The 122,118-nt window shown below is 45.9% G+C and overlaps 4 protein-coding genes across 6 annotated transcripts in view; all 4 read left to right on the forward strand.

Moving 5' to 3' along the window:
- Positions 1-241, forward strand: part of LOC140913798 (membrane-spanning 4-domains subfamily A member 4A) — a 6,059-nt gene extending 5,818 nt beyond the window's left edge. Inside the window, exon 8 of the mRNA XM_073350595.2 lies at positions 59-241. The gene's annotated coding sequence lies outside the window, so the exon portion shown is untranslated. The remainder of the gene's footprint in view (positions 1-58) is intronic.
- A 6,830-nt stretch (positions 242-7,071) lies between these two features.
- MS4A1 (membrane spanning 4-domains A1) lies at positions 7,072-23,317 on the forward strand. The gene is made up of 7 exons (XM_073346888.2): positions 7,072-7,352; positions 11,312-11,464; positions 12,626-12,745; positions 17,829-17,891; positions 21,094-21,315; positions 21,845-21,919; positions 22,051-23,317. Exons 2-7 carry the CDS (start codon positions 11,360-11,362, stop codon positions 22,144-22,146), a joined length of 681 nt encoding a protein of 226 aa, XP_073202989.1. The 5' UTR covers positions 7,072-7,352; positions 11,312-11,359; the 3' UTR covers positions 22,147-23,317.
- A 16,773-nt stretch (positions 23,318-40,090) lies between these two features.
- Positions 40,091-49,507, forward strand: LOC140912458 (membrane-spanning 4-domains subfamily A member 12). The gene is made up of 6 exons (XM_073346889.2): positions 40,091-40,661; positions 42,225-42,344; positions 45,059-45,115; positions 45,684-45,815; positions 47,030-47,140; positions 47,488-49,507. The coding sequence occupies exons 1-6, from the start codon at positions 40,572-40,574 to the stop codon at positions 47,623-47,625; spliced, it is 648 nt and encodes a 215-aa protein (XP_073202990.1). The 5' UTR covers positions 40,091-40,571; the 3' UTR covers positions 47,626-49,507.
- A 12,559-nt stretch (positions 49,508-62,066) lies between these two features.
- Positions 62,067-106,686, forward strand: LOC140913799 (membrane-spanning 4-domains subfamily A member 15). Of its 3 annotated transcripts, none has more exons than XM_078853492.1 (7): positions 62,069-62,257; positions 89,172-89,454; positions 94,624-94,749; positions 96,564-96,620; positions 99,536-99,649; positions 100,538-100,651; positions 106,273-106,686. In XM_078853492.1, exons 1-7 carry the CDS (start codon positions 62,163-62,165, stop codon positions 106,399-106,401), a joined length of 918 nt encoding a protein of 305 aa, XP_078709618.1. In that variant the 5' UTR covers positions 62,069-62,162; the 3' UTR covers positions 106,402-106,686. The 3 variants fall into 3 exon arrangements, with proteins under 3 accessions (XP_078709619.1, XP_078709618.1, XP_073206697.1); XM_073350596.1 differs by lacking the exon at positions 62,069-62,257 and adding an exon at positions 86,389-86,582; XM_078853493.1 differs by lacking the exon at positions 99,536-99,649 and having other exon boundaries at positions 62,067-62,257.
- The last annotated feature ends 15,432 nt before the right edge of the window (positions 106,687-122,118 follow it).

Raw genomic sequence — 122,118 nt, forward strand, 5'->3', positions numbered from 1 at the left:
GTCTGGCTTCAGCTTTCAGCCATCGGTTCTCATTATGCCTTTCTCTGCTCGATTACAGAGTCCTGGTATTTGATCTTCCACAAGAAGTCTACCAGGGGCATCTCCTCCTGCTTTAATGAGTAGGTCTATCAGCGAAGCTGCAGGCATGGATCATGACATGCATTATTGCTCCAAGGAAATGGCTTTGCGGCTGATTGAGGTGTGCTGCCGTTCCCCGTAGGATGGTTTCTTAACATGTAGAACACCCCCTTCTTCAAAAAAATAAATAATCCAGTTTCACCTTGCTCGTGGTTTGGTTGGTTTGTTTGTCTCTGTGATGAGGTTTACAGACCCCACAGGAGTCAGGAAAGGATTAATCGGAGCCCAGTCAGCCCTGCCCTGTGACACCTGTGCAGGTGTCAGTCTTTGAGGGAAGAGCTAAAAAGGAAGAACCCAGCTCTGTTGCTGCCTGGCTGGCTAAGAGAGCAGATCTGACATGCTCACTGAGAAAGAGAGAAGGCTGGTGGAGGCCAGGAAGAGGGGGAGACTGCTGCTTAGTGCAGCCTCCCTGTGGGAAGGGAAGAGTTTTTGTTTCTTTGTGTTCAGTTTGGACTTTGGTTGCCCTGGAAGTGGTGGAACATTGATGTGACCTAGCTAGGGCTGCGTCACGTCAGCCCGGAAGGGGTTGAAGGCTGGGTGGATCAGCTGAAGGCCTGGAAGAAAACAGAGGCCGAGCTACTGTGGTGCTGGTGGTCTATGCTGTGAGGGCGTGCGGCCACAGTCTCCTAAAATCTCTCACTGCTGAATGAAAACATGGAGTGTTAGCCCATCAGCTCCAGTCACCTGCCCTGCTGGTATCCCCGCTGTGAGGGGATACTCATAGGAGACATTGCATCTTTCTCCTACTGGGGAGAGGTGGTGCCCTACAGGGACAGCAGGAAAAAGGGCAGAGAAGTCTTAGACACCCACATATAAGACGGAACCAGGTAGAGTTGGTGGAATTACTAGTGTGAGTAGAGAGGGGTGAAAGGTTTTGGCCAAAACTTTTTATCCACAACCTTTTTTTTCCTGGTGAAAAATGGAGATTCACTAAAAAACAACAGGTGAATTCATGTCCATGTTGCCAAATTGTTTGGAAATTGTTGGAAATAAACCTAAAAAAATTCCAACCCCCCTCCCAATTTTGTTTACACATTTTCAAAACTAAACTTGGGAGGGGAGGGGGTCCAAAATAAATTTTTGTTTCAAAATTTCCTTTAAAAAATTTAAAATGGGTGGGATTAAAACAAAACATTTTATTTTGTCAAAACATGCGTTGTTTTTTTTTAACTTTTGACTTGCCAAAAATGTCATTTTCTTTTCAATCCAAACCAAACTTTTTTAGACTTTCCTGCACCCCCAGGAATTGCCAGTGAACTGAAAAACCTGTTATTTGCACAATTCTGTTTGTGGGTAAATTATCAGATGGACTGATTTCAGAGTAGCAGCCGTGTTAGTCTGTATCCGCAAAAAGAAAAGGAGTACTTGTGGCACCTTAGAAACTAACAAATTTATTTGAGCATAAGCTTTCGTGAGCTACAGCTCACTTCATCGGATGCATGCAGTGGAAAATACAGTAGGGGGATTTTATATACACAGAGAACATGAAACAATGGGTGTTACCATACACACTGTAACGAGAGTGATCAGGTAAGGTGAGCTATTACCAGCAGGAGAGAAAAAGAACCTTTTGTAGTGGTAATCAAGGTGGGGCATTTCCAGCAGTTGACAAGAACATGTGACCCTCTACATTAACATTCCACACAAAGATGGACTACAAGCCATCAGGAGCAGTATCCCCGATAATGTCACAGCAAACCTGGTGGCTGAACTTTGTGACTTTGTCCTCACCCATAACTATTTCACTTTTGGTACAATGTATACCTTCAAATCAGCGGCACTGCTATGGGTACCTGCACGGCCCCACAGTATGCCAACATTTTTATGGCTGACTTAGAACAACTCTTCCTCAGCTCTTGTCCCCTAATGCCCCTATCCACTTGCGCTACATTGATGACATCTTCATCATCTGGACCCATGGAAAAGAAGCCCTTGAGGAATTCCACCATGATTTCAACAATTTCCATCCCACCATCAACCTCAGCCTGGACCAGTCCACACAAGAGATCCACTTCCTGGACACTACAGTGCTAATAAGCGATGATCACATAAACACTACCCTATACCGGAAACCTACTGACCCCTATACTTACCTACTTGCCTTCAGCTTTCATCCAGACCACACTACATGATCCATTGTCTACAGCCAACCCCTAAAATACAACCGCATTTGCTCCAACCCCTCATATAGAGAAAAACACCTACAAGATCTCTATCAAGCATTCTTACAACTACAATACCCACCTGCTGAAGTGAAGACACAGATTGACAGAGCCAGAAGAGTAGCCAGAAGTTACCTACTACAGGACAGGCCCAACAAAGAAAATAACAGAACGCCACTAGCCATCACCTTCAGCCCCCAACTAAAACCTCTCCAACGCATCATCAAGGATCTACAACGTATCCTGAAGGATGACCCATCACTCTCACAGATCTTGGGAGGCAGGCCAGTCCTTGCTTACAGACAGGCCCCCAACCTGAAGCAAATACTCATCAGCAACCACATACCACACAACAAAAACACTAACCCAGGAACCTATCCTTGCAACAAAGTCTGTTGCCAACTGTGTCCATATATCTATTCAGGGGACACCGTCATTGGGCCTAATCACATCAGCCACACGATCAGAGGCTCATTCACCTGCACATCTACCAATGTGATATACGCCATCATGTGCCAGCAATGCCCCTCTGCCATGTACATTGGCCAAACTGGACAGTCTCTACGTAAAAGAATAAATGGACACAAATCAGATGTCAAGAATTATAACATTAAAAAACCAGTGGGAGAACACTTCAATCTCTCGGGTCACTCAATTACAGACCTAAAAGTCGCAATATTACAACAAAAAAACTTCAAAAACAGACTCCAACGAGAGACTGCTGAATTGGAATTAATTTGCAAACTGGACACCATTAAATTAGACTTGAATAAAGACTGGGAGTGGATGTGTCATTACACAAAGTAAAACTATTTCCCCATGTTTATTTTTCCCCCTCACACGCTCTTGTCAACTGCTGGAAATGGCCCACCTTGATTACCATTTTAAAAGGTTTTTTTTCTCTCCTGCTGGTAATAGCTCACCTTACCTGATCACTCTCATTACAGTGTGTATGGTAACACCCATTGTTTCATGTTCTCTGTGTATATAAAATCCCCCCACTGTATTTTCCACTGCATGCATCCGATGAAGTGAGCTGTAGCTCACGAAAGCTTATGCTCAAATAAATTTGTTAGTCTCTAAGGTGCCACAAGTCCTCCTTTTCTTTTTGCAGATGGACTGAGTCATTCTCCCTGGTGGGGAGCATGTGTGATTTTTTTCCTCACAAGTTTGTTCTTTGCAGCTGCCTGCAGAGATTTCAGTTTATGGGGTTGTTCACTTTGCGCTGTTGTGCTGTGTGATTAGTCACCTCAGTCAGGTGGTATTGCTGCTGGTCCTTGACTGGATGGGTAAAACCTTTGAAGCAGGAGAATAACCAGTAACAGAGAGCAATAACTTATCTCTGTAATTAATTCTAATTTGGGCTAAAATTTGTGAAGCTATCAGGACTTGCAGCTGCTTTCCCGAATAAAATGATGGCCTCCAAATACTTATGTGCAACGAAGAACATGACTGCAGCAGTGTCTTTGCTCTCTGCATAACACTAAGAATAGCAGGAATCAGCACGGGCACAGCTGAGTTCCAGATAACTATGTTTACTAACACATAAGGCCTATATATATATATATATATATATATATATATATATGGTCTGTTGAGTTCTGGTGGCTTCTCCCATAGAAGACATTGAGGTTCACTAGATGACTCCAAACTATTTAAAGGGATGTTATCCCATTCCTATACACTACAAACCCATAAACTGTGGCAGAGCAGGCTTGCCGTGTTTATTTGCAAACCATATATTTAATAAACTTCCAGGATTGTCACTCGGAAGCCTGTTGAGCCAGCGTGAAGTGATGGAAGTGGCTACAAGCGTGGCTGAGAGCTCTTTTTGATCAGAATATTACCAGCTTGATTCATCACTGGGATTCACCATCTGTTACCGTCCAATTTTTTAAGTTCTCAGCCAGTAAATTACAGCCTGGGCTTTCAGCTAGTGTTATATACTTAATTAAGTGATAAAGAGTCAAGAAGGTTCCAAGAAAAATACTTAGAGACAGATCCTCAGCTGCTGTCAATTGTTATAGCTCTGTTGGCTTGAGGTCAATGCGCTATGACAAGTGACACCACTGGGGTGTCATTTAAGAAAAACTCATAGGGGAGAGGAGGCAATAGATGAGTAATGAATGCGCACCAGCATGGTGAAGGTTTGAGAGCTGCGTGACTACATCACATTGCAATCAACTGCATTCTGTACTGCTAGATCAGAAAAGAACAGTGTTTGAAAAACTGCACTTCTTCTATATGTTTGTGAAGAAAAGTTTATGATTGATTATATAGCTTGGGAAATGCAATCATCTTATGTGTGATTATGTTATTTCCTGCAAAGTCAGAGCGGGGAGAGGGCAAAAATGGAGCACATAGACCTAAGAAAAGTCTGGCGGGGGGGCGGTGGGCAAGACAAACCACAATCTGGAGGGGGCAACTGCCCTCCTTGCCCTGTAGCAAATGACATCTCTTGACACCACATGAGGATTTGTCCCTTAGTGAAAGCTGACGTGCAGTAGATCCAGGGGAGGAGTGAGGACCCAGCTGGAACACTGTTTGTTTCATAACTGACACAATGTACCGTCAATTCTTTGAATTCGCTTTGTTGTTGTCAAGTCTGCGTGTTTGTGTTTTGACGTAGCGGAAACCACCGCAGCCAGCTGCAAAGCTCAGGTTTTTTCAATTTGTGAAGCATATTAAGAGCAGGAAAACCATCACCCGAGCTGATTGCTCACAGCAAGACCCAGGGGAGGTCAGTACAGCCCCCTTGTCTCCACAGGACATATGGGCTTTTACAGGGTTCAAGGCCAACTCATCAAATATCCCAAATAGAGACAGATCTCGCTGGGGAAGGGATTAAGTTATCTGGTCTATGGTAAACCACAGGAAGGAGTGTACCACAGCCAAACTAAAGCCATGAAGCACAGCTACTGAAGCCATCGACTCCAGTGGAGTAGCACTGATTTACACCAGCGGGGGATCTGGCCCATAGACAATTAGAACCAGATCCATTCAAATCCATGGGTGCTAGAGGTGTAAAACCTTTGAGGATCTGAGCCTTTGGGCTAGATTTTCAAAGTGCTTAGCCTGCCCCTGGCTCTCTCTTTTATCAGTGGGAGCTGTGGGGGGTGCTCAGTACTTCTGATTCATGCCCCGCCTCGTATTTATTCATCTGTCCATGTCTATCACTTGGCTAGGGTGCTAGGGTGGAGTTGGCTCAGGGCTGCAGGAGGTAATATGGTCACAGGTTTCTGAGTGGGACCTAACATATTTTAAAGCAAAGCCTCTTTACAAGGGCAGGTGACCGTTAGACTGATACATGGATGCAGCTTCTATAAAGAGCTCTGTAGAACCACTAGGCCCTGTGAAGCTACCGTTCCCTTTAGCTCAGCACGTGACTGTCTGCGGTTTCCATTGGTGGGATTTATCTCTGGTGGGACTGTGGCTTGCAGAGACAATTATTACAATGTCTAGAGCATCGCAGCTCTACAATCCACCCCCACAGGTCAGAAATCATCAGACGGGGAGTGCTGCTACCTGGGTCCAGGCTGCAGAAGACTGGGCTTGTGAGGGATGGACCAGTCAATGGGGAAATCTCTTGCTGGTGAAACTGCTTAGAAATCTTCATGGGCATCTGCATAGAAACTGGACATGCAGCTCCCACAGGCCAATCTAGACACCAGTTAGTTGGGGTTGGTCCTGCTTTGAGCAGGCGGTTGGACTAGATGACCTCCTGAGGTCCCTTCCAACCCTGATATTCTATGATTCTATGATTCTTCTACCAGGTGGCAGGGAAAGTCCAATGGCTGAGGAAGGTTAACCCTCCATGATGGCCACTCAGAACAGCCATTGTGAAAGCCAGTGGCAGCAGATACAGGGAATACAAAAAGGCCTCACTGGACCCAGCAACTACACTCATACCACGGGATGCTGGTGACTTCCTCATCTAGGTCATGTAACCCTCACCCAGCCCACTGCTGCCCTGGCAACTGATTGATGGGCAAGGACCAACCCAGCCAATCATGACTCTTGGACAACTTTCTCAGGGGCCACCAGCGGCTGGCTGAAAGCCAGTTGAGTGCGCAGCAATCCGACCCCTCCAGCCTATCGGAGTGTGGGCAGCAGCATTCTCGCCACACCCTGATCAACAGCCACTGCGCTAAAGAAGCCTTTGTTGGCCGTGTCGTGGGAATGGCTGGATGGAGATGGCTCCAACCAAATGGGAAGCAGCAACAGATAAACTCAGGGTACCTGCCTGCAAAGAGCCACTGACTGTATTTGTTAGTCTCTAAGGTGCCACAAGTCCTCCTTTTCTTTTTGACTGTATGTGTGTGTGTGTGTGTTTCACACACACATACAACAATTTCTCTGATGATGCCAATGGATGACACTCTAGAGAAGTCAATAGAGCTCTTCCCCACCCCATTTACACTAGTAGAAAATCTGGCCCACGAATTTCTTTTAAACACTGAGGCCCAGATCCTCAATGGCATCTAACTCCCACTGACATCAATGAGTGTTGGGCATCTGTACACGTTGGAAGATCTGGGCCAAAGAGACCTGTCCTATTGAAGTCAAAGACAAAACTCCCATTCAGCTGTAATGGGACCAGGAGTGCTCCCAAGAAGAGCCCTTGGGGCAGAGAGATGCTCTGATCTTTGATTGTTTGGCTGGCTCCCTCGGCCACCCATCATGGCACTAAAATAATCAATTCACCACGTCTAGTTCCTTTACTTTTGTTCTGGCAGGAAATGAATGTTTCGTTTCTGACTGTATTCTGAAACCACATGATCGTGCAGCACAAGTTGAGCACCCAGTTGGCTACAAGAAGCTAAGAGGAGAGGCAAGAAGCCTGAAAGAAAGGCAGATAAATCCTATGTTTCCTTTGGAGGCATCTTCCCTCTCTATTTCTGCTGCCTGAGATAAAGCTGGGTCCCAGCCCCGCTCTCCTGTTTGTCTTCACTCAGACAAGGAATAGGAAGTGGCTTTTTGAATCTACATTTGGACCTTGTCCAGCTCTTCATTGCTACGCAACAAAGGCGGCGTTGGTGGTCAACGGGACAGGTATCTTGTTAATTTCATGTACTAGCTAATGTGCATCAATAATTTCACAGTTTCTTACCTGCAAGAAGCTTTAATGAAAGTTTGTTAGCTCAGGAAATGTCAAGAGACCAACAGATTCTTCTCCAAGCTCTGAGGAATGGATGAAATGGCTTTTTGACTTTCGGGGTGAATGACAGTGTGGTTCTGAAATTAATGTGTTACCATGAATGGCTCAAATTTCACCCTAGCTTACCTCATATACAATGCCCCTGGAATTAATGGGGTTGAAGGGCATGTGATTTATGGCACATTTGGGGTCAGATCATGATCCCAGTGGCATAGGTTTAAATCTGGAGTGACTCCATTTAAGTTACTCCTGATTTACTCCAGCTAAAATGAGATCAGAACCCAGTCCAATGCTTCTTAGTACAGTTCACTGCATTGATGGTATAAGTGTTGTAGAAATACCTAGGTAAGCACAGGGTTATTACATGGAATTCCATGTATGATCTATGAGAGATGGGATTGTTCAGTGGTTAGCACATCCATCTGGGACTGAGGAGACCTAGGTTCAATTTCCTGCTTTTCTACAGACTTCTTGTGTGATGCTGGGCAAGCCACTGAATATCTCTGTGCTCCAGTTCCCTGACTGTAAAATGGGGACAACAGCACTGCCCTGCCTCACAGGGGTGTTGTGAAGCTAAAGACCTTAGGTAGATATTGCCTTGTGCCACTTGGTGATTGGAGAGGAGTTGCCACTGTACCAAGAACAAACTCTCATGCTTTCTTGAGCACGGAGGGTTTGCACTCAGTGATGGAAGTCCAGCTGATTTCAGCAGGAGCAGGATGGAGCCATGAACATGCTTGTTACATTGGCGAGATACACTCTGTGGAGTCGGGCCCAGCTGACCACGTTACGCCTCTTTGCACCATGTGCACTTACCCAGGGAGCAAAGCTCTCTGCCCCCGAACAACGCATGCCCTGAAAATGGAAATGTTTCCCTTCCCAAGCGGTGGCTGCTTCCCTTCCCAAGTGGTGGCTGCTTCCCTTTCCAAAGCACGAGTGGGGAGAGAGGCAGAGGTGAATGTGGGGGTTTGTAGAAGAGGCAGGCTCTGAAGCTTTGGGGGAATGGGAGGTGTGGAGCGGCAGCAAGATTGATTTTCTGTTTGCTGTATAAACTCACTCCCCCGACTATTTTTCTTCTGTGGATCCTGATGAATTTCCCCCTCCCTGTGCTGTGCAGCAGGAGATCTTATTGCCTGTGCCCTACCTGGCTCCTTCAGGCACCACGCACACTGAAGTTGCTCTGGGAAGCAGAGGGACCCCTATGGTGTATGCTTCCCCATGGGAACTCAATCAACAGAGGACACCACCAGTCAGATGACTGCTACCTATGCCTCTCGCCCACATGAGCTAGTTCTCTTTAGTGGAACAGGGGAGATGCACGAAATTGATGGAAGGACAAGAGTGATTTCGGTCCCTTCCCCCTTTATTCTGTAATCTCAGCTTTTAAAATACTTCATGGCCTCTCCTGACCAGAGAGAACAGTAGATTCTACTAAGGCTGATAAGTACAAAGAAATACCATTGGCTACTTCCTCTCTGCTTCTGTTGAATGCTGCTCAGGAAGGAAAACCTCTCTACTCTTAGCACACTGCGGTGATGCTGTGGTCAAAAGCAGCAAGCTCCAGATGGAGCAAAGATATCAGAAGGGGCTTGTGAAAGGAGCGAGAAAGCATTTGTGAAATGAACAAGGTGCAGTTGCACAGACTAGCAATGAGCTCTACAGACACAGAGGAGAGAGGATCTTGTGCTGGCAGATAAAAACCAAGGACCTGATTCTCTTCTCTTGCACTCACTTTACACTGACTTCAGCTGGGTTATTTCTGATTTGTTCCCATGTAAATGAGAGAAACTGGAAAAGAAAGAAATTGGAAAGTGGACAAATTGGAGAGAGTCTAGCGGAGGGCAACAAAAATTATTAGGGGGCTGGGGCACATGACTTATGAGGAGAGGCTGAGGGAACTAGGATTGTTTAGTCTGCAGAAAAGAAGAATTGCGGGAGGGTGGGGGGCGGGGGCGGGGATTTGATAGCAGCCTTCAACTACCTGAAGGGCAGTTCCAAAGAGGATGGAGCTAGGCTGTTCTCAGTGCTGGCAGATGACAGAACAAGAAACAATGGTCTCAAGTTGCAGTCAGGGAGGTCTAAGTTGGATATTATTGGACTATTTGGACTATTTCACTAGGAGGGTGGTGAAGCACTGGAATGGGTTACTTAGGGAGATGGTGGAATCTCCATCCTTAGAGGTTTTTAAGGCCCAGCTTGACAAAGACCTGGCTGGGATGATTTAGTTGGTGTTGGTCCTGCTTTGAGCAGGGGATTGGACTAGATGACCTCCTGAGGTCTCTTCCAACCCTAATTTTCTATGATTCAATTATTTTAAGGCTGGTGTAAATTGACATAGGACCACTGACTTCCCTGGAGCTACTCTGGTTGACATCTTCCAAACTTCAGTGCCTTCGGGTCTAATTCATCATTGCCCAGCACCTTGTGTTGTCATTTACATCACTGCAAAATGAGTGTGCACAGCAGAATGGCACTGTTTTACACTCAGTTTGCAGGGATGTGAATGGCAACTCAAAGGGCAGCGCTGTGGGGAGTTAGGCCCAGATCCACAAAAGTATTTAGACTCCTAACTTCCATTGACGGTGGAAGTTAGGAGCCTAAATACCTTTGTAGATCTGGGCCTTAGTCCTAGTCACAGGGGCAGCTGGCCCTTTAAGGGGGCCAGGGCTCAGCTGCACCTGGGCCAGGCTTAGCCCATCTCCCCAGGTGAAGGGAACAAGTCCTGGCGTCACATGATGGTAGCATGTGATTCAGACACAAGCCTATTGGGACATACAGGCCAGGTTGAGGAAGAGACACAAAGAAGTGGAAGGGAGACTCTCTTGCTTTCGGGGCCTGGGAAGTGAGAGAGACCTGCAGGGGACCACAGGGGAGTAGGGAATAGATTATCTAAGCCACCCAGAAGGAAATGCCTGGCTGGAACTATCTGTGTATGGGGCAGGAGCAAAACTCCTAAGAGGGAATTAGAAGCCAAGGAGGGATGCAATGGACTAGTGAGCTTGGTTTTGAGTTAAGCTGTTAGTTTATGTTGGAAGGGGAGCATAATTCAAATTCCCAGTGGGAAAACTGAGGCAATGGAAGGGTCCACCAGTGGATGAGGTATTACAAACATCCCTAGACACATACCTATTTCACATATTCTCCTTTCTATATCCACTATTGATTGGGTGCTAGGTGTCAGATCCTCTTCTGATGTCAGTGACTTCAGCTGAGGCTCTGGCTCTGGATGTCTAGACCCTCCAAGGAAAACTGAAGATCAGTTTTGAAAAGTCTTAACCTAAAAGACAGAGTAAGAAGAAAAACAGCTCCAGGCATACAAAGCCAACTGGCTCAATGGGATCTCTTCCCCATTCACCCAGCCATCTTGCAGTCATTCAGTACAAACGTGCTCCTTGGATAGCCACTGACTGTCAGGGCCAGGTTCTGCTCTCCGTCACACCAGCTGAAATCCAGTGGGGGAGGGGGCCATTGGCTACACCAACAACCAGCCTTAAGAAAGTGACTCAGGATTTACACTAGTGCAGTCGAGATCAGAATCTGCCCCTAGATGGATTTCCCATTTAATGTAAGCTGAAAAACAGCTCTTAAACCAAATTGGCAGCTATAAAGGGGGCCTTACACAGTGGTAACTCTATGGTTCCCCCATAGAAAGGTGGGGCATGGGGAAGATATAGAGATGTGCCCTTCCTGTGTGCTACAAAACGCTCCCTGTGCCCCAGCTTGCAAGCAGACTGGGACATGGGATCCATGTCCCTGGAGATGAACAGCCCACGCCAAGTCAATATGATGTAACAATGATTCCAATAGTGATCTGGTTGCTCATAAATTAACCTCTTTTGATCTCTCTCCCTAGATAAGCTGTGTCTCTGCTGTGTCTCTCCCCAGCAGCCATTGATATGCCATGGCCTTTCCCAGGACTGCGGCTAACAATGTGACCCTGCTCATCCCCCCACACAGCCCTGATGACACTCAGAAGAAATTCCCAAGAAAGAATGAGGCACTAGGGGTAAATCTGCCACCTTCTCAAACCTGCATGCATGGGAGATGGGGCACCCATTTCACTGTGGAGGAATGTCTGCTGTTCCCCTAAGGAGCTGCCAAACCTCATATGAACCACCACCCCATGAGCCAAAAGAGGGGGGGCATGATATGGCCTCGAGGAGGGAGGAAATTGGGGTTGATCTTCACTAATGCAGAGGCTAATGCGATGCACCCACACCTTGCCTGGGGAAGAGACAATTCAAACTAGTTAAGAACATTGCATTAGGTGGTGGGTTTTTATGGTGAGGTTTCCAAACAACTCATTCTGCAATGCTTCTAATCCCCCTAGGAGTGTGGGAATAATGCTTGGTTTCTGAATCAGTGAGGTCCTGGGCAAGCCACTTAACTGCTGTAGTGTCTCAGTTTCCCCCTCTCTTAATAACATAATACTCACTTAATAACTTAATATCTGTACTGTTAGCCTTTGGCATGAGCAGTTAGCCAATATTCAGGGCGTTGTGGAGTTGTTTCCATGAGGGTGAGAAATTGATGCTAAGCCAGGTATATTCTTTGGTGTGATCTTGTTTATTTACAAAGAATGTCCACAAAGTCCTCTTTCCCTGAACACAGTAGAACCAAACAATAACAGACAGCTTCCTGGCTCAGAAATCCCCAATGTCTGCCTCTCCAGTAAGCTCTGTGCCCAAACAGTTCTGCCTCTGTTTCCTCTCAGGGTCACACTTGCAACTGCTTCTCCTGGCTTTTCTCTGCCTCCAACACAGAGAGCTGCAACCAATCTTCTAGCCCTTGTGATTGCAACCAGGAAAATCCCACAGACCACATGGTTTAGTTCTGACCTGCCATGAACCTATTGCCTTGGGCAATAGCCTTCATTGTTTTCTGCTGTCTTTACTACATAAACGGCCTTGAGTGCACCTTCTGTTGAGCCTGAAGGAATGTGCTTGGCCAATCCATTAGCTATAATGAGGTTTGTGATTGGGTTTGGATCCAAGAGCCTGTGACGGCAGCTGGTAGCCCCTTTCAACTCCATAGGGAGTTGTGAGGTTTAACTAATTAATGTGTCTAATTAATTAACATGTAATGCTTTGGGCACCTTCGGAGGTGGGTAAGTGCTTATCATTAGGAGAACCTTACTGACTGTACTGACTTTGTTCTCTCCCTGCAGGCCATACAGATCATCGTCGCCTTAATACACCTTGGCCTCGGGGGCATCTTGTTCTTCTCCTCAAAAGAATCTCTCCCCCTGTGCATGGCTTCCTGGTATCCGTTCTGGGGAGCAGCGCTTGTAAGTGGAATACATGAATTATTGCTGAAACACAGCGGTGGCTAAATGGATGCTGGCTCTAGAGATAGGAACGATGTGGAGTTATGGATTGATGGCTGAATAAACGTGGTATTGAGAAAAGCAGTGGAAGGGTGGCTTCATGGATTCTAAATATGGTCTCCATAAAAACTGCCATGCAGATTCGGCGCACCACAGTCGCACCACTTGGGCAGAGCAATGGGAACAGAATCTTCCCTTGCTGGGAATATCCCTGGCATGGGGGAATCCCCAGCAGGCAGACAACTAGCAGAGCTGACTTCTACCCATCCTGTCCCACATAGAATCATAGAATCATAGAATATCAGGGTTGGAAGGGACCTCAGGAGGTCATCTAATCCAACCCCCTGCTCAAAGCAGGACCAATCCCCAATTAAATTATCCCAGCCAGGGCTTTGTCAAGCCTGACCTTAAAAACTTCTAAGGAAGGAGATTCTACCACCTCCCTAGGTAACGCATTCCAGTGTTGCACCACCCTCCTAGTGAAAAAGTTTTTCCTAATATCCAACCTAAACCTCCCCCACTGCAACTTGAGACTATTACTCCTTGTCCTGTCCTCTTCTACCACTGAGAATAGTCTAGAACCATCCTCTCTGGAACCACCTCTCAGGTAGTTGAAAGCAGCTATCAAATCCCCCCTCATTCTTCTCTTCTGCAGACTAAACAATCCCAGTTCCCTCAGCCTCTCCTCATAAGTCATGTGTTCCAGACCCCTAATCAGTTTTGTTGCCCTTCGCTGTACTCTCTCCAATTTATCCACATCCTTCTTGTAGTGTGGGGCCCAAAACTGGACACAGTACTCCAGATGAGGCCTCACCAGTGTCGAATAGAGGGGGACGATCACGTCCCTCGATCTGCTCGCTATGCCCCTACTTATACATCCCAAAATGCCATTGGCCTTCTTGGCAACAAGGGCACACTGCTGACTCATCCCAGCTTCTCATCCACTGTCACCCCTAGGTCCTTTTCCGCAGAACTGCTACCTAGCCATTCGGTCCCTAGTCTGTAGCTGTGCACTGGGTTCTTCCGTCCTAAGTGCAGGACCCTGCACTTATCCTTATTGAACCTCATCAGATTTCTTTTGGCCCAATCCTCCAATTTGTCTAGGTCCCTCTGTAGCCTATCCCTGCCCTCCAGCGTATCTACCACTACTCCCAGTTTAGTATCATCCGCAAATTTGCTGAGAGTGCAAACCACATCATCCTCCAGATCATTTATGAAGATATTGAACAAAACCGGCCCCAGGACCGACCCCTGGGGCACTCCACTTGACACCGGCTGCCAACTAGACATGGAGCCATTGATCACTACCCGTTGAGCCCGACAATCTAGCCAACTTTCTACCCACCTTATAGTGCATTCATCCAGCCGATACGTCTTTAACTTGCTGACAAGAATACTGTGGGAGACTGTGTCAAAAGCTTTGCTAAAGTCAAGAAACAATACATCCACTGCTTTCCCTTCATCCACAGAACCAATAATCTCATCATAGAAGGCGATTAGATTAGTCAGGCATGACCTTCCCTTGGTGAATCCATGCTGACTGTTCCTGATCACTTTCCTCTCATGTAAGTGCTTCAGGATTGATTCTTTGAGGAACTGCTCCATGATTTTTCCGGGGACTGAGGTGAGGCTGACTGGCCTGTAGTTCCCAGGATCCTCTTTCTTCCCTTTTTTAAAGATTGGCACTACATTAGCCTTTTTCCAGTCATCTGGGACTTCCCCCGTTCGCCACGAGTTTTCAAAGATAATGGCCAATGGCTCTGCAATCACAGCCACCAATTCCTTTAGCACATCCCTCAGTGCAGAGGCAGGATAGGGTTCAGGAGGGGTGGGCAGGGGTGTTCTGCCAACACCCAGTTGATATATGGTCCCTGAGGACCCCAGCTGCTATAAACTGCTCTGGGGGATCAGCAGCATATCCCTTACAGCTCCCTGTAACTTGTGCCCCTAGTGTAAGCCAGGGGCAGCAGAGACACAAACCCTTAAAGGCAAGGGAATGTGGCCCTGTCTCTTAACCATATTTTAATGCCCACGCCTACTGATAGAAGCAGGCTGCCTTCAAGAGATAAGGAAACACTTTACAGGCAGTGAATTCATCCCCCTCAGTCTGAGGCCTAACCTCAGCAGCGCTAGCAAACACTCAGCATTCGGCCGGTTGAGTGTGGTGTGTGGTCATGAGGGAAATGCGAGGAGGAGGCCTGCTGCTCCTACCTCCAGCATAACTCTGCCCACTTTCCCAAGCTGTGGGTAGACTGTCAAGTGCAGGTTTCAGAGTAGCAGCCGTGTTAGTCTGTCTTCGCAAAAAGAAAAGGAGGACTTGTGGCACCTCAGAGACTAACCAATTTATTTGAGCATAAGCTTTCGTGAGCTAATGCATCCGATGAAGTGAGCTGTAGCTCACGAAAGCTCATGCTCAAATAAATGGGTTAGTCTCTGAGGTGCCACAAGTCCTCCTGTTCTTTTTGTCAAGTGCTGTGTCTGCTCTGTGGGCCAGCCACAGCTCCAAGGGTTGCAAAGCCACAGAGCTACTAGTGAGGCCAGACAGCACCTAGTATCAAAGCCGGTAACTCCTCTGCAACCATAGCTGCTACTCCTTCTGACTGACTGAGTGGGAGCCCGCAGCCTAGACTACCTCCTCCTCATGGTTTCCTGTCCAGATTTCTAAACAAAGAGCATATGGCACAGCCATCTTCCTCAAGGACAGTCCCTGACTTCAATCCTATCAGAAACAATGGGAAGTTGTGTTCATTACGGTTGCCAACTTTCTACTCACACAAAACTGAACACCCTACTACCCCCATCCCGCCCCTTCTCCGAAGCCCTGCCCCCACTCATCCCATCCCTCCTCCTTCTGTTATTCACTCTCCCTACCCTCACTCACTCGCTCATTTTCACCGGTCTGGGGCACGGGGATTGGGGTGCAGGGATGTGAGGGCTCCAGCTAGGGGTGCGGGTTCTGGTGTGGGGCTGGGAATGAGGGATTTGGGGTACAGGAGGGGACTCTGGGCTGGGGCAAGGGGTTGGGGTGTGGGGGGGTGAGGGCTCTGGCTGAGGGATGAGGGGTTTGAGGTGCAGGAGGGGGGCTCTGGGCTGAGGGATTCAGAGTGAGTGAGGGGGCTCCGGGTTGGGGCAGAGGGGTTACGGGTGCAGACGCTTACCTCAGGCAGCTCCTGGAAGCGGCAGCATGTCCCCACTCTGGCTCCTGCACAGAGGTGAGGCCAGGCGCCTTGCGCGCTGCTCTGTCTGCAGGTACCACCCCCACAGCTCCCATTGGCCGCGGTTCCTGGCTAGTGGGAGCAGCAGAGCCGGCGCTTGAGGCGGGGGCAGCATGCGGAGGAGCCCCCTGGGTACCCCTATGCATAGGAGCCAGAGCGGGGACATGCAGCTGCTTCCGGGAGCCGCACGGAGCCTCATCAGGCAGGGAGGCTGCCTTAGCCCTGCTGTGCCACCAACCAGACTGTTAACAGCTCGGTCAGTGGTGCTGACCAGAACCACCAGGGTCCCTTTTTGACTGGCCATTCCGGTCGAAAACCGGACACCTAGCAACCCGAGGGGTCATAGAAGCAGCATCATTTTTACGTGGCAAGGCTTTAGTGGAATGGCAGCCATCTTCCTTGAGGGCAATCTGTGGCTTCAATTCCAATGGAAACAATGGGATGTGGCAGCCATTTTTAGTAGAGGCATATGCCAGTGACCATGTTTATTGAGGGCATGAGTAGCTTCAATCCCATTGTGAATCATGGAAAATGGCAGTCATTTTGAGTAAGGGAAAATTGCTGCAACAATGGCAAAGAAAGGATACAGTGATCCTTCATAACTTTGCTTAATTGCAACCTAACTTCTTCAAATGTACACTGTCACTAATTTGCAGTGAGGTTTAGCAATATGGGAGTTGTCAGGGATAAAAAAACAGTCACTTGTTAGCAAACAAAGTCCAAAAGAAGGTGAGATGCTGGGGGGAGGCTTAAAGGTCCAATTTTTAATTATTTTCCCCTGAGAAACTAAATAGCAGATTTTAGTTGAAAATCTTCAGCAAATTCAGTCTTTACTCCACCCCTGCAATGTGGAGAATGATATGAAACCAATCCTGCTAGGGCCAGCAGTGGGATTTGAACCGGGAAACACTGAAAGCCTCTACTGCTTATGCTAAAGAACTAAATTCTATAAGCTGGAAGCTGTGTAAATCTAAAACTTTTTATATGAACCAGGCACTAGAAAGTGACAAAGACTCAGTGTGTGTTACAAAAACACTATATTGGACATCGACGACAAAGCGGTTGAATCCATGTTTTAAGTGAAAAACTGAATCCAGCCTTAATTATAGATACTCTGGACAGATGTATTCTCATATTTACCTATGGGCTGAATAGATCATAAATCAACATCCTTCTATCAAAGAGGGAGAGAGAGAACAGTGACACAGATGTTTCATAAGATGTTCCTGTTTTTGTTTTGATTTGACCCAGACATATGTCTTGCCATGGGCCACTGGTTGCTTTCTGATCACTGGCACATTAGTGGGGCTACTGGCTGCTCCCTGATCCCTTGAATTAACATGCAAGGGATAGGACCAAGCTGTTTTATTTTAACTTTCTTTCTGTAGGTGAAGTGACATGTTAGTCCCAGCCCAGGGCACTCTAATTGGGCTGATTTGTCACAGGAAGGATGTAGTCCAGGGGGGAGGGATAGCTCAGTGGTTTGAGCATTGGCCTGCTAAATCCAGGGTTGTGAGTTCAATCCTTGAGGGGGCCTTTTAGGGATCTGGGGAAAAAATTGGGGATTGTCCTGCTTTGAGCAGGGAGTTGGACTGGATGACCTCCTGAGGTCCCTTCCAACCCTCCTATTCTATGATTAGGCAATGAGATGGACAGATGAGAAAGCTGTGAGAGGGATGGGTATGTTTGCTTGGGGTTGGTGGGTGTATATGGATAGGGTGGGTGGATGGAATGTTCAGACCTATGGATGGGTCGGGGAGGAGCTCTTTATCTAAAACTTTAAAGTGACCCTCACCTTAATTAATGATCATTTTCTCTTTTCTTTACAGTTCATCATTTCTGGGTCCCTCTCAGCTGCAACTGCAACTGCAACGAATATCACAGAGGGTCTGGTGAGCTATGCAGTATTCTGTTATTGGGAGAGACTTACAAGTTAACACTAAGGGGAGAAATCAGAGCCCTTGTCTGTCAAGAATGCCCTCCGGGATATGGCTGGTGTCCCATGGGGAGGAGCATGCAAAGGTGAAACTCAGAATTGAACGAATTCCCCTCTCACTCAAGGAGAGACGGATTGCTGCAGAAGTACGCATGGGTTTGCTTGAAACACGATTCCATATAATGGGTAGACTAGGGAGGTGGTGGAATCTCCATCATTAGAGGTTTTAAAGGCCTGGCTTGACAAAGCCCTGGCTCGGATTGGTCCTGCTTTGAGCAGGGGTTTGGACTAGATGACCTCCCGAGGTCTCTTCCAACCCTAATCTTCTATGATTCTATAAAAATATGCATTAAATGTGGCATAATGCATGCAAAAGCTAGAAAATGCCTAAGTTAAGGTTGCCCACACAACTTTAACAATGCCCCCTTGTGCATCTGCATTATTGCAGTAGTTTGTTTTCTCTGCATGACCAAGCCTGATTTCAGAGCATGGGTTGCATGGGGCTCAGTGAATGAGCCAGCTCTGCTCAATATTTTTCTTTATGCTTAACTCTTCCATGAATGGACCTCCTGCCTCATTCACTGAACACCATCCGAACTGCTTGGTTAATATGGCAGGATGTGACAGGATATACGATCCCTCAGAGACCTGAGAATGAGAGAGCCATAGGACTCAGGGCTGGGAAGGCAAGGGTTAATGGACAGAGATCAGTCTGCTAGGGCTCATTAGAGGTCCAGTCTGCAGTAGTTATAAGATGACAGCTTCCTGGTCTGAGGGCAATGATCCATCTGATCCTTGGAGGAAAAGGTTCTGTTTGTTTCCATTTGGGACTTGGACAGGAGTCAGTGAACTGAGATGAAGACAGTTTCCTCCTGAAGCAGAGCAGGCTGTGTCATTTTGGTTTGGATCTTCACCCCACACTGGGCATCAAGACCCAGCCATCTAGGTGAAAACTGGGAGTTCTAATCACTAGGCCACGTGGACCCAAACTTAGGTCTGGGTCTGGGAAAAAGCTTCTGGACTGATATTTAAAATAACTCCCCAAAAGCCGCTGTTTAGGAACATAGGAGATAGGACTGGAAGGGACCTGCTAGGTAATCAAGTCCAGGCACCTGACATGGTGGGAAACCACATCATAGAATCCAACACATAAATATACCAAGCTCCATCTTAAAACTAGTTGGGTTGTTAGCCCCCACTCCTGCTTTTGTGAGGCTGTTCCAGATCCTTGCTCCCTGCATGAATTGAAACTTTCCTCTCATTTCCAGCCTAAATTTATTCATGGCCTGTTTATCCCCATTCCTTCCTTTGCCAACATTGTCCTTTAGCTTCAATAGCTCATCTCCGTCCTTGGTGTTTACCAACCTGATGTATTTATAGAGAGCAATCAGATTCCCTCCCCCGCACCCAGACTTCATTTGTTTGAGGATCCCTTGTGGATCCTGTCTAAATTAATCTGCAGAATTAGTCTTCCCTTTAAAAGGAGAGGGCCCAGAGGATGTGGATATTTACCTTCCTGTGGAGGCATTAATTGTCCTATTAGGGACCAGGAAGTGGGTCTATGCCATGTTTTCTCTGGGGAAGAGGAAGGAATCTCAGGAGAGTTGGGGATGGCAACCTAGATGGCCACCTATAACTAGGGTCTGTTATTGGAATTCTAAGAGCTTGTCTAGATGGAGAGTTAGTGCTCAGCAAGCTGGGGTGTAAATCTTCAGTGCTGTGATGGGGTGGAGTAGGCCCAAAGGGCTCGTGCTGGCAGCCTCATGGTCCTGCCACACCCCATCCCAGACAGGAGCAGAAGAGAAGTCCTCCAAGTGGCCTAGAGTGACTGCAGGGGAAGCAACCAATCAGAAGGGCTGCAGGAGTGGCCAATCAGGGGGCAGCAGTTCTATATAAAAAGGAGCGCTGGAGCTGGAAAAGAGGACTATGTTCCTGGTTGGGTGAAAAAGCAGAGGTTCATGGACAGCTCAGTGTGGCAAGGAACTGGGGGTGCTAAGAAGGAGCTCCTGGCTGGCTGCTGGGACTGAACAAGGACTGAGTCCAGGGAGGGCTGCAGGAACACAATGTCTCCAGAGAGGAGGTCCTGGGGCTGTGGCCTCATACCAGGGCTGGGGGAAGTAAAGAGTGCCTACCCTGGAAGGGGTTTATGATGTTCCACCTACAGTCAGTCTGTGTGGCTTGGCTGAATGGCTGAGTCACTGAAGACTCACCGAAGAAACCACTGGGGGTGGCGGGGCACTCACAAGAGGTGGGTGCTGCCCCATTCCACAAACTCTGTGATTGCAGGCACACACACTTGACCAGTTCGTGGTGGTTTCACTGAATTGTTTATTTAGAAAACAAACAAAACAAAAAAATTCAGGAAAAAAATGTTTTGACATTTTTGAAATGGTTTGAACTGACTTTTCAAATCAAATTATCCTTGAATTTTATTTTTATATTTTAAAAAAATGATTGCAATTGTAATGAAACGTTTCATTTGGCTCAAAGTGAATTTTTTTTGATTTGCTGAAAAATTTTTATTTTGATGCCAAAACAATTTTTTATTTTTGAAAATTGCCAGTGAACCAAAAAATCCATGATTTGCACAACTCTAATCCTATGATACTATGTAAAATTGCCCATTAAGGAGACAGAATCCAGGTGTGATTAGCGCACTTAACTTCACCATTTCCTGACTTTGTCCTTCATTTAGCAATTTAATCATTTATTTCCGATGGCCAAGGTAAGATGTAATTTTTTTTCACTCTGTTAGTACTTTAAAAAAAATTGCTGAACTGTTTTTGTTCACATTTTCCCCAAAAGTTCATTCATGGGCTTAAAACAAACATGGAAAATTGCAGCCTAGAAAGTGAAAAGTTTGACCAAGTTCTAAGTAACTGAAAAAGCCCTTTCACACTCAGGCAACCTTAACCATAGAGTGTTGCTAATCACTCTGTCTATTAAAAGGGAGTGCTTCTCTGCCATATGTGTATTTTGTTGTTCTCTTTATCTGTGCGTGGAGGGATGAAGTCAGAGGGAATGGGGCAAAAGAAGGCTGGAATGTTGCAAATATGGGTTGCTGTGCTTATGTATGTATATGGCTCAATACTCAGTGGCCATGTGTCTGGGTATTGATATGACTGTCCTAACCTGTGCCCTCTGCATATCTCTTTCAGGAGGCAGGCAGCAATATGTTGAATGCCATCAGCTTCCTTGCCTCATTAGCTGGAGGAATAATGTTGGGAATTGATTTGATTAATATTTGCATTCTAAACAAGTACAAAGTTTCCATCCCAATTTTGGATAAAATCCACTTAGTCAGCTTCCTTCTCCCTCATCGCTGTGAAGAAAGCCCCATCCCTTGGGACTACTGTCAGAGCATTGGTTCTTACAAGACGGTAAGTGCAGTGGTTCCACAAGGTGCTATGAATTCTGTGTCTTCTGAGCTATTTAGAGCTGGTGATGGCTCAGCATCTAAGGGGAGGGTCAGTGCTTGGGTTTGGAGAGTTATCCATGTTCATTGGACTCTCATGGACCTTAGTATTAGCATGGGAGATGTTTAAAGACAACAGGCACTGTCTGGAACTTGGATGCATGATAGCATGAGGAACATTGTTAGAAAATAATTGTAGCAAATGCTCATTAAACTCTCTGAAACATTAGAGAAGGTTCAAGTCTTGTTTTATGCAAACTGATAGGGTTTTGTTTTTCGTCTCCCCATTCAGGCCCTTGTGGTGTTTTCTCTCTTTGGGCTAAATTCTGCTCTTGGTTATATTGGTGTAATTCCCCTGAATCCAAACTGCATTGACTTCAGTGGAATTAATTCTAGATTTACACTGGTGTAGATGACACCAGATTTTGGCCCTATTAGTCCATAGCAGATAGTGTCACTAATTGTATCTCTCTCTTATTGGCTGTGTGGCATAGGGAATCTTGGCCTTGATGCTGATCTTCTCTGTAATCCAGAACATCGTTTCTAAAGACGCTATCTCCTCCGACTCGGTGAGGACTTAAGATGTTAAGTCAGTGGCTCTATCAGGGTGGGGGTTCTTTGTCTGGGCTGAGGGAGTGGATGGACAAGGAAGATGGTGGCAAGGAGACCCACCAGGTAGTGATTTTGTCTTTTCTTCCAGGATAAGTCACAGGATCATGAGGCAGAGCAAGTGTTTCCTTTGCTGTCACCCCCACAACCACAGTTCAGCAATGGAACCGGTCCTCCATGGCAGTAGTGTATCAGCAGCATCCAACAAACTCCAAGCAGCTTTCATGGGTAAAAAGCATATATGCGTGGTGCCTGAATCTCTCCCTCACCTTGCAGATAAGACGCCCTTCTCTCTCTTACTGAGTCTGGTCCAGAGATCACATGTGTTTTTACGCAGAAGGGAAGATGGGCAATAATGACTCACTAGCTTTATCCATCCTCTTGGAAAAGACCTCCTAAATGACTCTTACGCCAGCTTCTTCAATAATGGGTTGAAAAGGTATTGTGAGTTGGTTCTTTCAATCTCACTTGACCTGAGTGTATGGGAGTGGTGGGTGTACCTCTCATCTCCCAAATGGGATGGATTTCACGGCAACTTTAGAAATCCTGGAAGACATTGTAACTGTGTTGAAATGTCACAGGGTGATGAGCTGTTTCCCAGACAGAGCATGGAGAACAGAAGAGACATATTAAAGCAGCAGCAACCTCTATTGATGGTGGTTGGGTTTTTTTCTTTGCTCCCAAATTTCACCCTGTTAGGCTGAAATTTTCAAAGCCCCAGTCTGGTTTTTAGGTGCACATGGAGTTTAAAAGGGGAAGTAGCTCAGCTACATCTGAGACTGTATAGAGGGACACATACATGCCATTCCCTAATTGTAAAATTGTAAAAAACTCTTTTTTTTTTTTTTTTGAATGGTTCTCTTGCCAAAATGGGTAGCAGTAGAAAGATGAAATTTCCTAGAAAAATAGCCTTCATTTAAGAGAAGGACCCTGGAGAGTTCTGGTGAAGATCAGCTTGAATTTGGCACTAAAGGCTGAGGGTAGGTATCAGTTAAATAAGACACCTGTAGGGATTTTTACCCTTAGTTACCTAAAAGCCAGGCAATTCAATACTAAGGTTAAATTTACAAGAAACCCAACATTAGAAAATGTGGAAAGTAACTATTAAAAAACCCAAACTACCTTAAGTCTGGCTTCCCTCAGGGACAGTTTGTGGAGCCTTTATTTTAGTGAGTAGAACTGGGTGAGTAATTGACTTTTTTTGATTTGGTGGCTGACCAAAAAAATCTGACAAGATTTTTGTTCTCAGGTTAACCCAAAATGACAATCTTTTTTTTTTTTTCCCAGCAAGAAACCAAAGCCGCCGCCACCACCAAAAACTTTGTTTTGGGTCAAATTAAATGTTTGTTCAATCCAAATTGTTTTGTTTTGGGGTCTCTTACCCTTAAGTTGTGTTTTTTTAAGTTAAATCTAGCTGAATTTCTAAATAAAATGACACATTTCAACTTTGAAACATTTCCCTGTGTCAAAAGCTTTGCTAAAGTTAAGGAATAACACGTCCACTGCTTTCCCCTCATCCACAGAGCCAGTTATTTCTTCATAGAAGGCAATTAGATTAGTCAGGCATGACTTGCCCTTGGTGAATCCATGCTGACTGTTTCTGATCACTTTCTTCCCCTCTAAGTGGTTCAGAATTGATTCCTTGAGGACCTGCTCCATGACTTTTTCCAGGGACTGAGGTGAGGCTGACTGGTCTTTAGTTCCCTGGATCCTCCTCCTTCCCTTTCTTAAAGATGGGCACCAGATTAGCCTTTCCAGTCACCTGGGACCTCCCCCGATCGCCATGAGTTTTCAAAGATAATGGCCATTGGCTCTGCAATCACATCCACCAATTCCTTTAGCACCCTGGGATGCAATGCATCCGGCCCCATGGATTTGTGCTTGTCCAGCTTTTCTAAATAGTCCCAAACCACTTCTTTCTCCACAGAGGTCTGGTCACCCCTCCCCCACCCCATGCTGTGCTGCCCAGTGCAGTAGTCTGGGAGCTGACCTTGTTTGTGAAGACAGAGGCAAAAAAAGCATTGAGTACATTAGCTTTTTCCACATCCTCCGTCACTAGGTTGCCTCCTTCATTCAGTAAGGAGCCCGAACTTTCCTTGACTTTCTTCTTGTTGCTAACATCTGAAGAAACCCTTCTTGTTACTCTTAACATCTCTTGCTAGCTGCAAGTCCAGGCGTGATTTGGCCTTCCTGATTTCACTCCTGCATGCCTGAGCAATATTTTTATACTCTTCCCTATTGAAGTAGTCTTATTGGTTCCAGTGGAACAACTCGCCACTTGTGTAAGGGAGCCACAATCTTGATCTGAGAGAGCCAGATCTTTAATCATCCCTTCCTTGTTCCCTTTGTGCATTCTTTTTCAAAGGAACCCAAGGGATTTAAGCACCCACCGCCATCAGCTCATATGAAAACCCCAGCCTTCATATCAAGGTTATAAGGCATGCTTTTGTATCAGGGACTCAAAGCCTGCAGCTTTGCTTATTGCTTAAAATTTGTACAGCTTCTGTAGTTGTAGACTGCCCAGCTGCAAGGGGAGAAATGTACAACACAGATAATTGGTTTAGAACTGGTTTCATGTTTCTAATATTAACACACTAGCTCTGTGTCTAATGATGCTGGCTGGCACATGGAATCACAGCACCCAGACCTGTGAGCTGCTGGGCACTTTGAAGGATTGGGCCTTTAATGACATGTAGGGATTGATCACGATCAGCATGTTATTTGTCTAATACAAAACTGGGAAAGCAGTGGGGGTTTTTTCTGTGGCATGTGAATGGCCTTTAAGAAAGCTAGAATCAGCATCACAACTGTGAGATTAAAAGTACAGGAAAGCATTCTGTCCATCATCATAGGCGCTGACTTTCTAATGTGCCAGGGGATGCTTAACCCCTGGCTCTGTGCCAGACCCTGCCCCCACTCCCCTCCTTCCCCAAGGCCCTGCCTCTTCCTGCCCCATTCAACCCCCTTCCCCAAGTGCACTACACACTCACTCCTCCCTTCTGCTGCCCCCCGCCCCCAACATCTCCTGCATGTTGCAAAACAGCTGATCACGGTGGGCGGAATGTGCTGGGAGAGAATGGGAGGCGCTGATCATTAGGGTCCACTGGGTGGGGGGGGGGGGCTGTCGGTCAGTGCTCAGCACCAACCATTTTTTCCCAAGCACCCACGGAGTTGGTGCCTATGTTCGTCAGCACTGGTAGGTGGAGACTAGGTAGCCTGAACCGAAAGTTGCCCAATTAAGCCAGTTGAAAGACAAGAATTATCTCATAAGGCCAGGGGTTGCCAAAGGGCCACAATAATATGTCAGCAGCCCCACCCCCTCCCCTGAGCCTGCCATGCCCTCGCTCCCAGTGCCTGGCAACCCCGCCGATCAGCACATCCCTGCACCTCCTGATCACCGTTTCTGACGTGCAGGAGGCTCTGGTGGGGAGGGGGACAAGCCAGGGCATGGCAGGCTCCGGGGAGGGGGCGGGAAGGGGTGGAGTGGGGGCAGGGCCTGTGGCAGAGCCAGGGGTTGAGCGGTGAGCACCCACCGGCACATTGGAAAGTTGGCGCCTGTAGCTTCAGCCCCAGAGTCGGTACCTAGACAAGGAGCCGCATATTAACTTCTGAAGAGCCGCATCTGGCCCCGGAGCAGTACATGCAACGTTAGCTCTGTCCCCTGTGGGTCTATGTCTACGTTGCAGTATAAGCTCAGAGACAGGGATTTGAGCCAACTGGCCTGTGTTAGGGAATTCTTTATTAATCAAGTAATTTCATAGAGTTTTGTAGATATTAAGGTCAGAAGGGACCATTATGATCATCCAGTCCGACCTCCTGCACAACGCAGGCCACAGAATCTCACCCACCCTCTCCTGCGATAAACCTCTCACCTACGGCTGAGCTCTTGAAGTCCTCAAATCGTAGTTTAAAGACTTCAAGGTGCAGAGAATCCTCCAGCAAGTGACCTGTGCCCCACGCTACAGAGGAAGGCGAAAAACCCCTGGGGCCTCTTCCAGTCAGCCACTCCATTATCTTCTCTGGGATCGATACCAGCTGACTAGCCTGTAATTATTTGGGTCAACCCGTTTACACTTTTTTTTTAATTGTCACAATACTAGCTTTCTTCCCCGGTGATTCAGGACTTACTGAAAGTCAATATTAACTGTCCAGTGAGCTCCTCAGTCAGCTCTTCTAAAACCCTTGGATGCAAATTATTTGGAGCTGCTGATTTAAAAATGTCTAACTTTAGTAGTTGCTGTTTAACACCCTCCAGAGATACTAATGGAATGGAACCGTATGATGAGATTAGCATCTGTTTAGTCTCAAGTACAGAACAGAAATATTTATTCAACCCTTCTGTTGCTCTTGTTCTCTACCTGTGGCACACAATAGTGTAGTGTCCAGAGGGCTGTAGTAGTGTGGCCTAGTTGTTGGAGTTGGTGTGTGGGGGCTGGGTGGTATTATTGGCCTCTGACCTACAGGAGGTCAGACTAGATGATCTGGTGGTCTTTTCTGCCCTTAAACTCTAAGACTCTATGACATAGATGGACATTTTACAATGGTTGGAGCATTCGTGGCAGTAATACAGCTAAGGTTGCCTAAGCATTTCCAGATACTTGTTTTCGGTATCTCTGATCAGGCTGAAAGACTAAAGCTTTGGAGTGAAGTTTTCAAGCCCTAATCCATGTCCAGAGAGTCAAAATTTGAACAAAACTGGTTTCTCTGAAGAAAGAAAACAAAACCCAAACAAACATAATTCATTATCCATTCTCTTTTGTGAACTTTTTTTGGAGTGCTTCAGTGCTGAAGTGGGAGGGAGAGGGAGCTGACATCTGTCAGCGAAAACAGTTCAGATTCTGGTGCAAACTGGCTTTGATTTAGCTGAATGATACAGATTTGAAAAGCATAATTCATGCATCTGTGGAAGTTGTTTCTAGCATCGCAAGTGCTGCTTGGCAACCCTTTCTCAGAGCCCTAAAGGGAGGGGGCTAATTTAGGATTGCAGCAAAAAATGGTGAGCCCTGCTTTCATTTAATGTGCTCTTCAGGAGCCATTGCCACTCAGTGAAGGAGGCAACGGCTTCTCATGTCCTGACTCATGCACCCAAACAAGGAGGCAGTGTGCTTTAATGGATAGATTACTGGCTTAGTATGCAGGAGACCTGAGTTCTAATCCTGGCTTTGTTGGGTGACCTTGGGCAAGTCATGTTGCTGCCCTGTGCCTTGGTTTCCATTGCTGTAAAATGAGGTTAATGATATTAATCTCCTTTGTAAAGGGTTTTGAGATCCAAGGGTAAAAAGAACTAGGTAGTAGTGTTATGAGCCAAATTCTATACTCACAATAGTGTGAATCATGGTGTATCATTTACTCCAGGTCTCCCTTCTTGGTGAGTGGACACAGTGCATCATGGAAGATATAGTCCAGCTGGGGAGCCTGGCCCAGGGAGGAGAATGGGGGTATAAGGAAACTGAACTACAACTCCCAGGAAGTACCACAGTGGTAGATTTTAATCAAAATATTTCAGTTTTGGTTTTTTTAAAAAACTTTTTATCAAATTGAAATTTGCTTTTCTCTAAAACACTTTTCATGAACAATTTAGTTTAATCAAAAAACCAATTTTCCGTCAAAAAACAGTTAAATTTTCAGCCAGCCCTGCTAAGATGCCTCTCTTAATGCATGTGGGCAATTCCATTGACTTCAGAATACAGTTGGAATGGATTGCCAGTTAAACAAGTTTGCAATAAAAAATTAGTTAAAAGTAGCTGAAAGGTCCCTAAAAACAGTTTGAAATCTCCAGTCCTTCTCCCTACGTGCTCCCAGCTACCTCTTCTCATCACTCCCTACCTCAAAGGTTGCCTCCATTATGTATCCTTCCCTCTCACCCACCCGTTAAACGCTTGCAGTAATAACTCCCCACACCATTTGCCTTGCTCAGTCAGATGCGTTGTAGCAGATAAATGAACACTGTCAGCAGCCTGGTAGGCTCCTGTGTTGGAGGGATGGGTTCAGCAGGTGATCTTTCACCTGTAAAGGGTTTAGAAGCTGGAGTGGGGGAGAAACAAAGGGTCTGAGTCTGTCTGTGTGATGCTTTTGCTGGGGACAGAACAGGAATGAAGTCTTAGATTACTTACTAAGTTCTAACTAGATATGCGTCAGATTCTGTTTTGTTTAAATGGCTGATAAAATAAGCTGTGCTGAATGGAATGTATATTCCTGTTTGTGCCTTTTTGTAACTTAAGGTTTTGCCTAGAGGGATTCTGTGTTTTGAATCTGATTACCCTGTAAGGTATTTACCATCCTGATTTTACAGATTCTTTTACTTTTTCTTCAATTAAAATTCTTCTTTTAAGAACCTGATTGCTTTTTCATTGTTCTTAGGATCCAAGGGTTTGGGTCTGTGCTCACCTATGCAAATTGGTGTGCATTTTTATCAAGCCTTCCCTAGGAAAGGGGGTGTAGGGTTTGGGAGGATTTGGGGGGGGGGAAGACATTTCCAAGCAGGCTCTCTTCCTGTTAGATGCTTGGTGGTGGCAGCAATCAATCCAAGGGCAAAAGGTAAAATAGTTTGTACCTTGCGGAAGTTTTAACCTAAACTGCTAAAAATAAGCTTAGGGGGTTTTCATGCAGGTCCCCACTTCTGTACCCTAGAGTTAAGAGTGGGGAAGGAACCTTGACACCATGTCCAGAAGTCTTTGATTTTTGGATGCCAAAGACATTAAACACTACTGTTGTTTATCACATTAAGACACTATTTAGTAATAAATGTAATTAAGGTCTGGCTTTAGAAAGTGCCATGCACTGAGTGGCCAAAAATTGTATGGGGTTATGAAGGACCAAAGTAGGCTCATATATGGTGGAAAATTTCATACATGTTTATACCTGCATTTCTTGGAAGTGGCTAATTGATCCACATGATGAAGGGTTTTTTTTGTTTGAGAGGAAGGAAGTATATGGATATATAAAGCAAAGCATACAGCGACTTCATTCTCTTTGCTTAAACCCCTGTGGGGGGAATAGAGGTGGAGAGCACTGAGCGATGGGGAAGGGGGAGGAGCAAAAGTTGGGGCAAGGCCTTGTGGGAGGGGGGGAAGATGTGGGGCAGGGGGAGGTTTTGGTGCTCCTGCTGTAGTGTCCCACAAATATATTTGGTGCCAGGCCCACAAAAGATTAATCTGGCCCTGTCCAGGAGTCACCATAACTGTACAAAAACTCAGAATTGGTTGCATAATGAAACTGAGGGCAAAAAGGAAAGGTTTTTGGCAATGAATGTATCCTGTGGAAGATTTTGCTCAAGGATCCTATGTGCTACTGATTTTTCTCCCACTGAACACTCTCAGTTGTTGAGAGGATTTTTTTTTTGAGGGGATGTAGCAGCAGGTACTTGTTGGGGGGCAACACCAAGGATGCTCATTGCTGAAACTAATGAAGGAAGCTGCAAAAAGAGAGGTGAGGTTCTTTCTAGCCAACCACTAAATAAAGCTGAAGTCATTGTAGCTGGGCTGGGGGTGGATTCTCAGAAGCAGATTGAATAGCATTTCCCCAGGAGATTGGAGACAGGACTGTCTGAGTGCATGCCTGGACTGCAGGACTACATTAAAAGCTGACTCCAAACCTGGAGTGGGGTTCAGTGAGTGGGAAATGGGGAAGGGCTGTGGTACAGGACATTTGCCTGTTGGATATTCACACCTGTGGGTGGAGAACTGAGTTAATGACCTACAGACAAAGCTACCATGGGGGGAGGCTTTTACTGACCATTCAGGTAGATATAATGTTGTGTCTTCCCAAGTTGATGCCAGGTTCCATTTCCCCAAATTAAGTTCTCCTTGCTTCATGTAGAGACTCAGTTTGCTTGTGAGTGGGGGCAGTACTGCCTATTCAGTCATAGAATATCAGGGTTGGAAGGGACCTCAGGAGGTCATCTAGTCCAACCCCCTGCTCAAAGCAGGATCAATCCCCAATTTTTGCCCCATATCCCTAAATGGCCCCCTCAAGGATTGATCTTACAACCCTGGGTTTAGCAGGCCAAAGCTCAAACTACCGAGCTATCCAGGAAAAGTATTTAATGATCCCAGAAATTCTGGGTGGGGGCTTGAGCTAGTAGTGTGTGCTAGGGTTTTAAGAGATGCACCTAGATATTTGAACCAGCCTCTGATGCTGCTGAAAACATTGAGCAGAAAGAAAAGGAGGACTTGGGGCACCTTAGAGACTAACAAATTTATTTGAGCATGAGCTTTTGTGAGCTACAGCTCACTTCATCGGATGCATGAAGTGAGCTGTAGTTCACAAAAGCTCATGCTTAAATAAATTTGTTAGTCTCTAAGGTGCCCCAAGTCCTCCTTTTCTTTTTGCGAATACAGGCTAACACGGCTGCTACTCTGAAACCTGTCATTGAGCAGAAAGGTTACTTGTGTCATTTGCACCTGTATCAAATGTGCTCATTCTGATGTGGAAGAATTGTACCCCCACTTAGCAATTGTGTAAATGACGCCCACTTATTCTAGAATGCACAGAGCACCATGCAGCTGCTGCTACTGATCTGTATCTAGCTACATGGGCTACCTATGTGCAACTAAGTTTGTAGGGAAAAACTAGTATGGTTATTGTAACCCATGCTCAGTGTGACTCTCTGCCCCTCTCTAGTGGGGGCTAGGCCACAGCTAGCAATCACTGAGCCAACGGCAGCTTTAGTTAGTAAAGCTGGGACTTCCAGCTCAGCTAGTAGACCTTACGTTTCAAAGGCTGTAGGTTTGATCCTTGCTCATGATGATATGCCCAAGGGCTCAGCATTGTGCTGTTACGAAAATGACCCAGGTGTAGAGTTTTACACCTGATTTCTTGCTATGCTGATGAAGTGTGTAGCTAAGGAAAGTTGTGTTGCATGTGACTAACTTTGCTTCATGGAGGAAAATTTTGACTGGACATGTTAGATGAGGCGTGCTTGTACGGTGAATTTGAGCCATCAAAGGTGATCATATCATTAAAATGGGCAGCCAAACACCTGTCAGGGATGGGCTAGGTGTACTTGGTCCTGCCTCAGTGCAGGGAGATGGATTAGATGGCCTCTCGAGGTTCCTTCCAGCCCAGTATTCCTATGAGTATATAAATCATAACTCAAGGAGCTACTGGGATTAATTACTCATTTTGGCAGAGCTATGCTTAGAAAAGAGGATTTTCCTGCATTTAGAGACACCCCTTCAGAGTCACTCCTGTTCATGTCCTCATCCTCCCACCCACCCTACAACCTTTTCCTGTCTTTAGAGCTAAAACAGACTGTGAGTTCCAGCTGTGCAGCATGACTGTGCCTTCTGGGCTTCTTTAGAGGTGAAGCTCTGACCAGGCTGAGTCGTGACATTCAGATTCAGAGCAAAGGTTCCCTTAGCCATTACACCAAGGATTTCCCCCTGGGTTAGATTGGCAGAGACTATGCGGGGGGGAGGGGGTGTCACCTTCCTCTGCAGCATGGGTCACTTGCAGGTTCAAACCAGTGTAAATCTCTGTAACTTGAAGACTTTAAATCATGATTTGAGAAATTCAGTAACTCAGCCAGAGGTTAGGGGTCTATTACGGGAGTGGATGGGTGAGGTTCTGTGGCCTGCAATTTGCAGAAGGGCAGATGATCACGATGGTCCCTCTAGCCTTAAAGTATGAGTCTGAGTTTAAGACCCTTAAGCCTCAGGTAGCATGAAAGGGGTGGGAATGTCTCCTCAGGACACCAGCTGCACAGGGGGCAGCCCCAGCTGGTGTAGTATGGGCACACCGCTACAGACTAGGGACCGAATGGCTCGGCAGCAGCTGGCAGAAAAGGACCTAGGGGTGACAGTGGACGAGAAGCTGGATAGGAGTCAACAGTGTGCCCTTGTTGCCAAGAAGGCCAATGGCATTTTGGGATGTATCTGTAGGGGCATTGCCAGCAGATCGAGGGACGTGATCGTTCCCCTCAACACTGGAGAGGCCTCATCTGGAGTACTATGTCCAGTTTTGGGCCCCACACTACAAGAAGGATTTGGAAAAATTGGAAAGAGTCCAGCGGAGAGCAACAAAAATGATTAGGGGTCTGACTTATGACTCATGACTTATGCGGAGAGGCTGAGGGAACTGGGATTGTTTAGTCTGCAGAAGAGAAGAATGAGGGGGGATTTGATAGCTGCTTTCAAGTACCTGAAAGGGGGTTCCAAAGAGGATGGCTCTAGACTGTTCTCAGTGGTAGCAGATGACAGGACAAGGAGTAATGGTCTCAAGTTGCAGTGCGGGAGGTTTAGGTTGGATGTTAGGAAACACTATTTCACTAGGAGGGTGGTGAAACACTGGAATGCATTACCTAGGGAGGTGGTGGAATCTCCTTCCTTGGAGGTTTTTAAGGTCAGGCTTGACAAAGCCCTGGCTGGGATGATTTAGTTGGAGATTGGCCCTGCTTTGAGCAGGGGGTTGGACTAGATGACCTCCTGAGGTCCCTTCCAACCCTTATATTCTATGATAAATACTCTGCACCAGTCCTGATCTCAGCCCCTGGCATAAGGGTTAGAATCGGTTACATGACCGGAGTACACTGCATTCTGGCTATTCTCTGCTTCTCAAGACCCCCAGGGGCCCCATGGAAAGGAAAGGCTAAGTTTGAGCAGCCCTGAGGCAGCTCTAACTTACAACAAGAGCCAGGTAGGCCTAGGCACAGCTCCAGAATATAGGAGCCTCCCCCACTTGGTTCCTGCCCCAGTGCAGAGAGGGAGTAACTGAAAGCTCTGTATCGAGTTCTCCCAGAGTCCACTGAGGTTTGTGTATTCAGGCTTTGGTCCTACCTCTACACACAATACCTCCTACAGGCACCACCCTGTAACACCACCCAACAGTATCCGTGAGATGAATCCCAGGTTTACTCAGTAGGGGTCCCTTTCTATCAGAGCAGGAGCAGCATCCAGGATCCAGCTAGGCTGTGACAGACAGGGTGTCTGCTTCTCTCCCCAAACTGCTCTCTCTGGGGAACATTCTGAGCAGAGCAGAACTAAGCTATAAGGCCCCAATCCTCGGCCACTTTCAGGCCACTAAGCTCTACCGATACAAGCAGCTCTAAACCCTGCAGATCCAGCTCTGCAAAGATTTTTTCTATGCTGTGATGGGTGTTCACACAGGAGTGGAAGGGGTTAGTGGAGGCATTGTGGGCCTGCCATATTCCAGCCCAGAAAAGAGTAGTGGAGGTGAGTCCTCCAAGCAGCCTAGAGAGGCTGTGCAGAAAGCAGCCAATGGGAGAGAAGTGGCACAGAGCAGCCAATCAGGGCCCAGCTGGCTAGCATAAAAGCAGCTGCAGGGCAGAATAGGAGACACTGCTGTGGTGAGTGGACACCATTGCACCCATACAGAGAAATAATTAGATATCCTATAGCCACTGCTATGCCTCCCAACTGCTGGCATAGCCCAAAGAAGAGTGATCAGTTGGGGCTCATGTCTGTATCCAGCAATCCACAGCTGCCAGAATATCCCCTTAGGCCTGGAGCAGCCTGGACAGGGACTGTTCAATAAGAAAGTGACCTCAGGATGGGGACAAGGGCTCTTTCGCGCACGTGTCCCTTCTCAGTCCAGCTGAGGATCTGGCTTTATATCTCTCTCAAACACACAAGAGGAGCAAATGCTGTAACTCACCTGGCCCTTTTGAGTTTCTTTTCAGCTGCAACAGAGAGGGATCCAGAAGCGATGAACTGTCCAAAAGGGAGGAATCGATCCTTGATTTACTTGTTGGTTTTACATTTACAGAAACTTTCCCCATAGAATAAACTCTCCATCTGTTCCAGCTCCCTGTACCCATCCACCCACTCATCACAGGCTAGTGAATCCCACCACAGCCAAGACAAAGCCACAGCCAAGCCACAGCCAAGCCAAAGTTTCTATTTATCATCCACACTCTGCAAACTTTTCTAAAATCCACCTTCTAAACCGGTTTCAGAGTAACAGCCGTGTTAGTCTGTATTCGCAAAAAGAAAAGGAGTACTTGTGGCACCTTAGAGACTAACCAATTTATTTGAGCATAAGCTTTCGTGAGCTACAGCTCACTTCATCGGATGCATACTGTGGTAAGTTTAGAAGATCTTATTATATACACACAAAGCATGAAAAAATACCTCCTCCCACCCCACTCTCCTGCTGGTAATAGCTTATCCAAAGTGACCGCTCTCCTTACAATGTGTATGATAATCAAGGTGGGCCATTTCCAGCACAAATCCAGGGTTTAACAAGAACGTCTGGGGGGGGGGGGGGGGGGAGTAGGAAAAAACAAGGGGAAATAGGCTACCTTGCATAATGACTAAGCCACTCCCAGTCTCTATTCAAGCCTAAGTTAATTGTATCCAATTTGCAAATGAATTCCAATTCAGCAGTTTCTCGCTGGAGTTTGGATTTGAAGTTTTTTTGTTGTAAAATAGTGACTTTCATGTCTGTAATCGCGTGACCAGAGAGATTGAAGTGTTCTCCGACTGGTTTATGAATGTTATAATTCTTGACATCTGATTTGTGTCCATTTACTCTTTTATGTAGAGACTGTCCAGTTTGACCAATGTACATGGTAGAGGGGCATTGCTGGCTCATGATGGCATATATCACATTGGTGGATGTGCAGGTGAACGAGCCTCTGATCGTGTGGCTGATGTTATTAGGCCCTGTGATGGTGTCCCCTGAATAGATATGTGGGCACAGTTGGCAATGGGTTTTGTTGCAAGGATAGGTTCCTGGGTTAGTGGTTCTGTTGTGTGGTATGTGGTTGCTGGTGAGTATTTGCTTCAGGTTGGGGGGCTGTCTGTAGGCAAGGACTGGCCTGTCTCCCAAGATTTGTGAGAGCGTTGGGTCATCCTTCAGGATAGGTTGTAGATCCTTAATAATGCGTTGGAGGGGTTTTAGTTGGGGGCTGAAGGTGACGGCTAGTGGCGTTCTGTTGTTTTCTTTGTTAGGCCTGTCCTGTAGTAGGTGACTTCTGGGAACTCTTCTGGCTCTATCAATCTGTTTCTTCACTTCCGTAGGTGGGTATTGTAGTTGTAAGAATGCTTGATAGAGATCTTGTAGGCATCTGTCTCTGTCTGAGAGGTTGGAGCAAATGCGGTTGTATCGCATAAACACCACCCTATACTGGAAACCTACTGACCGCTATTCCTACCAACATGCCTCCAGCTTTCACCCTGACCACACCACACGCTCCATCGTCTACAGCCAAGCTCTGCGATACAACCACATTTGCTCCAACCCCTCAGATGCCTACAAGATCTCTATCAAGCATTCTTGATAGAGGGGGAATAATTGGGTTGAGCCGAAAATGAAATGTTTGGCAAATCAAGAAGTTAAAAAAAAATTTCTGGGGTCAAACAAAATGTTTCATTTTGATTTTGGGCATTTTAAAACTTTTTTTTAAGGAAATTTCTAGAAGAAAAGACCTTTCAAAGCAAAAAAAAAAAAAATTCTAAACCTTTTTGAAAATGTCAGTGAAATACCTTGAGTTTTTCAGAATATTTTTAGGGGTGGGAGGTTGTTTGTTTGTGTTGCCAAACTAGTTCAGCACAACCAGCACGAATTCACAAAGCATTTCAGGATCACCCCATCTCCATTTCTGACTTTAAAAAGTTTCAAACAAAAACGTCACCAGCCCTTCCTGAGATGCCCCTCTTCAGATCTAGTGCCTGGTGCCAAGAAGTTCCAGATCCCAATTAATCAGATGTTATTAGACTCTTATTTCTGGTTTTATGGACCTATGAATGAGTGCCTTGCGGATCTGGGCACATCCCTGCCCGCCCTTCCCCAGCACGGGGAAGATCAAGTTGTATGCTCCCATCCACCCTCAGCACCCATCCATTCATTTCCACCCCTCCGTCCGTCCCTCCCTCTGATCCAGCTAGCAAGGGTATTCCTCTACTGATAGCTCCTAGATATGGATGCTCAGTTTGACTCAAACAGGACTCTGCTCTGCTGACTCAAAAAGAAGGCTCCAATGGTATTTGGAAATCATGGGGGTATCAACTACTACTTTGTCTTCTTAACTGTCTGTGTATAAAAGATTGTCACTTTAAGAGAAAGTGCTCATGGGATCTCTCCAGTGGCTATAAAAAGCCTGGCTGGAGAATAGGGTTGGATAGCCAGGCAGAGAGGTTGCCAGCAGTGTTGCTGTTGCATATTTGGTCCCTTATGGGGAAACAATGTATATGTTGTCCACTGAGACTAGAGCAGATGGCTGGAGCCTGGCTCAGTTTTTGCTCTTGGCAGTATATTGTTTCGGTCTGTTGCTTTAAAATTAGCCCCCCCCCCCATTTGAAATGTTACATTCCTTATCCCTGGTCGCTCTGTGCCATACATTAGCAAGATCCACCCACCATAAGGGTCATGCTATTGTCACCCTATCCAGGGGGGTGAGCTCCATGGTCCCCCTCATTGGGTAACGTCAGCAGAAAGGCCCAGGATGGACCAACCCTTGAACTCTCCTCTCAGTCTCTTGTGATGGACACTCCCTTCTCTGGTAATTACGTCCAAGCCCTCTGCCCTTGTGTTGGACTGGAGAAGCAACCTATAGCTTTAGGGGAAGCAGGAGTTCACCTAGAAACCAACATCAGTCCCTCTGTCACTGATCAGAGCACCCTCTTCCCCAGTGGGCTCAGGCTGATTCTCGAATGCGATTGGAACAGGGTGACATTTTGTGATCAAAACTTTTTTCGATGAAAAATGCCAATTCGGCGACCCCCAAAACATTTTGGGAATTAGTGTTGGTTTTGCCAAATTGTGTTGGTCGGGGCGGGGGGGACAACAACAAAAACCTAAAATGCATTCTGAAAAAATCAATATGATTTGGTGTCTTGGTTCAAAATGACTTTGCCTCAGTGTCCTTTGCTTTTGTAATGAAATCAATCCAAAATGATTAAAAGTGGCTAAAATTAAAATGAAACATGCTGATTGTGGAGCAGGTGCGCAGAAAGGAAAGAGAAGGGGAATTCTGGTGTCAGGCAGGGAGAGGGGAGTTTTGGGGCTGAAAGAAGAGGGGCGGAGGTGGGTCCCACTTGTAGCCTACAGGGCTAGTCTGTTTGCTTGCCTACATATCTTTTTTTATGAATTTCTTATTTTCTTATGGGTTTGATTTGTAATATATTTATATTAAAGTATTTTGGCTGTGGCAAAGTTAGCATACATGTCTGGGAATCTTTCACCTAGGTAGGTTTCAGAGTAACAGCCGTGTTAGTCTGTATTCGCAAAAAGAAAAGGAGTACTTGTGGCACCTTAGAGACTAACCAATTTATTAGAGCATAAGCTTTCGTGAGCTACAGCTCACTTCAGCGGATGCATATCGTGGAAACTGCAGCAGGCTTTATATGTACACAGAGAATATGAAACAATACCTACTCCCACCCCACTGTCCTGCTGGTAATAGCTTATCTAAAGTGATCATCAGGTGGGCCATTTCCAGCACAAATCCAGGTTTTCTCACCCTCCACCCCCCCACACAAATTCACTCTCCTGCTGGTGGTAGCCCATCCAAAGTGACAACTCTTTACACAATGTGCATGACAATCAAGTTGGGCTATTTCCTGCACAAATCCAGGTTTTCTCACATCCCCCCCACCCCCATACACACACAAATTCACTCTCCTGCTGGTAATAGCTCATCCAAACTGACCACTCTTCAAGTTTAAATCCAAGTTAAACCAGAACATCTGGGGGGGGGGGTAGGAAAAAACAAGAGGAAACAGGCTACCTTGCATAATGACTTAGCCACTCCCAGTCTCTATTTAAGCCTAAATTAATAGTATCCAATTTGCAAATGAATTCCAATTCAGCAGTTTCTCGCTGGAGTCTGGATTTGAAGTTTTTTTGTTTTAAGATAGCGACCTTCATGTCTGTGATTGCGTGACCAGAGAGATTGAAGTGTTCTCCGACTGGTTTATGAATGTTATAATTCTTGACATCTGATTTGTGTCCATTTATTCTTTTACGTAGAGACTGTCCAGTTTGACCAATGTATATGGCAGAGGGGCATTGCTGGCACATGATGGCATATATCACATTGGTGGATGTGCAGGTGAACGAGCCTCTGATAGTGTGGCTGATGTTATTAGGCCCTGTGATGGTGTCCCCTGAATAGATATGTGGGCACAATTGGCAACGGGCTTTGTTGCAAGGATAAGTTTCTGGGTTAGTGGTTCTGTTGTGTGGTATGTGGTTGTTGGTGAGTATTTGCTTCAGGTTGCAGGGCTGTCTGTAGGCAAGGACTGGCCTGTCTCCCAAGATTTGTGAGAGTGTTGGGTCATCCTTTAGGATAGGTTGTAGATCCTTAATAATGCGTTGGAGGGGTTTTAGTTGGGGGCTGAAGGTGACGGCTAGCGGCGTTCTGTTATTTTCTTTGTTAGGCCTGTCCTGTAGTAGGTAACTTCTGGGAACTCTTCTGGCTCTATCAATCTGTTTCTTTACTTCTGCAGGTGGGTATTGTAGTTGTAAGAAAGCTTGACAGAGATCTTGTAGGTGTTTGTCTCTGTCTGAGGGGTTGGAGCAAATGCGGTTGTATCGCAGAGCTTGGCTGTAGACGATGGATCATGTGGTGTGGTCAGGGTGAAAGCTGGAGGCATGCAGGTAGGAATAGCGGTCAGTAGGTTTCCGGTATAGGGTGGTGTTTATGTGACCATTGTTTATTAGCACTGTAGTGTCCAGGAAGTGGATCTCTTGTGTGGACTGGACCAGGCTGAGGTTGGTGGTGGGATGGAAATTGTTGAAATCATGGTGGAATTCCTCAAGGGCTTCTGTTCCATGGGTCCAGATGATGAAGATGTCATCAATATAGCGCAAGTAGAGTAGGGGCTTTAGGGGACGAGAGCTGAGGAAGCACCTACAAGATGCTTTTAATATCTTCTGATCAGATTAACTGGTGAGTCTGTAACCCATAGTATCCAAATTAATATTAACTTCCTAAAATCAGGCAACACACTCCAAAGGGGATTCCAGCTGTGAAAGCATGGGAGCCTCCTGTCAAAGAGACACCTGCAGCCAGCAGGGTGCGGGGAATAGACCCAGCATGATGAGCAGAGTAAGAGCATTGTAAATAGTGTGATGAGGCTATTGGTGAAAGCCCTGGAGAGGGTGCAGCGCCAGATCAGCAGCGGGGGCCTGGGTTTGCCTTAACAGATGAAAGGGAGAGAGGGGTGGCGGTCCTGTAGCACCTTTTGCTGGCTAACCTTGGCTCTGCACTACCTTTCTTGTCTCGGTTTCCTGACAAGTTAGGGTTTCCATATAAGAATGACACCAAAATTGTCTGTGCTTATGCCCTATCTGGGCTTCTTTATTGGTATAATGCAATGCTATCACTTTTCAGGCATTGATTTCAAAGTGCGTCACCATCTTTATTGTATTTATCCTCACTGTACCCTGGGAGGCAGGGCAGGGCCATGACAGAATCACAGAAACATAGGTCTGGAAGAATTCAGCAAGTCCCCTGCACTAAGGCAGGACCGAGGAACCCTAAACCATCCCTGGCACGTGTTTGCCCCATCTGTTCTTAGAAACCTCCAACAATGTTCCAGAGCTGAACTACCCTTAGAGTTAGAAAGTTTTCCCATGTTGCCCTACCTATAAAAGGAGGGCTAATGCTCCTCTCCGTCACAGACAGGGCATAAGGATGCAAAGCAAGGCCTTGTGCTTAACTTGATATGTCTGTGTGTTGCATCTGCTCCACTCCAGAATTGCAGGGAATGTTGTAGATTTCCATTCTGTTGATCTGGGGGACCACTGATCGCTATGGTTACATAGGTTCTGGGTCCTGGGGTGAGGCACTGACCTCAGGGTGAGGGTAGAGGTTAAGTTAGGGCTAAAGTGTCAGAGCTCTGGCTGCTGCAGCAGAAAATAGGTATTCTGGGGGCTGGATTTTAGTGGCCACCAAGTTGCCGGAAGCCTCTTGGTCAAGATCTGGCCATGTATACCGAGCAAGGGCCTCACCCAATGAAATGAATGGCCCTGACATTTTCAAGAAAAGAAAGGAAGCCGTCCCAGGGCCTGTGGGTCTCCGTGCTGCATGAGGCCATTGAGGGCTGTGGCTGGCTCTTCCCGTTGTCTGACGGCTTGGACAGAGTGCTCGCATCTAACCCTGCTCACCCAAGGAGCCTGCGCGCCTCTGCGTGAAGACCTTTCCCTGCTCCCGCTCCTTACAAACGGGTTTTCACTCTCCGCCGGCTGCTCCGCTGTGTAAATACCGGTTCCTCCCGTTCTCGCTCCGCGGCCCCAGCAGCCCCGGGACGGTGGCGTTTCCGTCCCACGCCTCCCTGAACGGATTGAACGGCGGGGCAGGGGCAGCCGCCGCCGGGGGGCCCCTGCAGCTCACCCCCCAGCCCAGGGCTGCGCGCCCGCTTGCTGCCCCTGCACGATCAGGGCTGGAGCTCGCGCTTGTGAATAAATCCCCCCCCCGCCCCCGCCCCCCTTTCCCTGCCGTGTGCGCGTCCTCCAGCGCCTCTGTCTCCGTGAGCTCGTCCTCCGCGGCAGCCGGTGGGATCGCCCCGGCTCCTCCCCAGCTGGGCAGCCGGGCCGGCGCTCGTGGGCCAGGCTCAGCCAGGCGTGGGGCTGGGGGGGGCGGATGCAGCTTCGCGTCCAGCCGCCGGGCACCCCGCGGGGCTGGGAGCGAACACCCCGGTGGCGTCCATGTCAGGGGAGGGGACCATACGGCTGGGGAGACGCGCCGTGATGTACAAGGCGGAGACGATCCCCAAGGGGAAGAACCGAGTGATGGGGGTGAGTGTGGCTGAGAGATGGGAAAAGTGTGTGTGTGGGGGGGCTGCACTGGGCAGGGGGGTGCGGGGACTGGCAGGGCCCGAGCCGCCTCCGAGTGCCGGGGAGAGGTGGGGCGCATCCCCCCCCCTGGCCTGTGCTAGGCGGGTTGTCAGACGAGGATCGTAGCGCTCCTTCCTGGGCTGGAAACCCATCAGCCAAAGCCCCCTGGAGCTGCCCCTCGGGGTGGGGGGGCCTGCCTGGGCTGCTCTTCCTTGAGAGGCGCTTGTGTGGCAAGGTGACCCCCACGCAAGGGTGACCAGATGTCCCGGTTTTATAGGGACACTCCTGATATTTGGGGCTTAGTCTTGTATAGGGGCAGATTACCCCCCCCCCCAACACACCCCCTCCTGTTTTTTCACACTTGCTATCTGGTCACCCTGCCTCTTGCTCAGGGGCCTGCCAGCCTGATTCTCCAGCTGGTGGAGAGAGCAGGGGAGCAGAAGGGAGGGGCAGGCAGACCTGGGCTGACACCTGTTCCAGCTGGCACCCCCCAGGTGCTGCCAGCCCTGGGATTGGCAGCAGGCCAGGGTGCGTAGTGGCAGCAGGGGCTCTGGTCAGTGTCAGGAGAGCAGAGTCCTGGCACCAGCATGGGCATAGGGGAGGCTTCCAGGGACTGCCCACCTGAGGGCACTCTGCTCTGCCTTGGCTTCCAGGGCCAGCCCTGCTCCCTCCCTCCTCTTGGGAGGTCAGAGGCTGGCAGCCCCACTGAACCCCCTGGGCCTGTTCTCTCCTGCAGGGAGCTCCGCAGAGCAAAGTGCAGCTCTCACATGTGGCAGACTCGTAGGCCCATTCTCCTGCTGGCAGAGGCTGAGGTTTCTGCAGAGCTGCATCCTAGCCAGGGGGTTATAGAGCTCTGCTTTGGGGCAGTGGGGAGCATCTTTTGCAGGACCCCCCTCAGTCTGGGTAAAGAACAGCCCCCAAAAGGAAGGTTGCTGGCCATGCATGGAGGGGGAAATGCTGGGGGGACATGGGTACCCCCCCACAATTCCAGAATATGGCAAAAAAAGGAATCCTGCTCTTGCACTGTCCTGCCTTGAGGACCTTTCATGATGCTCTTCCCAGACACCACTGAGGAGGTCAGAACTCATCACACAGCAGTTCCAATCTTTCCCCTTCTTTTGTTCTCCTCTGGCTCTCACCTATGGTCCTGAGCTCAGTGTGGCTAGGAGTCAATCACTCCTGAGCACTAAACCCAGCTTGATTGGGTGGAAGAGCTACAGCAGGTCACTTCACTGTTCTGCCTCAGTTTCTCCATCTACTAAATATGGGAGGGTTAGCTGATGTTTATGTCACTGACCCCAGCTTGAGTCAACAACGGGGTTTGAACTCTCGGCTTTCAGAGCTAAAAAGCACAAGCTACTTGGTGATAAGCTGTAACAGTGCCCTCAGTGACCCATACCTAGCCCATGCTGCATTTGCACAGTGCTTTCAAAATGCAGAGCTGCTGGGCACCTCTCTGTAAAGTCAGCAGCATGATGGCAGGGATGACTGTGACCCATGTTACTGCTGTGATCATTCTCTCAGACCATCCAGATCATGATGGGTTTCATGCATATCGGCTTTGGGATTGTCCTGACGACCATCACCAATGTTTACACCTCTGTCTTTGTGATTGGAGAGATCCCGTTCCTTGGAGGAGTGTCTGTGAGTAGCGTAAATGGAACTGAATGAATCCAGATTGGGTTGGCTTCCCATGACAATTCCATTTTCTCCCCTCTCCACTCACCTCAGACTGGCTTCCCATGACCAGCCCATTTTTCTCTCCTCTCTACCCACCGAGGACTGGGTGGGTAGGACTGTCCCATGGTCTAGCCTGAAGGGATTGTCTCTCACTTGAATGTCTTTTAGAGGCACCTGCAGAGGATCAGAATGCTGATGAATTAGATGGATTGTTATTATTTATGTTGCAGGATCTCCTGGGGCCCCTAGTCCTGGACCAGGATCCCATAGTGCTAAGTGCTGTGCAGACACAAAACAAAAAGATGATCCATGCCCCAGGCCTGGATCCTCACGGGATATTTAGGGACTTAACTCATGGATTTCAACAGGAGTCAAGCAGCCACATATCTTTGAGGGCCTGGACCTTAGTGGCCCTGTGCCTGAAAGTATGGAGCCTACTTACCTGGAGAAACCCACCTTCCAGCCGGACAACAGAGACTCTGGATTGCAGGAGTCCAGAGAGGTAGTTGCTTTCCAGCAGAAGCAGACTCATTTCCTGAGCTCCCCATCCTGTTTGCCCTAGCAGGGAGAAGGGGTCCATGCTTCTGCCTCGTTTCCATCAGAGGCGGGTCCCTTAGGGGAACCAGAATTGATCCCAAAGTTTAAAGAGACCCACAGTTTAATAATATGAGGCTGTGAAAAAGGCTAATGCAGTCCTAGGATGCATCAGGCGAGGTATTTCCAGTAGAGACAGGGAAGTGTTAATACCCATTATACAAGGCTCGGGTGAGCCCTCCCCTGGAATACTGTGTGCAGGTCTGGTCTCCCATGTTTAACAAAGATGAATTCAAACCAGAACAGGTGCAGAGAAGGGCTACTAGGATGTTCTGAGGAATGGAAAACCTCCCTTATGAGAGGAGACTCAAAGAGCTTGGCTTGTTTAGCCAAACCAAATGAAGGCTGAGGGGAGATGTGATTGCTCTCTATAAATACATCAGAGGGATAAATACAGGGAGGGAGAGGAGTTATTTTAACTTAAGTGCCAATGTGGACACAAGAACATATGGATATAAACTGGCCATCAACAAGTTTAGTCTTGAAATTAAAGGAAGGTTTCTAGCCATCAGAGGAGTGAATTTCTGGAACAGCCTCCCAAGGGGAGCAGTAGGGGCAAAAGACCTATCTGGCTTCCAGACTGAGCTTACTAAGTTTATGGAGGGGATGGTATGACAGGACTGCCTACAATGGCATGTAGCCAATTTGTGACTTCTAGCAGCAAATATCTCCAATAGCTGGTGATCGGACACTAGGTGGAGAGGGCTCTGAGTTACTACAGAGAATTCTTTCCCAGGTGTCTGGCTGGTGGGTCTTGCCCACATGCTCAGGGTCTAATATTTGGGGTGAGAAAGGAATTTTTCCCTGGGGTCAGATTGGCAGAGATCCTGGTGATTTTTTGCCTTCTTCTGCAGAATGGGGCATGGGTCACTTGCAGGTTTAAACTAGTGTAAATGGTGGGTTCTCTGTAACTTGAAGTCTTTAAATCATGATTTGAAGACTTCAGTAACTCAGCCAGAGGTTATAGGTCTATTACGGGAGTGGGTGGGTGAGGTTCTGTAGCCTGCATTGTGCAGGAGGTCAGACTAGATCAGGGGTCTCAAACACGCGGCCCGCAGGGTTATTTTCTGCAGCTCGCCAGCTCCCCGCAGCCCCCCCAGCGTTTATCTAGAGCGGCTCCGGCCCGGCCCGGCACACACCGAGGGCAGGGCAGGCTCCCTGCCTGCCTGCCCTGCCCCTGCGCCACTCCGGGAAGCAGCCAGGACCTAGTGGGGGCACAGGGGTCTGTGTGCTGCCCTGGCCGTGATTCCCCGTTCCCAGCCAATGGGAGCTGCGGGGGGTGGTCCTGGAGGCGCAGCCAAGGCAACACACAGACCCCTGTCCCCTGCCCCCCTCCAAGGTTCCAGCCGCTTCCCGGAGCGGCGCGGGGGCAGGGCAGGCAGGAGGGAAGCCTGCCCTGTCCCCAGTGCACGCCAGGCCGGAGCCCGCCCCCGCACCCCTCCTGCAGCTGAACCCCCTGCCGCACCCCTCAACCTTCCTGCACCCCAACCCCCTGCCACACCTCACACCCCTCCTGCACCTCAACCCCCTGCCCTGAGCCCCCTGCCGCAAACTGACCCCCTGCTGCACGCCACACCCTTCCTGTACCCTGAGCCCCCTGATGCACCCTGAACCCCCCCTGGGGGCAGGGAGGGGGCGGAGTTGGGGCGGGATTTCAGGGAAGGGGTTGGAATGGGGGCAGGGAAGGGGTGGGAAGAGGTGGGGCGGAGCAGGGCAGCAGGGGAGGGTCAGTGATGCGGCCCTCGGGCCAATGTACTAGTCCTCATGTGGCCCTCGTGGTCATTTGAGTTTGAGATCCCTGGACTAGATGATCATGATGGTCCCTTCTGACCTTAAAGTCTGGGGTAATGGCATGCTCAGCTGTATTATACTGTTCTGCCACTAGGCAGTGCTGTGTGTGGCATGCCTTACTTAAACTCACAACAGTGCATTCAAGGATCTTACAATTTAGGCATCTGGTGTATATAATGAAGCTCTGTAGCTAGGCCATATCTGGTACAGATGCCTGATGGGCTAATAACAGCCCTGCAACCAGCCATGAACAAGGTGCACCTGACAATGATAATTTCCCCTTCCCCACACAGTTCATCATTTCTGGCTGCCTCTCTATCGGAGCCGAGAAGAGCCCGACCGAATGCGCGGTGAGTCCTAGCATTGCCTTCCCTTCAGAGGCTTTAGTTTAACTCCACTTGAACCAGGGTGAAAGCAGAATGCCAGGCACCAGGTGAACACACAGGCTGAATTCCTCTCCTCCCCCAGGAGGTGTGGTTTCTGGTGTGGGAGAAGAACCTCTCCAGGGCAGGGGTGGGGTTCACATGAAGCATCTGATGATATTTCAGGGCATCCCCCTGAAGCATGTGGTGCGGGTTTGTCCTCCATTAAAGATTCAGGGAGTGGAGAGGGATGTTATGTTGCAGTCCAGCAGGTAGGTTTGTCTGATCCCAGGCTGGGAACATCGTCTCGTGATTTCTGGAGATTCCTATTCCAGGTCAATCCTCGGGAAAGCTTCAGAGGCTGGGTTTCCAGAATGTGGGTTTTTACCCCCCAAGTCCAGACAAAGCCAGGAGACACAGATCCATGGTTTCAGATTAGAGGGTTGGTTCAAGTTACTTGCAAGATTACTTGCAAGTTACTAACCAGATTCCAGCTGATTATTTATTTCATCCATACCTAGCAATATCCCTTCCCCCCTCTGTGTGTATGTTCCAGGTGAAAGGAAGCCAGACCATGAATGTCATCAGTGCCATCTTTGCATTACTTGGGATAGTGGCTTTTATAATAGACCTGAATATAAATGGACTGTACCACTCCAACTATGACTACTACAATTATCTAGTGATGGTAAGCGACTGTTCAGATCCTGCTGGCAGCTTTCTATTCACAGATCATTGGTTTGGAATGAACATCTTGGGGAGATCTGTTGTTGCTCTAAGAGAGATGGAGAGAGAGGAGGATCTAGCCTTCTATGTAGGAATGGGAACAGTGACGAGGGGCTCAGATGCCAAGGTGATGAGCCTGGCACAAATTACATTGGCATTGGTTGGTATTTTGAGAGTGACCCCCTTTTTAGACAAAAATGCTGCTTTTGTCAAAATCGAAATGTTTAAAAACGTGCCAGCAGTGACAATGTTTTGTTTAGGAAGAAAAATTGGGAAAAAGCAGTTTTGAAAATGTCAAAATGTCCCATTTCAGCATGTACAGAACAGAACATTTTGAGAGGACTATTGCAAAGAAAACTTCTTTTTTTTTTTTTAAGAAAAAAAAGTATAAAAAGGTCAAAATTGGAATGAAAGTGCTTTGTTGAGGTAGGACCCTAAACTACACTCCCTGAATCTTCACACAGCACCAGCAAAACTCCCAAGTCCTTGCCCCATCATGCACTGGGCAAGGCGTAAACCCTGAGGTAGATTCCCTTGGAAAGGGATGAGGCTTCCTCTTTGTTAGCACTGAAGTCTAAGTCAAGAATCTGAAGGGGATGTGCCCAAGACATTCTAGATGCTAAATAATATGGATTGAAGATTAGAGAGAGACAAGGTGGGTGAGGCAAAATCTTTTATTGGACCAACTTCTGTTGGTCTGAAGTAGAGTTCTGTCTAGCTGGAAAGCATGTCTCTTTCACCAACAGAAGTTGGTCCAATAAAAGATTTTGCCTCAACCATATCCTGGGGCCCACCCAGCTATAACCCTGCAAACATGGATTGAGGATGACACTGGGGACAGATCCTCAGGTGGTGTAAATCGGTGTTGCTCCATTGAAGCCAATTCAGAGCTGATCTACACCAGTGAATAATCCGGCCCTTGGGGTGCAGCATCCTGGCAGATAGAAAAGTCTGAGATGACACTGGGGGGAGCCACTGGAATGGATTCTTAGTGTACCCCGTTGGACAAGGGGAAGAAGTGGAACTGGATTTTTGTGCTTCTAGGAATGGACTCTGCGGGGGGCAGCTCGAGGCAGGAGAGGGCATGAGTTGTATGTAGCACACAGCAGCCTCAGCCCTGATCAGGGGTATAGGGTGTTAATGGCTATGCTGTTGTGGTTTTCTATTCTCGAGCAGGCCGGGAACGGGATCTCCATCGTGCTGCTGATCTTCACCATCCTGGAGTTCTGCATTGCCGTCGCCACCGCACTCTTTTGGTGCCGGGCAACCCGCCTCAACTCCCACGAGGTGAGCATTTTGATCCCATGAGATTGCTGGCCAGCTCCATGTCTGGGAAGCATGGCAAGAGGTTTGCTTCCATTTAACCCCATTCCTGATTAGCAGAGCATATCTCAGGGAGGCAATAGTGGGGCTTGGGTAACATGGGCATGGTGGCCACTATGATTCAGATGATGCCAGGAAGATGGCAGTAGGTGTAGCGGATGCTGCTGGTGAACAGGACATGGTCTAGTGGAATCATTGGAGAGATGCCCATGGACCTCGGTGGGCATTGGCTCAGTTCCTCTGAGACTGCATGCAGGTGATGCTGGTGGTGATGATGATGCCAATGAGAGGCTGATTTCCCTGTTTTCCAGTCCATGCTGATTGTGCCCAATACCATCAGGGCAGACCTCATAGTGCCCACTGCAGAATTGCCTCATCCACCAACTTACAATGATGCGGCCTATGATCCGAAGAACCAGTCTGAGTGGGAGGCCCAAGAAAGAACCTGAGGAGAAGTCGGCCCAAGAGCAGAAGCAGCAGCTCCTCCTCCTCTGAGGAGCAAATTCTGGCCCCCTGCCTGCATGACAGATTTCCTTCAGTTACTGCCAATGTTCTGCCCACCCCTGGTCTCTGTCTTGAGTTCCAAGGGACCTGCTCTCCCCTTCTTCCGGGATGGGCTCAGGACTGTGTGTTGCCCACAAATGAGACTTTAAAGCATGTTCCCCAGCCTGGTCTACCTTGAACCAAGAGGTAACATCTAGCCCGCATTCCCTGTAGGCTGCATGGGGAATTGGTCAATGAATCTGTCAAGGGGGCAGCACATCCCCTGTGCATGAGTGCCCCCTGGGCAGAGAGATCTGAGAGCAGGCAGGGGGCCAGAGTGAAACTTGGGGCAGGAGCACCTCCAAACAAACATGTGACAATCACCCGTGTATCTAGCTGCGCTCTCCCAGGCCCCCTTTCAACCCTCTGTCAGCACAGAATCCAGCACAGGAACAGGGAGTGGCAGCTTGGAATCCTGACCCTGAGCTAGTTAAAACAGCCTTGAGGGATGCTCTAATTCCACCTGTCTTCCCCTGGTCCCCGTGGCAGCTGGAGAATAGCCAGTGCACCGGGCTGCCCTGGCCGCACACCCTGGAAACTCCTGATCCAGGGGTTTTCTGCATTGGGGGAACAGCCAGGGGTGTTGTTACTTTGCACGGCTTTGGAACAGTGTAACCAGTGTCCAATGGCCGCTCTCTCTCCATCACTGGATTTTGCCCCAGGCTGCGACCCAGACAGGCCTTCACTGTAGGTGGATGAAGGGCACAGACTTTGGAGCCTCCAGACATTGATGCTAATGTAGCCGCAGGTCAGCAGTGGCTGGAAAGCATTATCATCTGACAATCCGGTGTCCCATGTGAAATGGTGCCTCATTCTTAGTAGGTAAGGCCGCCAGGTAACAAGAACCCCACTATGATGGGCCTCAACTCCTATGACACAGCACCCTGAGGGGTTGGCAACTGCTCTGCAGAGCAGGGCAGGGGGTAAAAGGTCCGGGTCGTAATGAGAGATTCCCCATCTCCTGGTTCCTCCACAGCTAAAAGGCTGGAGAGCCCTATCTAGACAGAGGGGTCATGGCCTCCCAGGCAAATATGGGTGCCGCAAGAAGGAAGCCATTGGTTTATAACCAGTCTCTCTAGCCTCATGGTGTAGCCAGTCCCCAAACAGATGGGCATGGCTTTTTTCTCCCCTGTAGTGTGACTGAGTGATTTTTCTCTAATTGCCTATTGGCTTCTTTTGAGAAGAGCCTTATAGGGGAAAGGTGGGTGGGTGGGGTGGGGGAGTCTCCCACTGGCTTCTATAGACCTTGCATCAGGTCCTTTAAAAGCAATCATGGGAAATTTCTTCCGGCTATAAAAAGCCTATCTGGAAATCAGGGATCCTTAGCGTGAGGTGACCTTTATAACAGTCATCCTTTGGATACGTCTACCCTGCAATAAAAGACCCTCTGCATTGCCACGGCTGGCTTGGCTTAGCTGACTAGGTCTTGTGAAAGGCTATAAAATTGCAGTGTGGATGTTCGTGCTGGAGCCTGGGCTTTGAGACCTCATAAAGGGGGAAGATCTCAGAGCCTGGTCTCCATCCCAAGCCTGAACATCTACACTGCAATTTCATAGCCCTCAGAGCCCAAGTCAGCTGACCCAGGCGCTGAACCTCAATGCCATGGGTTTTTTTACGCAGTGTAGACATACCCTTGTAGTTGTAAGTTTGGTAACTTATAGGAACATTTAAGATATATTGAAATTTGCCTAAATGTCCTGCATCTGGCTCAATCTTTTTTATGTTTGGTTGTATTTCTGGTTGTTTTTATTTTACTTTTTAAATAAACCACCTGTTTAAAACTTTAAATCCTGATCTCTGGGTATTTTGTGTCATCTTGGAGCGAGATACACCCTTGCAGCCAGTCTCTGTAGAGATTACAGCTAGGTGAATAATAGAATTTTCCATTTGTTGGCAATTTCAAAAAGTTGAGAAAAAAATTTGTTTGGGGTCAAACCAAAACCACAAATGTTCAAATTTTTCGGCAAATCACAAAAATAAAAGCAATATTTAGGGCTGAACAAAATGTTTGGTTTCACAAAATTGTAACATTTCATTTAGATTTTGACCATTTTTAGATTTTTTTAAAAACAAAATGAAAGGAAATTTTGAAATGAAAAGTTAGTTCAAGCCAAAACACTGAAAGGTTACAATTTGATTTTTTTCAAGAATTTGGGGAGGAGGGTTCCCAAAAATGAACAATATGGCAAAATTCACATGAACTCACAAAATATTTTTGTGTCACCAAATCTGCATTTGTCACCAAAAAACAGTTTAGTGTGAAAAGTTTCACCCAACTCTAGCAGAGAGCCAAGGATTGAATGGCACAAAGAAAGCCAATGCCTTTCTCCCCTCTGGAATTAATCATTATTTCTATCACCACAAATCTGGTGCCAGTATTGAATGGCCCAAGCAGGCAGTGGTCCCTGGTACCACCTGCCTTTTGGAATAGCTACTCCCTAGGACTTTGCAGTCTGAAGTCCAGCTGCGCCAGCCTTTCTGGACCATGTTTCACAGGAACCAGCCCCACAGCTTTGTCCATATTGGGCACACGACCCAAAGGACAACGGAGAAACTTCTCAAAGGTGAGCATTGGGGGTAAGTGTTGTATGAGCAGCCTATTCATTGAGATGAAGGTGTTTGTGACAGGGTGCACCTGGCCTTTAGGGCTCTCTACAGGGGGCCCCATGGTCCTGGTACACCCTGCCCCAGGAAGCAGCAAAGGGGTGGGGGGGAATGCAGCAACAAAGGAGCTCCTGCAGGCCTGTCAGGAGCAGCCATCTTGGAAACTACAGATATGTGACCTTCCAAGGGCTAGTGCCAGCCAGTCAGAGCCCAGCAGGCTCAGGTAAAAGGAGCTTCAGGCCCTTAGCAGGGCAGTGTGGAAGCTGTCTGGGAGCAGAGGAGCAGGGAAATGTGTTTCTCTCTGGCCACAGGAGCCTGAGGATCAGCCAGGGTTTATCTGCAGCTGCATTTGTATAGCTGGGTTAGCAGGGAGAGCGGGACCTGACCAGGGACTCCGGACCCTCCACCTGCCCTGGGCAGCGACACCACGAGGGCAGGGACATGGGCTGGGGGCTGCTCTCTGGCATCCCAATCCCACACCCAGGGCAGGCGGAGAGTCCGGGGCTCTCCACAGCAGCTGGGGCTCCCTGTGTGGCTCTTACCATGGCCCCGCTCCAGCTTCTGGCTTGGCCAGGGGGCAGGGCCTTGGAGGGAAGAGGAGGAGCAGGGGTGAAGCCACAGAGGTGGGCAGGGCTCCTGCATGTGTCCCACTTTTACCTTTTGAAAAGGTGTTCACTCTAGGGAAGTAGCAACCACAAACTGAATTAGGGTGACCAGATGAAACGGAAAAAATATCGGGACACATGGGGGAAGCAAAAAAAAACAAAACCCGCCGGAGCAGCCAAAGCCACAATATCGGGACAAATGGCGTCCCCACCGTGCATCGGTCGGGACACAGGACAAAGAACTAAACATCGGGACAGTCCCGATTTTATCGGGACAGCTGGTCACCCTAAACTGAATTGAGCAGTATATGGCTGATGTTTATCAGGTCCCTGGATTGGGATCTGGAGTAGTGGGCAGGCCTGAGTCCCCCACCAGCAAACTGGTGTCAACCCGAAGAATCGGGGGATCAACCTAACCTAAGCCCCAAGAATGGAACAGGACTTGTTTGGAAGCCAGAGTGAAGGGCTGAATTTAAAGGGTTCAGAGCCAGGGCTGAAGACTTTGGTGAGACCAGATAGATTGTTTGTTTATTGGACTCTGCCACCCCAGAAGGGGCTCATTTTGGCTGTGTGACCTGGCCAGAGGGCTGACCCACTGAAATCCCACCAGGGGAGGTTGACATAGGATCATAGAATATCAGGGTTGGAAGGGACCTCAGGAGGTCATCTAGTCCAACCCCCTGCTCAAATCAGGACCAATCCCCAACTATGTCATCCCAGCCAGGGCTTTGTCATGCCTGACCTTAAAAATCTCTAAGGAAGGAGATTCCACCACCTCCCTAGGTAACCCATTCCAGTGTTTCACCACCCTCCTAGTAAAAAAGATTTTCCTAATATCCAACCTAAACCTCCCCCACTGCAACTTGAGACCATTACTCCTTGTTCTGTCATCTGCTATCACTGAGAAGAGTCTAGATCCATCCTCTTTGGAACCCCCTTTCAGGTAGTTGAAAGCAGCTGTCAAATCCCCCCTCATTCTTCTCTTCTGCAAACTAAACAATCCCAGTTCCCTCACCCTCTCCTCATAAGTCATGTGTTCCAGCCCCCTAATCATTTTTGTTGCCCTCCGCTGGACTCTTTCCAATTTTTCCACATCCTTCTTGTCATGTGGGGCCCAAAACTGGACAGAGTACTCCAGATGAGGCCTCACCAATGCCAAATAGATGGGAATGATCACATCCCTTGATCTGCTGGCAATGCCCCTACATATACATCCGAAAATGCCATTACCCTTCTTGGCAACAAGGGCATACTGTTGACTCATATCCAGCTTCTCGTCCACTCTAACCTCTAGGTCCTTTTCTGTAGAGCTGCTGCCTAGCCCCTCAGTCCCTAGTCTGTAGCAGTGCATGGGATTCTTCCATCCTAAGTGCAGGACTCTGCACTTGTCTTTGTTGAACCTCATCAGATTTCTTTTGGCCCAATTCTCTAATTTGTCTCGGTCCCTCAGTATGCTAGCCCTACCCTCCAGCATATCTACCACTCCTCCCAGTTTAGTGTCATCTGCAAACTTGCAGAGGGTGCAATCCACACCATCCTCCAGATCATTTATGAAGTTATTAAACAAAACCGGCCCGAGGACCGACCCTTTGGGCACTCCGCTTGATACCGGCTGCCAACTAGACATGGAGCCATTGATCACTACCCGTTGAGCCCGATGATCTAGCCAGCTTTCTATCCACCTTATAGTGCATTCATCCAGCCCATACTTTAACCTGCTGCCAAGAGTACTGTGGGAACTGTATCAAAAGCTTTGCTAAAGTCAAGGAATAACATGTCCACTGCTTTCCCCTCATCCATAGAGCCAGTTATCTCATCATAGAAGGTAATTAGGTTAGTCAGGCATGACTTGGCCTTGGTGAATCCATGCTGACTGTTCCTGATCACTTTCCTCTCCTCTAAGTGCTTCAGAATTGATTCCTTGAGGACCTGCTCCATGATTTTTCCAGGGACTGAGGTGAGGCTGACTGGCCTGTAGTACTCTGGATCCTTATTCTCCCCTTTTTTTAAAGATGGGCACTACATTAGTCTATTTCCAGTCATCCGGGACCTCCCCCGATCGCCAGGAGTTTTCAAAGATAGTGGCCAATGGCTCTGCAATCACATCCGCCAACTCCTTTAGCACCCTGGGATGCAGTGTATCCAGCCTCGTGGATTTGTACTTGTCCAGCGTTTCTAAATAGTCCTGAACCACTTTCTCCAGAGAGGTCTAGTCACCCCCTTCCCATGCTGTGCTGCCCAGTGCAGTAGTCTGGGAGCTGACCTTGTTCGTGAAGACAGAGGCAAAAAAAGCATTGAGTACATTAGCTTTTTCCACATCCTCTGTCACTAGGTTGCCTCCCCCATTCAGCAAGGGGCCCATACTGTCCCTGACCTTCTTCTTGTTGCTAACATACCTGAAGAAACCCTTCTTGTTACACTTAACATTTCTTGCTAGCTGAAACTCCAAGTGTGATTTGGCCTTCCTGATTTCACTCCTGCATGCCTGAGCAATATTTTTATACTCCTCCCTGGTCATTTGTCCAATCTTCCACTTCTTGTAAGCTTCTCTTTTGTGTTTAAGATCAGCAAGGATTTCACTGTTAAGCCAAGCTGGTCGCCTGCCATATTTACTATTCTTTCTACACCTCGGGATGGTTTGTTCCTGCAACCTCAATAAGGATTCTTTAAAATACAGCCAGCTCTTCTGGACTCCTTTCCCCCTCATGTTATTCTCCCAGGGGATCCTGCCATCAGTTCCCCAAGGGAGTCAAAGTCTGCTTTTCTGAAGTCCAGAGTCCTTTTTTCCTCACGTCAGAATCCTGAACTCAACCATCTCATGGTCACTGCCTCCCAGGTTCCCCTCCACTTTTCCTTCCCCTACTAATTCTTCCCTGTCTGTGAGCAGCAGGTCAAGAAGAGCTCTACCCCTAGTTGGTTCCTTCAGCACTTGTACCAGGAAATTGTCCCCTACACTTTCCAAAAACTTCTTGGATTGTCTGTGTACTGCTGTATTGCTCTCCCAGCAGATAACGGAGTGATTGAAGTCCCCCATGAGAACCAGGGCCTCAGTAACTCTGTTAGTTGCCTGAAGAAAACTTCGTCCACCTCATCCCCTACAGGGACACCAGGAGCAGGGAAAGGACTACAGTACTGCACCCAGCCACAAAGAGACACTCAAGGGATGAGTCCCGCTTACAGCATTAAAAATTATTTAAAGGATATATCAGAAGGCACGTTGCTCTATATAGAAACATAGGCACAGCTTCTCAGCTGATGGAAATGGCTGCAAAGGAGCTATGCCTGTTTTCACTAACTGAGGATCTGACCTTTGAACTGCTCTCACTCAGTATGACGACAAGGAATCCTGGAAGCTCTGGACTCCTGTAAATACCCATGGGGACCTCTGTGGAATCAGCAGCTAATATACTAGAGAGCCAGTAGCAATCAGCAGAGTAGATCAGTACAATAAACCCACAGAATTCACAGTGTGTGTTATCAGCTGAGCAGCAAGTCGGCATTTGAAAGAGTGGTACGGTTACATAAGCGACTAGATTTAGGGCAACAAATGTACACTGTGATAGTAAACAACCTTAGTGTTGGCATGATTATGTCACTGACTTTACAGCCACTAGACAGATAGGTGTCATGTTCCAGCGTTGACCGCTCAGGACTCAGGTACCTGGGATTACTCCTTACAGAGTAAGTAACTCCTCGGGCCAAGTCTAGCCATTAGTAATAATAATACCTAGTACTCTTCATGAGTAGATCTCAAATCACTTTACCATTTTACAGATGGGGAAACTGAAGTACAGCAAAGGGTAGTGATGTGCCAAGGTTGCCCAGCATGCCAGAGCTGGGAAAAGAATGGAGGTTTCCTGAATTCCCAATCCAGTCCACTAGGCCACAGCCAAGATTTTTGAAAGTGCCTACTGACTTTGGTGTCCCCCCTTGAGAAATCCTTTAAAGGGATCTGATTTTCAAAGGGTGTGTGGCCCTTTAAGAGGTTTCCATTTGGGTGCCCCTACACGGCTAGTCACTTTTGAAACTCTTGATCTTAAAAGAGGGACAAAGTGGGTGAGGGAATATCGTTTATTGGACCAACTTCGGTTGGTGAGGGAGACAAGCTACTGAGTCACAGGGAGCTCTCCTTCAGGTCTCAGCAAGGTACTCAGTGTCACAGCAAAATGCAAGGTGGAACAGATTGTTTAGCATAAGTAATTAGCACATATGGTAAGGAACCGTTCAAGGTAGAGTGGCCCATTAACACCTCTGCAGTCATAGGACAAAAAGTGGAGTTAATAGGTTACAAATTGTTGTAAGAAGCCATAAATCCAGCGTCTCTATTCAGTTCCTGATTTTTAGTGCCTCGCAGAGCTATGAATTTAAGTTCCCAAGTTTGTCTTTTGAAGGCATTGTGCAGATTTCCTTTGAGGGTGAGGACTGATAGGTCAGATATAGGTTATGGCTACACTACAAAGTATTTAGATATAACTTACATCACTCAGAGGTGCGATTAATCCACACGCTTGAGCCACGTAAATTATACCAACCTAAGTGCCAGTGTACACATAGCGAATCCCAGTGTCGGCATAGCAACAACCTGGGGAATTAGCTCAAATGGTAGAGCGCTCGCTTAGCGTGTGAGAGGTAGCAGAATTGATGCCTGCATTCTCCAGAAGGTGATATGTTTTTCACTATGGGGCTTTCAAGAAATTCCTTTCTGGCTTATGAAAAAAGAAAAGGAGTACTTGTGGCACCTTAGAGACTAACCAATTTATTTGAGGTTAGTCTCTAAGGTGCCACAAGTCCTCCTTTTCTTTTTGCCAATACAGACTAACACGGCTGTTACTCTGAAACTTGTATTTTAAAGAATCCTTATTGAGGTTACAGGGACAAACCATCCCGCTGTGTAGAAAGAATAGTAAATATGGCAGGTGACCAGCTTGGCTTAACAGTGAAATCCTTGCTGATCTTAAGCACAAAAAAGAAGCTTACAAGAAGTGGAAGATTGGACAAATAACCAGGGAAGAGTATAAAAATATTGCTCGGGCATGCAGGAGTGAAATCAGGAAGGCCAAATCACACCTGGAGTTGCAGCTAGCAAGAGATGTTGAGAGTAACAAGAAGGGTTTCTTCAGGTATGTTAGCAACAAGAAGAAAGTCAAGGAAAGTGTGGGCCCCTGACTGAATGAGGGAGGCAACCTAGTGACAGAGGATGTGGAAAAAGCTAATGTACTCAATGCTTTTTTTGCCTCTGTCTTCACGAACAAGGTCAGCTCCCAGACTACTGTACTGGGCAGCACAGCATGGGGAGGAGGCGACCAGCCCTCTGTGGAGAAAGAAGTGGTTTGGGACTGTCAAGGTTCCTTCCCCACTCTGAACTGTAGGGTACAGATGTGGGGACCTGCATGAAAACCTCCTAAGCTTACTTTTACCAGCTTAGGTTAAAACTTCCCCAAGGTACAAATTAACTTTACCCTTTGCCCTTTGAATTTCCACTGCCACCACCAAACTTTAACTGGGTTTACTGGGAAACGTAGTTTGGACATGTCTTTCCCCCCCAAAATCCTCCCAACCCTTGCACCCCACTTCCTGGGGAAGGTTTGGTAAAAATCCTCACCAATTTGCATAGGTGACCACAGACCCAAACCCTTGGATCTGAGAACAATGAAAAAGCATTCAGTTTTCTTACAAGAAGACTTTTAATAGAAGTAAAGGAATCACCTCTGTAAAATCAGGATGGTAGATACCTTACAGGGTAATTAGATTCAAAACATAGAGAATCCCTATAGGCAAAACCTTAAGTTACAAAAAAAGACACACAGACAGGAATATTCATTCTATTCAGCACAGTTCTTTTCTCAGCCATTTAAAGAAATCATAATCTAACACATACCTAGCTAGATTACTTACTAAAAGTTCTAAGACTCCATTCCTGTTCTATCCCCAGCAAAAGCAGCATATAGACACAGACCCTTTGTTTCTCTCCCTCCTCCCAGCTTTTGAAAGTATCTTGTCTCCTCATTGGTCATTTTGGTCAGGTGCCAGCGAGGTTACCTTTAGCTTCTTAACCCTTTACAGGTGAGAGGATTTTTCCTCTGGCCAGGAGGGATTTTAAAGGAGTTTACTCTTCCCTTTATATTTATGACAGGGACTACTTAGAAAAGCTAGACGAGCACAAATCCATGGGGCCGGATGCGCTGCATCCGAGAGTGCTAAAGGAGTTGGCGGATGTGATTGCAGAGCCATTAGCCATTATCTTTGAAAACTCATGGCAATCAGGGGAAGTCCCGGACAACTGGAAAAAGGCTAATCTGGTGCCCATCTTTTAAAAAAGGGAAGAAGGAGGATCCTGGGAACTACAGGCCAGTCAGCCTCACCTCAGTCCTGGAAAAATCATGGAGCAGGTCCTCAAGGAATCAATTCTAAAGCACTTAGAGGAGAGGAAAGTGATCAGGAACAGTCAGCATGGATTCACCAAGGGCAAGTCATGACTTGGCCTGACTAATCTAATTGCCTTCTATGATGAGATAACTGGCTCTGTGGATGAGGGGAAAGTGGTGGACGTGTTGTTCCTTGACTTTAGCAAAGCTTTTGACACGGTCTCCCACAGTATTCCTGCCAGCAAGTTAAAGAAGTATGGGCTGGATGAATGGACTATAAGGTGGATAGAAAGTTGGCTAGATCGTCAGGCTCAACGGGTAGTGATCAATGGCTCCATGTCTAGTTGGCAGCCGGTATCAAGTGGAGTGCCCCAAGGGTCGGTCCTGGGGCCGGTTTTGTTCAATATCTTCATAAATGATCTGGAGGATGGTGTGGATTGCACCCTCTGCAAGTTTGCAGATGACACTAAACTGGGAGGAGAGGTATATACGCTGGAGGGTAAGGATAGGCTACAGAGGGCCCTAGACAAATTAGAGGATTGGGCCAAAAGAAATCTGATGAGGTTCAACAAGGTACAAGTGCAGAGTCCTGCACTTAGGACGGAAGAATCCAATGCACCGCTACAGACTAGGGACCGAATGGCTCGGCAGCAGTTCTGCAGAAAAGGACCTAGGGGTTACAGTGGACGAGAAGCTGGATATGAGTCAACAGTGTGTCCTTGTTGCCAAGAAGGCCAATGGCATTTTGGGATGTATATGTAGGGGCATTGCTAGCAGATCGAGGTGGGATTTGATAGCTGCTTTCAACTATCTGAAAGGGGGTTCCAAAGGGGATGGATCTAGTTCTCAGTGGTAGCTGATGACAGAACAAGGAGTAATGGTCTCAAGTTGCAGTGGGGGAGGTTTAGGTTGGATATTAGGAAAAACTTTTTCACCAGGAGGGTGGTGAAGCACTGGAATGGGTTACCTAGGGAGGTGGTGGAATCTCCTTCCTTTGAGGTTTTTAAGGTCAGGCTTGACAAAGCCCTGGCTGGGATGATTTAGTTGGGGATAGGTCCTGCTTTGAGCAGGGGGTTGGACTAGATGACCTCCTGAGGTCCCTTCCAACCCTGATATTCTATGATTCTATCATTCTATGATTTTGTGATTCTTTGAAAAAAAATGAGTCTTTATTTGTGTCATGACATGGTAGTAGCTGGTAAAATTCAGACTAGACTCTAATTAGAGGACAAAACACCCTTTTTTTTTTTTTTTGCAAACAGAGGACATGGCAATGAGGAATGGTCTCTTGGTTCAGGTTCTCTCAGCTGTGTGTAACTCCAGCTTTCATCATGAAACCAGTCTCTAGGAGTGGATTGCAAGGGGTACTGTGACAGAACAGGAACATGCTAGGATTGTGTTGGGGGAGTTTGGGGAGGGCATGAAACACTTTTCTGGATTGGCTGCTGGGGGAGTCATGCATGGAAATGCTCAGACAGCAGCACAATGAGGGACTTGAGCAACTCTGTCTGGCCCTCCAGTCGCTTTATCATCTGCTCCTGTCCATCTGTCATCCGCTCCTGCCCTTGTCTCCTTTCCAGGTTATCCAGCCTAAGTTTTTTATTCATTGTCTCCCTCCAACCTCTTGTTTTGCTTTGTGCTTCATCTGTTGACTACAGAACAGCTCTAAACATATCCTCCTTACTCTTCCTGGTTTGCATCCGTATCTGACAGAGGCACTCCATGGGTGTGTAGGCATTGGTCCTCCAGGGCACATATGCAAAAGCCAAAGAAACAATGAACAGAGAGAGTATTGTGAGTGCACTGAAACCTGAGAGTCACAGAAGTCTCATACACCTCTTTCTCACTGTCCCTTTGCTAGCACACAGCTCAGTGAGAGTCCCAAATATGGTGAGTTCAGCAAGGGGTGGGGAGGTTGGCAAGTGGGGAAGGGACAGTGGGCAAGAAGGGACAAAGGGTCTGGGTGATTTGTAAAGACGGTCACTACACACGCCTAGAGAGAATATTGGCACCCTTTTCACAGGCTGGGGTAATCGAACCTGATATCTCACTCCTGAGAGTAACCCAGGATCCAAGCATGCATCTCCTGCATGTGTGTGGCTTCAAACCAGCTCTGTATGCTGCTCGCCTGTGTGCCGTTGTAGTCCCTACAGAAATAATTGCTGTTTGGCACGGCAAAGTTTCCTACCGGGGGGGAGAAACAAGGCAGCTCTGCCAAAGAACCTTTGGCAGAGGATTTCAGAATACCTACAGGAAAGTTTCCTAGAGCTCTCTATGGAACATTCCTGGGACAGCCCTGCAAGCATTAACAAACTTTTCTGCCAGGCCCTCGCTGCGTAGCTGAACAGGCTCTGTCGCCAGATAACCCTGTCGCATGTCCCACATCTTCCTCCAACTCCACTTCCTCATCCACCACTTCATCCTCAGGGTTGACTCCGCTGGCCACTGCCTCCAGTCCCCGCAAAGAATTCTGTGGGCTCATGGCGGTGGGGTCACTGCCGAGGGTGACATGCAGCTCCTTGTCTTCAGCGCTGCATCAGAGTGCTGGTTGCCCTCCCTTGCCTTCTGATATGCCTGCCTCAGCTTCTTGCTCTTAGGACGGCACTGCTGCGTGCCCCTTTCATGTCTCTTCTCCGGCAGGCCGCAAGCAATCTGCCTGCAAATATCCAGATTCCTATGGCTTGAGCAAAGCTGCAACTTCCCAGCCTTCTCTCCCCACAGACCCAGCAGATCGAACAGCTCCATGAGGGGGCGTGTCTGTTGCGGCAAGCTGGCATGGTCAGCTAGGAAGATGCTGTGTGAACAGTCCACACCGAGCAAATAGAAAGACAAATTTCAAAAATTCCTGGGCCTTTAAAGGGGGGAGGGCACCTGTGTACCTGCAGGGCAGTGGAGTTCAAACTGCTGACCAGAGCGTCATTGATGGGCACTGAGGGACACTTCCTGGAGGCCAGTTAGGGCAACGTAAGCAAGTGCACTGTCTATACTGATACTGCATCGCTCTAACTATATAGCAAAGAGCTCTATGCCGCTTGTCAAGGTGGTTTTGTTTTGTCAACATAGCAGGGGAGTTAAAATAGCAGGAGGAGCGTTGTTGTGTGTACACCTCCACTGTTTTGTCTACAAAAGTTGACTTTTGTCGACAAAACTGTGGAGTGTAGACAAGGCCTAAGTCCCAACTGCAGGGACTGACTTCACTTCGCTTCGCTTTGCTTCACTGTCTTCACATTCTGTCTTCATTTACCCGGTGTCATATCCCTGAAGGCAGGAATGGCACACAGGTATATCTGAGGGAAGAATTTGAAGCCAATGGGAGTGTGGAGGTGTAAATAACAGGGAAAATTGGCTCTCAGCATCTTTATTACTGGCAAAAAAAGATGCAGAGGCACAGTTTCACTTTCAGCTGCTGAGATCAGATTGGTAGCCATGGGGTAGTCGTTAGGATTTGAATGTGGGGCCTTCAGCATTGCAGCACCTGCCCCTACTTGAGCTACAGGACTGTAGCCATTACGTGGGAAAAGCAGCAGCCAGCTAGCTTCTTTGGCTCAGCCACAGAGTGGGGACTTGTAGTACACATCAGAAAGGTGTTACATAATCCCCACCTATGCACTGAATCACGTGGGCCGCCACTTGCAACACAATGCCCCAGCTTTGGCAGTGAGGATTGAACCTGTAACCTCTAGATCTTAAAAGTAGGAGCCCCTGTTGCCTGAGCTGAAAAGCTTGACCCTTTAGTAGGCTCTTCAATGGGTCCATATCCAAACAACCACCAGACAGTGACTGGGCACCCCACTGAATGGTATGGGTTATATAGTTACATTAATGCACCATCTTCAGCTCATTAAGCAGAGACACCCAAGTTACAACATTCAATTCCAGTAAGTGTTTCAGTCCCTGAATGCATCTGTCTCTGGAACTGTATTGACATAGTCCTGGAGTTACCACTATCCCAGGTGCTATAAATTCATTGGTCACACTCTACATGATATTTCTATTTATAAATGTCTTATGAAGGATTATGCAATGTTTTTGTAACCTTTATCAGTCCTAGGATCTCAGAAAGACAAAGTGGGTGAGATAATATCTTTTTGGACCTCACCCACCTTCTGTCTCTTAAAAAGGATCACTCAGTGATTAACAGATGCTCTAAGCAAGTTACAGATATGAATAGCATATGCTATGGTTGGTTAACACCCACCTTGTCTCTCTAACAATTGATTAATCATTTAGTAAGACATCTGTTAACCACTTATAAACTATTTATACCTGAAACCTGAGTATACAGAATGAAGCATTAATCCTTTGCAATCTAAGTGACTGCTGATCATTCACCCAGAGAAGTAGTCAAGCTCAAATGACTCCACACATTGTCAATCACATAGGACATTTGCCAGCTGTATTGCTGATCAGGCTCATTACCTGGACACAGAGTGCTGGGGGAGGAAGGTTATTTAAAGAGCAATCTGGGCCTTCTTACAGCCTTTGCAAAAGGATTCAGAACATCTGAGCCAATCTCCCAGGGAGCTGATGTGATGTGAGCAGGGCTGGATTAATGCCGGGGTGTTAGGGGCTGCAGCCCAGGGCCTCAGGCTAAGTGGGGGCCCGTGGGCCGGATGCAGCCCGCTGCTTCTTTTCATCTGGCCTGTGGCAAGCCTCCACACTCTGGGCCTGGACACCGAGCCTTGGCGGCCCCTGCTGCTCCGTAGGGCTGGAGCTGTGAGTGCTGGCATGCTCCTGCAGCCCTTAGGCAAGGGGTGTTCAGGGAATCTCTGCATGCTTCCCCCTCCCCCAGCACCAGCTCCCATTGGCCAGGAACTATAACTGTGGGGGGCAGCACCTGTGGGCATGGGCATATGCTAGGGGCTGGATATGCCGGCCACTTTGGGGAGCAGAGCAGCATGGAGTCATGGTAGGCAGGGATCCTGCCTTATCCCTGCTGCGCCGCTGACTAGGAGCCACTTGAGGTAAGTGCCTCCCAGCTGGAGCCTACACCCCTACCTCAGCCCGGAGCCCCTTCCTGCACCCAAACTTCCTCCCAGACCTTATGCCCCCATCTGCACCCCAACCCCCTGTCCCAGCTCTGAGCCCCCTCTCACACCCCAACTCCCACCCAGAGCCTGCACCCCAAACCTCCTGCTGCACCCCATCCCCTTGTTCCATCCCTGCCCCCCCCCAGCTGGAGCTGCATGCCATCCCATACCCCAATCCTGTGCCCCAGCCCTGAGTCCACTCCTGCACTCCAAGCCCCCAGGGGCCCCACAAAATCTAATAGCCCCAGGCCCACAGGAGAGTTAATCTGGCCCTGGATGTGAGCCTCCCAGAGAAGGAGGAAGAGAGGCAAAAAGGAAGAAAGAGGGAGGCGGTAGCAGCAGCAGCAGTGACCTGGCATTAAATAACAAGCCTTGCATGTGAAATGAGGGAACTTCCTGGCGAGGTTCTGCTGTTGCCTGGAGGGAGATCAGACCCAGCTCAGCAGGGAGCTTGGTGTAAGTGCATTGTAACATGTCTTGTTAATAACACTGAAAGCCCTGGAGAGGGGTGTGATGTTGCACTCCCTATATTTTATGGAAATATGCTTATGAGTATAAATAAGATGTAACTGGAATATGCTTTCTGCAAAAGGTCTTTTGTAAGGTATTCTAACAAAGGTTATCACCTACTAAATATATTCCTCCTATTTGCATGCATGTATCATTCTTGTATCTGAAGCTAGAAATGTGAAGTATAACTCTGAGGTCCGATTGTAATTATGCAAAGTGTGGGTCATTAATGGTGGTTTAGAATCTTGATGGCTCCCCTTGACTAGGACAATTGGTTGTAAATGGTTTATTTACCTGCAAACCTTCCTGTGTACATGTGGGCCAACCCAAGAAGAATGGAGATTGGGGGGGGGGGTCTTACAGTGACATGTGACCATGTCACATGATACTAGAACCCATCTTAATCCTTGTTCTTTTCCATTGATGAGGCTGGGGTGGGGACAAGCACAGATAAAAGATTCCCAGCTTGTGCCAAACCTATAAATGGGGGTGGAGCAGGAAAAAGGGTGCAGCCAGTCATGAGAGAACCCCCTGTTTACCAGCTGAGATGTCTGCTGGATCTAACAAAGACTGTACCAGGGGAAAGGATTAGGCCCAGACTAGGGAGGAGTCTAGTCTGTGAAAGAAGCTTATTGGAACATCTTTGAGGGTGAGATATTACCTGTAATCTGTTTCTTAATGTATTAAGCTTAGACTTGTGTGTTTTGTTTTATTTTGCTTTGTGACTTACTTTGTTCTGGCTGGTATTACTTGAAACCACTTAAACTCTTCGTTTTATACTTAATAAAATCACTTTTGTTTATTAATAAACCCAGAGTAAGTGATTAATACCTGGGGGAGCAAACAGCTGTGCATGTCTCTCTATCAGTGATAGAAAGGGTGAACAATTTATGAATTTACCCTGTATAAGCTTTATACAGAAATGATGGCATGTGGTAAACCCCATCCCTGCTGTGAGGAGCATGACTGATGCAAGGCCTGGTAAGAACTGGAGGAAATGATGAGGAATGGGATGATACCCAGGAATTGTCCCACTGGATCAAACCCGTGGGTCCATTTAACCCAGACTCCTCCAGCTGATTGTGGCTGGCACTAGATGCTTCAGAAGAAGGTTCAATAAAACCTTGTGGCAGGGGGTTATAGGGCAGCCTGCACCCAGGGAATTGTCCCCCTAGCCTCCACTAACTGGAGGTTGACTGATCCTGGTGGTGGTTATAGGGATGAGGAAGATGATGATGATGATTTCCACATTGTCTTCTGCTTCCCAGGCTACATACTCTGTGCCAAACCCTCTCAGCAGAGACCTTGGGGCTCCCTCCATAGCAATGCCCCACCTGCCAGCTTAGAACAACAGAGGTTATAACCCTGAGAGACAGGCTCAGCAGAGCATCCAAGAAGGGAATTGGAAAATTCACTCCAGCAGCAGCGCCTCTGAGATGTAAAACTGGACCCCTGGCTCCATCCAGATTCTTCCTTCAATCACTGTGAGGGTGGCGCTCGCTCCTGGGCTCTTGCTGATCACAGTGGCACCGGCCCCCACCACGTGAATGTAGCCCACTGGTGCGTGCACCTCACCACACACCTTCATCCTGCCCAGGGTGAAAAAGCAGCCATGATGGGGAAGAACAATTAATCGCAGTCCTCTTTATAACAGCCCTTACAATATCTGAAGACTGTTATCCTTCCACCTCTGGGCTGCTGTAGGCATCTGTAGTTGGCTAGCATCTTCTGGCCCAGATGTTTCCACATGTGCCCGGCAGTCCAGAGCAAGACTGTCTCAAGAAGTACAAGCTCTTCAGTTGAAGGGACTGTACATCTGGAGGAGAGTGGCATAATGGTTTGTACACAGGACTCAGGATTCTGTTCCCCATATCATTATTTTGGTGAAAAATTGTCCATTTTCAAAATTCTTAATTTTTTAATAGATTTTTTTCTTTGGAGTGTTCCTTCTTTTCATTTGTCATCCCCCCTTTCCTTCCCACCCCTTTTGTTTTTTCTCTTTTCTTTCTGGCCATTTTAAACAGATTTTCTCCAAATATGACTTGGGGTACAGGGAGATGGAAAGAAAGGGGGGGGACAGAAAATAAAATATGGGAAATCAGAATAATATACTCTAACATTCTCCAATTCTGAAAAAAATTGGTCCATATGAATTCATTTCCAAGGTGTTTTCACTTTGCAGGGTTCAAGATGGACCCAAATAAATATAAAACTCTTTTTACCATTTTTCTGCTGTCCATTTTTTAATTAATTAATTTTTTGGACCACTTTGCTAGACAGGTGCAAAGTAGAATAAAATATTTCTGGATTCATTGCTGTGGTCTGTGTTGTGTCAGGAGCAATCAATGTTGCATGTGATTTTCTGCCTGTGTATTCCCAAGTGTGTAGCTTGGAAGCTTTCTGTCATGCTTCTGGCCTTCACCTCTCTGGAGTTCTGGGTACCTACTTATGTTCTCCAGCTCTGATCAGTTGAGTCTCCAGTTAAATGAGAACCTCTCACTTCTCATCTACTTTTTCCTACTTTTTTTCCACTGGTGGGGGGTGGAGAAAGGAAATGATAAAATAAAGAATTTATTTTTGTTTAAGTAAAGTGGGATTTCAAACTTCGAAACGAAATATTTTTGACAAGCATTGTGGAAAACCCAGAAATGTTCACACAAATCAGATTTCTCCACAGAAAAATGTCATTGTTGTCACAACCTTGTTTTTCATTTTTATATTTCAACTGGCTCTTGAGGATGGCAGTAAAAAGGGGATGAGGAAGATGATGGGGGGGGGCAGAGAGAGAGAGATGAAGTTTTCCCATGACAAATTTTAGTGTTGTTGAAACTGGTTTTTGTTACAAATTTTTTTTGACCAGTTCTAGAGGCTGGCAATAAAAGGGGGATGAGGAAGCTGTTTCGTGGTGAGGAGGAGGAAGATCATGATGACTTGCATATTGTCTCTTCTGTTTCCCAAGCTACATGCTTTGCGCCAAACTCTTTGAACAGAAACTGTGGGGCTCATCAGGCAGCAATGCCCCTTCTGCCAGTTTGAGAACTGTGGGGGCTGGTTTGGCCTTAGGACAGCTCTAATTTGTACCCCTGTGTTGCTTTGCATAGGTGCAGAATAGCCAGCATGTCAAAAGGGCTTGGCTCCACCCCTTCCCTACTCTGGCGTGGCTCAGCTGAGTGCAGGGGCAGGACTTAGCTGGCTTTACATCACTATTCTCTCCCCATCCTCATTCCTGCCCCCAAAATACCCCCTCCCCTATGATGCAGGAGTGGAGGGTGCAACATTCAAGGCTGACCTTTGACTGAACTCCCCAGGTGCTACTCTGGCAGCAGGCCGGGGCCTTGCCACGGGCCGTGCATGTGGCCCCTTGAGCTATAACCATGCATTGTCTACAAACCAGCATGCCCTCATTGGCCATACAGAGACTAACCGTGCTTACGCTTTATGGCTTCAGTGGGTGCTGTCCTGGCTGGGATGTCAGGGGTTAAAGAGCAGCAGAGGCTGAGTCCCTATCAGGAAAACAAAGGGCATGTGGGAAGGAGGGGGGAGTTTCCCAGGAGGCAGGCAAGTTGGATGGGCTGGGCCTAGGGGCTGTGGATGGAAAGGCTCCACGCCTGCTTCCATAAATCATTTCTTCTCTCATCGCAGTTCCCAGAGAGCTGACTCACGGGGCAAAGAGCATGGTTTATGGCAACATTTCCCAAGCTGGGGTGGCACTAAGTGGGGGCAGGGAGAAGGGGCAGGGGAGCGGGCGGGCAGGGCAGAGAAGTTGCAGGATCCTGAATCCACCATGTCTCCTCCTGTAAAGATACTGCTGCAGTTGTGGGTGACAAGTGACCTGAAAGCCACCTTCCCCCCCTCCATGCTTTTCTATCCGCCCCTGCTACAGCCAGGCCTGGGTACAGTGCGCGCACACAGGGCATTGGGCTGAGGCTTCCTTGCTCCCACAATAGTCTGCTATGAAAGCTGCTGTGGCCCAGCCCCAGGTGTCATAGGTGCAGCCACCGTGGGGTTCAGATAATAAGGACCTGTCCCTCCTACACCACCACTCCATCGTCTTTGGAACTCCCCTTCAGGTAGCTGAAGGCTGTTATCAAATCCCGCCTCACTCTTCTCTTCTGGAGACTAAACAAGCCCAGTTCCCTCAGCCTTTCCTTGTAAGTCATGTGCCCCAGCCCCCTGATCACTTTTGTTGCCCTCCACTGGACTCTCTCCAATTTGTCCACATCCCTTCTGTAGTGGGGGGCCCAAAACTGGATGCAACACTCCAGATGTGGCCTCAACAGTGCTGAATAGAGGGGAATAATCACTTCCCTCGATCTGCTGGCAATGCTCCTACTAATGCACCTACTAGTGCTTAGGTCCTGTCTGCCTGTGGGAGAGCAGTATTCCTGATTATCTAGTGCACGGGTCCCCAACACAGGGGACTGGACAGGTGTCAGAGGTCATGCCATCCACATGGCTGCAGAACAGTCCCACCTTTCAATTTCCCCTTGTTCTTGTGTTAGGAGGCAGGGAGAACAGAAGCTCCCAGTCTCCCTTCTCTAAATCATGCATTATTTGTAGGCTTGGAGGGATTCGATCTTCATCAGAAAATGTCGGTAAACTTTGATTTCACATTACGCACAGAAACCAACAACAAAAATATTTCCATTTAATGACCATTGAACTGGACAGAGGCAAAGTAAAGAAAATGCTGTCTGAGAACATTAGAATTTGATTTAAAGATATTTACTTTGTATATTTTGATGTGTGATGTTGACAATTTATATTTTAAGTTATAGTTTTAACTTTATGAATCTCAACATCTTACTGTCATTAAATAATTAGTGCCTCGTGCCCCCCCCATAGTTTCCCACAACTGTGAAAATTTAAATGGATCGACATAAAAAAGTGCTTAAAACCCATAATTTTGTGCTGATGTAAATAGATAAGTCAGGAACAATGCTTAAAAATAAACTATTATCTGTCAAAATTATAAAAAAATCTCATGCTGCCAAGCCTAATTATTTTATAGTCTTACCATCTGCCCTCTTATTCATTTCCTTTCTAAGGTAACAATCCTAGTCTTTTCAATCTCTCTGCCTATCAAAGCTTCTCCAGGCCCCTGTTCATTCTCATCCTTTTCCCCAAGCCCTTTTTGTTCTGCAATATCCTTTTGGAAATAGTTGTGAAATACTTATACAACAGTATAGTTTTTTTTTTTTTTAAAATGTGTGCTGAAGTTGGTACCTGCCACTTTCCAACTCCACTACGACATGAGCATATTTCTCAGAGTGGAAGGTTTTTTCCAGTAACCAAGTGTCTGAATGAGTGTATGGTGAAACCTCAAACAAACATTGTTAACTTGCACTCTGGGGAAAAGGGCTCATTCAACTTTCCCTGCACTTCAAACCGTTTTTCCACTGAATGCTTGCTCCAAAGGATTGTTTGCTTCTGGCAAACACAGATCAGGTTCCATCTGGCCTAGCAACAGGTCTCCATGCTGTAGCTATAAAAATATCCACATTAGAATTGATTAAATGAAAAGCTGGAACATTTCAGGTGTCCTAAAAGAGAATCATAGAATATCAGGGTTGGAAGGAACCTCAGGAGGTCATCTAGTCCAACCCCCTGCTCAAAGCAGGACCCATCCCCAACTAAATCATCCCAGCCAGGGCTTTGTCAAGCCTGACCTTAAAAACCTCAAAGGAAGGAGATTCCACCACCTCCCTAGGTAACCCATTCCAGTGCTTCACCACCCTCCTGGTGAAATAGTCTTTCCTAATATCCAACCTAAACTTCCCCCACTGCAACTTGAGACCATTACTCTTTGTTCTGTCATCTGCTACCACTGAGAACTAGATCCATCCTCTTTGGAACGCCCTTTCAGGTAGTTGAAAGCAGCAATCAAATCCCCCCTCACTCTTCTCTTCTGCAGACTAAACAATCCCAGTTCCCTCAGCCTCTCCTCAGAAGTCATGTGCTCCAGCCCCCTAATCATTTTTCAGAGTAGCAGCCATGTTAGTCTGTATTTGCAAAAAGAAAAGGAGTACTAGTGGCACCTTAAAGACTAACTAATTTATTTGAGCATAAGCTTTCGTGAATGAAGCATAAGCTTTTGTGAGCTACAGCTCCCTTCACTCACGAAAGTTTATGCTCAAATAAATTGATTAGTCTCTAAGGTGCCACTAGTACTCCTTTTCTTTTTGCTAATCATTGTTGTTGCCCTCCGCTGGACTCTTTCCAATTTTTCCACATCCTTCTTGTAGTGTGGGGCCCAAAACTGGACACAGTACTCCAGATGAGGCCTCACCAATGCCGAATAGAGGGGAATGATCATGTCCCTCGATCTGCTGGCAATGCTCCTATATATACAGCCCAAAATGCTGTTAGCCACCTAGGCAACAAGGACACGCTGTTGACTTATATCCAGCTTCTTGTCCACTCTAACCCCTAGGTCCTTTTCTGCAGAACTGCTGCCTAGCCATTCAGTTCCTAGTTTGTAGCAGTGCCTGGGATTTTTCTGTCCTAAGTGCAGGACTCTGCACTTGTCCTTGTTGAACCTCATCAGATTTCTTTTGACCCAATCCTCTAATTTGTCTAGGTCCCTCTGTATCCTATCCCTACCCTCCAGCATATCTACCATTCTTCCCAGTTTAGTGTCATCTACAAATTTGCTGAGGGTGCAATCCACACCATCCTTCAGATCATTAATGAAGATATTGAACAAAACCGGCCCCAGGACCAACCCATGGGGCACTCCGCTTGATACCGGCTGCCAACTAGACATGGAGCCATTGATCACTACCCATTGACCCCGATGATCTAGCCAGCTTTCTATCCACCTTACAGTCCATTCATCCAGCCCATACTTCTTTAACTTGCTGGGAAGAATACTGTGGGAGACCGTATCAAAAGCTTTGCTAAAGTCAAGGAATAACACATCCACTGCTTTCCCCTCATCCACAGAACCAGTTATCTTGTCATAGAAGGCAATTAGGTTTATCAGGCATGACTTTCCCTTGGTGAATCCATGCTGACTGTTCCTGATTGCTTTCCTCTCCTCGAAGTGCTTCAAAATTGATTCTTTGAGGACCTGCTCCATGATTTTTCCAGGTATTGAGGTGAGGCTGACTGGTTGAATCTTGGGGTATCCTATGAAATGCCAACACTGTCCCAAGAAAACTGGGACATGTGGTTGCATTATGTGAGGGGAAAAGTTGAAGTTGAAGGGCTGTTTACAGGAAATACAGATTGTTTGTTTGTTTTCAGTGGAAATTCAAATACCAAAAAATTTAACCAAATAATTATATCTGAAAACTGAAATATTCAATTTGGAAATGCTGCCATGGTGCCTCATGCTCCTATTCTCCTGGAGAGGCAAGTCTCTGACCAGACTCCATCTCCAATAATGCACCATTGTCTCCTCTCTTGGAGGGAGAGTATCATGGGAATCATTGTCCACAGTGCATCATGGGGGTTGTAGTCTGACTGGGTAGCCCTGCCCATAGAGGAAAAAGGGGGTGAGGAACAACTCACAAGAGATACCATTCTAAATCAAACTATTTGGTTTTAAGGCATTAGGCTTTGTGGATGAAAAATCCAATTTGTTTTCATGGAAAACAAACACTTTTTGCAAAAAAAAAAAACCCAAACATACCAATTTTCCACTAAAAAAGGTTTAAGGAAGTTTTCAACGACCCCACTGTGGGGCACAGCTTTGGCATGGATTAAGTACTAGTGAAGTGATAGTAAGTAACTCTTCTGAATGTAAGGAGGCCAACAGTGGGGAGGCCCACAGGCTGCTTTTGGGACATTAGGACATTTGCTATCTAGGGCTGACCCATCACTCAGTTCAGTGAATCCCACCTTTTTTGCAGCATCTTTGGCACAATAAGGGCATTAGTAAGTGCAGCCAATGTTCATGGTCTTTCACACAAATGCTCCATACATCATCAGGCTGGCCCAGTTGGTCTCTGGTGTGGATTCCTCAGCCATCGGGGATGAGGTGGTCCAGGAATCAGCAGGTTGGGGCCATGAATCCTGAGAGCTAACCTTTAGGGGCTACGCATCACAGGAATCAACCTCAAAACAGCATACAGCAATTTGAATCAGATGGTGGCGCAGGCATTCCTTGGAGAAGAGCCCAGAGCACTGGGGGTGAGTGATTTCTACCCACAGTTTGGTCCATGGGGACTAATCAATTCAGTGCATACAGGAGTGGGAAGGATCTCCAAAGGTCTGAATGTAGAGCAACCAAGGATGAGCAAACTCCAGGCTTCACCCTTGTTTGTTTGGATTTTTTTTTAATTGAACAGATTTTTGAAAATAGAAAAGATCCAAAGAAGCAGAAACTGTAGAGCAACCGCGTCATTTCAGCCAGTGTGACTTTTATTTTAGCAGTAGGGTACGTCTACGCTGCAGGTGGATGTGTAATTTCCATCTTGGGTAGACGTATATCAGGCTAGTGTGCTTAAAAATAGCAGAGTAGCCCCACCAACTGGGGCTAGCTGCCTGAATACAATCCCCTCGGAGCTCCTAGGGATGTTTGCCATGGATACGCTGCTCTTGCTAGTGCACTAGCTCAGTCAAAGATCGCTCAGGTATGTCAGCCCCAGCTGGAAATTACCTCTCCAGCTGAAGTGTAGCGGTACCCTAGGAGAAATAGGGAAGAACAAATGAGGGGGAGAGCGCACACAGTGTGTGGCTCCTCCTTTGTAACATGCCGCATTAACTCGATCTCAGATTGACAGAAGGCAGATGACTTACATATTTAATGGTGCAGTACACAGAAAACAGTCATACCACAGGAAGCAGGCAGGTTAACCCATCTCTGCTGTTTCCAGAATAAGGCGCTATTGATCTACTGAGATCCTCATGTGGTTTCCAAAGTCATCTTTTGAGACAGAAAGGCTTCAAGTTCACATTACAGTTCATACACTGGGTTTAATATTTTGCCATGGGATAACCACTGCACTTCACCATGTAAGAGTAAGTGTTGGCGTTCGGACCGCATTTCTTCACTCATTGTAGCAAAGATGTGAGAATTGAGTCCATTTGCTTTCATAGAACTCACAATTTTAACAACTATACTGAGGACAATACTAAGCACTGGAGACAATTTCTTGGCTGCCAAGACCTCTCAATGAACAAAGCAGTGAGTTGCTTGAGCAACTTCCATCATTTTTGCTACTACACCTGAGTGTCTGCCTGTCATTGCAGCCTGTCCCATACTCATTTAGGACCCAAAAGACTTCAGCACTTGTCAAGTTTTGTGGCAGTTCTTTTCAGTGGAGTAGATATTTTATTAAATGTGCCTTCATAGGCATAGTGCACATAAACAGAAAGAACCACTGTGTTAGAAATGTCCATTGACTCATCTGACTGAATTGCACACCAGCTTGGTACTCTCACCCTTTCTATCAACTGAGCTTCAATATATTCTGCAATATCAGGTTTCAGAGTAGCAGCCGTCTTAGTCTGTATCCGCAAAAAGAAAACGTGGACTTGTGGCACCTTAGAGACTAACCAATTTATTTGAGCATAAGCTTTCGTGAGCTACAGCTCACTTCATCGGATGCATCTGATGAAGTGAGCGCATCCGATGAAGTGAGCTGTAGCTCACAAAAGCTTATGCTCAAATAAATTTGTTAGTCTCTAAGGTGCCACAAGTACTCCTTTTCTTTCTGCAATATCAGTTATTCAACGTGAGACAGTATCAGTGACAGTAGAATGCAGCTCACTTTTTGGCAGCTGTATCACACAAGGCTTCGTGACAAGCATCTATTACTGAAGGCATGATTAGTTCTTCACCAGATGTAAATGGCAATTTGCATTTAGCTATGCATAGGGACAGCAGATATGATGCTTTTAACATACCTTCATTTGATGTTATGGCGGTGTGCAGTAGTTTCTTTTGCCTCTTCTCTTCATCTCACTTCTATTGGAAGAATTCCACTGACTTTTCTTTTAAATTTGGATGTTTGATTCAGAGTTGTGCCACACACAACACAGAGGTTGAGCATTCTACATCCTCTCTTGCAACAAACCCATACTTAATGTAAGATGAATAGTATTTCTGATTGAAGGCCGAATGTTTCTTTTCTTTTCTTCCTTATCACATTTGGAGTCACTTGCATCTCCATTCTGTTTTTTCTGCACTTTTGTTACCTCTGAATCCATTTTTTGGAACTATCTGCTTTGACAATGACATTGTGTGGTTTAGCTAAGTAAAAGTTTTACTAGAACTTAAATTTCACTCGCTGCTTTCCGTTAACTACTTCCTTCCAACAAATGCGGGCAAACTTGCTTTGCATGTCAGCACCATGGCAACTGATGTCAACTCGGTTGGTTGATTTATTCATTTATTATTTTTAATGTTCAGAAATAATTGAATGAATACCGTGAAGTAAAATACAAGTACAAAAACATTACATTTTAAATATTAATATTCTATGCTAGGGAAATCTCAGGGACTGGCAAGAAGGGCCATCATAGACCGGCGCCGGTCCATGGACCAGTCATTAAGAAACACTGGGATAAATGAAAAGCTGTCAACAGACAGAATGGGGCTAATCCTCAGATGGTTTAAACAGACACAGCTCCATTGAAGCCAATGGTGTTATGCTCATTTACACCAACTGAGGATTTGACCCCTAGTGAGCCCTATTCGTTTCCGTGCAAGACAGCTCACTTGGATGGAAGTTCAGGAACTTTACAGAAGAGCAGAGAGTATCTCAGGGGCATCACAGGATGGGCTGGTCTCTGAGCTGCAAAGTGCTCACTGCACTTTACTGCATCTTGGTTACTGTGCAGTGAACGAGGTTTGGCTGCTGCTTACTGTGAATGCTCATTCTCTGAAGGAGGCAAATCATCCATAGCGGACCTTGCCTCCTTCGCAGAACGTTCTCCTGGGGAAGCGGTGAGAGCTTAGATCACCATTTTCACAAACAGGTGCCTAAAGTTAGACTCTGACATCTTTATGGAGGCTCCTAAATGAGTGAGCTGATTTCTGAAAGTACTGAGCACCCAGCAGCTCCCACTTGAAATCATTGGGACCTGCTAGGTGCTCACCACTTTGGAAAATCAGACCAATTACCGACTGACATAAATACAGATTTAGGATCTTAAATTTAGGCTCTTGTTTTTGAAAATCTTGATCCCGGTGTCATTGAGAAATTGATGCAGAAGGCGGTCAGCACCTGAAGATCTGAGCTCCTTTTAAAAAAATCTGTCCACTTATTTTGGTGACAACCTAGGAGCTGAGCTCTTGTCAACCCGGTGGCATTCCAACGAGCAGCATTTTTGGCATTCTGCAGCTGTCTACCAAGTTTAATAGTGAAGGTATTTTATTGAATCCATTTCTTTCAACCACCAACCAAGCCAGGAAATTCCATATGAAATTAATATGAGAAGAGCTTTAAGAAAAAATTACTTTTTCTCTTTTACTGTTCACTGTTTCTGGAGCCCTCTGTAGCAGCTGGGAAGCTACTCACAGTTAGGTTGACCAGATGTCCCAGTTGTATAGGGACAGTCCTGTTATTTGGAGCTTTGTCTTATATAGGTGCCTATTACCCCCCTTCTCTGTCCTGATTTTTCATACTTGCTATCTGGTTACCCTACACACAGTTCAGCTGGTGAGTTATAAGAATCCTTTGCATTTGTAACGTGGGGGCATTGTAGTTTCTCTGCTTTGTTCAGAACACGACATACATTGAGAGTGGATGACGGGGGAAAGCAAAGGCCTTGTTGATCAAGGAATGTGTGAATCTAGAGAGAGGATTTAATACTGACCCCAGTAGAGATGTCTATGTAGTGGGTAGTTTCCACTAAGGGAGAGTTTGCATTCCAACATATAACACTGGGGTGAGAGCCAGGACTAAATTAACATAGAGTTCCAGATACTCATATGGTGTAAAATCAACATGCAGCATTTACTTCAGTGCACTCTGATTTCCATCAGCTGAGGATCTGGCCTTGAAGTCTTATCTTGCTCCAGAATAGGAGGGTCTCTCTGGCACAGAAATGTATTGTGGTGGCACAGAAATGTGTTGTGATTGGATTCTGGTTTAAATGAACATGGAGACTAAATTCTCAATGTGTTTTTTACCTTTTTCAACTGAAAATGTGGTTTCCACAAAATTTACACTTTCAGTAATGTGGAAATTTTAACTTTTGTGGAAAGTTTGATTTTCTATAGGGAAAATTGAATCATTTCAGGTCGTTTCAATCTTAATCTACATCTTCCTGAGCCACTGTGGAGCCTTATGGCAGTTGTAGTTAAGGTATCCCATGCCTCATTTTCCCCTCTGGGCCAGGCTCCTTGGCAGGACTACATCATGTGTCCTCAATGCATCATGGGAGATGTAGTCCAACTGGGGAGCGCTGCCTATAGGGGAAAATGTGAGCATGAGGCACCCGGGACCACAACTCCCATAAGCTCCTGTGGTTGCTTAGGAAGAGGCCGATTAAAAGTAGAACCAACCCGAAACAAAATGTTCAGACATTTCCAAATCAAAAATTTTTGAGACATATACAAATGTCAAAATATTGGACTTTCCCACAGGGCAGAAATTCCGTTATTTCCTCAACTCTAGTTATAATTTTCATAGTCTTAGTTCTCTGAGCCCCAAATCGCCAACTTGCAGACATGCCACATTCCCTGTTCCGGGGAAAACTCCTCTGAGAGTGAGAAATTACCTCAGTCTCCATGGTCCAATCAATCCTTGCTCTTTCTGTTGCAAATGAGAACAAAGGTGCCAATTATTGACAGCAGGGATGGCGGTTTTATTAATAATACTTAGCTTATCAGTGGATCTCAAAGCACTTTACAGATGAGGTGAGCATCACTAGTCCCAATTTGCAGATGGGGAAACTGAAGCACAGAAGTGATGAGACTTGCCAAATCATGGACCAGGACCTTATTGTGCTAGGCATTATACAAAAACAAGAGACAATCCCTGCCTAACATAGCTGAAAATCTAAGTGACAGTGATTCAGTATCTTGGTTAGGCCTTTATTGGCATCTTGGCACTTCTTGTCTTAGACAAAGTCAAGAAATTTGACAGCTGTTGAACAAAGGGAAAACAAGACTCTTTCTAGACTCCCAAAGAAATTCAGGGATCTGAGGTGTGTGTGTGTGTGTTTTTATTTTAGCCAAAACCTGTTTGTCCTCCTGCCAGTCCTTTTGTGGGTCTCTTGGGAGCTGCCTGGCTTGTGCTCTTAGTTCATTTGCTGGGATCGTTCTGTTGCTAATGGATCTGATCCCAAACACCGCACGTTGCGACGATGCCTCTAGTAGGGACCTTCTGCTGGTAAGTGACTGGACTCTGCCTGGAGATGTGACTTCTCAAATTGCTTAATGTGTTTAGAAAGCCAAGACCTGGAGTTGTCCCAATCCCAGCTCTGGAAGCCAGAAATTTTCTAGGAGTTTGGGTCCAGATTTGCCAGAATTCAGTAAAGACAATGGCCACTGGACTGTCTTTTTTTTTTTTTTTTTTAATGGTGCTGATATTGGTCACATTGAGGCTAACGGCAACACGCCTCTTGAATCAGGGGAAGCAGGATCAGACTGAAGGTCAGGCTTTTGTTTAAAAATAAAATAAATGTGGCTAATAAGTCAGGGCTGGACTTTTCTCCTTTTACTTGGTGTTAAAAGCACGAAGTCACTTGCAGTACATAAAAACTTGTTCTTATGTGCCAATAGGTGGCGCTCTTTCCATTAACTGTCTATATAGACCTGTGTATAGCATACATATGCATCTCTTCTGTAGAGCACTCCTGGAGCAAGCAGTACCTGGCTTGTGGAGCAGTCTTGTTGGTCGAGAGATTAAAGTCTCCACTGGGACTATTCAAGCAGAGTAAGAGCAGCTGATTTAGGCCTTAAATAATTATGGGTGAGGAGGAGATGCTCCGGGGAGTGCTTGGGAGGAGGTGCTGCTCTTGACACCATTGTGGAGTTTCGCTGGTCCCTGGCTCGGGTGTGTGCTTCGGGCTACAAGTCACCTGTTGTGACCCTGATACAGTGAATGTTTCATTTCTCAGTGGAATTGAAGTGAGGTCATAGTTTGGAATGATGTTTGCTCCTGCTAGACTTGATAACTGATGGCAGAGGGGTATGAGTGGGAGTGGGGGAAACTAGGGATTGAGATTATAACTGAATTTTTTTCACTGAAGGTTTTTTTTATGTGAAACACCATTTTCATTGAAAGTGAAACATTTAAAAATGTGACTATTTTGATGAAATTTTTTTGGTGGGGGGTGGAATAAAAAGAAACAAAGCATCCTGATAATTTCAAAATGTCCCATTTCAACATTTTTGGAATTAAAATTTTTTTATCTTTTTCATTCCAAAATGATTTCTCAAAAATAAATTAGTTGAGGTTTTAATATTTGTAAATATAAATCCCTCAACATTTTTAAAAGGTCAAAATTAAAATGTTTTGATTGACCCCCAAACAATTTTTTTTCAAAATTTCATTTCACTAGAAATTTCAGATGTTTTTATTTTTGTTTTGGAATGGGGGAGGGGGATGTCAGAATTGTGGAATTTCCTGCAAAATGGAAAAGCTGCTTCCCATCCTGCTCTAGCTGAGTGATTATAAATGTGGTGGTATCACATTCCTTTCCAGGCAGCTGGCAGCTCAGCCCAATTCTGTGGATCATTTTATTAAAGGATAAAATCATTTCTGTTTTCACTGCCACCACATTGATCCCTAGTTTAAGCGTGCTAAAGATCAATAGCAAACATGCAGCTTGGCCAACCTGTCTTTCTCCAGAAAGGCCAGTTCAGTCATTTGAGGCTAAATACTCAGTTCTTCACACTGCTCACCAAAAGGGTCTGGGACTTTGATTCTGATGCTCTCAAGCAAAGGTTGCTATAAGTGTAAATGCCTTTTCATTCTTCCAACAAGAGCTTCAAGAATCTCCATTCAAAGGGTATGTCTACGCTGCAAATAAAGATCCGCAGCAGTGAGTCTCAGAACCTGGGTCAACTGACTCAGGCTTGTAGGGTTCATGCTATGGGGTGAAAAATAGCAATATAGACTTTTCTGCTCAAACTGGAGCCTGGACTCTGAAACACAGCAAGGAAGGAGGGTCTCAGTTCCTGGGCTCCAGCCTGAGCGAGAACATCTACACTATTTTTAGTGCCATAGTATAAGCCTGCGTTAGTTGACCTGGACCCGTAGAGACTCTCGGCTGCGGGACTTTTTTTCCTGTGTAGACATGTCCAAAGTATTGAGGGTAACAGCAAGTGACCAGCAGCATGTTTCATGGTACCTGCCCATTGACCTCTCCAGGGAAAAGCATATGGCTAGTAAGTAGGCGGTTCATATTGGCATTGGTGGTGATGGACCAGATTCATCCCTGGTGTAACTCCATTGGGGTCCTAACAGGAATGAGTTTGGCCCAGGGACTTCCATGATGATGGTAACGAGAGGGATGAGGATGGTGGTTGGAGGAATGATGAGGATCATATTACCAGTGAGGGTTGACTTCTTTTGTTTTGCAGGCCATGTTTTCTGCACCATATGCCATCAGCGTAGATCTTGGACCTCCCTCTGCTCCAGTGCACCCTTTGCTGGCTTATGGTAGCACTGCTTCAGCATGTGGCAGTAGTGTACCAGCTTATGGCAGCTTTGCTCATGCTCCCAAGACACAAACTGAGCAGAGGGCCTGCGAAGGAACCCACAGGAGAAATCACTCCTGCAGCAGCAGCTGCTCCGAGGAGTAAAATCCAACACCCTCCCCTCTGATAGATGTCCTTCCTTTTCTTGAGTGCAATCTTAACACTCAGCTCCCTCACTGGTCAGTCTCTCTGCTCTTCACACTGTGGGTGTGTCTGTCACATTGGTGCGGGTTCTCCGTCATTAGCTGGTTTCACACAGTGCAGATTGCAGTAAGATCCATGATGACCATCCTTTGGCAAATGCCCCCAGCAGGCCTTACACCCAAACATTTTCCCACCGGCTTCTTCAATACAAGAATGAACAGGAGCCCTAAGTTGGGTCTTTTCATGTGTTTGTTCACTATGGTGCGTGTGTGTGAGTGTGGGGGTGCATGGCTCTGTATGTGTGTATACACACATGGGGGGTGTATGGGTGTGAGTGTGGGGATTGCATACCTGTGTATGAGGATCTGTGTGTGTGTATCGATATGTGGTGTGTGTACACGGGTATGCAGTGGTGCATGTGCATACACACAGGGGGTGTGCGTACATGGGTGTGGGGTAGGCATACCTAAGTACATGGGGGTATCTGTGAAATCATAGACATGGACATTTGACAAAGACATAGACAAGAGGGTACCTGTGAAACATAATAAACAATATGCCCTTAGAGGTTGGGGACCAGCCTATAAAAACGTTGTACCAATGATAGGCTGTCAGTTCTTTTTCAGACTTAGCAATTTTTAGCATGTCTCCATTTGTATGTAATATCTGAATGACATGACATGCTTCCCTATATCCCTCTGTCTGTTGTAAAAACGGAGTCACCTTTGTTTCTGACAATAAGTGATCCGTTAGATCACGCTAATCCAGGTCAAGGTTAACAGAGAAATTAACTGGGGTGGCAGTTATAGTGCTCTGGGCTGCTTCTATCTTTGGTAGCTAGTACCTGTGATTGCTAGTGTATAATGCACGAGCATTACATCTACAGTCATCCACGGGGGTTGGCTGATACTTGCATCCTCCCAAAATATTGTTTCCTAGGATGTAACACATACACATTCTGTTGTACAAAAAGTGTGCCACATTTTCTAATTCATCCCATACACATGTTCTCAATGATGTGTCCTTGCTGCATGGTTCTGTGGTGACAGGTAGGGACAAGCACATCCATTTGAGGGCTCCATTCCATACACCCTCAGATGTCCAATAATTTCTCCTCTTTCCTAGCCCACTGATCCATAACCTGGGGTAGCCAAAAGGATCCAATGGTCAATTTTGCGAGCTGGCTCACTTTCCATATCTGTCTTCATAGATTGTTGAACAATTTTAATAATTTCACATAATAAATCAGGCTTAACCATGTTGGAAACATATTGCATCCATTCATATTTGTAGGTGTCAAACAAGGACCTCTTCTGTTTTAAAAGATGTGTTAATACCCGAACATTCCCAGATATTACCCAAAACATTTCGTGTTCCAGTGATGCTAAACTAAGAATTTGCATCTCAGTACATCCTATGGCCAAGGCAGCTTTATTCCCTAATTCTATTTCTTGTTCATACAGCAGCCAGGAGGTGGTGTTTAGCCACCGCCACATAGTCCATGATGCTTTTAGTTTTCCCTGACTTTATACCAAGTTCACAGTAGTATCTGACTGCTTGTGAATGAGACTATCTTACAGTTGTGACAAGGAACTTAACTTCTTCTTAATTACCTCCAGGTCTAGAGTATTCATAATCCCTGCTCCAAAACCAATCCCTCCTAATATGATGTCTGTTACATGAGGATGTTTCCCTGTTAACAGACTGGCATTTCTTGACCTCCGCCCTTCTGCAGCATTGGTTTCTGTAAATACAGTTCAAATGCTTATTAATCCTTTTCTGCCTAATGCAGTAGGCTTGGGTTTTTTTGGTAACAATATACAATGCTAGCAACAAAACAAGACAAAAAAACCAACAATTTTTGTCATGCCAGTAGATTCATGGTATTCTGGGTTGCTCTTCAGCTGGTACCAGCTTTTCCTGAAGTTCTGAAAGACCAAACATTTTTCTACCCCTTTTGGGGTGGCAGATTATTGCTTAAAATATCCCTTTCTTTTACAAATACCCTTGCTGATTTCAGGCAAAACAGAGGAATTATCCCCATACTTTCCTGTGTTTTTGTTCTATAGGCAGGCCAGATTGAATGGTTTTTAGGCTTTAAGAGAAAGTATCCCACTGTTCAGTCATTAAATTCATGAGGTGGTGTACCTCAGTTTCCCTTTTTATACAACAGGCCAGGTTTGTAATGTTTTTTCTGCTGTGCTAAGCTTTAAGTTTATTCACAGGTAATAGCTGAGAAGCATCATTACCATATTACCTTAAAGGTTTTTTCCAAAAATATCACACTTTACATTGTTACAGGGGTACTTATTAATATTAACATTGGGATAACTTTAATGTTAACATCAAATCTATTAAAAGTAGCTTGTTATACCATGCCTTTTAGTTACATAATTTGTTTTTGAGGCCAGTGTATTCAATGTCCTCTTTAAATCTTTGCATAGGCTTTAATTTAATTATATCCTTGGGGTTTTAGTGAATTAAAAGGTAGGGGTGTCATGCATGTAAGCAAACCCCTTTTGTATGGGTCTTCAGATTTCAGCACTGCATACACACATGAAAAGGTTTGGGTGTTTTTTCTACTTAGGGTTAACCCTCTCATTCTTAGGGTTGACTTTTTCCACCTTCCTCTGGAGGGTCATAATTTGAGCCTTTTGGTTTCAGGTAGTTTGTTTGCTGACCAGGTATATCCTTTATCTGCAGCTCCTTTGTGCTGTCATTTATGGGCAGTTCTCTCCTTCCTCTATCGGTTAGATAATTTGCATCAACACAGACGCTTTCTGACTTGCTTTTGGATCCAAAGCCATCAGCAGCTCAGAGACTCGGTCTTAAAAGGGAAACAATCAACTTTCACCAGAGTTTTGATTACTTTTAACTTTTAACTCCTGCTTCCAAAACACACAGCAATCTGAAAAAGAAAACCCAACCTATTGTGGCTCCTTTTGGAGCCCTAATAGGATTTTAATTAAGTAGCATTTTTTTTGCATTTCTTTTACCCCTTCTACAATATACACTGTACATGTCCTGGGGAAAATGCACATTCCTTCCATAGTTTAACTTTTATAACTTTATATTAGCCATATCAATTTTTACATAAAGTGTAACACTTTTGTGCTCAGCATTTTCATGTACCCTTATCAAAGTGACAGCCTGATTACTCAGAGCCACCTCAAGGCTCATTGTTTCTAACATTGCTTCTTTGTGCACCACACCCCAATGTTGCTCCAGAGGGGCACTGTTTTTTTTTTTTTAATTTTATTCTTTTACTACAGCTCTTATCTGCTATTTTGTTACCAAAAAACAAATCCAGAATCTCTTTCCATTCTCCTGGGTTTGACTGCCCTGCTGCAGCCATGACTTTGATCTTTAAAAAGATATTGAACGTTATAAAGCATTGAGATACCTTAAGGGTTAAATGCTAAATACCAAAGCCAAACACCACTAGTTACCTGCATCTGGCAAAAAGAGTCTAAGTTTTGCAACTTTGAATGAAAGATTCAAATGGATTTTAGTGGTATTATTTAAAAACAAAACCAATTTATCTTAAACCTATGAAACAGTTTTACAGACCAGGAGTGTTGATTTAGGTCCTTAAAACCTCACATATTTACACAGTATATTTACACACGCATTCTTTTATTTAAGATCCCTTACACTGCTTTAGTTTTTTACACAGCTGTACATAGATTACATTTGTATACGTTTGGGGGCAGTTAAGTTCCAATAGAAACCCCTTAGTTCTTTTAGCCAGTTGGCTAAATTGTTCATAGTCAAATGATTTAAATCAGATTGTCTCTTTGCCTGGCTTATTTACAGACATTCCTTTGGAAAAGGGACCATTTCCCCTTCAGAATGGCTGGAAAGAAACCAAGAATTTTCTTTCTAGAATACTTTTTTTAAAAAACATTTTTACAAAGTTTAACTGCTTAATTCCCTCCAGCCCCTGCAGAGTTAGCTTCTTACTCTCTCTTCTTAAATCACTTGCTTATCTGTTGCCAGCCTACTTGTCTGGGCCCAATCCTGCTTTCCTTGCTGAACCAGCCCTTTTCATGGACACAGGCTTTGTTCCACTATCAATTTAGCAAGGAAGGTGGGCTCCTTAACTAGTCCCAACACCTCCTGGTCCCTTTTCTTAAACATTTTTCTTAAAATTGTGAAATCACAACTATAACCCACAATCCTATATCCTTCAGAGAGTGAGGTCTTACAGAAATCTACTTCTTATTTGCTCACGCTTGTGCTGGTACTTACACAACACAAAAAGTCTATACCCACTAAAAACTCTGCCTGACAGAGCAGGAGGGGGGAATTCTAAGCCCTCTACCTTTTGGTCTTGATCCTGCTACGACCAAGGGTATATTCACCTATGCAATTTTTCCCTGACAGACAGGTAGGAGCGAGGACTGTAATCCTCCCCCTTATGGCCCGGCACCTCTACAACTGGGAGTGTATATACCTAGTGTGGCAGAGCTCTGACCTTGTCCCCGTGGGGCCCATGCTTCCAGGTGGTTTATGCTAGCCTCAGAGGCTCACCAGGACCCTCCACATAGCACTTCTCTCTCTAGGGCCAGGGTACAGTCTACTGAGCCCTTTTCATCATACACCAGCAAGGAGGTTTGTGAGAGAACTCCCACAGTCTCTGTGGTCCCTACAGGTTTATTCAAGAACAGTTTAGCCTCCTGTCCTGACAGGGGCCTGTCTTCCCCTCCCAGGAGGTGTTTCTGTAGTGACAGGTTGGGGGGAACCCAGGCCCGCCCTCTACTCCAGGTTCCGCCCCAGGGACCCTAATGGCAGCAGCTGTTGGCAGCCAACCTTTCACTGCCAGAGTTATTACATTTCCCTGGGCCACTTCCCCACAGCTCCCCAACTTCCTTCTCTTAATGTCTTCTTCTCCCTTTCCAGTGGTTTGAGGGTGTCTTCATTACCCAGCCCTTCAGCCACACTTCCTCTCCTCTGGCTCCCTCCAGCCTGACTGGAGTGAGCCCTTTTATAGTATTAGAGGGGCCTTAATTAGAGTCAAGTATTCACATTAGCTTAACAGCCTTGCCTGACTCTTTGCAGGTTAATTGAAGTCAGGTGTTCACCCTAGCCTGAAGCAGCCCCTGCTTTGATCAGCCAGGGAACAGAAAACTGCTTATCCAGTGGCCAGTATATCTGCCTTCTACTAGTCTGCTGGTACCCAGCTGGCCTGGGTCTATCACACTAGACAGTTTGTGTATATCTTCTCTGTATAATTTTCCCCGACTGACAGGTCAGAGAGAGGACTCTAATCTTCCCCCTATTGCCCAGCACTTCTACCACCGGGGGTGTGCACACCTGAATGATCGATCACTTTACACGTATGGTATACCTTTTAGCAGTATTTTCAACAATCACAGTGCATGTCTTCTCCCGTTTGCAATTCTCCACCAAAAATGTTATGCTTCCAAGAAGCACATGGGATCTTTTTCAGGGGAAAAGGCAATACGCCACGTTTATTGAAGAGACAACAATTAGCATATGTATTCAATCACACCACCCACCCATCCACCCACTGTCCCACCAGTTGATGTTATAGTTACCAGTCCAGAGTCCGGATCAATCTAGTGGCCAGCTAGGTTGATCACGTGTAGGGAGGAGCTGGGTTCTGTCAGTCACGACACGGTGCTCCCGGGAAGTCTTGGCAGGACAAACCCAAAGTTTCATAGCAAGGTACCCTGTTTATATAGTGATTTTTTCTTCACTGGGACCAATGAGTTTTGCTCTGTCATGCTGTAATCAATTGGGGTGCTTGTTTTCTTAAATTGTTTTTCTCATCCTTTATCTTGTTCTTTCATCAAGTCTCTCAGGGAGTTACCCCATGCTGGTTTTGATCACTGCTATCTTGTCCCCACTGATAGGTTCCTGTCTCATCTTTAGAGGCATCAATCTGCCTTCCTCTGACATTTCAATAGGGGCGTGTTGCAGCCTCCTGGCACCCTTGCATCTGTCTCCTGTGCTCCCTAGAACATCTGGTTCAGTGGCGGCCTTCACACTTAGCTCTTAACACCCATTTCTCATTCAAACACAAAACAGAATTAATTTACACAGAACATTTTGAACAGGAACATCAAATTGCAATGCAAAATAAAAACAATCATGGCTACATTATTATCTTATTATTCTTTATCCTTCATTCTAAATTATACAAAATACAAACATAAAATCCTACTACTACACGGTGTGTCTGTGTGTATACACATATGGTGTGTGTTTGTACACGTGGGGGAATAGGGAGGGGGTGTATGCCTGTGTATATAAGGGTGTATATGTTGGTGTGTGTTTGTAAACACTTGGGTGGGTGTGTATGTTACCCAGGGTTTTAGAACCCAGGGCAGTTGTAACTTAACTGTTTGGGATTTTTAGGTGGTATTAGGAATAAATCAAGGGGGGCATAATTCATCTGTCTGATACATGATTGATACACACCAGAGTGCTTTTACCTAAAACTACTTTTTATTAGGTTTTAAGCACATACACACATACACATGCTGTTGCAGTAGGTTCAGACCATTTTAAACCTTTATATTTACCAAAGTTAAGATGGTTTTGAGGAATCAATAACCAGGCTTCTGGGGGTCCCCCACTTCCGTTTAACTGCTGGGGAACTTAAGTGTCTGATTGTTGCCCAGAGGAAAGCTTCCTTGGACTGCTTTAAAGCACATTTTTTAATTAACCATTTTATAATTTTTTTAAATAAAGCGTATAACTTATAATAGCCTTTAGTAGGCTAACTTTTTTTCAGCAACAGCCAATAACAATTTATTATTCTGTAACCCTTCTGCCCTGTGGAGTCGGCAGCAACAAGGGCTGGGTGCAGTATCTAGGGGTTCCTTTTCACCAGTACAACACAAAACCAGCTACAGTCCCCACCTAGTGACCTGGGACAATTACACACCACCCCCAGGGTGCCCGTAAGAGGCAATACTTCCCCTCTCTCAAGCACAGAGCCTAAGGGAGATGTGATGGTATTAAGCCAATGCTTCAAAATATTTCCTCTTCTCTACTAAAGTTAGCTCTATCTTGGCTGGGTTTAGCCCCACCTAATGGCATTTGATCACTGCTTCATCACTCAAGTACTAGGCAGCTGGGTGATGGGAGTGTGTTTATTTGATATCAAGGAGATCCAGAGATGGGTATTATCTGTGTACAGCTGGCATCTAAGATCACAGAGCCTCACAATTTCTCTTAGTGGTAAATGCTGACTATGAAGTTCCTAAGTGTTTAAGATGCTTAGATGCCGCAAAGTAGGATGCTACAGAAAAAGAGAGAGAGAGAGAGAGTGCATGCCTTGGAGATGAAAAGCACTAGATAAGTACTGAATGCTCTTATTAGAGCTGTTTGGAAAAAGGCCTTTTATCCATGGCCAATGTCAATTAAAATGGTCATTTTCATTAAAATTTTCAGTGGAAAATTCCTAGTTTTCTTCGAAAAACTGAAAATTATTCAGTTTTCAGACAATTTTTTTTCTGGGTGTTCAGCTTTCCAATGAACCGTCAACAAATTTTGAGGAAACCTGGTGCTACCTGGCAACACTTTTGATGAAAAACTGGGTTTTGGAATAAACAATCAAAAGTTTTGTTCTGAACATGTCCAACCAGTTGTGGCAGTTCCCTTTAGGCAAACAGGAAAAGGAAGGGTCTCGTTTTACTCAGTAGTGACCCTGGTGGCCAAAGGGTAGTGTTGGTGGGCTCCTATGTGGAGCCCCATATGCTCTGAGCCAGAACAAATGGTGATTAGGATGCGGAAAAGGCATATGAGGAACCCGGATGGGGATGGGGGAAGGGACCAGGACTAGGGAACAGGACTTTGGAGTCCTGCTGTAAAACAGGGCAGAGAAGGAGGGAGGAGGTGAGTGTGACCGTCAGGGCAGGATTCAAAGTCTGATGCTAATAAACCCCTTCTGCATGAGCCTGTGAGAATTTCCTGGTGAGGCTTGGAGTCACCCACAGCTGGACGGAGGAGAGCAGCCGCGGTGACAGAGTAAGTGCATCGGCAAACACTCTCCTTGGGTGATTGTTAAAATTGGGGGTTGGTGGCCGTACTGGGTGAGACGGCCATGGGGATGCCCTGAGATCCTTTCAGGACTCTTGTAGGAAAATGAGGTCAGAATTTAGAGAGCACCAGATCCGATTACCTGACAAGTGGGGAAGGGAGGAGGGGGGAGAAATTTGTGGCTCAAAGCAGCATGCGCCTGTGTGAGAAAGTGTCACTTCCCAAACCTCTAGAAAATGTTCACACAGAAAGGTGGAGCAGCAACATAACTTGCTTGCATTGATTCAAGTCTTTTCACATGTCAGCTGCTCTCTGCTATTTGTAGGGTTGCCAACTTTCTATTTGCAGAAAACCGAACACCCCTGCCCCACCTCTTCTCCGAGGCCATGCCCCTGCTCACTCCATCCCCTCTCCCTCCATCGTTCGCTCTCCTCCACCCTTGCTCACTTGCTCATTTTCTCCAGGCTGGGACAGGGGGTTGGGGTCTGAGGGCAGGGAGAGCTCCGGCTGCAGGTGTGAGCTCTGGGGTGGGGCCAGGGATGAGGGGTTTGGGGTGCAGGAGAGGGCTCCGGGATAGGGCAGGGGGTTTGGGTGCGAGGGGGGTTAGGGCTCCAGCTGGGGGTGCAGGCTCTGGGGTGGGGCCAGAAATGACGGGTTCAGGGTGTGGGAGGGGGATCCAGGCTGGGACAGGCGGTTGGGGTGTGGGGGGGGGAGGACTCAGGCTGGGGGCGCAGGTTCTGGAACCAGGGGTTTGGGGTGCAGGAGTGTGCTCCGGGCTGGGGTAGGCGGTTGGGGTGCAAGAGGGGATGAGGGCTCCGGATGGGGATGTGGCCTCTGGGGGGGCAGGGTTTGGGGTGCAGATTGGGGCTCAGAGCGGGGCAGGGGGTTGGGCCATGGAAGGGGATTCAGGGTGCAGGCTCTGGATGGCGCTTACCTCAGGCAGCTCCCGGGAAGCTACCTGCATCTCATTCCAGCTCCTAAGTGGAGACACGACCACGTGGCTCTGCGTGCTGCCCACACCTGCAGGCGCCGCCCCCTCAGCTCCCATTGGCCACGGTTCCTGGCCAACAGGAGCAGCTGAGATGGTTCTGGGGGTGGGGGCAGCGCAGAGAGCCCTTGTGGCCATCCCTTTGCCCAGGAACCAGAGGGAGATTCTGGTAGCTTCCTGGATAGCGGAACCAGGTGGGGAGCTTTCCTGCGCCAACAAACCGGACTTTTAACAGCCAGGTCAGCAAAGTTGACTGCAGCTGCCAGGGTCCCCTTTTGACTGGGCATTCCAGTCAAAAACCAGACACCCGGCAACCCTAATGACGTGGCTCTAGCCAGTGAATAAAAACACAGGGTTCAGAGGTCAGACTGGAATTGATATTGTCTGTGACGTCTCCTGTCTAATAACAGCTGGATCTGGGGTGAGCATTTGGTGCTGATAAAGGTCGGTGCCTCCAGCTCTTTTGAAAATATAGACACAAGTGGTGTCACCCTGCCACCTTCCCACTCCCACAACATCCCCCAGCCAAGGAACAAAGTACTCTGGCCCGGCCAGTGAAAGGGAAACAGAAATGGGACAAAAGTGGGTTGCACAGGTTGGAGAGAATAGAATCTCTGGGAAAGAAGAGACAGTCCTGACTATTCCCATGGCCCTTTAGCCTTTCCTTCCTCTAACTACATAGGTTAGAACGGCATTTAGATTGAAAGCTTCAGGGTCTGAAGGAATCATTATGGTCATCTAGTCTGATCTCCTCTGTAACAGAGGCCATAGAATTTCTCCCCAGGGATTTTGTGCATCAAGCCCCTTAATTCCTGCTTGCACTAAACTGAATTTATGCTTCCAACACTGGATCTTGTTTTCCCTTTGTCTGCCAAATGAAAGAGCCCTCTACCCTTAGAAATAATCTTCCCACTTACAGACCATGATCACAACCTGCTTTCCAATGCTTGTTAATACTTAAAAAATATCTAGAGCCTCTTAACATGCCAAACCTAGCATCAGACCCTTTCCACACACACAAATATCCACTTAATAGAAAACCCAATTTTCCATCAAAAACCGTTTTGGTGGAAAATTTTTGGCCAGCTCTTTCGTAAATGCTTTCGAGTCTGATCCCATGCCTTTGAAGTTAACGGGAATGTTTCCTTCACTTAGATGGAAGCAACAGCAGAGTCTTTGTGCCAAAGAACCTGAGATAATTTCTCCCTCTATCAGCCCTAAGATAATCAATTGCACAGCTCAGGAAAATTCCATCCCAAAAAGTGAAAGATCCAGTAAGTTAAAAGCACCTGGAAAACGAGGGGTAGAATGGAGATAATAGAGCTCCTGGGTTGAGATTTTAAAACCCAATGAGAAAGTTGAAATTAATGGGAGTTGTGTGGCTGAATCCTTGAGTCAGCTTTTGAAATCTCAACCCTGAGCTTTACGGTGTTGCTCGTGTTCCAATTATAGCTCCAGGAGAAGGACAAAATCTTGGCAGGGACTCAAAAGGGGTTGAGCAATAGCTAACTAAGATTCCTACTCAGCTAATTTGGGGAGTCAGTGTTATTACATATGTTTTAATCTGGGCCAATCACTCTTTTATGCAGCATCTTCGTTATCATGGCAGCACCAGGAAGCATGGCCAATGGGGTGCTTATATTCATGCCCCCAAACAGCGCTGGTGTCATCCACCAAGGCCAGGGGGTCTCTGGTGCCATTTCCCAGATTCCTGAGATGGTGCAGTGTGGGCCTCAGCAGTTCACAGTCATGAACCCTGGGAACCAACCTCTTGGGTCAATGTACCCCAGGAGTCCCGCTGAACAGGTCGCGCAGCTGAAGAAAGTAGGGATGATGGAGATATTCCTCAAAGCACAGCCCAAGACCCTGGGGGTAAGTGTGATCTTTGCTCTCAGTCCATGTGAATGAGTCATGCACAGGTGACTGAATGACTGAGCATGAGCAAATTCCAGACTCCACCCTTTTCTTTTTTACTTTAACCAACAGCTTTATGGGAAGGATCAATGGGTTGTGGTCAATGACCCAGTGTCTAGTTGGCAGCCGGTATCAAGTGGAGTGCCCTAAGGGTAGGTCCTTGGGCCAGTTTTGTTCAATATCTTCATAAATGATCTGGAGGATGGTGTGGATTGCACCCTCTGCAAGTTTGCAGATGACACTAAACTGGGAGGAGAGGTAGATACACTGGAGGGTAGGGATAGCATCCAGAGGGCCCTAGACAAATTAGAGGATTGGGCCAAAAGAAATCTGATGAGGTTCAACAAGGACAAGTGCAGAGTCCTGCACTTAGGCTGGAAGAATCCCATGCACTGCTACAGACTAGGGACCGAATGGCTTGGCAGCAGTTCTGCAGAAAAGGACCTAGGGGTTACAGTGGACGAGAAGCTGGATATGAGTCAACAGTATGCCCTTGATGCCAAGAAGGCCAATGGCATTTTGGGATGTATAAGTAGGGGCATTGCCAGCAGATCGAGAGACGTGATCGTTCCCCTCTTTTCGACATTGGTGAGGCCTCATCTGGAGTACTGTGTCCAGTTTTGGGCCCCACACTACAAGAAGGATGTGGAAAAATTGGAAAGAGTCCAGCGGAGAGCAACAAAAATGATTAGGGGACTGGAACACATGACTTATGAGGAGAGGCTGAGGGAACTGGGATTGTTTAGTCTGCAGAAGAGAAGAATGAGGGGAGATTTGATAGCTGCTTTCAACTACCTGAAAGGGGGTTTCAAAGAGGATGGCTCTAGACTGTTCTCAGTGGTAGCAGATGACAGAACAAGGAGTAATGGTTTCAAGTTGCAGTGGGGGAAGTTTAGGTTGGATATTAGGAAAAACTTGTTCACTAGGAGGGTGGTGCAACACTGGAATGTGTTACCTAGGGAGGCGGTGGAATCTCCTTCCTTAGATATTTTTAAGGTCAGGCTTGACAAAGCCCTGGCTGGGATGATTTAGTTGGGGATTGGTCTTGCTTTGAGCAGGGGGTTGGACTAGATGACCTCCTGAGGTGCCTTCCAACCCGGATATTCTATGATTCTATGATTCTAAGGATGCCAAGAAGCCAGTGCCGTCAGGTTACTTGGCACTTCAGGGACACAGGATAGGTCTGACCTCTTCTTGATACTTCATTGCTTTGGGGTCAGGGATATAGACGCAGAGTTCCAGGGGTAGTGAATCGTCCTAGCTGCCCAAACAGGAAGAAATGAGGATTAATCAAGCAAAGAAGAAAAAGTCAGGGAAAGATTATAAACCAGCTGTTTCTGTAACTAGTGGAATGAAACAGCCCCATATTGGGGAGAAGAGGATGGCGATTCAACTGTTATAAATCAGTGTAGCTCCATTGTGCTAATTCACACCAACCGAGGATCTGGTCAGAGAAGAAGCAGTTCAAACCCAGTGTCCCTCTCCTAGTTACTGCAGTGCAGAACTGATTCCATTCAGCCTTGAACTACTAGTAAAATCAACCAACATGCAACTTCTATCCATCGGTCTAGAGAGATACACCAATGGTTGTTTGTTTATAATCATATAAATAAATAAATGAGTTAATAGATTACTGGTTTTAGGCCAGTAGGGACCACTGGGATCATTTAGTCTGACCTAGGCCAGAGAACCATAAGCCAGAGAACATCTCTGAATTAATTCCTGTTTGAATTCAAGCATATCTGTTAGAAAAGCATCCAGTCTTGATTTAAAAATTGCTGGTGATGGAGAATCCACCACAACCCTTGGTAAGTTGTTGCAATGGTTAGTTACCTTCAGCGTTAAACATTTTCACCTTATTTCCAGTCCAAATTTGTCTAGCTTCAACTTCCAGTGTTTGGATTTGCTAGACCTTTGTCTGCTAGATTGAAGAGCCTGTTACTAAATTTTATTTCCCCACAGAGGTGCTTATAAATTGTGACCAAGTGAACCCTTAGCCTGTTTTAGTTAAGATCACCAGAGTCCTGAGAATGGGCATGTTTGAATTATTTTGTTGCAATGTTTGGGCTCCTCTAACTCAAAAGGCATGGTCCAAAATCTCTGCTGGTGTATATAGTCACAGCCCCATTCCTTTCAGTGGAGTTTTCCCTCCCAGCAGGGAATTTGTTCAGAGGGGTAGGTGTGGTGATCCATGGGTTTCTTATATACAGTTGTCTGTAGGGTTCCAGTGTTGAAACTGATCATGGTGTCCAGCAAGTTGATGCTAGTGTGGGAGAGAGTTTAACAGACAGATGAAGGTTGTTGAAGTTGTGGTGGAAATCTATGAGGAAATTTAAGTCATTTGTCAAGAGGATGAAAATATCATTGATGTATCTCAGGCATATCATTCATTTCATGGTGCATTTGTTCAGACATTCTTCTTCAAGATGGCCCGTAAAAAGTTTAGCGTACTGGGGGAGTCATCCTAATACCCATGGATGTTGCTATGGTCTGGACAAAGTGTTGGTTGTTGAATGTAAAAATAATATGGATGAGGATGAAATGGATGAGTTTGGATATGTGCTTGTAGTAGATATCTGAGGGTTGTCCATTTTCTCGTAAATATTTGAGTCAGGCAGCTTTGCTGTCACTGTGAGGGATGTTGGTGTATTGAGAGGTGACATCCTTAGTGGTAAGGGTGGTGTTCTAAAGGAGGTTGTTGATGTTGCGGAGTTTGTGGAGGAAGTTGGTTGTATCCTGGAGGAAGCTGACCCTTTGTGTGGTGTGTGGTTTGAGGATGGTTTCTATGAGTCCTGATATTCCTTCAGTAAAAGAGTGCTGTGGCCAGATATGATATGTCTGCTTGGGTTCCATTGTTTGTGTATCTTGGGAAGCAGGTAGAAGTTCCCTGGGTTGGGTACGTAGGAGAGGAGTTTGTAGAGATTGTCTTGGAGCTATTTGGGGAAGGATGAGGTGATATCCTTACATTCCTGGGTAAATTGTGGTGTGGGGTCTTATTTGAGTTCTTCATAGTAGGTGGTGTTGGAGAGTTGTCAATTGGCCTCATTAACATAGTCGAGGATTACGATGGCAACCCCTTTGTTTTCTGGTTGGATCACTCTCTGGTTAGATTTCTGAGACTGAATGGTTGTCCTCTTGGCAGTAGAGAGATTGTGGTGGATGTGAGGGTTGTTAAGGATTTCATAGTCAATTCTTTTTTGAAGCAATCAATGTAATCACCAAGAGTGTAGTTTTGTTTGTTCTGTGGTGTCCAGTCAGATGAGTCTTTTTTTTTTTGATTGATTGATTGATCGTCAGTGGGGATGTAGTAATTATGAGTGGTGTTGTCATTGTGAAATAATTCTTTGAGGTGGAGTCGGAAGAAGAATTCTTCTAGTTCTCTACATGTTAGTATGGTACTGGGTTCTGTGGTGCAGAAGAAGTTCAGTCTCTTAGGGTATGTCTATACTGCCCGCCAGATCGGCGGGCAGCGATCGATCCAGCGGGGATCGATTTATCACGTCTAGTCTAGATCATCTAGTCTAAATCGACCCCCGAGTACTCTCCCGTCGACTCCTGTACTCCATCGCTGCAAGAGGCACAGGCAGAGTCGATGGGGGAGCAGCAGCAGTTGATTCACTGCAGTGAAGACATTGTGGTGAGTAGGTCTAAGTACGTTGACTTCAGCTACGTTAGTCACATAGTTGAAGTTGCGTAACTTAGATCGATTCCCCCCCACCCTCACCCCAGTGTAGACCAGGCCTTAGAGAGTATAGATAATTCCGCTGCAGTTAGGGATAGTCTTGATAAAATGATGATGTTCATCTGTTGTGTACTGTCAATGTTGTGGGTATTGGTGCATTTGTTTCTCCCAGAGTGGGTATTCTGGGGGTTGTGGAGTAGTTGTGGTTGGTTCCACATTTTGTTTTTAATTTGGATGCCTGTCATCAGATTTCTTTGACAATTGTTTTGGATTTTTTGCACGATTTCCAGGTAACTTCCCTGGTGGTGGTGTTTTTTTTTCTTCCAGTGTGGAGCATGTGACGATTTCTTGTTTGAGATGCTCCCTTCTGCAATATATGAGGTGCAATAAATGGTTCCTTAGTTTTTCTAAAGTTCGTCTGAAGTGCTGTTCAGCATGTTTGGAATTATATGTCGTGGTCAGAGGGTCATGATGGTGAGACATCTGGGGATGATATTTTCTGTCTTGAACTTGCTAAGGAAGTAGATGTCGCTCTTAAGTTTTGTTTCCTTTTTCTTCGTGTTGTGGAGTTTCCACTTCAGACAGCAAATTCGATACCTTCCGTTATTATATTCAGTGTTGTAGCTGTGTTGGTCTCAGTATATTAGAGAGACTAGGTAGATGAGGTAACATCTTTTATTTATTGGACCAAGTTCTGTTGGTGAGAGAGAAAAGCCTTCGAGCTCACACAGATTTGCTTCTCTGATTCATTCTTTGGTGGTGATTCCTGTCACTGTTGAGGGAGTCACTAGGGGAACCACATTTTTTCAATGGGAAATGTAGTTTCCGCAAAATCAAAATTTTCCATTGAGAAAATCAAAAACAAAATATTTTGTTTTGGGTTGGGACTTCCCAGATCAATTATTCAGTTCGTCAAACTGAACTGAAATGTTTCCCCTCAGGTCAGTTTGACATTGAAACGGCATCCACCTGAGCTGCTACAAAGCCTCAAGGAAGTTGTAGTTCAGAGAGTGGTGTAGGACTGGCTCCCTGTTCCAAACTACGTCTTCCAAGACGCACTGCGGTCTTCTCTTTTACTGGACCACTATGGTATGTCATGGGAGTCCCGTGATTCCACAAATGTAGGTGTAGTCCGGCTAGGAAGTTATCCCATAGCAGAGAATGGGGACACTAGGCACCCCAACTATAATTCTCATAAGGCAACACACTGACTCAGGTAGACTCAGTCCAGCGTTAACCAAGCCTAAATGAAATATTTCAAGTCAGTTTGACAAACTGAAACAAAATGTTTCAACATTTCCAAACTGAAATTTTTCAGATTTTGGATTTAAACAGCTGTCAAAAGACCAGAATTTCCCATCAGCTCTGCTCGGGACATTGTGCTTTGCTCCTTCACAAGATGGCAAGGAATTGGCTCCTTTTACTGCTCCATTCTCTTCCCACAGGCCATCCAGATCCTGATTGGGCTGATGCACATTGGCTTTGGGGGTGTGGCTGCAGTTTTTGTCGGATACAACGTTTACATTTCCATCTCTGTTATTGGAGGATACCCCTTCTGGGGAGGACTTTTTGTGAGTAGAATAAATGAAAACATCTATGAAATGATGGCATGGCCACTTGGATATATAATTATTGTCTATGATTAATGCTGTACCGATATATGAGGATACACATAAGATAAACAGAGGGCAAGACAGACACTTCCAGGATCCTAATGCACTTCCTAACATGAGTGAACTAAATCTAATAAAACACTAGTGAGTTAGATATTATTTTCCCCATTTTACAGATGGGGAACCTGAGGCACCAAGGGGCTAACAGAGTCACCCAAGGTAATGTAGTTGAATTGTGGCAGCACTCGGTATAGAATCCAGATCTCCTGATTCCTCCTCATTTACTTCAAACTTCCTGTATGTATCAAGAGGCAATGCAGACTGTAGCTATGGTTATCAATAAGTAACAGATACCTAGTACCTCTCTACCAAAAGAAACCCACAAAGGCAAAGAGGCAGTGTGTGGCCAGCTCAGGAACCTGCAGCAGATGTTATTCAACAGGGATATAGTAGAATGTTAGTCCATCCAAACTGGCACTTAGTGTCCTGTCACACTTCCTGCTGTCACTTGGTAGATCATTGGCCCATCTAATGTGCAGACCCATTTCCTGCTATTGCTCAGCAGATCATTAGTTTGCTGTCCTGCAGCAAGCAGTGCCCCATGTGAGGCTTAAAAAATCCTTCCCCACATGTCACCTTAGACCCCCAATAAAACCAACCCACACACACTTGAAAGACAGGTGCCTTCCACCAACTACCAGCCCTGAGTGCCACTCTCAAAATCCCTGCTACCCCACCTTGCCTGTTCTACATGTCAGGTGTCCTGGCTTCTCATTTTTGACAATCTGCTCACCCTCTTCACCAAAACTGTCTTGTTGGGCTGGTGTTAGGGGCCAAGCTGCTGTGAAGTCCCTGCCTTAGCCCCTCTGCTGGGCTGATGTTGGCGCTCAGACATCCATGAAGTCATTGCCTCAGCACCTCTGACTACTTGGATGATGTCAAGGTCCAGGCCTTGGTGAGGTCACTGTCTGAGCACCTCTATCTTACTAAGCTGAGGTCAAGGCTCAGGTCTCGTCCCTTTGCAACACCCTTGGCTTATTTGGGCCTTGTTAGGGTTTGTCTGCCTTGAATGGAGGGAGGGGGAAAAACCTTGGCTCATCAGCAAAAAGGACAAATCTCCTGCCAGGTTCCAAACCAGAGACCATTCAACTGTCAAGTGAAAATGGTGACTGATCTGCCACAGAAAACAGTGTGGAGGTGACAGCAGGGGGCACTGCAGGTCTGGATTGAGACATGTTAGCACAGCTGGGAGGCTGGGGAGGACAGCACTGGAACAGCAGGGGGTACTGCAGGTCAGGCTTGAGATGTGGAGCTGCTCAGATCCCATGGCGATGGAAGTACTATAAAATCTCCATAGGCAGACACATAGGCAGGGGATGGCACAGCTGCACTGGGTGGAAGGTGGGGTGAGGAACCTGGTGACTTCCTGAGCTCTTCTCAGGACCATCCAGTCACTGCTCTATTTATGGGGAGAAGAGCAAGTTCAGTTGTCAAAAAGGAGCAAGAACTCAGAAGGAGGAAAGAAGAGGAGGAGAATCTGGGGGGAAGGATTATGACATGGGTGCCACCTTAACTGGATTTAGATGAACCTGGATGGCAGCATTATTTGATGGAAACTACTCTCCAACACTTGGTATAATTATTATGACTGCCCCAGCTGAGGGAAGAGTGCCATTCTTTCCCTTTGCTTCCATCACATACAGCCTGTCTTGGAGGAGTGATCATTCTTGTAAGTGTGAAATATGAATGACGGTTTTCTCTTTCCTGGGCAGTTCGTCATTTCTGGATCCCTCTCGGTTGCAGCTGAGACTCATCGCAACACCTGTTTGGTGAGTTTCTAGATATTGTTTCCTCCTCTTCCCTAACGTGGGGGATACTCAGAGTTTAGCTCTGCTTCGCCCAGGGCACTGTCCAGGAAGAGAGTTGCTGATGAGAGAGCAGAGAGTTTGTTCATCAAGAACATGGTGAAGGAATGTTGGAGAAGGAGAAGGTGGGGGAGGTAATATAGTTTACTGGACCAGCTTGTGCTGGAACACGTGTTGGAGAGGAAGACAGAAGAGACAAATGAGGAGCCGAAGGAGAAAAGGGGCTATTTTAAACTACTCCCTGCTGACTGCCTCAGTATTTTTAACAGCAGCTTGTGGCCCAACAACTACCTTCAATTTTTCTATTGACTAATAAACCTCAATTAGGAGCCCAATAGAAAGGAGCTCAATAGAAAGTAGAGCTGCAAACAGCTGCTGAAAAGGCAGCCAGACTACCAGGGAACAAAAGAAAGACAAAGGGTCCAGGGAGTCTGCAAAAAAAGGGGGGAATTCAGAAGAATTAAAGTAGCCAGAAATATATTCAAAATAGTAAAGAGAAGGGGACTTCCAGAGAGGCCGCTATGGAGTAAAGCACTAAGTATCTGTGAGACTTTAGGATGTGCTAAAAATTAAGCATGTGTTTAAGTGCTTTCCTGAATTGAGACCTACAGCAGATCAAAAAATATGGGAATAAATGAAAAATGTTGCAGAATTCTTTTCTCCATTCACCCCCTCCCCCCAAAAATTCACATCAATGACATTTTGAAAATTTCAACCAGCTCCGCCTCTTACCTTTTACCTGCTATTTTCTTTTCTCTGCATAGTAGGAACTGTCTTTTCTAAGTGGCAAGACACATTGTATAATTCACCCCATGAGCCATACTCTAATAACCATGAGATGCTCCCGGAAATATATTAGCTAGCTATTGGTAGGCTTCGCAGGTGACTAAGGGCTTAAATAGCCAACTGCTATGGTTTATTGCTGTGGTCATGAGAAATGAACTTCCAAAGTGTCATAGGCTTGGCTTGTATGAAGCCCTAAAAGTCAGTCTAGGGTTTTGAATTCCCAAAATTACATAAGCCCTGAAATTGCATTTTAAGTGAATTTAGTGCTTATAAGAGGTCCTAAGACAGAAAAATCAAGCTCACTATTTACCCTGGAACATACACAGCATGTGTAAGTGACTGTTAAACCAGCTACAGGGTTTAGAACTTGGGAACCTTCAGCACTAGAAGGAAAAGTCTCTTCTACTTGAGCTAGCAGACAGGGAGCCTTAAGTGGCTTCAGCAGCAGCCTTATAAACCTTCCATGAGGCTCAGCTACTAGAGGCAGACAAGAACTCCACCCTGTCCTAGCATGACTTGCCTATGGACAGTGCAACATTAGCCCCAAACCACCTCACTAGTGCGCCTCACCCCAGGCGTGCTGGGATCACTTCTGAAGGTGAGCGTCTAAATCACCCTTCCAGCCCAGTCAGTTCTTGGCCTCTCTTCTACAGCCAAAGTGCAGGATGCTGGCCAAATTCTTGGAGATTCTTGTCCAAATAGGAACTGGTCTGAGACGTCCAGCTCCTTTCACGTAATCTGCAAAATGTCAGATGGGAGCAATTCTTTGTCACTAGTCTGGATTGGAGCTGGACACATAGGGGTGAAAGGCCCCAAATCCAGTTACAATTTCCCCAAGAAGAATCGGGTTTTTTGGTCATGAGTGTTCTAGTATTTCCAGGGAGGAAAGGGCGGAGTTGGGCTTTTTTTTTTTTTGGGCTGAAGAAAAAATACCCATGGAGAAAGGCCAAGCTGTTCTCATGGCATCTCCCCATTCTCAGTCCTAGCTGCAGTACGGACTGGTGACAAGCTCAAAGCATAGGCTAGTGGTGCTGAACTGAGAGCCAGTAGAGCTGAGTTGATTCCTCACTTTTCCGGTAACCTTTGGCAACTCCCTTCACCTCTCTGTGTTTCACTGGCCCTCTTGTGTGTTAGGTCATAAACTCTTTGGGGCAGGGACCGTGTGTGTGTGTACAGCACCCAGCACAATGAAGAACCTGTCTCCATTGGAATCTTTAGCTGTTATCATAATATGAGTCAGCCGGGCTTATCTAACTTTCCCAAAGAAGTGCAGAGTTTGAGTTGAGTGTAAGGGTTCAGGGATGGTTCTTATATCTTTTTTTCTATTACATTTTTATTACAATTTTTCAAAACCTACATACAAAATAAAAAAAAACTATATATAAACTTCTCATAATATATTAACAAGTTGCTACCTAATCTTAGCTGTACTTGAACCATTTAATTATGTATATGTGTATCTATATAATATGAATGGTTCAAATATAAATCAATTATTTGTATTATACAATTTACAAACAAACAATTTGTTTATCAAAATTCAATTAGTTAAAGCAAAATTATTAAGTTAACCTAAAGAATAAAAGCAAAGTTCAGAGGAGGGGGACACAGATGGGGAAGAAATGAAATGGATAAAGAGGAGGGGGAAGTAAGGGAGCCCATTCGTTTAACAGGATCATTCAGATACTTCCAGGAGAGCATCCCATATCTCTGAGAATTTTGCGGGATATGTCTGTTACAGTACACACGTCTTTCCATGGTGGCCACGCTTACGATATCTATGCTCCAGTCGTCAATTTCACTTTTTGGACTTTCATGCTTGTAGTATTGGTCTCGTAGCAATTACTAGTGCTCTGCTTAGCCAAGGTTTTTCAGATTTATTCAGCTTCCAACTAACATCCATTAGGGTTAAAATTACATTTTGACTTGTAACACAATTTTATCTGATAGAAAAAAGTGACTCTGCAATTAAGTTCTGCCCAAAACATACGAGTGCTGGAGCATTCCCAGAACACACAGGTGGGCTGGTTCTTGTTTTAACCAAACCTGTTCTCTGCCTACACACAGCCTGACCCTCTGCATGTCTCTTTCAGGTGAGAGGCAGCCTGGGAATGAACATCACTAGCGCCATCTTCTCAGCCATTGGGATCATTCTCTTCCTAACGGAGCTGATTATTAATGTGTCAGATTACAGCCGTAACTATGAGGTATATCTTTAGTTGGTAAATGACCAGACTCTGCCATAGAATCATAGAAATGTAAGGCTGGAAGGGACCTCAAGAGGTCGTCCAGTCCATCCCCCTGCACAGACTCCCCCTGGAGTCTAACAGGTGTGTTTAAAATACCAGGTGCCTGGAATTGTCCCAAGCCTTTGACCCCAGGGTAGAAACTATCCATGTGTTCAACTCCAGACTTCCTGATTTGGTTTTGCTGGATAAAGCCAGTGTCAAAACTCCTGCCCATGTCAAATATCAGGCCAGGACCATGTTTTTCTTCTGTTTTGTACAACACGTAGCATGTTAGAGTCCTGATTCATGACTGGGGTTTCCAGCTGCTATCAACATATAAATGAATAATAACTCCTATTGATTTCAGCAGGCATAGGATTGGATTCCAATGTCTGTTTTATTTTATTTAATTCCACTTTACACAGATGGGGACACTGAGGCACAGGGGAGTGAAGCCACTTGTCCAAAGTCACAAGCAAGTTAGTGGCAGAGTTTGGAACCAAATTCAGCTCTTCTGAGTTGTAGTCCAGTGTTTGAGCAACTAGGCCACACACCTTCCCCTAGGCTTTATGATCCTCCATCTTGACAAATGGCTGCATCTCAGGGGCGCAGCTCCCTGCAGACCCAGGAGAAAAGAGAATCTTATGATCTCCTGACAGTGGTGTGGCTCCATGCATCACAATTACTGGGGCTCCTGAGTAGTTTGAATGAGGAGGAGAATTCTGTGTGCCTGGGAAGAGAAAAGAACCGGAACTGCATTTCTGCATTCCCAGAATTGGACTCCCCAGTGCATCCCCTCATGACAGCCCTGTGTTACCTCTAGCAGTCAAGAGTAATTAGCATCCTCTGTGGTTTTGTGCTCCCCAGGATGCTGCGAAGGGGATCACGGTCATGCTGTTCTTGATGACCATCCTGGAGTTCTCCGTTGCTGTCTCAACCTCATACTTTGCATGCCAAGCCATCTGCTATACCCCCAACACCGTGAGTCTTTCAGCTCTCAAACGGGATGTGAGTCAGAGCATGTGGTGAAAGGAAGGGAAGATGTTTGCCTGAATGAAGGGCCCTCCCTGATGGGAGGAGTGTCCTTGGGGAAGGGCCTGAATGTGTATGAGGGAGGCAGTGATGGAGGAAATGACAGCCCCTGATTTAGTCCTGGTTGAAAATTTTGTCTAATCATTTTTTAGATGGGAAATTGGGGTTTCAACTATATGAGAATTTTAGCAGAAAGCACCTGCTTTCTCCAGAAAATATTGCTATTTTGCCAAAACACTGACCACCTGAAAACTAGGGCAGTCAAATGATTAAAAAATTAATGCTGACTAAAATAATTAATGGCAATTAATCACACTGTTAAACAATAACAGAATACCATTTATTTAAATATTTTTGATGTTTTCCACATTTTCAAATATATTGATTTCAATTACAACACAGAATACAAAGTGCACAGTGCTCACTTTATATTTATTTTTATTACAAATATTTGCTCTCTAAAAAGAAACAAGAAGTTGTATTACAATTCACTTAATACAAGTACTATATTGCACTCTCTTTATCATGAAAGTTGAACTTACAAATGTAGAATTATGTACTTAAAAAATAACTGCACTCAAAAATAAAAGTGTCAAACTTTAGAGCCTGCAAGTCCACTCAGTCCTACTTCTTGTACAGCCAATCGCTCAGACAAACAAGTTTGTTTACATTTGTGGGAGATAATGCTGCCCGCTTCTTGTTTACAATGTCACCTGAAAGTGCGAACAGGTGTTCGCATGGCACTCTTGTAGCTGGCATCACAAGATATTTACGTGCCAGATGCATTAAAGATTCATATGTCCCTTCACACTTTGACCATCATTGCATGGGACATGCATCCATGCTGATGACAGGTTCTGCTCGATAATCATCCAAAGCAGTGCAGACTGACGCACGTTCATTTTCATCATCTAAGTCAGAAGGTTGATTATCTTTTTTGGTTGTTCGGGTTCTGTAGTTTCTGCATTGGAGTGATGCTCTTTTAAGACTTCTGAAAGCATCACCTCGTCCTTCTCTGATTTTGGAAGGCACTTCAGATCTTTAAATCTTGTGTCGAGTAGTGTAGCTATCTTTAGAAATCTCACATTGTTACCTTCTTTGTGTATTGTCAAATCTGCAGCAAAAGTGTTGTGAAAATGAACAACATGTGCTGGGTCATCATCCAAGACTGCTATAACATGAAATATATGGCAGAATGCAGGTAAAACACAGAGCAGGAGACTTACAATTCTCTAACAAAGAGTTCAGTCACAAATTCAATTAATGCATTTTTTTAATGAGCCTCATCAGCATGGAAGTATGTCCTCTGGAATGGTGGCTGAATCATGAAGGGGGTTATGAATGTTTAGCATATCTGGCACGTAAACATCATCCGATGCCAGCTACAACAATGCCATGTGAACGCCTGTTCTCACTTTCAGGTGACATCGTAAATAAGAAACGGGTAGCATTATCTCCCATAAATGTAAACAAACTTATTTGTCTGAGCGATTGGGTGAACAAGAAGTAGGACTGAGTGGACTTGCAGGCTCTAAAGTTTTACATTATTTTGGTTCTGAGTGCCGTTACGAAGCAAAAAAAAAAATCTACATTTGTAATTTGCACTTTCATGATAGAGATTGCACTACAATCCTTGTAGGAGATGAACTGAAAATACTATTTCTTTTGTTTATAATTTTTACAGTGCAAATATTTGTAATCAATAATAATACAAAGTGTACAGTGCTCATTTTATATTCTGTGTTGTAATTGAAATAGATATGTTTGAAAATGTAGAAAAACGTCCAAAATATTTAATAAATTTCAGTTGGTATTCTATTATTGTTTAACTCTGTGATTAAAACTGTGATTAATCACGATTACTTTTTTTGAGTTAATCATATGAGTTAACTACTATTAATTGACAACCCTACTGAAAACCAAACTATTTAGACTTAAAGCAGAACTATGGTGCCTGGTGGCAATTGTTGTTCAGCTGCCATGTGCTATCATTTTCCTCTATGGGCCGTGTCTTGCAGCACTTATATCTCCCATGATGCACCATGGGCAGGGACCTTTGTGACACATCCCCTCCCCTCACCAACAAGGGGAAAGTGATAAACCATGGCAGAAATAGTTCTGCATGTAAACACAGCTCATACAGGACAATGAAAGTATAAGACATCCAAACTACAACTCCCATGAGGCACTGTGGTTCCATGTTGAATCAAAATATTCTGCTGGTTGATAGATTTTTGTTGACATTTTTGGCAGAAGAAATAACCCTATTTTATGGCCCTTTTTTACCCTGATTCCTAACCAGGCTGCTGGCACCACGCTCCAAGTTACTGAATCTTTTTTTAATGGGAGGGGGAAGTAATCCCAGTTTTCACTGCCGCCACATTGACCTTCATTGTCAGTGTTTTAATTTCTGTGGAGCTGCATTTCATGTCCCCGCGCCAAGCAGCAGGGTGGGGTGTGGCGGGATGGGGAACAGGAAACTGTAACTGGGCCAGAACCTGAGCTGCAATCCCACCCTTTTTGTGCCACTGAAAGTCACTGGAGCTCTCCAGCAGAGAATTCCCTTGGCATGGAATTCCCCACCTGGCACAGCCAGCTCTTACTTCCTTGGTGGAGGGGATGTATTGAGGCATGGACAGAGTCCTTTGTACTTCAGCAGTACTTGACAGATGGACAGCTCCTTGGGGGTCATCACTAGCCTTTGTTTTAGAGCAGCTGGTGAGGCTCGCATAGAACCAGCCATGGAATCATGATGCTGCAAACTCCCCTCCCAAAAGCTACAGCTGTGGACATTCCCTCCAGGGACAATGTTTCTAGGCAGACAGAAAAATAAATGAATCGAGGCAACAGGAAATGCCTTGTTTGGAATACAACTCACTACTGTGAGGCTGATGAGACTGTGACCTCCCCAAAGGCTGGCTGGCTGCCTCCCATGCAGCAGTTCTCCTGGCCCTTCCTCTGAGCATCTTGGAAGAGTGAAGGGCATAGCTGTGATGAGGTTAACCCATGGTTTACCTGGGAGTTGGTAGGCTCACACACTGATAAACTAATGTTTTCTCAATCTGTGTTGAAAACTGTGTTAAGTTTTTATGGAAAAAAAACCCCACCTGTTTTTGTCTAAATTTTCCAGGCATTTTATATTTTTTGGCAGAAATTTGAATACCAAAGTATTTCAACAAAACCCAAAAGATTTCAATGTAGAAATGCTGCTGCGGTGCCTAATGAGGATTGTAGTTTGAATGCGTCATGTTGCCATTCTCCTTTGTGGGTAAGGCTCCTTAGTCCGACTACAACTCCCAACATTGTCCCCCTTTTAGTGAGGGGAGGTTGTTGCATCCTGGGAGTCCCTGGCCATGGTGCATCATGGGAAATGTAGTCTCGCCAGTAAGCCTGATCCATAGCAAAGAATGGGGGACAATAGGCAAACAAACTACACCTCCCATGTGGCACTGCAGCATCTCCAAATTGAAATGTAGTGCCCATCTTTAAAAAAGGAAAGGAGGAGGATCCTGGGAACTACAGGCCAGTCAGCCTCACCTCAATCCCTGGAAAAATCATGGAGCAGGTCCTCAAGGAATCTATTCTGAAGCACTTAGAGGAGAGGAAAGTGATCAGGAACAGTCAGCATGGATTCACCAAGGGCAAGTCATGCCTGACTAATCTAATCACCTTCTATGACGAGATAACTGGTTCTGTGGATGAGGGGAAAGCAGTGGACGTGTTGTTCCTTGACTTTAGCAAAGCTTTTGACATGGTCTCCCACAGTATTCTTGCCAGCAAGTTAAAGAAGTATGGGCTGGATGAATGGACTATAAGGTGGGTAGAAAGCTGGCTAGATTGTTGGGCTCAATGGGTGATCAATGGCTCCATGTCTAGTTGGCAGCCGGTATCAAGTGGAGTGCCCCAAGGGTCGGTCCTGGGGCCGGTTTTGTCCAATATCTTCATAAATGATCTGGAGGATGGTGTGGATTGCACCCTCTGCAAGTTTGCAGATGACACTAAACTGGGAGGAGAGGTAGATACGCTGGAGGGTAGGGATAGGATACAGAGGGCCCTAGACAAATTAGAGGATTGGGCCAAAAGAAATCTGATGAGGTTCAACAAGGACAAGTGCAGAGTCCTGCACTTAGGACGGAAGAATCCCATGCACTGCTACAGACTAGGGACCGAATGGCTAGGCAGCAGTTCTGCAGAAAAGGACCTAGGGGTTACAGTGGACAAGAAGCTGGATATGAGTCAACAGTGTACCCTTGTTGCCAAGAAGGCCAATGGCATTTTGGGATGTATAAGTAGGGGCATTGCCAGCAGATTGAGGGACGTGATCATTCCTGTCTATTCAACAGTGGTGAGGCCTCATCTGGAGTACTGTGTCCAGTTTTGGGCCCCACACTACAAGAAGGATGTGGAAAAATTGGAAAGCGTCCAGCAGAGGGCAACAAAAATGATTAGGGGACTGGAACACATGACTTATGAGGGGAGGCTGAGGGAACTGGGATTGTTTAGTCTGCGGAGAGAAGAATGAGGGGGGATTTGATAGCTGCTTTTAACTACCTGAAAGGGGGTTCCAAAGAGGATGGATCTAGACTGTTCTCAGTGGTAGCTGATGACAGAACAAGGAGTAATGGTCTCAAGTTGCAGAGGGGAGGTTTAGGTTGGATATTAGGAAAAACTTTTTCACTAGGAGGGTGGTGCAACACTGGAATGCGTTACCTAGGGAGGTGGTGGAATCTCCTTTCTTTGAGGTTTTTAAGGTCAAGCTTGACAAAGCCCTGGCTGGGATGATTTAGTTGGGGATTGGTCCTGCTTTGAGCAGGGGGTTGGACTAGATGACCTCCTGAGGTCCCTTCCAGCCCTGATATTCTATGATTCTATGACATCCTTAAGTTTTAGGGCATTCAATTTTTGGATGAAAAATTAAATTTTTCCCTGGAAACTAGATACTTTTCATGAAACAATTCATTGAGTTAAACATAAAAGTTTGGAGTTTGGGGTTTTTTTTTGTTTTTTGTTTTTTTTCTTTGAAAATCAGCATGTTGACAGGAAATTTTCAAGCAGCCCTAGCAAGGAGCACAGAGGGACAGTCTGTGGCATAGTGAGACCTACCACATTAACCTTTTAAGTGCCTCACACAAACCTGCTGCAGTCAAGACCCAAGAGAATGTCTAGTTTCCATATCCAAAATGTCATCACTATATCAAGAGACCAGGGTCATGTTCTATGACACCTGGGACCCATGCCCCTCCACAGGAAAAATCCTACTGATAGCAAGTAGGGTGTTGACAGTGATGATGCCACAGATTCATCCCTGGTGTAATTCCAGTCACAGCAGGAGAGTTATACCAGGGATGCACCTGCCCCAGTTATAAGAACTAGAGGGATGAGGAAGACGATGGTGGTAGTGCTGAAAAATATGTTGATGAAAGGGAGTGGAAGGGTGAGGAAGGTGAAGGGGGTGAGCATGGAGGACTGAGAAAAGTGATGGTGGGAAAGAATATGCGGAAGATGCTGGAGCGAGAATGGAGAGGTGAAGAAGGTGCTGGGTGTGAGGGCTGATCTCTTTTGTTTTGCAGGCCATGTTGTTCATGCCATATGCTGCCAATTCAAACTTTGCGGTTTCTTCTGCACCGATGACCTCTCCACCACCTTACACCAATCGGGCTTATGACTCCAAAGAAGAGACCGAGCAAGGGGCCTCATAAAGAACTCCTACGAGATATGGCTCCAGCAGCAGCTCCTCTGAGATGTAAAACTCAACCCCGTCCTGTATGATAGATTGTAATCCATTTCCTGAGTGCAGTTCTAGAACCCAGCTCTGTCACTCTTCACAGAGAGAACTCGCTTCAATCAGCTTCTCCCTGGCTCTGCACCGTTCATTGAATTCACATTATGCAATGAAATAAGATGATGACTCACCAGCCCTATCCAGCCCCCAGAGGCTTTGGTCCTGAATGTTTCCCCTGGCCACTTCTTCAATAAAGCTTCAAAATGGATCCTGAGTCAGTTGTTTTAAAGCCTTTTCTCACAGATGCATGTGTCATGTGTGTGCATGTAGCATGTGTGTCTGTGTGAACATGCAGCATGTAGGTGTGGGGTGTGTGGGTGGGTGGGCGGGTGTTGGAGTGTGCATGTGGAGTGTGCATATCCACATGTAACTCTCACCACACGCATGTGGAGCAGACGGTCTCCCTTCACCCATATCAGACATCACAAAAACTATTACTACAACTAGCACTAATTTGCTTGGGTCGGGACCCAACTCCTTTTACACACTCTCTTCCTTTGGAATCTGGCAGAGGCACTAAGATATAGGGCAGGAGGCAGGGGACACAGGCCTCATGGACATTCCGCTTCTCTCCCAGCCAGAGCTGGAGAATGGCAGAGCTGTGTCCAGCTAGAAGGGGAATGACCCCAAACACAGATGCATGTAGGTGCTGTCTGCAAAGGGTTTCTTTGAAAAGAAGAAACGGTAAAGGGGTGACTTGATCACAGTCTATAAGTACCTGCAGGGAAAAGAGAAATCTGATAATTCCTGGCTCTTTAGTCTAGCAGACAAAGGTCTAACAAGATCCAATGGCTGGAAGTTGAAGCTAGATAAAGTCAGACTAGAAATTAGGCACAATTTTTAACAGTTAGAGTAATTAAACATTGGAGGAAATTATCAAGGGCTGTGGTGTCTTCTTCCTCACTGGAAATTTTTAAATCAAGACTGGGTATTTCTCTTCAAGATCTGCTCTAGTTCAAACAGGAATTAATTCAGGGTAGTTCTATGGCCCGTGTTATAGTGGAGGTGAGACTAGATGATAACTGTGGTCCCTTCTGGCTTTGGAATCTATTAATATGGAGAGAAACCCTATTAGATAAGCATATAGGGCCAGATCCTCAGCTGGGATAAATCCCCACTGACCTGAACAGGGTCTGGGCACCCCCACAAGTTTTTCCCATGGTGCACACTGTCAATCCCCGTGGGGCCATCCCTGCTGCAGTTGCTGGCCCCAGCATGTCACCTGCCTAGTCCACACCATGTTCAGTTCCCACCTTCTAGCACAGCCCGCACAGATGCAATGTCACTCCCCATCTCTGGGAAGGGACATGGGCTTTTGGAAGTGGGGCAGGGTTGGGCAGGTCCCTGGAGATGAATTGTGGTGCAGGAGCTTGCCCTACACCTGAGGCAAAGAGTAGCGGCATGCATTCAGTCAATTTTGGCTCCACCACCCCCTTGTCATGACAGACAGTCAGAGTGCTAAACCTGAACTGGCAGCGAGGTGATCAGCGCTGGTGCTCCTCACTGTTGCCAATGGTGTGTAATATGCGTACAGCTGTAGGCACTACTGAATAGGACTATGTCGATTTACACCTTTGCAGGTTTTTGGCATTCAGTCTTTAATCCCTCATATGAAATCTGAGAAATAGCATAATATATCAGAGCATTTTTTGTAGACAGGTGTGTATCATCTTGTAATGTTTTCTTCATTCTGTGATACTGACAATATTTTTAGTGTTATAATGATCCAGCTGCTTTTCAGTGGCTTAGACATTTTTTACGGTAAATTCTTTCCTCTCTGATCTGCACTTTAATGTCTTCAGCCTCCATGTACTATACATTTTTCTTTCAACCAGCTTTAGGAACAATTGAGGGTGTGAGGCAGTTATGTACTAATGGCTAGAATTAGCTGCTGTATCTAGGCCATTGAGGTTCACAGCTACGTTAGATATTTTCTATGTCCGGATTACTGTGTAGATTTCACTAGAGTTGAGCAAAATTTTTCAGCCACAGCTTTTTTCACCAAACAAAAATGCAGATTCGGGTTGATCAAAACATTTTACAAATTTGTGTTGAATACGCTAAATTGTTTTGGTTGGGAGAAAAAAAAGTTTAAATGTTTTGTTTCAACATTTTCAAAATTAAAAGTTTTGACTTCAATTCAAAATGACTGTTTTGTATTTTATTTCAATTTTATTTAATTTTTTAAAAGTTTAAAAAAAAACAAAAAGAAACATTTCCTTTTAAGTCGACCAAAACATTTTGTTCAACCAGCAGCAAAATTTTTTTTGACTTTTTCAGTTTGTTTTGGGTTGACCTGAAACCATTTTTTTTTTTCAATTTTTTTTTTTTTTTTTTGGTTCACCCATTCAGTCAAAAATTGGTTCTTCACACAACACAGAATTTCATAGAAATGCCTTTCCTGGGCTCTAGTTAACTGTCATGCACAGAGCAATGTTCAGTACTACCTGCTATATTTTCCACTGTATGCATCCGATGAAGTGAGCTATAGCTCACAAAAGCTTATGCTCAGATAAATTTGTTAGTCTCTAAGGTGCCACAAGTACTCCTGTTCTTTTTACAAAAGCACCCAGAGAACAAGCACCCTGTAGGAAGGTAGTGTGGTCTTGTGGTTAACACACTGGACTAGGATTCAGGATACCTTGGTTTGCGTCCTAGGTTTCCCACAGTCTGTGTGATTTGGGTGTGTCACATAGTTTCTTTGTGTCCTCGTTCCCTTTCTATAAAATGGAGATAGTAAAACAATGCTTGCTTTTATTTATCTTTTATCTCTCATGCCTATTAGTATGTAAGTGTGAGGCCTAGTACGTTGTGTGCCTCCAGCTGCTACTCTGATAATAATAATAGATTTCATAGACTCATTGGACTGGAAGGGACCGTGAGAGGTCATCTGGTCCAGTCCCCTGCAATCATGGCAGGACTAAGTATTATCTAGATCATTCGTGACAGGTGTTTGTCTAACCTGATTAAAAATATCTAATGAAGGAGATTCCACAACCTCCCTAGGCAATTTATTCCAGTGCTTAACCACACTGACAGGAAGTTTTTTTCTAATGTCCAATCTAAACCACCCTTGTTGTAATTTCAGCCCAGTGCTTCTTGTCCTATCCTCAGAGGTTAAGGAGAACAATTTTTCTCCCTCCTCCTTCTAACAACCTTTTATGTCTTCTCTTCTCCAGACTAAACAAAATCCAGTTTTTTCAATCTTTCCTCATAGGTCATGTTTTCTAGACCTTTAATTATTTGTTTCAGAGTAGCAGCCGTGTTAGTCTGTATCCCCAAAAAGAAAAGGAGTACTTGTTGTACCTTAGAGACTAACAAATTTATTTGAGCATAAGCTTTCGTGAGCTACAGCTCTTCTCTAAAATAACAGGACACCCCCAGCCGCTCGCCCTATGTGTCCTCCTCCGACTCCTCCCCACCACACACAAGGCTGTCATTCATTGCTGGAACCCTGAGGCGGGCCCCCCTCATGAGTTTGTCATCTGTCACTGTAACCTTGCAGGGGGGCCCCTGTCACCTGTGGCTGCTGACGCCTGTCGCTGGAACCTTGCCAGGGCCCTGCTGGCTACCAGCTCCAGAGTCCTGCAGCCCCTAGGGCTGAAGCAGAGAATGTCACAGAGGTCTCTGGAAGTCACGGATTCCGTGACTTCCATGACCCCCGTGACATAAATGTAGCCTTACTTATCATAGAATCATAGAAGATTAGGGTTGGAAGAGACCTCAGGAGGTCATCTAGTCCAACCCCCTGCTCAAAGCAGGACCAACCCCAACTAAATCATCCCAGTCAGGGCTTTGTCAAGATGGGCCTTAAAAAACTCTAGAGGAAGGAAATTCCATCACTTCCCTAGGTAACCCATTCCAGTGCTTCACCACCCTCCTAGTGAAATAGTTTTTCCTAATATACAACCGAGACCTCCCCCACTGCAACTTGAGACCATTGCTCCTGCCACCACTGAGAACAGCCGAGCTCCATCCTCTTTGGAACTCTCCCTTCAGGTAGCTGAAGGCTGCTATCAAATCCCCCCCTAATCCTTCTCTTCTGCAGACTAAAAAAGCCCAGTTCCCTCAGCCTTTCCTCATACGTCATGTGCCCCAGCCCCCTAATCATTTTCGTTGCCCTCCGCTGGACTCTCTCCAATTGGTCCACATCCTTTCTGTAGTGGGGGGCCCAAAACTGGACGGAATATTCCAGATGTGGCCTCACCAATACCGAAGAGAGGGGAATAATTACATTATCTTCTAGGTGTTTACAAACTTATTGCTTAATCATTTGCTCCATTATCTTTCTGGTTACTGAAGTAAGCTAACTGGTCTGTAATTCCCCGGGTTTTCTTTAATTCCCTTTTTATAGATGGGCACTATATTTGTGTTTTTCCAGTCCTCTGGAATCTCTCCCATCTTCCATGATCTTCCAAAGATAATCACTAATGGTTCAGATATCTCCTCAGACAGTTCCTTCAGTATTCTAGGATGTATTTCACCAGGCCCTGCTGACCTGGAGACATCTAACTTGTCTAAATAATTTTCAACTTGTTCTTCCCCTAGTATAGCCTCTGATCCTACCACATTTTCACTGATATTGACTATTTCAGATGTCCAATCGCTACTACCTTTTTTTGGGTGAAAACCGAAACATCATTTCCACATTTTCTGTTATTGTTCCCCCGCACCCTCCATTGAGTAACAGGCCAACCCTGTGCTTGGTCTTCCTCTTGCTTCAAATGGATTTGCAGAATGTTTTCTTTGTACTCTTTATGTCTCTAGCTAGTTTAATTTCATTTTGTGCCTTGGCTTTTCTAATTTTGTCCATACTTGTGTTCTTTGTTTATATTCAGCCTTTTTAATTTGACCTAGTTTTCACATTTTGTAGGACTCTTTTTTGTGTTTCAGATCATTGAAGATCTTCTGATTAAATTAATTTAGTCACAGCCATTTGCTTGCATGTGACAGATTCCTTCAGTTCATAGCACAGAAGCAGTGACAGGCCCTTTTCATGCCAAGTGGCTAGTCAAAGTTTGGAGCCCTGTGGGTGTTCCAGTCAGGAGCAGAAATTGGTGCTAGCCAGGTGGTTCTTTGATACTTTGCAAGGAATGTTCAAAGTCCTTGGTCTCTGAATGCAGACAGAAGCAAACAGCAGGAAACAGCTTCTTTTCCTCACAGCACCAAGGACACCCTTTTAGCCTGCTCCCTGACCCAAAAACCTCTTTCCCAGTGTTTTCCAGGGTCAGCCACCACACTTTCAGCTGCTCCTTCAGGCTGCCTGCCTCTCTCTCAGGGTATGTCTACACTATAGCAACACAGCTCTGGCACCTCAGGGCCATTGTGTGACTGCTTCTTACATCAATGGTAGGGGTTTTTCCATTGAGGTAGCTAATCCACTTCTGTGAGAGGCAAGATCTTCTGTCAACCTAGCCATGTCTATTGTTGTATCCTTGGGGGCAGCAGTTTTAGGAAGAAATCACTTGAGACACAGAGAGCTGTGAGCCATGAAAGCAGCCATTTATTTTCCACACATTGAACTAACCAAACCAGCCCAAACTGGCTGGGCTATCCCCTAATAATCTAGCTCAGTTGCCATAGTAACAACAAGGTGCTATTACCACGATAACCAAATACACAACATCTATGCCAGGAGTTTGGGGGACATAACTACAGTGCTTAGCATGTGGAATTTTTCACAGCTCTGAGTGACGTAGGTAGGTCATCCTAACTAAGATTTAAGTGTAGACCAGCTCTCAGTCTGTTCTTGTCTGACCTCAGTTTCTGTGTGATCTCTTTCTCGCTTACACACACACACAGATGCACAAAACAATACTCAGCCAAAAGCTGCTGAGTGGTTTCACACACACATTTTGTTGTAAGTGGGTCTTAGGCTTAGAGTTATGTTAAGTGAAGGGTTAACTAAGAGTGCTTAGAATCATAGAATATCAGGGTTGGAAGGGACCTCAGGAGGTCATCTAGTGCAACCCCCTGCTCAAAGCAGGACCAATCCCCCAATTTTTGCCCCAGATCCCTAAATAGCCCCCTCAAGGGTTGAACTCACAACCCTGGGTTTAGCAGGCCAATGCTCAAACCACTGACCCAAAGCCCATTAAAGTCAATGGAAGGACTCCTGTTGACTCTAGGCCTTCTGGCCAAGATTTTCAAAGGTGAGTAGTGATTTCAGGTACCCAACTTGAGACACCTTGCAAATGCCTGATTTTCAGAAGGTGGGTCCTCAGCACTTTCTCATCAGGCCCCCATAAGGGATCAGAAGCTGAATATCTCAAAGCCACTAGTTAGCTTGGCCCAACATCCTTATTCCTGTTAAGGAAAAGTTAGCACATGTGACTCCATTTTGGTTTGGGGCTCACCATTGTTTAAATGCCAGCACATCATACACCAGGAGGAGTGATCCTTAGATACTGAATCCCTGTGAAAATCCTCCTCGTTGTCTCCAGCTTGCCTTGACTCCCAGTATCTGGTTTTTGTTAGTCTCTAACTCCCTGTCTCTTGGCCTTGATGTGAGGCCTCCCATTCTGATAATAAAAGTTACTGATGCATGGCTTTAGGACCATGCTGTGTAATTAACATACTGGTATAGCACGAGGAATGCACCAAGCACGGATAGGTGGTAGATAAGACAAGGGTTTGTTTATTGGCTAAGGTTTCCGATGCACGAGGGCAACATGCTTTGCTAAAAAGTATATAACTTTTGTATAATCTGTATTCAGGGTCCCCCCCTGGCTAGCAGGGGGACACCACGCTTGAGCGTAATAAACTTAGTGTCTTTTGGGAACTCTGCAGTTGTGGACTTTGTTTCTGTGCCTCTGCCTAGATTCGAACTGTGCGTGTCCTACCAGGTGTAATTCGTAGCACTGGTGTGCGTGACCTAACAGGTGTAATTCGCAGCATTTGTGTGCGTGACCTATCAGGTGTAATTCGCAGCATTTGTGTGCGTGTCCTACCAGGTGTAATTCGCAGCATTTGTGTGTGTGTCCTACAAGGTATAATTCGCAGCAGTTGTATGCGTGTCCTACCAGGTGTAATTCGTAACAGTTTTGGCGACCACGAAGGGACTCTAGGCTCGCCCCAACAAGCGAGACTACACTCCTCCTCTCGGACAGCTCCAGCCGGCACAGGGTGAGTTCACCTTTGAGAACTCCAAGGGGGGGGGTGTGAGCTGTCGCTTAGGCGATAAGGTGGCACATTTTGTGTTCTTTTGGTAGCCCATTATGGGTTCTGGGCAGAGTGTAAGTAAGGGGACCCCTTTGGCTGAAATTCTCGAGAATTGGGGGAATATTTCTGGCACCCATGGGTTAGGTAGGAAAAAAGCTGTTATTTTATGTAAGGTTGAGTGGCCAGCACTAACAACTCAAACATCTGTTGAATGGCTACCGGATGGGTCCTTTGCTGGGGATACATTAACAGCGCTTAGAAGGAGGCTGGAGGACAAAGCTCCAGCCCAGATGGATTATTGGTATGTATGGGACAACTGTATGGGACAGAAACCCTCTGCTTTCTGACTTATGCCCGTCACCTCCTTGCTTGCCAATTAGCCGTGCTTTCTGTCCAGGTGACAAGCCTCATGTGGGGAGGACTCGGGTAGCCCTTGTAAGTAAAAATATTTAAGAAAAGAGACCAGGAGGGCTGGGGGCTAGTTAAGAAGCCCACCCTCCTTGTTAATTTGGTAGTGAAACAAAGCTGGTGCTCATGGAAGGGACAGTTCAGAGAAAAAAAAACAGGATCAGGCCCAAGCGGGCAGGCAACAAATAAAGAGATTGGAAAACAGGTTGGAAACTTGAAGGTCATAGTAATAAAAGAGGAGTAAATAATTACAGGAATGGAAAACGTAAATCCCGGAATAATACTTGGAATAGTAAAATCTAAGTTAATTGGGTGTCGTTTTGGGAAATAAGCAAGTGATTTAAGAAAGTAAGAAGTTAACGTTTTAGTTGCTGGAAAGAATTAAGCAGATGAACTTTGTGAAATACTGGAAAGAAAAAGAATGCTTGGTTTCTTTGCAGCCATTTTGGAAAAAATGGGCCCTTTTCCAAAGAAATGCAATTATACAGTGCTACTTAATTAATATCTTGTTAGGTTCCAAAGGGCTACAATAGGTGGTGTCTTCCTTTTCAGGTCGCTGTGTGTTTGACAGCAGCAGTTAAAAGTAAAAGGCAATCAAAAGTCTGGTAAAGTTTATTGTGCCCTTTTTAAAGTAAGAATCTTTAACCTGTGAATCCAAAAGCAAGCCGGAAAGCATTTGTTTTAATGTAAATTACCTAACTGATAAGGTAGAGGCCACTGAAACCTGGGCTGCCTATAAAACAAATACAAGAAAATATGGGTAATTCCTCTTTTTTGCCTGCAATTAACAAAGGTATTTGTATAAAAAGGAAATATGTTAAGCAATGACTGACTGCCCAAAAGGGGTAGATCTGTGGGGGTTTTTTGTCTTTCAGAAAATCAGAAAAAACTGATGCCAGCTGAAAAGCAATTCAACATCTCATGAATTTACTGGCACAATAGGAATTCTGTTCTGTGTTCTATGTCCTGTCTTGTGGTGTTTGTCTGGTGGCCAGAATTGCTGTGTTTAATTTTTCATAGGACAGTTTAATTTAAAACTAAATAAAAGGGTTAAATCAAAATGCAGATACTTGTTTTATTCAACTTGGAATACAAAGTGCTTGAATAATATTAAAAAATGTAATATACTAAAGTTTAATACATTTGCTTAAATAAAAAAAAAATTCATTGGCCAGATCTTTTAATTAAAAAAATTGATGTTAAAATTTGCACACCAACAGTCTTTGGAAGCAAGGACATGAAAGGTTAACCCACTCCCCATATTATACATGAGATCCTTCTGGCTACCTCACATTTCTAGCCAGAGGGCTGGGGAGGGAGGAAAGCTATTGGACACCAGAGGTTCTACCAAGTGGACTCCTCAAAAGTGGGTGTGCTTGTCCAGGCTTGTTGCTCCAAAGCTCTGTAATAAAGTCATTTTCCTAGAAGGGTGTATGTCACATAACATTATACAATAAGACTGAAGTGCTGTATAATGGGCAATGTACATGTGTTCCTTTTTAAACAAAGGTGTATGAGTAAAAAGTGAAAGTTTCCTTTGCAGGTTAATAAAAGCCAAGAAAGGGACAAAAAAATAAAACGGAGGACGAGCTAATTCAACGCTGTAGCTAGCAGGCTCGGTCCAAAGATAAAACACTGGCCTGCCCAAGGACACTACTCACAGTAGGATTTGGCTAACAGCCAAGAAAGAGGGGGGCTTGAATGTGCCCAAGCAGCTGTGAGATCTGCAACACACTGCCAGACATTAATAAAATGTGTTAGGTCTCTGTATTTACAGGTAAAAGAAGTCCTGCTTCAAGAATCCTGAGCAAACCTGCCATTTGTTAAAACCAGATGACTGGGTCTACAGAAAGGTCCATCAACAAAAGACTACTCTGGCCCCATGCTGAAAAGGCCCTTATTAAGTCCTGCTAACTACCAACACCGCTGTGAAGTGCCAAGGACTGACTGCCTAGACCCATGCTTCTTACTGCAAAAAGACCCCTCCACCTCGAGGTGACTTCACTTCGACTACTGATCAGCCTGTCCCTCCTTCTGGGTTTTTTTTCTTTCCTCCTTTTAAACAGCAAAAAAAAAAATCCAAGGTGAAGTGCTAGTAACCTCTCCCTTGTCCACTGACAAAGCTAACCTGCATTCAGTATTTGCTAAAAAAACAAAACCAAAGCACTACAGGGTGACGTGTTAGTAACCTCTCCCCTGTATAATGCAAAACCATGACTGTTCCCAAAAAAAAAAAAAAACGCCTGCTCTGCTAAAACCACCAAAATCCAAGGATTCCTGACTGCAAAAGACACTGAAAATTGGCCTTGATGGCAAAGACAGAGCATTGTACATTGGCAGGGAGGAAGTTGCGGGATGTATTCTTGGGAATGTGAAGTAAAGTGGTGGGGTGGGTTTATTCCAGAGGCTGGAACTGTGCTTGTAGGCAAGTATAAACACCAAAAACGCCTTACAGCCATGAACATTACTCCCACCATCTGCCACCACTCCTTTGCAGGTAAAGGTTCCTGGATCCATCATAGCTATGTTAAGTTGGCGCTGAGACCCCCACCTGACCCTGAGAAGCCATTGGATGAGCCACTTCACGAATGAACACCACGACCAACCCATGGACTAAGCTTTCCAGCTACTGGGACCTTCACAGCCCACCAGGACTTTTTGTGTTCCTGTTTATTGGACTTACATTGGGGGTAGTGTTTTTTTGTATGGTACAGGGGAGGATGTCAACATTGGTATGGTTTGCCTGGGGGGTCCTCTCCCCAAGTCCAGTACAAGGATGGAAGGGCAATAGCTTCTTGAATTTAACCCGTGCTATCAAACAGGTGTAAATCGAACGCAGTGTTGGATTTGTATTTGTACCCCCACATATTTAGGTCAGGGGGTCCGTTGGTAGGGGTACCTATCCCCCTTAATCGAACACTCCAAGCTAAGCTATGGGCAAACACTACATTTAACTGAAATGTTACAATCCAAATATGGTCTATTGATATGGTGGCCCAGGGTAATTATGCTTTATGTGTGTCACGACGTAAGGGCATAGAAAATACAATTTTTGTAGGGAATTTTGTAGGGTGCAAGGACACCACCCAAATCAGCTCTGGTGCGGGAGGCCCCTTTACCTACTCCAGAACCCCGTGGCGGTCCCCGAAGGGTCTGGCTGGTATTGGTTATGCAATCACACAGCCTATAAGGTTCTCCCAGCAGGATGGTGTGGTCCATGTACCTTAGGGGCTATAGTACCCGCCGTGACAGTACACCAGACCCTGACCCGGGGAGAGATCCGCAATCTAGTATGAAGGGACCGACGAAGTATTCCTTTAAACCCCCTTTCTTATCGGCCCAAAGGCTTTCACTCCTTTGTGCGTTGGTTTCTGCCGTGGTTGGGAGTAAGCGAGCTGAAAAAGGCTATAGTTAACATTTCAGCTGCTTTGGAACTAATGGCAAATGTTACTGCAGATGCTCTCTCTGCCCTTCAATTGAAGTCACCCAGCTATCCCAAACTACATTGCAAAACCGCCTAGCTCTGGATTATCTTCTTGCAAACCAGGGCGGGGTTTGTGCTCTGGTCAATTCAAGCTGTTGTGTATTTGTAAATCAGCACCATAGGGTGGAAACTGACATCCACATCCTCAAGCAACAGGCAGCCCTATTCCACCACATCAGCCTTGACACTACCAACACCGGATTCCAGGAGGTCTGGGACTGGCTCACCTCATGGCTACTGGATGTGGGGACTTGGGGACGGCGTATTTTGTATTTACTTTTTTGACTGTTATTGTTTTTGCATTATTTTTTGTATGCCTACAATGCTGCAGTATGTGCTGTCGGCAGTTGCTAACCCTGCAGCGTGGTTACTCAGCCCCAATATAGCTTACTGACGTACAAAAAAAAAAGGGAGGACTGTTAAGGAAAAGTTAGCACATGTGACTCCATTTCGGTTTAGGGCCCACCATTGTTTAAATGCCAGCATATCATACACCAGGAGGAGTGATCCTTAGATACTGATTCCCTGTGAAAATCCTCCTTCTTGTCTCCAGCTTGCCTTGACTCCCAGTATCTGGTTTTTGTTAGTCTCTAACTCCCTGTCTCTTGGCCTTGATGTGAGGCCTCCCATTCTGATAATAAAAGTTACTGATGCATGGCTTTAGGACCATGCTGTGTAATTAACATACTGGTATAGCACAAGGAATGCACCAAGTACGGATAGGTGGTAGATAAGACAAGGGTTTGTTTATTGGCTAAGGTTTCCGATGCATGAGAGCAACATGCTTTGCTAAAAAGTATATAACCTTTGTATAATCTGTATTCAGGATCCCCCCCTGGCTGGCAGGGGGACACCACGCTCGAGCGTAATAAACTTAGTATCTTTTGGGAACTCTGCAGTTGTGGACTTTGTTTCTGTGCCTCAGCCTAGATTCGAACTGTGCGTGACCTATCAGGTATAATTCGCAGCATTGGTGTGCGTGTCCTATCAGGTGTAATTCGTAGCATTGGTGTGCGTGTCCTACCAGGTGTAATTCTTAGCATTTGTGTGCATGTCCTACAAGGTATAATTCGCAGCAGTTGTATGCGTGTTCTACCAGGTGTAATTCGTAACATTCCTATATTTGTAACCTCACCACAGACCCACACGATGGCAGGAGAAGGGTTCCTCTCCAACTATCAATGTTTGCTAACAAGAGAGAGGCTAATAAGGGGTCATGCTTTTTAGCTTTTCTATGCACCCACAAGGGCTAGTAACCTATATTTTAAAAAAATGAAAGCTAAAATTCTCTCACAATCATAAAAAGAAAAGTAGTACTTGTGGCACCTTAGAGACTAACCAATTTATTTGAGCATAAGCTTTCGTGAGCTACAGCTCACTTCATCAGATGGCTTATGCGCAAATAAATTCGTTAGTCTCTAAGGTGCGACAAGTACTCCTTTTCTTTTTGCGAATACAGATTAACACGGCTGTTACTCTGAAACCTCTCACAATCATAGGACTTCATGAGCTGAGACTTTAAGAGAAACATCAAATATTGCATGACTCAAAAAAAACCATCAGAGTTTGTAGTGATGAGAGTCTATCTTCTTTATTCCAAGTCATTAAATTCTTCTCTTCCTCATTATTCACTGGCTAGCTTTGAGCCAAGCACTGAGGAAGACTGTGTGGCATCTGTTGCTGATCGGTTTGTTATCAAAGCAACGTTTATATCTATCTGGTTCAGATGGGCTGGGCCATTCTCTGAGGTCACACCAGGCAATTTCAGAGTCTCTTCCTTGCTTGAGATCTTTATTCTAGCCTTTCTGGGTTCTCTGCTGTGTGAGTCTCCTGATTATGCAGGTTTCTCATAAAGCTCTGGTTTGTATACAATGATACAGCACAGCTGGACTCTGGGTCAGGATTTATCTTCAATTCCTACCCTATGGAGATCAGCTTGTCCTGCATCTGGTAAGTTCTTGTGGGCAGCAGAGGCTTGTCTGGTGTTTTCCTCTCAGCTGCTCTGCAGCAAGAGCCAGCTGGCATTTAAGACCACAGAGACTCACAATCTCTCTTAGTGGTAAATACTGAATAAGAAGTTCCTAAGGGCTTGTCTTCACTACTGCACTAAATTTTTGCTGCTGCATCAACGCAGCGTCATCCATTTAGCGCATCTGGTGAAGCCATATTATGTCAACAAGAGAGCATAATTACTCCACCTCAACACTTTAAGTCAATGTAATTCATGGAACTCTTTGGTTGGTTTTTTCACACCTCTGAGCGAAGTAACTTACATCAACTTAAATGGTAGTGTAGACAAGGCCTAAATGTTTATCATACTTAGATGCTGCAACTGGGAATGCTACAGAAGGAGAGAGAGAATGCCTTGGAAAGGAAAAGCACTAAGTAAGTACTGAGTGCACTCATTACAGCTGTTTGGGCTTTTTTTACATAGAAAATTTAATTAAAACAAAAAGATCATTGACATCAACATTTTCAGTGGAAAATTCCTAGTTTTCCTAAAAAAAAAACCTGAAAATTTCAGTTTTCAAACATAATTTTTTTTCTGTGTTCAGCTTTCCAATGAATCATCAACAAATTTTGAGGAAAGCTGATGCTACCCGGCAAGTTTTATACTCAATAAACAAGATTCCACCGGTGAAAACTTTGATCAGAAAACTTCCAACCAGCCCTTGCTATTTTTGTGGTAGTTCCCTCTAGGCAAACAGGAAATGGAAGGGTCTCATTTCACTCAGCAATGCCCCTAGTGGCCGAAGGGCAGTGTTGGTAGGCTCCTATGGGGAGCCCCATATGTTCTGAGCCAGAAGGGATGTGATTAAGGCATATGAGGCACCCTGAGGCAGATAAGGGAAGGGAACAGGACTTTGGAGTCTTACAGCAATACAGGGCAGAGAAGGAGTGGCTGAGTGTGACTTTCAGAGCAGAATTCAAAGTCTGATGCTAATAAAAGCCCGTGACAATTTCCTGGTGAAGCTTGGAGTAGCCCACGGCTGGATGGAGGAGAGCAGCTGCTGTGACAGAGTAAGTGCCTTGGCAAACACTCTTCTTGGGTGACCATTAAAATTGTGGGTTGGTTGACATACTGGGAAAGGAGGCCATGAGAATGCCCTGAGATCCTTTCAGGACCCTTGTAGGAAAATGACGTGAGAATTCAGAAAGCAGCAGATCCAATTACCTGAAGAGAGGAGCAAGGAGAAATTTGTGGCTCAAACAGCATGCTCCTGTGAGAGCAAGTGGCACCTGCCAGAAAATGCTAGAAAATGTTCATACAGAAGGGTGGAGAAGTGACATAACTTGCTTGCCTTCACCCAAAGCTTTCCATGCATCAGCTGCTCGCTACTAAGTGGCACTAGCCAGTGAGTAAAAGAATCAGGGCTCAGAGGTCGGACTGGTGTTGATATCATCTGTGACGTCTCCTGTCTAATAACAGCTGGATCTGGGGTGAGCATTTAGTGCTGCCATAGGTTGGTGCCTCCAGCTCTTTTGAAAACATAGACACAAGTGGTGTCACCCTGCCACCTTCCCACTCCCACAACATCCCCAAGCAAAGAAACAAAGTACTCTGGCCCGGCCAGTGAAAGGGAAACAGAAATGGGACAAAAGTGGGTTGCACAAGTTGGAGAGAATACAATCTCTGGGAAGGAAGAGGCAATCCTGACTATTCCCATGGCCCTTTAGCCTTTCCTTCCTCTTTAAAACCACATTGGTTAGAATGGCTTTTAGACTGAGAGCTTTCAAGACCTGAAGGGATCATTATAGTCATCTAGTCTGACGTCCTCTGTAACAGAGGCCATAGAATTCCCCCCAGGGATTTCTGCATCAAGCCCTATAATTCCTGTTTGCACTAGCCTGAATTTATGCTTCCGACACTGGATCTTGTTATACCTTTTTGTCTGTCAAATGAAAGAGCCCTCTACCCTTTGAAATAGTTTTCCCACTTACAGATTGTGACCTCATCCTGCTTTCCAGTGCTTGTTAACACTTAAAAAAATCTAGAGCCTCTTAACATGCCAAACCTAGCAGCAGCTGGGAGTATTATCAAAACTGGACCCTATGGGCTTAGTGCTGTTCATTGCCATGTGGGAGGACCCGTAAATGTCTCACAAAATGGGACATAGGCATATGTGCCTCTGCAGCAATCTTTCTTTTAGAGTCTTGGGAGATTATTAACTAGTCTTTGTGTTGTTAACTAGAGCCGGTTGACAAAATCAAATTTTTCCACAGAAAAAATCAATTTTCCATGGAAATCTGAAAACCAAAATATTTTTATTTGGAAATGATGACTCATAGGAGGTGTCATTCCTGTGCCTCATTGCCCCCCTTTTTCTCTGTAGGCCAGAAATCCTGGTCAGACAACTTCTCCTATGGCACACCATGGTCCTTCCTCCTGGAAATGGAGGCAGTGCATCATGGGAGTCGTTGGCCATGGTGCATGATGCGAGATGTAGTCCTGCCAAGGATCTCAGCCTGCAGAGGAGAAAGGTGATATGTGGCACCTGAACTACAAATCCCATGAGGCACCACAGCAGCATAGCTGAATTGCAATATTTCTGGTTTAGTGCTTTCAGTTTTATGACAAAA

This window comes from Lepidochelys kempii, chromosome 6, assembly GCF_965140285.1.
Source record: "Lepidochelys kempii isolate rLepKem1 chromosome 6, rLepKem1.hap1, whole genome shotgun sequence".
NCBI classification, from domain to species: Eukaryota; Metazoa; Chordata; order Testudines; family Cheloniidae; genus Lepidochelys; species Lepidochelys kempii.

Bases quoted from the DNA above. Each gene is read 5' to 3' on its own strand.
- LOC140913799 (XM_078853492.1), top strand. From the start codon at position 62,163: ATGCCGGCCACTTTGGGGAGCAGAGCAGCATGGAGTCATGGTAGGCAG. The intron at 89,455-94,623 runs GTAAGTGTGATC...CTCTTCCCACAG, and splicing joins CACAGCCCAAGACCCTGGGG to GCCATCCAGATCCTGATTGG. The intron at 99,650-100,537 runs GTATATCTTTAG...TGTGCTCCCCAG, and splicing joins ATTACAGCCGTAACTATGAG to GATGCTGCGAAGGGGATCAC.
- LOC140912458 (XM_073346889.2), top strand. From the start codon at position 40,572: ATGTCAGGGGAGGGGACCATACGGCTGGGGAGACGCGCCGTGATGTAC. The intron at 42,345-45,058 runs GTGAGTAGCGTA...TTCCCCACACAG, and splicing joins CGTTCCTTGGAGGAGTGTCT to TTCATCATTTCTGGCTGCCT. The intron at 45,816-47,029 runs GTAAGCGACTGT...ATTCTCGAGCAG, and splicing joins ACTACAATTATCTAGTGATG to GCCGGGAACGGGATCTCCAT.
- MS4A1 (XM_073346888.2), top strand. From the start codon at position 11,360: ATGGCCTTTCCCAGGACTGCGGCTAACAATGTGACCCTGCTCATCCCC. The intron at 11,465-12,625 runs GTAAATCTGCCA...CTCTCCCTGCAG, and splicing joins GAAAGAATGAGGCACTAGGG to GCCATACAGATCATCGTCGC. The intron at 21,920-22,050 runs GTGAGGACTTAA...CTTTTCTTCCAG, and splicing joins ACGCTATCTCCTCCGACTCG to GATAAGTCACAGGATCATGA.